Source organism: Carcharhinus amblyrhynchos, chromosome 21 (genome assembly GCF_965287045.1).
Source record: "Carcharhinus amblyrhynchos chromosome 21, sCarAmb.v2.hapA, whole genome shotgun sequence".
Taxonomy (NCBI): Eukaryota; Metazoa; Chordata; class Chondrichthyes; order Carcharhiniformes; family Carcharhinidae; genus Carcharhinus; species Carcharhinus amblyrhynchos.
The window spans coordinates 41,438,875-41,583,053 of NC_137344.1; the positions used below are offsets into that span (position 1 = coordinate 41,438,875).

Sequence of the window (144,179 nt, forward strand, 5' to 3'; positions counted from 1 at the left end):
TAGAAACTCGAAGCAGGTGTTGGCCATTCTGCCCTTCGAGTCTGCGCCATCATTCATTTATGGCTGATTACCAAACTCAACATCCTGTTCCCCTCTTCCTCCCATATCCCTTGATCCTTTTGACCCCTAGAGCTACATGTAATTTATTCTTGAAAATACACAATGTTTTGGCCTCAACTACTTTCTGCAGTAGTGAATATTATACATTCATCACACTCTGGGTGAAGAAAGTTCTCCTCACCTCAGTCCTGAAAGTTTTACCCCTTATCCCCAAACTATGACTCCCAGTTCTGGACTCCCCCACCATTGGGAACATTCTTTCTGAATCTAACCTGTCTAACCATGTTAGAATTTTATAAGTTTCTAAGATCCCCTCTCACTCTTCTAAGCTCCAGTGAATATAATCCCAACCGACTTAGTCTGTCCTCATATGGCAGACCAGCCATCCATTACACAAAGGAGAACACTCAGGCCATCTTAAGTCATGATGCTCTTTTGCAGAGCTGGTGCAGACATGATGGGCCAAATTCACGGAATCATAAATCTCTACAATACAGAAGGGGGCCATTCAGTCCATCGAGTCTATACCAACCACCATCCTATCCAGGCTCTATTCCCATAACTCCACACATTTACCCAGATAATTCCCCTGACACTGGGGTCAATTTAGCATGGCAAATCAACATAACCCTGCATCCGGAGGAAACACACGCAGACACGGGGAGAAAGTGCAAACTTAACACAGACATTGACCTGAGGCAGGATTAAAACCCAGGTCCCTGATGCTATGTGGCAGCAGTGCTAACCACTGTGCCACCTTACTGCCTTCTGCTCTGTAACAACTCAGTGATTCTGTGATGTTGATGAAGTTAGAGCTATAGAGGAATGAAAAGGAGAGGGTGTGGGCCAGGAAGCTATAAGCCCTTAAATTAGTGGAGGGTGTCAGAAGAGTCACAGGTATAGGTAGGGAGAGAGTGAACAAGAAGACTTAAAGTAAATTTGATACCAGATGAAATAAGTTCCCATTGAGAAGGCACAGAATGAAATGATGGGTTTATCAGGGACAAGTTTGTCTGTGGATGATGGGGAGGAGGGTAGAAGGAGGCTGCACAAGATTGGGACAATGATGTTGGACACCTTTGGAGGAAGGCTTCCAAAGGAAATTAGGTCAGTAACAGTCTGGGAAATGGAGGCTTGATCTTCAATAGTGGGCCCATCGCAAGCTGGGGAGACGAGTCAAAGTTAGAACTGAGCTTCCGCAAGGTGGAGGCTGGTTCATCAATCAATAGCAACAGCTCCACTTCAGTCAGTAGGTTTCATGACAATATGAGAGTTGAATCTGAGGGAGAATGGAAGGCTGCAAATTTGCAGGAAGCTGGACTCGAGAGAGCGAGCAGAATAAAAAACTCAAAATGACCAACATCGTGCAGCCTGATCTCAATGAAAATATTTAGAGAGGATAGAGAGAGAGGTTCAGATAGAGGCAAACTTCTGAAGACAGGAGAAAAAGTCTGCTGCACAAGAGCAAGACCTGCCATAGAATTAGACACAGAGTTGATGGAAGTAGAAATCATCATCAACTTATCAAAATTCACTGAGGTGGGGGCAGAACGAGATGAAACTGAGGCCTTTGCTGAGGGTTGATAATTCAGGGTCAGAAATGGAAGTGTAAACATGCCAAAGGCCAAGATTGGGAGGAGAAGTACAACTGGAGGACAGTGAAGGATCCAGTGGTGTCCAGGTATCCAGGAGTTACCGAAGTGATGTTGATGCTGGTGATTTAACTTTGCTCTGCAAGCTGATTTTTTAAAAATAAGAGGTAATAACAAATCAGGAGCTGCTACGTAAAGTACTCACTGCCCATTTCAATCATTGTTGAACATAGACTGCTCCTGAATAGTAGAGGAAAAGGGGACTTTGAATGCAAAGGCTGCATCTACTGAGTTCTTTTCATCAGTTAAGTATTGAGAAGCTACTGCAACATATGAATTTGACAGAAATGACGATAAAAAGGTATCAAATGTAGGTGGTCCTAACCAAGGTGAATAAAGAGAGTTTGCAAAGAGAATTTGATATTCAATCAAAAGTACATTGACTGCAGCAGGACTGGAGAATCCCAGCTACAGGCAAGATCGTAGGGTGGGATGTGGAACACTGTATCTGTGCATGGATTAGTAAATAGCAGTATCACTGGGCTGATGATCTTTGTTGAAAAGCACACGTCAGGTGAGAGCCAGTGTTAAAGACAGTCCAGTCTGAATGTGGGACACATCTGCCAAGTTATATTTTGCATGCTTTCCTGAACAGTCCCAAGGTCTTGGTTGTTATTTCAGGTGTTCCAATTCACAGGAAACATTTGTCAATTTTAGAATTCCTATAGTGTCGAACAGGCCATTCAGCCCATTTAGTCTGCACTGACACTCTGATAGAGCATGTCATGCATGTCCTCACTACCACCCTATCACCATATCAAACTCTTTACTGTGCACTGAAAATCCATATTTTTTTCGCACTGAAGTTAAAATTAGTGCAAGTTGAAATGTTGCTCTGGCATTAGAAGGGTTAAAGACATCACTTGCATAATCACAGCTAATAGCCTTTAGCAAGGGGATTCAAATAACTGATACAGGGTTTGTTCAATATCTCAAAGATATCATAGAATCCCTACAGCGCAGAAGGAGGCCATTCGGCCCACCAAACACAATCGCACCCAGGCCGTACCCCCATAATCCCATATATTTACCCTGCTTGTTCCCTGACACTAAGGGACAATTTAGCATGGCCAATCCACCTAACTCGCACATCTTTGGACTGTGGGAGGAAACCACCTAGACAAAACCCACGCAAACACAGGGAGAAGGCATGGTAGCACAGTAGTTAGCACTGCTGCTTCACAGGGACCTGGGTTCAATTCCAGGCCTGGGTCACCGTCTGTGTGGAGTTTGCACATTCTCCTTGTATCTGTGTGGGTTTCCTCCGGGTGCTTTGGTTTTCTCCCACAGTCCAAAGATGTGCGGGTTAGGTTGATTGGCCATGCTAAATTGACCGTAGGTGCATAGGTTAGAGGATTAGTGGGTAAAATATGCACAGATATGGGGGTAGGGCCTGGGTGGGATTGTGGTCGGTGCAGACTCGACGGGCCAAATGGCCTCTTTCCGTACTGCAGAGATCCTATGAATGTGCAAACGCCACACAGATAGTCACCTGAGGTGAATCAAACTCAGGTCCCTTGCACTCTGAGGCAACAGCGCTAATGACTGTGCCACCCAAAATCCTTGAGGCACATTCTCCATCTATAATTACAGATAGTATTATGTACAGGCAAAAATGCACTGTAATAAAAGAGGTAATGAGATACAGTAGAGAACAAGAGCCTGAAGTAAAAGTCAATCAATAGTACCTTGCTGCAGGGAGCAAAACTTTAAGATATTTTAATATTGGCGATGACACCTGTTGGGCTTACAACATCCCATGAATGATCTTCTTTATAAATCAGTTTGAGACGTTTGGAATTAACGTGGACAGTTTTGGAGGACACACTTTGCAACTCCAAAGATGCTCAACATTCCCAAGATCCTACACCCCCACATGTGTGTTCTTAAATCTCTGTCAGCACTTTTAAAACAGAAACATTACAACATTGTTAACCACCCCAGCGCTGGCCAGGGTGAAGAAACAGGACCACATGCTCACCAATGACAATCAAGGTTATTCAATGTGTGAAACTAGACATGCCAATATATAACCTTGTCACTAATTATGGCCACCCTACCTACCTGTGGTAAAATTACACTGCACTTTTTTTGAATTCATCATCAATTGAACACACCAGACCAGATATCTGGATTTGAACTACAAGTGCATTCTTGAAAATGAAACAAAGCTTGCAAATTGTTGCTGGAAGTGATAGTAGGAGCTAATAATTGAATGATTTGTGTGTGTGTTTTTTTTCTTGTTTCACACATACCTGTTTAAGGTACGAGTGACATTCTACAAAAAGACCCCGTTTTATGAGGATATTCCGAATGAAGAATGCGACTGCATTCATTTCCTTGTTTTCAAACAAAATCCTAGTCCACTGCCAAAAAAAGCGAAAGCGATAGTGTTGGCTGGCCGCTGATCGATGTAGAATGACATTGTTGAGATATTTTATCGGCCAATCGGCCAATAAAGCATTTCTAATTATATCAGATGATATCAAAAAATGACAGCAAACGCTGCGAGCAAAAATGGAGCCAACCAATTGCAAAGATCGCCTGTCCGGGAGAACCTCCCTATAAAAGTCCAGATCCGTCTCCCACTGACTGGGTTCCTTAGCTCACCATTCTGTGTAAGAATTTGACACTGAAGCTGAAATGATGTTGGACGCGGGGAGGGGCGATGATTACTTTTGTCCCAGATTACAATACCTTGCAGCCTCTAGGCTGGTTGTTCTATAGAAACAATAACTTTTGAGAGTTCCTATCGATTTCTGTTTAAAATTGCAAAAGTCATTCGGATTAAGACTCGAGTTCAAACAATGTAAAATCCTTCACTCCAGGGTTACATGCCTTTGAGATAGTTCTGTAACTGTTTATCTGCAGGATGGCCTATTGTCTAAACATCTGTGTCTTGTCTCTTACAGTTACCAACATCTGTCAGGCCCTCTGCTTTTGTTGCAGCAGGTAAGGATCGCATCTATTTCCAGTCAAATCCAGCAGTTCGATACATGATGGACTCTCCTGTTACTCTCGGCACTGATTTACTGGAGAGGTTCAGTGGAGACAGGCTTGCGCGGGACTGAGAGGGCAGAAGGATTCATTTCTATTGGTGGCCTTCTTTATGGGAGGTGGGAAGAGCTGGTGTCAAACAGTGAGCATCTATTTTCAACGCAAAACAGTGCAAACGGTGCAGGTTAGGCAGAATAGGTAGTCCAGAGATGTGCAGGTTAAGGGGATTAGACATGGAAAATGTGTGAGGTTACGGTGATAGGGTGATAATGAGGACATGGGTAAGATGCTCTGTCAGAGTGTCAGTGCAGAGTAGATGGGCAGAATGGCCTGTTCCATACTATAGGAATTCTTTGATTCTAAAATTGTCAAATGTTTCCTGTGAATTGGAACACCCAAAATAACAACCAAGACCTTGGGACTGATCAGGAAAGCATAACTTCATCAGTGTAATAATTTCTTCTATTTTCCTTCTTCTCCATGGCCCGTGGAGCCGTCCTTCACAAGTGGCGGATGTGTCCCACATTCAGACCGGGCTGTCTTTAACACCGGCTCTCACCTGATGCGTGCTTTTCAACAAAATTCATCAGCCCGGTGATAGTTCCATTTGTTAACCAGTGCACAGGTGCAGTATTCTGCATCCCACTCTACGATCTTGCCTGCAGCTGGGATTCTCCAGTCCTGCTGCAGTGTACTTTTGATTGAGTACCAAATTCTTCGTTCTCGCTGGCAGCAGTAGCGGGACGTACGAGGTCAAAGAATTAAGACCATTATATATTTGAGATGTTTACTCTCCATCAACACAACTTAATCACAGAATCCCTACAGTGGAGAAGGAGGCTATTCAGCCCTTCGAGCCTGAACCGACTCTCCAACAGAGCATCCTACCCAGGCCCACCCTATTCCCCTAACCCTACCTATTTACCCCGCCAATCCCCCAAACCTGCCCATCTTGGGACACTAATTTAGCATGGTCAATCCACCTAACCTGCATATCTTTGGACAATGGGAGGAAACCGGAGCACCTGGAGGAAACCGACACAGACACGGGGGAGAACATGCAAACTCCATACAGACCATCACCTGAGGCCAGAATCAAACCTGAGTCCCTGGCTCTGTAGGGCAGCAGTGCTAACCACTGTGCCACCGTGTCGCCCTAGGAAACACATGCTGACTGTGATTCAGAATGGCCTTTTTGCTCTCTGAACCTATGAGTCTTCTTTCCGAAGAAATCATTTTAAACAAGTTACTGCAGCTGAGTATATTTGACACTTTATTTCATTCAGTACATTCTGGTTGTTATTATCCAGTTGCCAGACAGAAAGATGGACTTATTTTCCTGAACTGCAAAAGTTGACTAATCTTTAAATTTTGCACTTTACTGTGCAACAACAATATTTTAACCAGAGATACTCTAATATTTAGTTGTAATTAATACAGAAATTGATATTATGATATTTGAGTATTGCTGAAAAAAGAGAAATTCTATCAAAACTTTTTGTCATGAATTGGTCATGACATATGCATGATCCCTATTGTAAAAAGAACAACAATTTATAATGCATGAGAAGAGAATGGTGATATGTTGGCAAGTTGACTCTGTTACCATGGAGAAGGCAGCAGGGAACAGTTAACAAAACCTTATTGGTTTCCTGGGCATTATTGTTGATGCAAACTTTTTAATTCCAGACTTATTTAGTCAACTGAATTTAAACTTTCAGCTGCTCTCATGGGATTTGAATTTATGGTACCAGGTTTCTGGATTACTAGCCCAGTAACACAAGCACTATTCTACCCTAACCTCTAAGCTGAGGCAGAGCAGAGCTAAGTAAAGTTATGGCAGTGGAGGCAAGTGGTGTTGGTGATGGTGCAAATATGTGGTCGACAGCTCATCTCAGGGGCAAATACAATATCAAGATTTCAAACTGAGTGGTTCAGCCTCAGACTGTTGCCAGAGGAATGGATGAAGTTGGTGACTAGGGAGCAGAGTTCGTTGTAGGGACCAAATACAATGGCTTTAAGTCTTCCTATTATTTAGTTGGAGGAAATTTCTGTTCATCCAGTATTGGACATAGGACCAGCAGTCTGATAGTTTAGCAATATTGGAAGAGGTCAAGAGTGGTGGTGATGAGATAGAACTGGGTGCCATCTGTGAACATGTGGAACCTGAAATTATGACTTCAGATCTTATCACTGAGGGAGCTGCGAAGAAATAGGAGGCATCCAAGGATGATGCTTTGGGGACACCAGTGATAATGGTGTGGGAGTGAGGAAATGAGCCATTCTGGAGATTCTTTGAGTGAGTTCAGTTTCACCGAACTGGATTGTGGAAGAGGGGCATTGGAGGATGGCTGCGTGGTCAACCATGTCAAAGTCTGTGGTCAGGTCAAGAGGACAAGGAGAGTGAGTTTACTTTTCTCGCACTTTGGGATGTCATTTGTGACTTTGATAAGAGCCATCTGAGAGCCATTGTGGCAGGTGAAGAAACTGGATTGGAATTCCCAGAAAGATTGACAAGGATCTGGGAAGTGCCAGCATGTTCAAGAACTTTGAAAAGAAAAGGGAGGTAATGGATTGGGGATGATACAGTTATTGCCTTTAAAATAAAGTAAAGTTTATTTATTAGTCATAAGCAAGGCTTACATTAACACTGCAATGAAGTTACTGTGAAATTTCCCCTGTGTAAATATTGTGTGCAAAGTATAAGTAGTTGTATTCAAAAGCTAAGATGTGTGTGCTTAGGCAATGTTTACAATACTATGGGTTCAGTCAGACGGATCAAGTTTGCAATTAGTAGCAAATGGAATTTCTTTCCCATTTATTAATTTTGGAATGTACTTGGATGGCAAGGCCTCAAGTGATGGTCAAACAAAATGGAATCAGACACATTCTATCATCTCAGGTTAGTTCATTAAGCTACATTCATACTGTAACTTCAGCGAGGGATTGGACTGGGGATAAGGAAGCCAGACTGCCTCCCCTTAATTGTGTGATAGCTTGGCCGAACGGTCCAAAGCACTGGGTTCAGATTGCAATCTTTATGGAAGCATTGCCAAAGTTTCATGTCTGGGGCAGCACAGTGGCAAACAGTTAGCACAGCTGCCTCACAGCGCCAGTGACCTGGATTCAATTCCGGCTTTGAGTCACTATCTGCGTGGAGTTTGCATGTTCTCCCCGTGTCTGTGTTGGTTTCCTCCTACAGTCCAAAGATGTAGAGGTTAGACAGATTGGCCATGATAAATTGCCCCTTAGTGTCGGGGGAATTACTAGGGTAAACACGTGGGGTTACAGGGATAGAGCCGGGGTGGGATTGTTGTCGTTGCAGGCTCGTTGCTCAAATGGCCTCCTTCGCTATTGTAGGGGTTCTATGATTCAATGACATCAATGACTAATTCTATAACCAGGCTGAATTTATCTTGGTTAGTAACCTTGATATAAAATATAGGAAAAAGAGTCTGTTCGGTGTCCATCTCAACAATCTGAAGATCATATTTGAACTTTAGACAGAGGCAAATGTTCACCATTTAAATGCCATTATTTCTTTGTCTTTTTTTTTAAATAGTAAACCGCAAAGATGAGTTCCGACGCGGAAATGGAGGTTTTTGGAGAGGCGGCTCACTATCTCCGCAAAACGGAGAAAGAGCGGATTGAAGCGCAGAATAAACCATTTGATGCGAAGACATCCTATTATGTCACTGACCCAGTTGATTTGTACGTGCCGGGTACAATCAAGAGTCGAGAAGGTGGCAAAGTCACTGTGGAAACTATAAATAAAAAGGTCAGTGAGTACCTAACAAAAAGTCAGGGGACCCATGAGAAGAATTCCACCATTTAATTGAGTATGCGATGCTTTCCTTTGATTGTATTTGCAACTAAATGTAAACATATTCTAAAGGAGTACATTTTCAATTGTCAGTAGAGGAAATATTGATGGAAACATTCCCCATTGTCACTGTAAATAGAGACCAGATGAAACCTTAACCCATCTACGAAGTCATCATCTTTTAGATGCTAGTTTACATATGACACACATCCATCTGTATTGTTAGGTTTTCAAAAGCTGTGATTTTAGCTGCAAGGGTTAACTATTTTTGGGCAGCATGGTGGCACAGTGGTTAGTACTACTGCCTCACAGCGCCAGGGACCCAGTTCAATTCCCAGCTTGGGTCACTAGCTGTGTGGAGTTTGTACATTCTCCCCATGTCTGCGTGGGTTTCCTTTGCGTGCTCCGTTTTCCTCCCACAGTCTGAAAGACGTGCTGATTAGATGCATTGGCCATGCTAAATTCTCCTTCAGTGGACCTGAACAGGCACTGGCGTGTGGTGACTGGGGGATTTTCACAGTAACTTCATTGTAGTGTTAATGTAAACCTACTTGCGACAGTAATAAATAAACTTAAACTTGCCCTTGCAAAGTGATGTCAGCTGGAATTCTCTGAACCGTGATCGGGACTCTCCAGTCCTGCTGCAGTGAATGGAGTTTTTTGCTGAGCGCCAAATTCTCCATGCTCGCTGGCAGTGGTGGTGGAGAACAAGATTGGGGAATCCCAGCTGTCAGATGTACATAAATGCAAAAGCAGCAGTAGGACATAAGAAATGTAACAGGAGTAGGCCATTAAGTCCCTCAAACCTGCTCTGCCAACCAGTAGAATCAAGCATGATCCTATTGTGGCCTTAACTCCACATTTTTAACTACCACCCCTCCCATCCCCCTCCCCCTCCTTTGCTACCTGTCTCTCCATGATCTTTGGCACGCTTAGCAATCAAAAACTGGCCTAACTCAGCATTGAACATTATCAATGACACAGCCACCACTGTTCAGTGGGCATGAGAATGCCAAAGATTAACAAGTCTCTGAGAGAAGAAATTCCTCCTCAACTCCATCTTAAATGGGAAACCTCTTAACTGTGCCCCATAGTTTTAGATTCTCCAGGGGAAGAGACATCCTCTCTGCATCCACCCTGTCACAATCTTGTCTGTTTCAATGAGATGGCATGATGGCACAGTGGTTAGCACTGCCACCTCACAGCATCACAGGGACCCAGGTTCAATTCCAGCCTTGGGTGACTGTGTGGAGTTTGAACATTCTCCCCATGTCTGCATGGGTTTCCTCTCACAGTCCAAAGATGTGCATGTTAGGTTGATTGGCTGTGATAAATTGCTCCTTAGTGTCCCAAAATGCTTAGGATAGGGGGATTAGTGGGGTAAATATGTGGGATTACAGGGATAGGGCCTGGGTGGGATGCTCTGATGGAGAGTTGGTGCAGACTTGGTGAACTGAATGGCCTCCTTCTGCACTGTAGAGATTCTATGATTCTAAGATCAATTCTGTGTCTTAGAAGGTCCAATGATTACAGGCCCAACCTACTGAATCATTCCTCATCAAATAAACCTGCATCCCCAGAATCAGCCCAGTGAACATTGTCTGGACTGCTTTCAATGCAGGTATAGCCCTCCTTCAGTAAGGAGATCAAAATTATACAAAATACTCCAAGTGTGGCCTCATCAATGCCTCTTATGCTTTTATGCTTCTTGCCTCTTGCAATACATGACATGTCACCGAGGTCCTGTTGACTCCTTCCAGTTGAACAGTGTTTCGAAGGTGTTCAAAACAGTTTACTGTTTCACTCTTAGGATCTCTTCAATTCCATCCTCCCAACATATTTTATTTCAGAGAACTGAACACTACGAGTGAACATGTTGCTAGTTGAAGCAGAAAATCTGCGATCATTGAACAACTAATAACTCAGATATTTGACTTTTTTAAAGCCTTTGTTTGAAAAAGGATGAGCATTATACAATGGTACTTTGACGATTGTGCCCCACAGAAATTGTCTTATTACAGTTTGTCTGAAGCCTTAGATGGTACCAACATAACTTCCAACTATTGGAATCAACTCAGTTTGTCTGCATGTTAATTTTTTTCAGACAGTAACTGTTAAAGAAGACCAAATCTTCCCAATGAACCCTCCAAAATTCGATAAAATCGAAGACATGGCCATGTTGACCCATTTGAATGAAGCATCTGTGCTGTTCAACCTCAAAGATCGTTATTCAGCCTGGATGATCTATGTAAGTGCAGTTGAAAGCATAGCCGTGTTATGCATTAATAGAATTGTGATAAATAATCTATACAAATGTATATATGTTATTTTCCAGACCTATTCCGGGTTGTTCTGTGTCACTGTAAACCCCTACAAGTGGTTGCCAGTGTACGACCCTAAAGTTGTGGTTGCTTACAGAGGCAAGAAGCGACAAGAGGCTCCTCCACACATCTTCTCCATCTCTGACAACGCCTATCAGTTCATGTTAACTGGTAAGAGCGCATTCTTTTTGATGAACTTTAAGGTTCTTACTTTCTTCATGCAACGAATATGTGCACTTTGCTATTCAGAATAGATTAGCTCAATTCACGGAAACTTTCAACATTTTTTCTTCAATGACTGTGATTTTTATTACACAGATCGTGAAAACCAGTCCATTCTGATTACGTAAGAACCACTATTTATAATTCCAATGATCAGAAAATGCAATATTCAATATTTATGGCAATTTGTTTGGCTTTTATAATTTGTCTGTTCATTCCTTCCACTCTAGCGGAGAATCCGGCGCAGGGAAGACTGTGAACACGAAACGCGTCATCCAGTATTTTGCATCAATTGCAGCCAGCGGTGATGCTCACAAGAAAAAGGAGACTAAAATGCATGTCAGTGGTGAATACAATCGTAATTCATACACATGTGCTATTTATAGGAACCTAAAAACAGGAGTGATCATATCAATTCAGATCCATGTGGCTGCCTTGGATCAATTATCCTTTGGTTGGAATTATCCAGTCTTGTACGCTTCTCTGATGCTGCCAGTGAGAATGGAGAATCAGCTAACTCTCCATTCACTGCAGCGGGACTGGAAAATCCCAACTTCAGGTGTGGTTGGAGAATTCCGGCCTTTGACAATTTTGCCCAATAAATATATACCCATCTCAGTCCTGAAAAATTCAGTTTCCTCAAAGACACAGCCTTTTGGAAGGCAAATTCTAGATTCCTATTGGGCTTTTTTGTGATTGTGATTTTTGGTTTCACTTTTTGAATGGTCGAGGTCGAATTATAATATCGTGCCCTCTTGTTGCAGATTCTTCCGCCAGAGGAAACAGTTTCACGCAGCAACACTTTCCCCTTCAAACCCCTTTCCCATTTAAGTACTCAGACTAGACCACTCTGTAAATGTCCACATTGGAACATTTAATGTTTAATTTTTATTATCTGCAGTCTTTGTGTTTGATGAAATGCTGGCTTTTGAATGCTTGTGACATTTTTTTAGGGAACGCTGGAGGATCAAATCATCCAGGCTAATCCACTGCTTGAAGCTTTTGGCAATGCCAAGACAATGAGAAATGATAATTCGTCTCGCTTTGTAAGTTTCATTAAACTTCACTCTTATAACATGTGTAACATGTTGCAGTACAAATACTGGACTGAATTTTACAGTGTCGGTGGAAGTGCTGGGACCAAATGTAGGAGACGACCCCGTTTTGACCAGTGAAGGGAGTCAGGAAAACATGTTCTCGGGTGTAATGATTTCAATCAAGCCATTGAAGTTGGCCTATTGGAATATGAACTCCCTGATTATGGAGTCAATTGATGGTCCAATCAGGAAGTCTTTTCCTTGTATTTAACTATGAGTGCCAATTCCTCTGGCACTCCTGAAGACAGACTGCTGACTGATAGCACTCTGTATACTGCTGTTAGAATTGTAAATAAAAGGTTTTTGGTAAGGATAATGCCTCCAAAGACTTATAGCATCAGAGCAACAATCTAATCAAATGGTGGCCAGCTCCCAGCCAATCAGAGAACCATAACTCAACAGCGTCAACAGTGCCATTGCTAATGGAGGCCAGAGCAGAGGTTGCAGCTTCAGGGAGAGGGTGTCTCAATGGTCAGGCACCCTTGAAGAAAAGTGGCAGTACATTCGTGTCACCCATGTGCTGTTGACCACTTCTAGTTGAACAGTGTTCCAAAGGTGTTCATAACAGTTCAAAACTATTTTGGGGTTGCTGAGGTCAGCAAGCAGGTTGCTGAGGTGGGGTGGGTTTTGGAACACAGGTAACACTGTTGCTGTGTGGGAACCATTGAAACTGGGGGCCGCCCATGGACTGTGGTGTGGCCATAAAGGAAAACCTTTCTGGAGGTCGCCATGATTCACTTGGCTGTATCCCCACCTGGCAATGGACCAGTCTGACAATGACAAAGTGCCCTCAGAGACAGGAAGTCATATAATCATAGGATCCTGACAGTGCAGCCCATTGAGTCAGCACCAACTCTCTAACAGAGTATCTTACCCAGGCACTCTGCTCCACCTTATCCTTGCAATCCCACACATTTGCCATGGTTTATCCATCTAACCTACACAAAGGGGCAATTTAGCATGGCCAATCCACCTAACTTGCACATCTTTGGACTAAGTGATCTTTAATTATACAGTAAGTGGCTCAAAATCCCAGTGGGTGGTTGATCAATCAACTTTCCCATGGCTGGCAAAATGCTTGTAGAAAGATTTTAAGAAGTCTGTCAACACCAGGTTAAAGTCCAACAGGTTTATTTGGCAGCACAAGCTTTCAGAGTCTCAGAAAGATTTTACCAGCCTTCCCACCTGTCAACTCATTGGCAAGCAACTAGTAAAATTCCATCAGTTGTTTGCAAATTCAACAATATTCCAACAAACACATACAGCAAACAGAGCGCAGCATTAGCTGGAAACTGTTCAGGAAATGAAATTCAAAAGCTGGCTTTAACACTAACAGGAACATTTTCTCTTAATACCAAGGGTAAATTCATCAGGATCCATTTTGGGGCTACAGGAAAACTGGCTTCAGCTGATATTGAGACCTGTAAGTTATGAATATATTTTGATTATTTGTGGTCTGTGTGATATTTTTTTCCAAACGTTTCAGCAACGTCAACTCAAACATAAATATACTCAACAGATCTGCTGGAAAAATCTCGCGTCACTTTTCAGTTGAAAGCTGAAAGAAGCTATCATATTTTCTACCAGATTACGTCCAATAAGAAGCCTGAACTGATTGGTAAATCAAAATGAATTTTGCCTTTCCGGTTACATTTGAATGAACAGTTTGCTACTAATATACAAGAGTTAACAGAGAACTCCTATGGTGCAGAAGGAGGCTGTTTGGCCCATCGAGTGTGCACCAACCACAGTCCACCCGAGCCTTATCCCCATAACCCCATGCATTTACCCTAGCCTGTCCCTTTGACACTAAGGGAAAATTTAGCATGGCCAGTCCATCTAACCCACACATCTTTGGACTATGGGAGGAAACTGCAGCATCCAGAGGAAGCCCACACAGACACAGGGAGAATGTACAAATTCCACACAGACAGTGACCCAAGCCGGGAATCGAACCTGGGTCCCTGGCGCTGTGAGGCAGCAGTGCCAATCACTATGCCACCGTGCTGCCCAGTTAATGTAAGATACAAAGACATTTCAAGTAATGTTGAGTATTGCAATAAATATTTCTGAAACTCTTGAAAGTTCTCCAAAAACATATGTAACTAATTTACAAATTCATTAAATCTTTGCACTTCAGAAATGCTGCTGATCAGCACCAACCCCTACGACTTTCCATTTGTTAGTCAAGGAGAAATCAGTGTCCCTAGCATCAATGACCAAGAGGAATTGATAGCTACCGATGTGAGTCAAACCATTCAGACAATAATTCAACTACTGATGCCAAAGATTCTGCCGCAATGGTGACATTATTTCTTTGATCCTCTAGGAAGCCATTGATATCCTGGGTTTTACTTCTGAGGAGAAAGCAAATATCTACAAACTCACTGGTGCAGTAATGCACTATGGTAACCTCAAGTTCAAGCAGAAACAACGAGAGGAACAAGCTGAGCCTGATGGCACTGAAGGTGAAATATTTATTTTGTTATTAAATACCTTCGGTTGGATTTTACAACCTCGCTTGACCCAAAACCATAAAGTCCCTGTCCCCCCCGAGGTCCAAGGGCCTTTCCATGATCCGCCCCTTGCCTGCTCCGTTCCTCATGGCAGGCGGGAGTGTAAAATTCTGGCTCTTGTGCAGAAAATAAAAAGGCTACTCCCTATTGACCAAGCTGACTTCAAGTTTTCACCATGTTTCATAGGGTCCTACAGTGCAGAAGGAGGCCATTCAACCCATCAAGTCTGCACCGACCACAATCCCACCCAAGCCCTATCCCTGTATCCCCATGCACAATTTTGTTATCCATTTACATTAACCTTTGTAAATTGATGTGCTGACATTTTGTCATGCTTAATACAGACTTGTCACATCATGAACTTTCATTCGATACTTTTAACAATTGAAAACAAGCTCTGAAGCTGGCTACTGCAAATCATGCAATGTTTGGTGTTTGGACTACAGATGATCTTGAGACTCTATTGAACACCTAGTTACCTCACAGCCTGCTATGAACCCTTCACTTTACAACATTGAGTCATCAAATCCCTTCAAGAGGCCAAAAATTGTAAATCAGAGGTTTAATTAACTATAACATTAAACAATGCACTCTCTTTATCTGTATCCTCTTTGTGTGTGTGTGTGTGTGTGTGTGTGTGTGTGTGTGTGTGTGTGTGTGTGTGTGTGTGTGTGATGTTGCATTAATTTAGTGTATGTGTGAGAGAATAAATAACCTTTTATTTAAAAGCTCATGAAAGCTTGCAGCTGAATTATTTACCTGGAATACATAATGACCACTTAATCTGTCTTTGTGATGTTGTTGAAGTATCAATATTTTTGTAAGTACAAACGCAAAGAGGATTCTCTTGGCAGTTAGATTCCCCTGGATATAGCATAGTAAAATCCTGGTCTTTTACACTGTATCTTTCAATATGTCTCAACTGTAATGTTGCCATAGCTAAATTAACAGATTTTTTTTTAACAGTTGCTGACAAGGCTGCTTACCTGATGGGCTTGAATTCAGCAGAATTGCTAAAAGCTCTGTGTTTCCCAAGAGTAAAGGTCGGCAATGAGTTTGTGACCAAAGGACAAACTGTACAACAGGTATCATATCTAGCTGTATTATTTTGGCATTATATCAAATTGTACTGTTTGAGTGATTCTGTAAAAAGAATCCTGAATGTTGCTACATGCAGCTCAAATTTCTGTGGTTTATAATTCTTTATCTTTTGCATTGTTTCAAGGTGCACTATGCAGTAGGCGCACTGGCAAAATCTGTGTATGAGAAGATGTTTTTATGGATGGTTGCACGAATCAATCAACAATTGGAGACAAAGCAACCCAGACAATATTTCATTGGTGTGCTGGATATTGCAGGCTTTGAAATCTTTGAAGTAAGTCCAAAAGACAAAATGATTTTTGGAATAAGGGTTCAAAAGCCAATTGTTTTCTGTTAAGCTTGCATGTTTTCATTATTATTTTTCACAAATTTCAGTTCAACAGCTTGGAACAGTTATGTATCAACTTCACCAACGAGAAACTGCAGCAGTTCTTCAACCACCACATGTTTGTTCTGGAACAAGAAGAGTACAAGAAGGAAGGAATTGAATGGGATTTCATTGACTTTGGTATGGATTTGGCTGCTTGCATTGAACTCATTGAAAAGGTAAGGGAACGAAGGTAGATCAGATAGAATTGAAAAAAAAGAAGAAATTTAATGTTGTAAAGCGAAATTACACAAAAGGATTCTCACGGTGTAAGAAATCTTATCGTTACATTCCAGCCCATGGGTATCTTCTCAATCCTAGAAGAGGAGTGCATGTTCCCCAAGGCCTCAGACACTACTTTCAAGAATAAGCTATATGATCAGCATCTTGGTAAGTCAAACAACTTCCAGAAACCCAAGCTTTCCAAAGGAAAGACTGAAGCTCACTTCTCACTGATCCATTATGCTGGCACTGTGGACTACAACATCAACGGCTGGTTAGAAAAGAACAAGGACCCTCTGAATGAAACTGTTGTTGGCCTATATCAGAAATCTTCAATGAAACTTCTGTCTACGCTCTTTGTTACTTTTGCCGGTGATGGTAAGATATTTTAACTCAGCAAGAGCTATTCATTCATTCCCTTGCTGACCAGAAAAACCGCATTTACCACTATCTGTTCTCAATTTTGTTCCTGACAGATACCGGTGCTCCTAAGAAGGGTGGCAAAAAGAAGGGCTCTTCTTTCCAAACTGTGTCTGCACTCTTTAGGGTATACCTTCAAACTTAGTTTTCACAATTAATAATATTTCACTGACATCATTAACACAGTAGAATACTCAAATACATACCGGAAGTAAAGGGTAACCAATGGGTTAACAAGAGAGAGATGCTTGAAGTAACTAATATCATTAGAGATAAAATATTGAGAAAATATAAGGGTTCAAAAGCCAACAAGTTTCTGGGGACTAATAGCCTGCATTCCCAGAATGCAAACAAGATAGTGGCAGCTATAGTGGATGCAGTGGCATAATTTTCCAAAATTCTTTAGTTGTTAGAAGTTTCTCAGCAGATTCAGAATTAGCATTGCTTTTCAAGAAAGGAGCATGGGAGAAAACAGAGACCAACAAGCCAGGTAACCTGACATTGGTCACTGGGAAAATACGAGTTACAGATTGCGCATCCGTTATCTGAAACTCTTGGGGCTGATTATGTTTTGTTTTTCAAATATTTTCTCCTTTAGGATCTTTCTGGGTAGCACGGTAGCACAGTGGTTAGCAGTGCTGCTTCATAGCTTCAGGGACCTGGGTTCAATTCCTGGCTCGGGTCACTGTCTGTGTAGAGTTTGCACATTCTCCTTGTGTCTGCGTGGGTTTCCTCCAGGTGCTCCAGTTTCCTCCCACAGTCCAAAGATGTGCAGTTTAGGTTGATTGACCATGCTAAAAAATTGCCCCTTAGTGTCCTGGGATGCGGAGGTTAGAGGGATAAATGGGTAAAATATGTAGGGATGTGGGGGTAGGGCCTGAGTGGGATTGTGTTCAGTACAGACTTGATGGGCCAAAGGGCCTCTTTCTGCACTGTAGGATTCTATAACATACATAACGTGGGTCTAGGTCTATTTATATTGCAATGGCCTCCGTCTTGGCTGGCAGGAGTCTACAAATTCTAGGTTGTTTCTCCATTTGCTAACTCATATACATCCTACTTCTTAACACTTACTACACCTGCAATATACTTTTACATTGCTTTATTAACATGCAAATTAACTGCAAAGCTGTTTAAAAAAAAGTTTGGTTTCCAGATATATGGATAAAGAATACTCAACTCTGTCTTATTAAGAAAGTTTTAACAAAGCACTAAGAAAATCATAATGTCATCAAATGGAGTAAACATGACTTTATGAAAGGAAAATAACATTTATCAAATTTGTTAGAGTTTTTGAGGAACCAGTGATATATTTGGATTTCCAAAAGGCATTTGACAAGGTGCCAGACAGAAGGTTCTTATATAAAACAAGGACTCATAACTTGGGAAATAATATGGACAGAGACTATTGTAATGGACAGGAAGCAGAGAGTAGGGATAAATGGGACATTTTCAAGTTGTGATGATTGGAGTACCACAGGGATCAGTGCTGAGGCCTCGGCTATTTACAATTTATATTAATGACTTAGATGAAGAGATTGTGTTTGCTGATGATACAAAGCTAATTGGGAATGTACGTCACGAGGAGGACACAAAGAGGTTGCAAAGAGATAAAGATTCACCAAAGTGAGTATGCAGCAAGTTGGCAGATAGAGTATAATGTATGGAAGTGTGAGGCAACTTACTTAGGAGCAGGAATAGAAAAGCAGAATATTTTTTTAAAAGGCATGGAACTTTTAAATGCTAGTGTGCATTTGTCCAAGGGACTCAGGAAGTTAGTAAGTAGGTACAATGAACAATTAGGAAGACAAATGGCATGTTGACTTTTATTGCAAGGGGATTAGAATATAAGAAGGAGCATGTCTTACACAAATGTACAGGGCTTTGTTGAGACCACGCCTGGAGTAATGTGCACAAATTTGCTCTCAATGTTTAAATAAAGATATACATGCTTTGGATACAGAAAAGTGAAGGCTTGCTAAGTTGATTCCTATGATGAGAGGGTCGTCCTATGATGAGATGCTGAGTAAACTTGGCTTATACTGTCTGCATTTGAGGCAAATAAGACTTGGGAGGACTATTCTATGGCCCCACTTGTGCAAGTGCAAATCCCATTATGGCCACAGTCTCTCGCGAGAGGGGCCATATCGTGAATTGCACTGGGAGAACTCATTTTGAGTTTCTCCCTAACCCCGGCGTCAATGTAATCTGGTTTGCATCCAACGAGGCCAAAAACCAGATCAGCATATTTAAATCTTCATTTAAATATGCAGGATCTGTTTTAAGTTGGATTCACCCGGCTCCTGGAATTCACCCACTCAGCAGCTCAAAGTTAAGCCAATGGGAATCGCTTCTGGTCTTCACAAACAGAGTCCAGACTCTGGGGGGGCTCAAAGGCTGTTGGAACCCCAGGGATGGTCAGGGACATGTTTGGACAGTGCCCAGGCACTATCTCCTAGCACCCTAGCACTGCCAACGTGGCACTGCCAAAGGATGGGGCCCAAAGGGAGAGAGTCTGAAGGGGTGGGGCCTGAGAGGGGCCTAAATGTGTTGGGGGGGGTCCTTTAGCCACCCCATAGCAGGGTGTCACACACTTGGAGAGGTGAGGGTTAGCACCTGTGATTGGGAGGGGTGGTGATCCTGAAGCCAGCTTCTGGGGGGAGCCTGAGCTGGTGTTGGGGTTGGGGGGAAGTGCCTGTCATGTTATTTTGAGAGCAGGTGCCTTTAAAAATGTTGGCTGGATCTCTGAGGAGCTAGCCTTGTACATCTCTTTCACGGTGTAAATTACCCCAACCTCCAAAAAACAGTCTAACTGTGGGTGCATTGCAATTGGAATCTCGCTGACCCACGTGGCTGGAATCACACTGTGTTTCCTGCTGGTCACCACACTTTTCACCACAATTCTTGGAGGAGAATTGCGCCCTTGACCTCATTGAAACCTATAAGATTCTGAAGATGTTGTTTTCCTCCACTGGGGAATTTATAATCCAGGGGGCACAGCCTCAGGATAAGAAAAAGTCAATCATTTCATAGAATTGTTATGGCACAGGAGGAGGCCATTTGGTCCATCATGTCTGCATCTGCTCTCCAAATGAACATCATGACTTAGTGCCATTTGGACTGAGAGGAGGAGAAATCTCTTCACTCCGAGGGTTGTGAAACTGTGGAATTCTCTATCCCAAAGGGTTGTGTATACCTCATAGAATCACTGAATCCCACAGTACAGAAGGAGGCCATTTGGCCCATCGAGCCTGCACTGACCACAATCCCACCCAGGCCCTATCCCCATAACCCCATGCACTTACCCTAGCTAGTCCCCCTGACGAACATGGCTAATATACCTAAACCGCACATCTTTGTTCTGTGGGAGGAAACCGGAGCACCCGGAGGAAACCCATGCAGACAAGGGGAGAATGTGCAAACTACTCCATGTAGACAGTGAGCCAGGCCAGGAATCAAACCGGGTCCCTGGCACTGTGAGGCAGTCGTGCTAAACACTGTGCCACCCATCATTGTTGACTGTATTCAAGGCAGGGCTGGACTGATTTTTAACCTCGCAGGAATCAGGCAGATAAACCATGATCATAGTTGAGCAGCTTTGAGGGGATGTATAATCTACTACTGGTTCTATTAGTTATGTTCTTCTATCTTAAAAAATACTAGGAAAAAAACCTTTTACAAGTAATGAACTAAAATGACATCAAATTGTTGAAAAAAAGGTAATTTTGTGATAAAATAATCCCTCTGATATGTTGCAGGAAAATCTGAATAAACTGATGACTAATCTAAGAAGCACTCATCCACACTTTGTACGTTGTATAATCCCCAATGAGACAAAAACACCAGGTAGGAATTTTCAGATAATATGTTGACACCTGAAATGCTACTCTGTTTTCTACCTGATCTGCATTGACTCAACCAATATTACGTTCCCCATTTAGGTGCAATGGAGAACCAGCTAGTCATCCATCAGCTGAGATGCAATGGTGTGTTGGAAGGTATCAGAATCTGCAGAAAAGGATTTCCAAGCAGAATCCTCTATGCTGACTTTAAACAAAGGTAACAATTTGAAATATAAAATGAGATAGAAGGGACTTCGACAAAGCAAATGTACTTTAAACTAAATGGGGAGGGTGGGGGATTGTGCTGGAGAGGGAATACAGACGCTTACAAAACAAAAGGATATAACACCATTGCAAGGCAGCTTTCTTAGTAATGATACCCAGAGTATATAAACACAAGTAACCGCAGCAAATGAAGTTAAAGTTAAAGTTTATTTATTAGTCACAAGTGGGCTTACATTAACACTGCAATGAAGTTACCGTGAAAATCCCCTAGTTGCCACACTCCAGCACCTGTTCGGGCACACTGAGGGAGAGTTTAGCATGGCTAATGCTCCTAACAAGCACATCTTTGAACAACGGGAGGAAACTGAAGCACCCGGAGGAAACCCACGCAGGCAAAGAACAAAGAAAATTACAGCACAGGAATAGGCCCTTCGGCCCTCCAAGCCTACACTCACCATGCTGCCTGACTGATCTAAAACCCCCTACCCTTCCAGTGATCATATCCCTCTATTCCCATCCTGTACATGTATTTGTTAAGACGCCCCTTAGAAGTCACTATCGTATCTGCTTCCACTGCTTCCTTTGGCAGCGAGTTCCAGGCACCCACCACCCTCTGTGTAAAAAAACTTGCCTCATACCTTTAAACCTTGTCCCTTGAACCTTAAACCTATGCCCCCCAGTAATTGACTGTTCCACCCTGGGAAAAAGACATGGGGACAATGTGCAAACTCCACACTGACAGAGATCCAAGCTGGGAATCGGGTCCCTGGTGCTGTGAGGCAGCCATGCTAACCAAGAGGTCAAAAAGGGTAAAAAAAATGGTAACAAGGCAACATTAATGGTTCTTAAGTGTATGCAGTATTTGGCACAAAATATATGAATTAATGGCACAAATAGAAGGTAATGGGTATGATTTTATAGACATTTTATCAACATTGTTACAAGAATATTAAAACTGAGAAATAAATATTCAAGGATATATGACTTTTGATAAGGAACCTATAACTGTCCGACTCAGCAGTAGAAATGCTACCACTGAGCTAAGATTAGCTTCTGCCTCTTAATTCCACAGTAGATCAATGAAATTATGGTTGCATTAAAAATAAATCTATCTTCTTTTGAAACACACAGATACAAGCTCTTAAATGCAAGTGCCATACCCGAAGGACAGTTTATTGATAGCAAAAAGGCTTCTGAAAAACTGCTGAGCTCCATCGATGTGGATCACAACCAATATCGGTTTGGCCACACTAAGGTAAATGTTCAGCCTCCAAAGAGTCATCTGCTGGAATTAAGTAATCATGAGCCACTGATAACCCTTAAATTCAATGCATTATTTATCCTGTTAAAGGTATTCTTCAAGGCTGGTCTCCTGGGTACTCTTGAAGAAATGAGGGATGACAAATTGGCTCAGATCATCACACGCACTCAGGCCATTTGCCGTGGATACCTAATGAGAGTCGAGTTTCAGAAGATGATGGAGAGAAGGTAAATTGATAGCTTTTCGTCGTGGAGATAAAGCAATGCAAGCAATAACACTCCTGTTTAATTCCATTCTGCAGAGATGCCATCTTCACCATACAATACAACGTCCGCTCATTTATGAATGTCAAACATTGGCCTTGGATGAAATTGTATTTCAAGATCAAACCTCTCCTGAGGAGTGCAGAAACGGAAAAGGAAATGGCGAATATGAAAATGGAATTTGAAAAGACTAAAGAAGCACTGGCTAAATCTGAAGCGAGGAGAAAGGAATTGGAAGAAAAAATGGTTAGCCTGCTTCAGGAGAAGAATGACCTGATGCTTCAAGTTCAGTCAGTAAGTAATGCAAACAATGGAAGTCGTTGTTTGAACCTTTCTTTCTCAGTAATTTGACCTTGGCTTTCGTACAGTTCTAGAAAAATTGGGTGAAATTGTAGGAGATGCAGTTCTTCTTCTCAATCTGTTTTATGTTAAGTTCATTTGTCTGTTCAGCAAATATTCTGTGAGTTATTAATCTGCTAGAGCAGGGCACAGAAATTGCACTTTTGGAATTCGTATTTTACTAGATAGCTATCTAACAGGGTGCCTCTTTATTTGAATAGAAACAATGTGCGGCGAGGTATGAGGAAAAGGCGGGGGAGAGCCAATGCTGACACAATGGGCCTCCTTCTGCACCATACCATTCTGAGATTCTTTAACATAGAATTCCTACAGTGCAGAAGAGGCTATTTGGCCCATCGAGCCTGCACCGACAACAATACGGCACCATCCCGTAACCCCACATATTTACACAGCTAATCCCTCTAACCTACGCATCCCTACACTAAGGGGCAATTGAGCATGGCCAATCCACCTAATCTGCACACCTTTGGACTGCGGGAGGAAACTGAAGCACCCAGAAGAAACCCACGCAGACACGGTGAGAATGTGCAAACTCCACACAGGCAGTGACCCAAACCGGGAATTGAACCCAGGTTCCTGGAGCTGTGAGGCAGAAGTGCTAACCACTGTGCCATCATGTCGTCACACCCTGTAGTGCCAGCAGTAATTATTAACCAGACAGGCAGACTTATCACACTGAGGAGTCCAGGTAAAAGGAGGGTCACGGAAAGTTTTTGTGAATAAGCTGTTTGGACAGTAAAATGTTTTCTTTTGTTCCCAAAAGGAAGCAGACGGCCTGGCAGATGCAGAAGAAAGATGTGACCAGCTCATTAAAAGCAAAATCCATTTGGAAGCAAAGGTTAAGGAACTCAATGAAAGGTTGGAGGATGAAGAGGAATGTAATGCAGAACTGACATCCAAGAAGAGAAAACTTGAAGATGAATGCTCAGAGCTGAAGAAGGATATCGATGATCTGGAACTGACACTGGCCAAAGTTGAGAAGGAAAAGCACGCCACAGAAAACAAGGTATTTATTTGTACCTGGAACAAAATTGTTTAATTTGTACAAAGTGATGGAAACTATTGACTAACTTAAAAATGGTGTTCACTCAAAGGTTAAGAATCTTACAGAAGAAATGGCCACCCTGGATGAAAGCATTATCAAACTAACCAAGGAGAAGAAAGCCCTCCAAGAGGCCCACCAGCAGACCTTAGATGATCTCCAGGCAGAGGAAGACAAAGTCAACACTCTGACCAAAACCAAAGCAAAGTTGGAACAACAAGTTGATGATGTTAGTATTTGCAGACACATAACTTTGAGTCTTTGTGTCTCGATCAGTATTATACTTTCCCTTCACAAAATGCTGGAAAAAAGTCTCAGCAGGACTAACAGCAACTGTGGAGAGAGAATAGAGCCAATGTTTTGAATCTAGAATATAAGAACAGTGATGTACTCCTAAGGCTGTATAAGGCTCTGGTCAGACCCCATTTGGAATATTGTGAGCTGTTTGGGCCCCACACCTAAGGAAGGATATGCGAGCCTTGGAGGGGGTCCAGAGGAAATTCACAAGAATGATCCCAGGAATAAAGGGTTTGTCATATGAGGAACAGTTGTGGAGTCTGGACCACACTCGATGGAGTTTGGAAGGATAAGGGGGGGATCTAATTGAAACTTACAGAATACTGAGAGGCCCAAATAGAGAGAACGTAGAGAGGATGTTTGTGGGAGAGATTAGAATTCAAGGATACGACCTCAGAGTGTAGGGTCGCTCCTTTAAAACTGAGACGAGAAGGAATTTCTTCAGCCAGAGGGTGATGAATCTGTGGAACTCATTGCCTCAGAGGGCTGTGGAGGCCAGGTCATTGAGTGTCTTTAAGACAGAGATTGATAGGTTCTTGATCAACAAGGAGATCAAGGATTTCGGGGAGAAGGCAGGAGAATGGGGATGAGAATCATATAAGCCATGATTGAATGATGGAGCAGATATGATGGGCCAAATTCTGCTCCTATATCTTATGGTCTTATGGAGACAGGATGATCCTTCATCAGAGCTGAACCCTTCGACATCCAGACTTGAAACATTGGCTCTATTCTCTCTCCCCAGACGCTGTCAGACCTGCTGAGATTTCCCAGCATGTTCTGTTTTAGTTTCAAATTCCAGAATCCACCGTATTTTGCCTCAATCTTTTGATTTTCCTTCATGGTTGTAGCTTGAAGGATCTCTGGAACAGGAGAAAAAGCTGCGTATGGACCTAGAAAGAATCAAGAGGAAGCTCGAGGGGGATTTGAAGCTGATCCAGGAATCATTAATGGATTTAGAAAATGACAAGCAGCAACTGGAGGAGAAAGTGAAGAAGTAAGAGATGGTTTGCTTTTGCAGAGTATTCACAGAATGCATGCTATAATAGATTTTAACCTTGGCTACACTTACCCTGCAGGAAGGATTTTGAAATAAGCCAGTATCTGAGCAAGATTGAAGATGAGCAGTTGCTGGGGGCCCAGTTGCAAAAGAAAATCAAGGAACTCCAAGTATGTTTAAATCAGAGAGATCTGAGCATGTTTGGGTACCATCAGAGGTAAAGAACTTATGTAATGTCCGACTATTCCAAATTCTAGGCCCGCATTGAAGAACTCGAAGAGGAGATTGAAGCTGAACGTACAGTTCGTGCCAAGACAGAAAAGCAAAGGTCTGACTACGCCCGTGAATTGGAGGAAATCAGTGAGAGACTAGAAGAAGCTGGCGGTGCGACTGCCGTCCAGATCGAAATGAACAAGAAACGCGAGCTGGAATTTCAGAAGCTGCGCCGCGATCTGGAAGAGTCCACCCTACAGCATGAAGCCACGGCTGCTGCTCTTCGCAAGAAGCAGGCTGACAGCGTCGCAGAACTTGGGGAGCAGATCGACAACCTGCAACGTGTCAAACAGAAACTAGAGAAGGAAAAGAGCGAGCTGAAGATGGAAATTGATGACCTTGCCAGCAATATGGAAATGGTTACCAAATCAAAGGTATGTCACAAGTTGTCTTTCTGTTGTGAGGTGAGGTATTGCAGACAAATCTTTATTGTTTACACACTGTTTATGAGCCAAAAATTATTGAATTACAGAGTATTCTTGAAAAGAACTGTCGAACTTTTGAGGACCAATTGAATGAAATAAAGACAAAATATGAAGAACAATCACGTCTTACAAATGACATGTCAGCACAACGGGCTCGATTACAGACAGAAAATGGTATGAACCTCGTGAACTGTACGCTTAATGATCACTTAAGTTTCAGTGTTAAGATTGGGTTTTATTTGTTACCTATTTTGCATCGTTTCTATCTGCTGCTATGTAATGGTACCAGTCTCACAATAGCTGTTTACCACAGAACGGCTGACTATAAAATGTTGGTTAGGTCACAGCTGGAATTCTGTGTACAGTTCTGGACACCACATTATGGGAAGGACGTGATTGCTCTGGAGAGAGTTCAGAGGACATTTCCAAGAATGTTGCCACTTGGGCTTGAAAATTCTGAAGTAAAATTGGATAGAAACGTGGAAACGTAGGAGCAGGAGGAGGTCATTTGACCCTTCAAGCCTGCTCCGCCATTCATTACAATCATGGCTGATTGTCCAACTCAATAGCCTAATTCTGCTTTCTTCCCATAACTTCCAACCCCATTTGCCCCAAGTGCTATATCTGGCTGCCTTTTGAATACATTCAATGTTTTGGCATCAATTACTTCCTGTGATAATGAATTCCACAGGCTCACCACTCTTTAGGTGAAGAAATGTCTCCCCATCTCCATCCTAAAATGGTCTACCCCGAATCCTCAGATTGTGACCTCTGGTTCTGGACTCTCCCACCATTTGGAACATCATCCCTGCATCTACCCTGTCTAATCCTGTTAGAATTTTATAAGTCTCTATGAGATTCCCGCCTCATTCATCTGAACGCCAACGAAAACAATACTAACCTAGTCAATCTCTCTTTATACATCAGCTCCGCCATCCCCGGGATCAGCCTGGTGAACCTTTCCTGCATTCCCCCAAGAGCAAGAACATCCTTCCTCAGATGGTTAATGTTGTTTTCCTTAGAACAGAGGAGGCTGAAGGGTGATTTGAGGTATACAAAATTATGAGTGGCCTAAATAGGGTAGACAGGAAAGACTTACTTTCCCTTCGTTGAGGGGTCAATTACATAGATTTAAAGGACAGAAGGATGAGGAAAACCTTTTCACTGAGAGGGCTGAGGGCATCTGGGATCCACTGGCTGAAGTGATGGTTGAGGCTGAATGGCTCAATTCAACTAAACATTACCTGGATCTGCACCTGAAGTGCTGGAACCCGCAAGGCTACAGACCAGGGGTGCGATCTTACCGCCCAGTCATGCCACGCTCCCACTGCAGCCAGAGTCAGAGAATTTGGCAGCCAGCCAAATCTCCATTCGCTGCTGCAGGATGGGAAAATCCCGTGAACAGCGGTAAGATTCTGGCCAGGTGCCGGAAAATGGGATTAAAATGAGCGACTCGTTTATTTTTTTCCTCTCTTTTTTGCCGACACAATGGTCTCTTGCTGTGCCGTAACTTTTCGATGAATGTGATGCCATTAGTATTATTTTATTCTAACTGCATTTTCTTTCAATTTAAGGGGAACTAACTCGCCAGGTTGAAGAGAAGGATTCCCTAATTTCACAATTTACCAGAGGGAAACAAGCTTTTACACAACAAATTGAGGAGCTAAAGAGGCAACTGGAAGAAGAAGTTAAGGTGAAAACTGTGGTGTGATCATATCTTAGCGTCCAGCAGATAATGACAACAATTCCATAATCACTTGGGCCTGAATTTTTGCAGTGGTGGGGTTTAGTTCTCAACATCTTGAAAAGTCAGCGGGGAACACATCTCCACCGACACCAAGTATCCCGTGACCATTTCCTGCTCAAACGGGTGTTGAGTGGCTGCAGGAGGGAATTCTGCCTCTCACTCGGGAGGAAGTCCCACCTGAGAAAGCTGGCACCCTATCTGACTGGCTGGCAGCTCTCCAGTTCCTGCAGCAACAGCGCTGCTGTGGACAGAAGTGTACATTCAGGATGGTACCTGAGACTAAGTTTGGGTACTGGATGGCCTGGTAAGTTCAAGAGGTCCCAGGACAAGGAGGCTAGGGAAGGACTGGGCAGGTACGAAGGGACTATTGGGGGAGAGGCCAGGGTGTCAAGGAGGGAGGTCCAAAGGCCACCGGACCTTACGAGAAGGGCACCTGACTTCAGAGGGGGCTTCTGATTAGTTGGCCATGTAAGGGCCTCAATTGTGGCAAGGGTGGGCTTCCCAGCTGAGACCTTGCCCACCGCAACACAAAATCACTGTGCGGTTGGAACAGGTGAGAACCCAAATGGAATCCGGTCCCTTCAATTTCACACTTACCTCCCATCTAAAGATCTGGTGGGTGAGCAATTCTGGTCTTGATCTATTTTAGAACTGCTATCAAATATTGCAGATACTTTTGTTTCTATAAATGATCATTGTTACACAATTGTTTTAACACTTAAAGTAATAAAGGATCCATTCTGGTCATAGACTACTTTGATCTTGTAACCTGTGATTTAAGCACATGGACTGAACAAGGGTTATAAAACAAGGTTTGTTTATTCCATTGGCATCAAAGTAATATTGACTCCCGAGAAAGCATACAAGAAGCAACTATTTACAGAGAATAGTCACTGCTGATGCCTCAGAGCTCTGTCCTGTTCTGGGCCTAGCATCCTCAACGCAATCACTCATGCTTGTCCCTTTGCCCAGCTTTTGGTCCTGTTCCCCTCTCTCTCACACTCTCTCATTAAAGGCTTCTCAGACTAGATGCTGCTAGTCAGTTTGAATAGGTTTCCAATCTCCTTCCTTATTCCTTAACTACCCTCAGACGATTCACACTGTGCTAGGCTCTTGCCACTCACAAGCCCCAGATCAGTCCTTGTTGCTTTCTCCCACATTTCGTGATGTCTAGTCTCATCCTTTAGCTTGTCAAGGACACTGCTTCCTACAGCGAGGGGCCCACAGGAACTGACCAGATCCCCTGCTTGGTGTTCTCCCCCAACATCGCCATCTTCTGCTGGAGGGACCACTACGACCTGAAAAAGGTATTTTGCATTTACTCATTTGAACAATAATATTTTAACCAGTAGCTTCCAAATTAATATATTTCAGGCTAAGAGTGCCTTGGCACATGCCCTGCAGTCTTCCCGCCATGACTGTGATTTGCTCCGTGAGCAATATGAAGAGGAACAGGAAGCAAAGGCCGAGCTCCAACGTGGCATGTCCAAGGCCAACAGTGAAGTTGCTCAGTGGAGAACAAAATATGAAACTGATGCAATTCAGCGCACGGAGGAACTGGAGGATGCCAAGTAGGTGGATTAAAAGAACATGAGTTTATATTTTCTTTGGGTAAATTTTGGTTGTCTTGTTGATAGTTAAGTGGAACATTATTGTCTCCAGGAAGAAACTGGCACAGCGACTTCAAGATGCTGAAGATCACATTGAAGCAGTGAACTCCAAGTGTGCTTCACTGGAAAAGACAAAGCTGCGGTTGCAAGGTGAAGTGGAGGATCTAATGATTGATGTCGAGCGAGCGAATGCTGCGGCTGCTGCTCTCGATAAGAAACAGAGAAACTTTGACAAGGTACAGTCACAACAGTTGGGGCTGTTTAGAGGAAGGTACATGTTGTTTTAAACAACATTCTTAATGTGGGTTACTGTGGCATCCTAGATCCTGGCAGAGTGGAAGCAGAAATATGAGGAAAGCCAAACCGAACTGGAGGCAAGTCAGAAGGAATCCCGATCTCTGAGTACTGAGCTGTTCAAGATGAAGAATGCTTACGAGGAGGCTTTAGAAAACCTGGAAACTCATAAACGAGAGAACAAGAACCTGCAGCGTGAGTGTTCTGCCAAGTGATGGCGTGTCCCTTTGCTGCAAGCACGTGGACACAAAACCAAACGGAAAAACTGTCCCTAACCCACTTCAAAGCAATATTTCTTTCTTTATACAGAGGAGATCGCCGACCTTACTGAACAGATTGGGGAATATGGGAAGACTATCCATGAGCTGGAAAAGGCCAAAAAAACAGCTGAACAGGAAAAGTCTGAGCTTCAAGCTGCACTGGAAGAGGCTGAGGTTTGCTTATTACTGGTTTTGGCTTGCACTCACTGAGTCCTTGCTGCAATATCTTTCAATACACACTTCTGGTTAGAACTCTCCCTGCATCCATCAACTCAAGGGGTGCAATCTTACTTGCCATTTATGCCACATCCCGTGGAAGCAAGGTCAGAGAATTTGGCAGTCAGCCAAATCTCCGTTCACTGCAGTGGGATGGAAAAATCCCAGCGATATGAACGATGATATAATTCCAGTTAAAGATTTTAATTTGCTATCTAGCTTAACAGCTTATATACGGACTTCAGAATCCGTAGTCAGTTTTTAAAAAACGATGATAGTAAAGACTGACAATTTTGATGCTATTACCAGTGCAAATTTTGGCCCATTAGCTGGTTGAATCAGAATTACCACAGTTTCGTCGGAATACTACCATTTTAATAAACTAGCTTTTGTATTGTGGGGCAGCATGGTGGCACAGTAGTTAGCGCTGCCGCCTATCAGTGCCAGGGACCCAGGTTCGATTCCCAGCTTGGGTGACTGTCTGTGCAGTGTCTGCACGTTCTCCCTGTGTCTGTGTGAGTTTCCTTTGGACGCGCCAGTTTCCTCCCACAGTCCAAAGATGCGTGGATTAGGTTGATTGGCCATTCTCAATTGCCCCTTAGTGTCAGGGAGATTAGCAGGGTAAATACCTGGTGTTACAGGGATAGAGCCGGGGTTTGATTGTTGTTGGCGCAGGCTCGATGGGCCAAATGACCTCCTTCTATACTGTAGGGATTGTATGATTCTGTTCCATGATAATGGTGATTATAGAACGACCAGTTGAACTTCTGTGATTCTTTTCTCAGGATGTTTTTGAAAATTGCATCATATGGCGGCTGCTGTAAGGTATTACCCAGATTAGTAGTTTAAGTTGTGCTATGTCATGCGTTTTAAGGCATCTCTGGAACATGAAGAAAGCAAGATCCTGCGCATTCAGCTCGAACTGACCCAGGTAAAATCAGAGGTGGATAGGCGGATTGCAGAAAAAGATGAAGAGATTGAGCAAATAAAGAGGAATTATCAACGGACAATGGACACCATGCAGAGTGCTCTGGATGCTGAGATTAGAAGCAAAAATGATGCCCTAAGGGTCAAGAAAAAGATGGAGGGAGATTTGAATGAAATGGAAATCCAGTTGAACCACGCAAACCGTCAAGCTGCGGATGCTGTAAAACATTTCCGAAACTTGCAAGTCCAGTTCAAGGTCTGTGCAGCTTCATTTCACGCAGTAACAACTGAGTTAGTGTCAATGAAACAAAGGCTTTTGTGATTAAAATTCAAATTTTGTTTTCTTTAATTTATGGGATGTGACCATCACGGCTAGACGCCCCATCCCTCATTGCCCTTGAGAAAGTGCAGTCCTGTGTGGTGTAGGTATACCCACAGTGCTGTTAGGGAGGAAGTTCCAGGATTTTGACCCAGCGACAGTAAAAGGTGAAATATTTCCAAGTCGGGATGGTGAATGAATTGGAGGGGGACCCTCAGGTGGTTCTCTTGTGCCTACTACCGTCCTTGTCCTTCAAGATATGGGTTTGGAAGTCATTGCCAAAGGAGCATTGGTGAGTCCCTGCAGTGTATCTTGTAAATGGTACACACTGCTGCCACTGTGTATCAGAGGTGAAGGGAATGAAAGCTTGCAGAAGAGATGCCAATCTAGCAGACTGATTTGTCCTGGATGGTTTCAAGCTTCTTGAGTGTTGTTGGTGCTACACTCATCCAGGCAAGTGGAGAGTATTCCATCATACTCCTTACTTGTGCCATGTAGATAGTGGACAAACTTTGGAGAGTCAGGAGGTGAGTTACTTGCTGCAGGATTTCCCTAACCTACTCTTGTAGCCACAGTATTTATATGTCTAGTCCAGTTCAGTTTCGGGTCAATAGTAAGCCCCCCCCCCACCCCAAGCTGTTGATAGTAGGGGATACGATTATTGTAATGCCATTGAAAATCTGGGGCTGGTGGTTAGATTCTTTTTAGTCATTGCCTGGCACAGTGTGGCATAAAAAGTGTCAGCCCAAGCCTGAATTTGTTCAGGACTTACTGCACTGACTGTTTCAATATCTGAAGAGAAGCAAATGGTGTTGAACATTGTCCAATGATTCTATGCATCAGATTGATCTTCAGAAGCAGTAAAGATGACTTATTTCCATTATGGCCATAATGTGTTAACAATAGGCACACACAAAATGTTATTTAACTTACAGGAACTTTCAAAGCTGACTTAAAGGTTGCAACATAAAGATGTAAAAACAGGCACGAGTAGTGCTTAAATGTACCATTTGTTTGAATTGGATTATGAGTGTGTCTTTTTATGTGTGTCAATTAATTAATGTCAATCACCAATCTGATTTTAAGGAATGCCAGTTGCATCTTGATGAGGCTGTCAGATGTCAAGATGATCTCAAGGAACAACTGGCCATGGCCGAACGAAGGTGCACCCTCCAGCTTGCAGAAATTGAAGAATTAAGAGCAGCACTCGAACAAACCGATAGAGCTCGCAAAGTTGCTGAGCAGGAACTGATTGATGCAAGTGAGCGCGTGCAGCTCCTACATACCCAGGTAAAGATGGGGGCAGCAATCTTTCAGGCTGATTCAGTAGCTGTGCAACATTGTGGAACATGGCCCATAGCAACTCTGATTGATTCTTCCAACAGAACACCAGCCTAATCAACACAAAGAAGAAACTGGAAACGGATATCAGCCAGCTTCAAAATGAAGTGGAAGATGCTATTCAAGAGTCAAGAAATGCAGATGAGAAGGCGAAGAAAGCCATCACGGATGTAAGGCCCAGAATGCAATGTTAATTGTAATCTCAAAAGCTTGTTAGTTGTGACATGTCTCCTCCATATATTCAGCCAATAATGAAAATGTTGTTTTTATAATGCCGTAACAAGGCTGCTATGATGGCGGAAGAGTTGAAAAAGGAACAGGATACCAACGCCCATTTGGAAAGAATGAAAAAGAACCTGGAGCAGAGTGTGAAGGACCTGCAACTCCGTCTTGATGAGGCTGAGCAGCTGGCACTGAAAGGTGGAAAGAAGCAGATCCAGAAACTGGAGGCTCGGGTATGGGATCTTCAATATACTCGTTAGATTATATGTGATCTGGTTCTGTTACAATCACCTCATGCAATCTTTAGAAGAGAAAACTTTACAATACTTTCATTGGACCAGATATAAATATGTTTAGTGTTTAATGTTCAAAGTGAATTCAATCTCCCTGTAGGTACGTGAGCTTGAGAATGAACTTGAAGCTGAGACGAAGCGATGTGCAGAGGCAATTAAAGGTGTTCGCAAATATGAGAGGAGAGTCAAGGAGCTCATTTACCAGGTAGGCAGATTTATTTTGGTTTGACTTTCAATATTTTAAACAACAAACACTTTCTCCCCTCCTCTTCTGAAATTGCTGACTCCTACGATATAGGAGCAGGAGTTGGCCATCTGGCCCCTTGAGCCTGCTCCGCCGTTCAATAAGATCGTGGCTGATCTTTTTGTGGACTCAGCTCCACTCACTCACCATAACCCTTATTTCCTTTACTGTTCAAAGATTTATCTATCCTTCTCTTAAAAACATTCAGTGAGGTAGTACAACTGCTTCACTGGGCAGGGAATTCCACAGATGTGCAACCTTTTGTGTGAAGAAGTTTCTCCTCAACTCAGTCCTAAATCTGTTCCTCCTTATTTTGAGGCTATGCCCCCTAGTTCTAATTCCCACACCTCCCCCCCCCACCCCACTTCTATCTTGTCTATTCCTTCATAATCTTATACATTTCTATAAGATCTCCCCTCATGCTTCTGAATTCCAATGAGAATAGCCCCAGTCTACTCAGTCTCTCCTCTTAAGCCAACCCCCCCAACTCCAGAATTAACCTAATGAATCTCTTCTGTATTCCCTCCAGTGCCAGTATATCTTATCTCAAGTAAGGAGACTAAAACTATACTCAGTACTCCAGGTGTGGCCTCACCAGCACCTTACACAGCTGCAACATAGCTGAGCTGTTTTTAAACTTCATCCTGCTAACAATGAAGGACAAAATTCCATTTGCCTTCTAATTACCTGCTGCACCTACAAACCAAATTTTTGTGATTCATGCACGAGGATACCCAAGTCCCTCTACACAGCAGCATGCTGCAATTTTTTACTATTCAAATTTGCTATTATTCCTATGAAAATGGATGACCTCACATTTATGATTCTAGAAAGACTGTCAGTACCTCAACCAAGTACTGTAGTCATTTTATGTGAAATCCTTGCCAAAGTATATTGGCCGGCTGCCATCTACAAGTCATGCAATGGAATACTCTCCACTACCTTGGTGAGTAGGGCTCCATCAACATCAAGAAGCACGACACTATCCAAGGCAAAGCACCCCACTTAATTGGCACCCCATCCACTACCTTCACTGTTCACTCCCTCCACCACTGACACACAATGGCAGCAGTGTACGATTTACAGGAGGCATTGCAGCAACTCACCAAGGCTCCTTAGACAGCACCTTCCAAACTCAGAACCTCTACCACCTAGAAGGACAAGGGCAGCAGCTGCATGGGAATACCATCACCTGCAAGATCCCCTCCAAATCACACATCATCCTGACTTGGAACTATATCACCATTCCTTCATTGTCACTGGGTCCACATCCCTGACAGCACTGTAGATGTACCTACATCACATGGACTGCAGCAGTTCATGGAGGCAGCTCATCACTACATTCTCAAGAGCAATTAGTGATGGACAATAAATGCTGGCCTCACCAGTGACACCCACCTCCCCTGAAAATAAGAAGAAGCTATTTAACTATGATAGCAACATAATAACCAATTGTGTGCTCTTTTGACATTCTCATGTCATACTTTCTAGCAGTTGACACTGGATAGTAACATGATATTAACAGGATCGATGCCTGATTTTCCCTTCTTTGGTTAAGGACATCCAAAATTTCCAACCTGATTGAGATCAATAGAAGGTGGAACCTACTGGTTCCCAACTACCCACTCAAGCACCCGACTACCCCTTTCCCGATTACCCATTCACACGCCTCACCCCCTAACTGACTATCCAACTTACCACTTGCCCACACTATCCACCTGCACACCCACCAACCTGCCCTACCTAAGTACCCACCTACCCAATCACCCACTCACCTATTCACCTACATTCAGAATGGACATTTCAATCTACCACATGGCAGCTGGTGCCATAAAAAAGGGGCCTGTCCTTCCTTCCCCAACTCTGAAATCTGCTCGGACAGAATTTCCCAAGACTTGTGTCTTTCTCTGTAAAGGCCAGGATCAAAAGATCCCAGAAGAAACCTGCAGTCAGATCGGGTCAGGGTGTTTTTGAGTGCGGCAGCAATCTGACCATTATTGCCGTCACTGGGAATATCCAGTCCCCTGTACTCACATTCCATTTCTTGTTTCTAATCACTTTTCACTCTTCTTAGGATGTGATTTGTTGAGATTGGCTCCATGCACCCTCACCAAATTATCATCAGTCACGTATATCGCTGGACATGGTGATAATTTAGATCTGTGGTGATAATTTAGTTACACGATGTCACTGCCAAACCTGGCACAAACTTCACTGAGCATCACCATGTGCTAACCCATTGTCTAACATATGCAGTAACCCTAGGAGTTATTTTTAAATTTTTGCTCACAGTGGATGGGGAAAACCCTTAACCCATCTCCTTGCTTACTTCAAAAACCAATTCAAATTACACGGCCTCTACAAGAGAGACGTACATGATCCAAGCTGACGGGAAAAGGCATTGCATCTGATCCTGGACTTGTGCCGGAATTGGGGCGGGCGAGGCTCACAGAATGGCATTTTCCATTGCCTCTGGTGGGATCTTATGAGCCTCAGGTGGGTAAGGCAGTAAACTTCTGGCATCAATCTTAGTCATATCTCCGAGAAACCCCAGTAAGTGAATACTACCCAAGAAGGAAGCATTGGTTAATGCTCTCGTTCCCTCACCCATAACTATTAAGGCCACATTGTGCCACTCCTCTTACTCAGATCAGTCAACTCAAAGAGCCTGCAGTTCAATCCTGAGATTTTCCTACTCAACACTCCCCATCCAGGGAGAGTTAGTTTGATTACTCATCTTGAATGTTTTCATACAGAGAGCCATACATGGGCAGCACGGTAGCACAGTGCTGCTCCATAGCTCCAGGGACTTAGGTTCAATTCCCAGCTCGGGTCACTGTCTGTGTGGAGTTTGCACATTCTCCTCGTGTCTGCGTGGGTTTCCTCCCACAGTCCAAAGATGTGCAGGTTAGGTTGATTGGCCGTGCTAAAATTGCCCCTTAGTGTCCTGAGGTGCGTAGGTTAGCAGGATTAGTGGGTAAAATATTTAGGGATTTGCGTTAGGGCCTGGATGGGATTGTGGTTGGTGCAGACTCGATGAGCCGAATGGCCTCTTTCTGCACTGTACGGTTCTATGATTTTCAAATAGCCATGTATTTAGTGCACTTTTTCAATACATTTCTGTTTATAAATTCGGAATGCAGACTGAAGAAGACAGAAAGAATAATCTGAGACTTCAAGACCTGGTTGACAAACTGCAGTTGAAGGTTAAAACCTACAAGAGGCAGTCCGAGGAGGCTGTAAGTGACACTTGAACTCTCAATTGCCAGCAGGTAGCGAAGGAAATGTAATCCACCTTGCCCCATGCTTTTGTATTTTATGCATTTACGCTTTGTATCTTTAGTTTTAAATTAGAAGTAAAAGCTCCTGTTTGTTTTATTCCAAATATGTGATTAACTGCAAAAAAAAAGTTTTGAATCAACAACCACAACCTGTATTGATGTAGCACCATTAGCATAATAAAATGTCCAAAGACAACTTCACAGGAATGTTATCCAACAATGGACGGAATTTTACAGCCCCATTGTGGCAGAGGCAGGGCTGTAAAATGAAGTGAGCCTTCAGTGTCACACATTGGTTGGGTTGTAAAATTTTACCCAATATTTGACACTGATGCACATCGGGGGGGGGGTTTGAGGACAGTTGCCCAAAACATTGGAAAAGTTGTCTTAAAGAGTGGGACAAAGATTGAGAGGTTAAGGGAGAGAATTCCAGAGCTTCAGGTTTCAGCATCTGAAGGAAAACTGCCTACGGTGGGGCGATTAAAATCAAGGGTGTGCCCAGGGCTGTAAGTAGTAGAGCACAGAGGTTTGTTAGGACTGCAGGGAATTACAGAGATAAAGAGGGGTAAGACCATAGAGGGATCTGTAAGCAAGTGGAAGCATTGTGGGATTGGGAATCAATGGAGATCAGTGGGCACAGTGGGGAATTGGTGAACAGGATTTAATGCAAGTTAAATACTGCGGATATTGGAATCTGAAACCAAAAGATGCTGGAAAAACTCAGCAGGTCATGATTCCGACATTGTCTGTTCTGGATTTTATGTGAATTAAGGACATGGGAGCAGAGTTTTGGATGACCTCATGTTCACGGAGAGGAGAAAATGGGAGGAATGGATTAGAATAGACAAATCTAGAGGTTCCAAAGGCATAGATCAGTCTCTCAGCAGCAGATGAGCTGAGGCAAGAGTGCGATTGAACTACTGTGGTGGTGGGAATAGGGAGCCTGAGTGATGGTATGGAAAGATTTTGGAAGCTCATCTTCACGTCAAATGTCAGGTTGTGGTGGGGATTGAAGACAAAGGGCGGGAGTTTTCCCATCCCGCCTGCCATGAGAATCGTAGAGGGTGGGAGTAGACCATGCAAAGGCCTATTGACTTTGGGTGGGAGTTTCTGGCCCTGGGGCAAGCGCAGCCAGAAAATCCCACTCAAAGTCTTTCCAAAATTCCTGCCCGTCAGTGTTGGATGTCAAATAAGCGATGGGACAATTTAGGGAGAGTTCAAGAGAAGCAGTGGTAAGGTAAAACTGGGTGTCATCAACATAGACGTGGGAACTTTTTTGAATTATGATACTGAGGGGTAGCATGTGGGTGAGGAATAGGAAGGGGTGAAGGTTGGATCCCTGTGGACCATCAGATCCGAAAGCAGGGTTCGAAAAAGTAGACAGTCTTGGCGATTCTCTGGCTACAGTTGGACTGATAAGAGCAGATAGTACATTATTTGTAATCCCAAAGTGCTAAAACCAGTTAGCGGGGTGAGGAAAACACGGTACAACTATTTTATAGTTTCCAATTAAATTGATGTTACACATGAGATAAATATGATGCTTTCACAACTATAAATGCAACTGTCAGTATTTAGCTGGTCACATCAGCCCTATCTACTTTTCCTTTCAGGAGGAACAAGCCAATGTCCACTTATCCAAGTTTAGGAAAGTCCAACATGAATTGGAAGAGTCAGAGGAGCGTGCTGATATTGCAGAATCCCAAGTCAATAAGCTCAGGGCCAAAAGTCGTGACTTTGCCAGCAAGGTAATGTGTGTGTTGTAAATTCAAACTTAATGTGTTGGTGTACAAAGAACAAAGAAAATTACAGCACAGGAACAGGCCCTTCAGCCCTCCAAGCCTGCACTGACCATGCTGCCCAACTGAACTAAAACCCCTACTCTCCCTGGGACCATATCCCTCTATTCCCATCCAATTCATGTATTTGTCAAGACGCGGCTTAAAAGTCATATCTGCTTCCACTACCTCCTCCGACAGCAAGTTCCAGGCACCCACCACCCTCTGTGTAAAAAAACTTTCCATGTACATCTCCTTTAAACCTTGCCTTCGCACCTTAAACTATCTGTGAATTAGCCAAAATATTCATGTAAGTGGCCAGAGGTGTAGCAGGGTGTATAATGATGTCTGCCAGTAGTTTAGAAGAATGAAGATTAGAACTGGGCTGGGGAAGTGGGGGGGGATACATTTTAAAAAAGAGAGTCTTCAGAGAGCAGTCGAGACAGGATCATTGAATATTTTTAGGCTGTGTTAGATAGATTTTTGATTGATAAGGGAGTCAAAGAGTATACGAAGTGGACAGGAAAAGTAAAGTTCAGACCACAAGCATATCAGCCTTGCTCCTATCAATTGGTGGAGAGACTCAAAAGGCCAAATAGGAATATAGGAACGTAGGAATTAGGAGCAAAAATAGGCAAATTCAGCCCTTTGGGCCTGCTCCACATTCAATCAGCTGATCTCTTCCTGCTCTCAGATTCACCGCCCTACCTGTTCCCTATATCCCTTTAAATGGCTTACTTCTGCCCTTAATTTGTAAGTTTATATTGAAGGACAGAGCAGAAAAATGAGTCTCACTGACAAAGGGTGGCATGTTGGCACAGTGGTTAGCACTGCTGCATCACAGTGCCAGGTTCGATTCCCAGCTTGGGTCACTGTCTATGCAGAGTCTGCACGTTCTCCCTATGTCTGTGTGGGTTTCCTCCCACAGTCTGAAAGATGTGCTGGTTAGGTGCATTGGCCATGATAAATTCTCCCTCAGTGTACCCAAACAGGTGTCGTAGTGTGGAATTTTCACAGTAACTTCATTGCAGTGTTAATATAAGCCTACTTGTGACACTAATAAATAAACTAAAAAAAAGACTGCAGGAAAGGATTAAAGGGATGAATTTATTGTCTAAAAATATATAAAGACAGAACCAAATGCAGAGGAAAGATTGGATTAAGAGAGAAGGGAGAGACAGCAAAAAATATGAATACATTAAAAGAATTTGACATTTTTACAATTTTTCCAAAAGAATTCAAAACCTGAAGGGCTAAGACTCCACAATGTAATGGTTAATTTTTACCGTCAGGAGGCAAATTGTCCACAATTAACAAGTAAAAACTGATGTTGGAGAGGTGGAACCCTGACTGTGACTTTTGGATATTTATGTTGAGCTGCACATCTAACCTTCATTTGCAGTTGCTGAATACTTTAGGTATAACTAACAATGACTACCATTAGCCTCATCACTCCTTAGACAGAAAATTCTTGCCCAATAGATATGAAAGTATCAATAACAGTTTTATATTTATGCACATTGGCCTTGGTGTAACAATTATTTCTAATTTTACTTTACAGAAAGGACTAGAAGGCGAAGAGTGAACCTGATTTGGAAACTCAGCAATGATTACAAGAAATCTGCATAATGTTGAATTTCTTTGTATTCAGTTGAAAAAACAATAAAATCTTAATCTCTGTGCAAATCCATATCTTTATCTGCTTCAGCTGATATTAATTTATGACATTTCATTGATTCTTTGAACCTATCTTTCTATCATGGTTAACTTCCATAGTTCCTATTTGTTATTGAAAATATTGGACAGTCTTTTGTTCCATCAGCATGAATGAAAAGAGTGTATTTATGTTGATATAGTTTGTATGTGATGGGGAATGTCAGGAATAAGTGTCATAGTTTATCCATATTTGTGAAATATTCAAAATTAGAGTTCTTATGTGAAATCATAAGCATAAATCCAGAAATTGATTGTATACTTCTTATGTGCTTCAGAAGGATTGGGTAACCCAACTTTGAAAGGAATTTTGCATTAATTTGATATACCCAAGCTATGTCAGTGATCTGACAGTTATCATGCACTGTTACAAAAGATCTGAGACCACCTGAGAATTTGTCAGTGTAATTTTGAAAATTACTCATGCTAACATGAGCTGGCTAACCTGACTGGTCACCCCCAACATTAAAATATAACCAGCAATTGGAGACTAGTAATCAGAGTAATTTCTGCAACACGAAGGCACAGAGTTCGAACTTACCTTGGAAAAGTGACAAAGCTGCAAGAAGACCCCAAAATCATTTTCTCTTCTTGAGCTCTCTCCCAGAAAACTGGTCTGCCTCACAGCACCTTGACCTCCACTATGCACAGAGCAAGGAGGCAGGTTCCGAATCCACCCCACTAGAATGGGGTGGGGGAAATGATTGAGTCTGTCACATGGCTGACCAGGAATCTCTCCTGCTCTTACCATTGGCATATGTTGGAAGGATTTACAAATTGATACTCAACCTGTTTGACAATGTTATGAATGCACCTTCCTTGGCTATCAAGTTCAGTAGTGGGACTTAACCTGGGAACTTCGAGCTCAGAGGAAAGGATGCCACCCACATTCCTGTCCTTAAGCCACATAAACTTAACCAGATATAGAATTTTATTGAAAGCAAATGTTAATTGAACTGGGGCTACCCTACTGATTCACCACATCTTGCACATGTAACTAAACACAGCAAAAAACAGCATGTTTGGAAGGTTCAGCATTGGCTAATACTTTCTCATTTTCCTCAGATATACAGAAGCTGGAATGGAATCTACAAGTCATGTCCTAAAGTTTAAATAATTGATATTGATTGGCTCATCTTTAAACTGTCATGCATTCTCTCTCTTCAGGTAGCAGGCCCTAAAATGCATTGGTAACCATGGACTTTTATGTGTCAGTTCAAGAAAGTTTGGCAAGGTACTACAGAGATCTGCCATTGCCTTCGACAGGGCTGAGAGGAAACTCTCCCACTGTTACCACTTGCTATTGGTGTTCTGGAAATTAAGAGTCAACCTGCTTGGCCACACCATGAGCATATGTTCCATGGTCATCAAGTGCCAGAGTGGGACTCAAACCCAGAGCTTCAGTCACTATCTACTGCACCACAAGACTTCCCTGTCATACATTACCCAGCCCAAATGATCTCAATTGGTGCATTCAAAGCCAATCACCATATAATAGCATGTGCATTGCTGTGATGTCAGTTCATTGTTTGGTGACAGAATCAAAGACAAAGTCAGAAACAAAGATGTATTACATAGTAATACTTTATTCAACAACATAAAATACTGAAAATAGTCAACAGGTCATGCTGCATTTGTGAAGAAATGTTGTTTATTTAATAATATCTATAAACATCTATGAAAGCACAATTAATCCCATGACAAAAGTTAAGCACTGGGGAATACATGTGATTAAATACTGGAATCTAAATCATTACAAGCTGAAAGGTAGGTTTTATTCCAGTGTTTCAGCAGTAGTAATTGAATTTCTCAATTGGAATAACAACTTATATTTCAGTTTGAAAAGAAGGCACGATTAGAATATATCTTAGCAAGGTTACATTTTCAGCACATATTCGGTGTATCATTGGTATGTTCTGAGGTTTGAATATGCAGGATATGGCTCTAAGTTAGAGACACAGTGTACAAACCTTGTCCTTCTAGTTCATTAGGCATTTTGGTCTTGACTGTTTTGACTTCCTCCAAGATGTTGTACATTGCTCCGGAGATTATCTGTTGTAAACAATGACATTGTCTTCTTTCTTCAAATTCCCTCAAGTAGTCAATCTGGAGTAAAAACAAACATATATTTTGTCTAAATCAAAGCCGGACATTCACTTAATAACTTTGTAAAACTACCAAATTGCTCACAAATAGTTCCGGAGTTTTGGAACTCAATTCATGGCAGGCTCAACTGTAATAATAAACCATTTTAATGAATAGACAATGAAGCACTTTGAAATTGAAAAAAGAGCTAATTATCCTTTTTTCTCTAAGCTACACCAGATGTCCTGCCTATCAATGCAGTGCAGGCGCCTTATTTTCTCCAAATGTATACATAAATGTCTGAAAGACTTACTTCACTTCAGATCATGTCACTCAGGAATTCCAAGCAGTGTTTTCTTGAGTTTTCAGTAATCTAATGCATCTCAACATATACCAAATAATATAGTGGTCAACTTACCTCTGCAGGACAGAGCCCTATAATCAATGACTGCAGTAAAAACACACTTACAGTGCAAGATAGCAGCTAACTATTGAAACTGAAAAAAACAGATCTTTCTTTTGTATTTCAAAGCCGGTCAATTAAAACATTTCAGGAGCAGATAACATTTCCTTTGTTCCTGGCTCAGGTGAGGGTTGTATGGTGGCATTGCTGCCTTACAGCACCAGGAACTCAGGTTTGATTCTAGCCTTGATGACTGTCTATGTGGAATTTACACATTCTCCCTGTGTCTGCATGGGTTTCTTCCAGGTGCTCCGGTTTCCTCCCACAGTCTAAAGAGGTGCAGGTTAGATGGATTGGCCATGCAAAATTGTCCCTTTACGTCCCAAGGTGTATAGGTTAGGGGAATTAGTGGGGTACATATGTGGGATAACAGGGAGAGGGCCTGGATAAGATGCTCAGCCAGAGAGTTGCTGAATAGTCTCCTTGTATGGATTCTATGATTAGGGCTTCCCCCATGGTGCATGAGTCCTCTAAGTTAAAATATATAATCTTACCATGTGTAGGTGGGCTACCTGCACCCTTATGCAAGAATAGCTGGAAACAGGAATGGAGTCAGGAATCCCAGAATTAGGTCTCAAAGAACAAAGAAAATTTGAACAAAGAAAATTTCAGCACAGGGATAGGCCCTTTGGTCTCTCCATAGCACTGACTATGCTGCCTGGCTGAACTAAAACCCCCTACCCTTCAAAAAGAACAAAGAAAATTAAAGCACAGGAATAGGTCCTTCAGCCCTACCTTCTGACATTTTTAGAGGGCTCCTGAGTCAGGCCAATTCAGCAAAAATCTGGACCAGAGAGAGAGAATCGGGCAAATGGAGAAGAGCACAGGTACACTTAAAAACCAACAACTGTAATGGGACATCACAAGCCAATCTGTAACTTACTTGCCCTAATGGCTATGGATGCTGGGCCAATGGGAATTTTCAGCACTGGGATCAATCAGTTTACCATTTTAATTTTGTATCTCACTCTGTCCTTGGCCTTCTACACTCTCCTAATGAAGCTCAATGGAAGTTTGAGGAACTGCAACTCATCTTACTGTTTACCAGACTTAACACTAAGGTCAACAATTCAGGCCACAAGCACCATTCCCATTTTTTGGACTGGTAATGATTCTGTTGTCAATTAAACTCCTCTAGAATCACATTTTGTCTCTTTCCTTATCCTGCTCACACCTCCCTTTGCCTTGCCTCATCATTCCATTTTCCACTTAATCACCTCTGACTCCCATCCTAACACAGGCATTCCCTTTTGTTAATTCCCTCCCACTCCAAATTTCCTGCCTCTCTATTTGCTTAGGATCTGTTATATCCTGGTTTTGCCAATACTGATATAAGGTCGATGACCTCAAATACTGGGTGGGATTTTAATTCATTTAAAACTCATCCATTCACACATAATTAAACATGGTCCCATTAACTCTGTTACTCTCTTCACAGATGCTGCCAGACTTACTGAGTATTTTCAGCTTTTCCTGTTTAAGTTATTGACAGATAAGGCTGTAAAGGGACAGGGAACAATGTCAAGTAAGTGCAGTTAAGCTTTAGATGAGGAATGATCTAACAGAATATAGGAACATGTAGAGGGGCTGAATGGCCTATTCCTGCTCCTGTATTACTTCATGTAGCGAATTATATCAGTCAGTTAATATACCAGTACTGAGTAATTAAGATGTGGTAGGAGGTTATTGAATACCCTCCAAGGATGTCCTCGAAGAATCACTAACGAATTCATATGTACCCACCAACTTGTAGAGACCCTGGCTGTTACCAATCATTATGGAGGAGGTTCATTCAGGAAGGTACCAAACATATTGTGAGATTTCATCATGAACATGCAGTGGCAAGTTTGATGCATGGGAGCAAGTGCCCGAACCTTCAAATAACCCATATACCCAACCCTTCAAGCAACGCCTGCCCACAGATAGCAGAGTCTGCAGATCACACATTGGACTTATCAGCCATCTCAGCACTCCTCGAACCAAAGTAGTGTCTAGTCATCTTCAATCACTGCCTAAGAAGAAGAAGGAATATTAACATTTCCTAATCCTTAAAACGGTACTTTGGAATTTTTATTGACATTCTGGTGAATGAATTATATAGAACTCTGTCCATTATCCAGTGAAAACTGTGAATGAGTGACAAAAAAACATAGGAACATTGGAACAAAGTGGGTATGGTGTTGTAGCATTTTAGTAAAGTGGTCTACTTAATTGGCACCCCTCAAATATCTCCAACACTGACACACAGTGTCAATAGAGTCTACCATATCCAAGATGCCCTGCAGCAACCTTTGACAGCAACTTCCAGACCTGCAACCTCTACCTCCGAGAAGGATAGGGGCAACAACTGCAAGTTTCCCTCTAAGCCACAGGCCATGTTGACTTGGAACTATACTGTTGTTCATTCCCGGTTGCTGGGTCAGAATCCTGGCAATAACTTCCTCTGTGTGTACCTACACCACATGACCTGCTTGGGGTTCCAGGAGGAGGCTCTCCATCACCTTCTCTAGGGCACTTTGGATGAGCAATAAATGTTGGACTGACAGCAATGCCCGCACCCCACGTAAAAAAAATGGAAAATTTCTTGTTTGAGCAATCCTATCTGCTGCCAACACGAGGGATGGTCCTGGCCTTTTGTACACTTGTTATTTGTCAGAACTGAGATAAAGGTCATTGACAGTAATAATACTACACAGAGCACTAGGATTTAGCAGCATGTAACATCTCTGCAAGGATGGTCTCTGGGTTTGGCAGATCTGTGAAGATGATCATAAGGTTTGGTGCAATTGGGACAATGAATCTCACTGACAGATTCTGGACTCTACCTGTAGAGTGGTGAGGTGAACGGACCAAGAGCATTGATTCGGAATCCCATTGCAAACAATACTGATTTTTACCAAGCTAAGGGATTTGTTTCAAATTGAACTTGGCTGTGTTTGCACCACCTTTGAAATATTGCAGATAAACCCTTTCAGATGAAGGCCACCCATGTGTGACTTTTACAGTGTAATAGGCAGAGTATGGGATTCAATCCTCAGAGCACTAGTAAAAATTGCAGAGTGCCACTTTGTAAAATGGAATTTGATTTATTCAGGCACTGTAAATCAGTGACCTTGACCTTAATCCCCTACAGGGCATAGTACATTCCTATTATGATTTTTAAAAAGTACATCTGCTAACTCACCATGAACAATAATGCAGGTGATCCAATAGTTTTTAATTAAAACTAATAATTCCAAAGTCTCATTTTGCCTCATTGCATGCTCCAAGTTTATGGGCACTTGGCAGCATGAGGTTATAGGCCAAGCCTATAACCACAGTGGTTAGCACCGCTGTCTCACAGCACCAGGAACCCAGATTCAATTCCTGGCTTGGGTCCCTATACGTGCAGAGTCTGCACATTCTTACCATGTCTGCATGGGCTTCCTCCCATAGTCTTAAAGAGATTCTGGTTAGGTGCATTGGCCATGCTAAATTCTCCCTCAGTGCACCTGAACAGGTGCCGGAGTGTGGCGTCTAGGAGGTTTTCACAGTAACATCATTGCAGTGTTAATATAAGCTTACTTGTGACACTAATAAATAAACTTTTTAAAAAACTTATTAAAGTTTGCAGTAAAATAAGTATTATTTAGTTGTTAGCTCTAAAAGCAAAAGAAAAGAACAAGTTACATTTATATTGCACCTTTCATGAGCACTGGACATTTCAAAGCACTTTACAATCAACTAAGTACTTTTGACATGTAGTCACTGGTGTAATATATGAAACAGTTAGTTTATATTCAGCAAACTTCCATAAACAGCAATGTGATGATAAACAGATTATCTATTTTTGTGATGCCGGTTGAGGGACAAATGTTGCCCAGGAGACCAAGGGGCAGCACAGTGGCACAGTGGTTGGCACTGCTGCCTCACAGGGCCGAAGACCTTTTTTCGATTCCTGGCTTGGGTTACTGTCTGTGTGGAGTCTACACATTCTCCCTGTGTCTGCGTGGGTTTCCCCTGGGTGCTCTGGGTTCCTCCCACACTCTGAAAGATGTGCTGCTTAGGTGCATTGACCCAAACAGGCGCCGGGCTGTGATGACTAGGGGAATTTCACAGTAACTTCATTGCAGTGTTAATGTAAGCTTTACTTGTGACTAACAAATAAACTTTAAGGATAGCTCTCCTGTTCTTCTTCATAATAGTGCAATGAAATCTTTTACATATACCCAAAAGGGCAGACAGGGCTTCAGTTTAATGATGCTTCCAAAAGACAGCACCTCTGACAGTGCAGCACTCCCTTTTGTATTTGGGCAGGAGTAGCAGCTTTCAATTTTTGTGTTTGTCTCCTAGAATGGGAGCTGATCCATAACATTTTGACTCAGCCGTATCCTTACTCTGAAGCTTTTAAGAATAACTTGTGAAAATATCTGTTATATGCATCTACACTTGGCTGAAGAAGGGTTTTGTAACCCAGTAGTGGCGTGTACCACAATTGTAATAAAACCAATAAAAGGTAGGAAGCAGCAATTTGTTACCAACGTTAGCTGTCGCTAAACAAATTTAAGGAGGAGATAGATAGGTTTTTAATCAGTAGCGGGATGAAGGGTTATGGGGAACTGGCAGAAGGGTGGAGTTGATGCCAAGATGAGATCAGCCATGATAGTATTGAATGGCGGAGCAAACTCGAGGGCTGAGTTGTCCACTCCTAGTTCTTATGCTCTTATGCGTGGTATCATTGGGCTCTCTAGCCATCTGATACCAACATTACAGAAGCCCGAAAGAAAAAAGATTGCAGTAACATGGCAACCTGCTGCAGTTTAATTAATACAACTAAAAATGGGTTTATCACAAAAAATAAGCATTTAGTTAATCTCTAGGCCACCACTTAGAAGTAACCAATTTTGAATAACTGAAAAAAGGCTTTAAAATGATAATAATTTACAGAAATCATCATTTTCCAGTTACACATATATGGTCTAGTACCTTAGTGTCCTTGACCCTGAGAAACCAACTTCACCTTCAGAGCCTTCTCATAGGCTCACAAGTTAGAGGAAGATTGTGATGGTGATTAATACGGTCAAAGGGCATGGCCAGTTTGAGGCTTTTAGTGCTTTTTTATAATCAGCACAGAAGATTGCATAAACTCAATCTGCATTGAATGTAATTTGCACTTCAAATTCCTTGACTTTGACTTCAATTTGGCCAATTTCAGGTCGGTTGTGCCGATCAGACTTCCGAATATTGATCATGGATGCAGTAATTGTGGCATTTCTGTGTTGCTGTGATCTGGTTGTACAATTGATTACATATCTTTAACTAGATGTTAACCAGACTCTCCAGGGGATGATGGTAGTCATGATGTGGAGATTCCCGCGTTGGACTGGAGTAAGAAGTCTCACAACACCAGGTTAAAGTCCAACGGGTTTATTTGGTAGCAAAAGCCACTACCTTTCGGAGCGCTGCCCACTTACCTGATGGAGGGGCAGCACTCCGAAAGCCAGTGGCTTTTGCTACCAAATAAACCTGTTGGACTTTAACCTGGTGTTGTGAGACTTCTTACTCTCCAGAAGCAGCAGTGGAATATCGGTGTAAGATCGGGTCAGCGTTGTTTGGATTTGGCACATGAATGTTGGTCTAGTGTGCAGCTGGATTTGAAATGTACGGGGATCGTGGACAGTTTACAGATTTAAGCAGATGTTTCTAAGAGCTCGACTGCCCGATATCCCAAGATATGGATCGAACACACTCCCCGAGTCAGACGTTAAAAGGTTGTTGGCGGCGGGGCTGTTGAAAGAAGGTTCTAATGCCTTGCAAAGAGAATCCTTCTTTGAGAAACGGGGAAGTTTCAACGTCAACATTGAAAACACAAAACAGTGACTTAAAAATTGATCCAAAGTGACTGGCAGTTGAAGTAACCGCGCCTCTTGCGATTGGATACCTAAAGATTTGTGTTGTGAACACGATTGGAGACAGGGCTGGAGCGAGCAATGCAACCTTCACATTTCAATTCACTTTACTCTGAATTAGTGTGGAATTTGTGATTCAATCTTTTGCGATTTCCTGCATCATTTTATCACAGCCTGTGTCAAAACGCTTTCTCCTGCTGAAGGAACCTGGACTGGCACATTCTGCTCTCATTTCTCTCCACCTCCTCGCTATCCAGCTCCACAGCTGGGTTTTATCTTAATCGCTTCTTAGCCGAGGCCACGAAGCGGTAAATGAAACACTTCGTAGCTGCGAAGCTCCTCAAATAGATCTCGACATCCAGTTCAAATCCAAAGCCCATATTCACCTCCCATCTTTCAGCCCTGCACACAGACAGGGACACCACTTTAAGCCTTTAATCGGGCAGCCCCATATGTTCAGAGGCATGAGCTCTGCGGCAGTGAGTTAACTTTGCCCACTCATACTATAAGACCACCAGACTTAATGGGCCGAATGGCCTAGATCTGCTCTTGAATCTGTTCTGTCATTCAATAAGATCACAACTGACCTGATCTTGGGCAGCACGATGGCACAGTGGTTTGCACCGCTGCCTCACAGCTCCAAGGATCCAGGTTCGATTCCCGGGGCTTGGGTCACTACCTGTGTGCACATTCTCCCCATGTCTGCCTGAGTTTCCTCTGGGTGCTCTGTCCAACAGTCCAAAGATGTGCGGGTTAGGTGGATTGGCCATGCTAAATTGCTCCTTAGAATCAGGGGGACCAGCTAGGGTAAATGCATGGGGATAGGACTGGGTGGGATTGTGGTCGGTGCAGACTCGATGGGCCGAATGGCCTCCTTCTGCCCTGTCGGGATTCTAAGATAATCCTCAACTCCATTTTCCCACTTTATCCCCATAACCCTCCATTCCCTTACTGATTAATAATCTGTCTGTCCCAGACCTGAACATAACTAATGACTCAGCCTCCTGCAGCCCTCTGCGGTAAACAATTCCACAGATTCACTACCCTCTGAGGAGAAATTCCTCCTCATATTCCTCCTCATCGCTGTCTTAAAGGGGTGATCCCTTACCCTGAGATTATGCCGTCTGGTCCTAGACTCTCCCATAAGAGGAAACAACCTCTAAGCATCTACCAATCTTTTCGGCACCTCTAAGTATCCACTTTGTCCTGAGAATCCCACACATCTCAATACGGTCGCCTCTCACAATCATTATACATTAGCGGAACCTCTGGATAGCTGACAGTGTTTAGATCAGGTCGGGAAAGAAGTAGAACATTAAACGCTCGCACACTCTTCATCCCCGCTCCGTCATTAAACAGTATGCATTTTAACCAACTGAATACAAACTTCTTGCTGAAACCAACAGCTGAAGTCACTCACCAGAAAGTCACTGCGCTGTCCTATATCTTTCTCTCTCCTAAAGCAGCTATTTACTCGAATTTGAACTGGGTTTGATTTTGTTTGGTTCTTACATTGGGTGGGGGGTTGTTCCCTGCTGCAGTTGGGGAAGTAACAAAGCTCGAGCTTGCTGCAATCAAGGGTCTGCGCTCCAACCAGGCTGGAGAAAATCACTCGACCGCCACCTAGTTATAACCCGCTGAGAAACTAACTCCACGTGATAGAGAGGGTGATAGAGACAGCCCACAGTGATCTGAATACAGCATTGAGCAAGTAAAACACAGGGGCAGACGGAAGGAAAACGAGTTGTATTTTGTCAGCGGACTTATTTGAAGGGACGATGGTTTATGAGTTAGTGATGTGTGTGCAGCAAAGGGGACTCCAATCGAACATTATAAAATATTACACCTCTCGCGGCTCCGGCGGTTCTGCTTATCTTTGCTTTTAACCAGACCTCAATTTTTGTCTCAATCTTTTTTGATCTTATTTGTTCCTGGCATATGAGGGTCGTCGGCAGGGCTGGTACTTGTTACCCGGTCCCGAACTGCCTATTAGAAGGTGGTGCGCTGCCCCAGGTGGTGTAAATACATCCCTGTGCTGTTCCCGTCCCGCCCGCCCCGGCAATTGTCACGGGCATCGGGCGGGAGATCTTCCGGTCCCGGGGTGAGCGCAGCCGGAAAATCCCGCAGAAAGCCATTGGCGCAAGAAATCTGCAAGTTAGAAACTCGCCCCAAAATTGTGTGTGAGGAGAGGTGTTGGCGGTCAGAATGCAACCTTGACCTTAAATAACGGTAGGATCGCAACAGAGCCAATGTTACTCCGATTTATTTAAAGATCTGTTTAACTGTATTTTGAACACCGGATTTATTTGCAACCCAGATTAAATTCGGCGGCAGTTAGGAGCAAAGGGAAATTCCTATTTTGTGAGATCTTGCAGAGAAAGGGTTTTTACGTTCAAGTTTGCTTTTTTGCAGATCTGGCGTTGTACAAAACAATGAGGGGGAGGGGGCGATTCTGAGAATGTGAATTCTTACACACAATGATGTGTCTCTTTCCAAAAAATGAAAAAAAACCCGCAGAATAATTTATTCAATAAAAGTATAATGACAGGATGCTAAACATCCAAAGATGGGCTGACATGCTAAATTGCCCCTTCGTGTCAGGGGGACTGGCTAGGGTAAATAGATGGGGTTATGGGGATAGGGTCTGGGTGGGGTTGTGGTCGGTGCAAACGCGATGGACTGAATGGCCTCTTTCTGCACTGTAGGATTCTGTGATTCTATGGTTTTGGATTTTCCCATTGGGAACTCCCAGTTGATTCAGGTTAAGAGTGTGACACTGGAACCGGATGAAGGAAAACCATGGATAAAATTATGGCCACACTCCCTACGTGTACATTGCTGCAAATGTCCAAATTAAACCCAAGCTCCCCTCCAACAAGGCACATAACATGCTGACTTTGGTACAATGTTCCTGTGGCTGGCTCAAAACTCCAGTTTCTCCCACCCTAACACCCCTGGGATGGATTTACACCGTTCTGGGGCGGCACCGCACCACCTTCTCCGGGGGCAATTAGGGACGGGGTAACAAATGTTGGTCTTGTCAACGACCCTCACATCGCCAGGAACAAACAAGTCTATTTCACTGGCACTGGCCCCATTCACTCACGCTGGGTTTAAACGATTTTAACTACGTATACAAAGCAGTATTCGTTCGAGCTTCATAGCAAATGATGAACTAATTCAGAACAGACTTCATCGCGGCATCACAAGTTAGCATGGGTATCACTCACTGGGTTTATATAATCACCTCTGTGGCTGTGGAAACCGCGTCAGATAGGCCGACCTGTTTCTTTAATGGCAGCAAGATTTACGACCTGATCATTCCAATATTCCAATTTCTGCTAATTATAACTCTCCCCTCTGAAAATGATAGTTGACAACGTCGCCAGGAACAAGGGATCCGGCCAATTGTTGCCCTCTCCATATTTGGAGATGGAGCCGCTGAGTCGACAACATTCTTGTTTTAAAAGCCAGTGTAGTGGATGCACTGGTCATCCTCCAGTTGGGTGGGAACAGCAAGGTAGGTTCTGATGAGTCCCCTGTTGCCCAAGTTATGCACCCATCATGGAATGGGCTTAATTATTTTAACGTTGGCTTTGCAATCGTTAATGCTGTTGGGGAAAAAAAAACATCCTGAGGGAAATAACAAAAAATACTATTTCTATTTGTTATACCGATACTTACAGACTCCAGCCCATAGTGCATGTTTTAACATTTTTTTAACCACATTACCTGTCTGATTGCCTTTTTTGGTCGCCTCTTCGTTCCTATCCTGTTTAATGTGCCTCGAATTTTAATTTTAAATAATCAACAATTATCCCAGTACAGTTGAATGGCAATGGCACGGTAACACAGTGTTTAGCATTGCTGCTTCACAGTTCCAGTGTCCGAGGTTCGATTCCTGGCTTCGGTCAACTTGTGTGGAGTTTGCACATTCTCCCCGTGTCTGTGTGGGTTTCCTCCAGGTGCTCCGATTTCCTCCCACAGTCCAAAGATGTGCGGGTTAGGCTGATTGATCCGTGCTAAAAAAAAACGCCCTTAGTGTCCTGAAATGCGTAGGTTAGAGGGATTAGTGGGTAAATACGTAGGGATATGGGGGTAGGGTCTGGGTGGGATTGTGATCAGTGCAGACTCGATGGGCCGAATGGCCTCTTTCTGTATTGTAAGGTTTCTATGTTTAATCGCATATTGATTGAATAGCCGAGGTCTATTGCTGCTCATGTATCATGCAATCAGACTCGAAACATCGAAGGACCCTGATGGGTAAGACTGGGGAGCATCTGGCTCTGAAGCCACGTTATAAAACGGTGAGCTGCAGAAGTTCCGCCCGTATGTTGGCTAAATAGAGCGGCAGAGCTGTTACCTGTTCTACTGAAAGGAATGAGATGGGGTCCTAAAATCGCGGTCGAAGCGCACTCTCACCTTAACTATGGATTTTCAGTCCCTGGTCAGAGCAAAGTCTTCCCCCGTCAATATAACACATTCACCCTTAACACTTCTCTTTGCTTACAGCTCCTGGCGGCTGTCTAAGGTCTACTATTTCCAGCTACTTGAGTCGAACAAGGTAAGATTGTGTGCGCATGAACTTTGCTTTCTGATGTATCAAATGCACCGAGTTGGTTGTCAAAGCGGCTGCGCCCGAGGGATGGTGAATGTGTGTGGCATTACCGGGGCATAACACGCTCGAGAATGTCTCACTCAGATAATTCGCGTTCAATCAATCGCACTTGCATGCAGCCGAACAAACAGAGGAAGACTTTTTTTCTCTTGTAAATGTAGACATCACACAAAAGGGAACCGAGAAAGATGAGCTGGAGCGACGCACTGTGTCTACTAGTAACTGCTCTGGAAATACATTGTTGCTAAACACAAATTGTCGCCTTTAACTGTGCAATTGTGTGAAGAATGCGGATGCCAGTGCTGCTTCTGAATGTGATACTAACATACATCAGTGGCAGTACAAAGATGTAGGGTAACAGCAGGTGCTGTGCAGAAAGAAACAATCTAGCCAGCTTTTCAAGCCTCGTAACAAACGACACTTAGATAGACTGCGGTGTGCAACATATATTCGGAGAATGGTGAATGGTTTACTTAAATGTTGCATTTTAGAACTTAAAAAAAAGCCTGGAATTCCTGTAACTTTGGTCAATATTGTGTGTCGCTAAGTGTTTGGCTTGATTTCTTGCCAGAAAGAAAGATATTGTTACAAGTATTCTTCCTTTCTCTAATGGTACTAGCAAGGAATATTTCAAGCGCTAATTAATAGGGAGACTATAGATCTCAGATTTGTAGGGGTTTGACGCTGGGTGCTCAGCAGACTGATTCTTCAAATGCTGCCCATATTTTATTGCTGCCACTCCAGTTGTACCACAACTGCCGGCCTGAGACCAGTATCTGCAGCCTGTTAACTCATAGTACCTTGGTTTGGGCACAGACACGCGTACAGAACTAAAGCTATGAGTGTGGTGGCACAGCAGTTGGCACTGCTGCCTCACAGTGTCAAAGACCCAGGTTCAATTCCAGCTTTGGGTGACTGGTCTGTGTGGAGTTTGCACATTCTCCCCATGTATGCGTGGGTTTCCTCCGAGTGCTCCAATTTCCTCCCACAGTCCAAAGATGTGTGGGTTAGGTTGATTGGACATGCTAAATTGCTCCTTACTGTCAGGAGGATGAGCAGAATAAATGTGTGGGGTTGTGGGAATAGGACTGGATGGGGTGTGGTCGGTACAGATTCGATGGGTCGAATGGCTTCCTTCTCTACTGTAGGGATTCTCTTGTATGATGCTATGTCTGCTTCATCCAAAAGCTCATTGCCAACTGATGTTTCACCCTGAGCCATTTTCTGGGCAACTTCTGGCAGTGATGGATTTAGAATTATAGAACCACTAGATTTCAGAAAGAGGCTATTCACCCATTCAGCCAGCACCCATTCTCTGAAAGAGCATCCCACCCAGACCCTTCCCTCTGATCTATCCCCATAATCCTGCATCTTTACCATGGCAAATCCACCTAACCAACATATCTTTGTACACTAAGGGACAATTTAGAATGTCCAATCCACCTAACTGGCACATTTTAGGACACTAAGAGGCAATATTGCATAGCCAATCCACCCAACCAACACATCCTTGGACTGTGGGAGGAAACTGGAATGCTCAGAGGAAACCCACACAGACATGGGGAGAACGTGCAAACTCCACATAGACAATCACCCAGGGCCAGAATTGAACCCAGGTCCCTGGCGCTGTGAGGCAGCAGTGCTAACCACTGTGCCACCATGCCACCCACTCTTAGGGATACCAGCATTAAAAACGCGATGCAGAAGCAAGGAAAGCAAGTTGGCTCACCTCAACTCATCCAATTAGAGTATCTCCAACCCAGTCCCAACATGTCGCTTAAGTCATTGCAAGACTTTATCTCCACTATGCCAACTGAAAGCCTACACCAAGTCCGAATAAGTGGGCACCTGAACACTTTTAGGATCTGGCTTGAACTCCGTGTCTGTGAATCTTATTAGAGAGGATTTGACATTTCTTGTTTCCCAATATTTGGCAGGCAGACTGACTCTCTGTGCCACTTTCACGTGGAAAGCATTTTGCATAGGTCGGATCAATTGGTATTAGAATTGCTCACATACAATGTGTATAAATAACTCTTACTTATATGGCCAGAGAAAAAATAAAATTGAAGTGATCTAAAGACATGCAGCAGGATTCTGCATAAATCAAAATGAAGAACAGATCAGTATCACATCATTGATCATAGGTTTGGAATAGAAACCACTGCAGCAAAGGACGGAGAGAATTAGACTGCCATGTTCTTTAAAACATAGTGGAATTGGCAGGAATAATTACCTGATCTCCTCCAATGACAAAACACAAGGTAGTCATCCATACCAACTACAAAGTCCATTTGTATCCATTTGCATGTCAACAATCTTGCTTTTCTGCGACAAACCTGGAATGGAACAAGCTACCAAAGGAAATAGCCACAACATCATCACTTTTCTTTAATATGAGACTTAGTCAGCATTTATTGTCCATCTTTAATTGCCCTTGGTGGTAGTGAACCACTTCCTTGCACCATTGCAGTCCATGTGGTGTCAGATAGAGACACCCACAGGGCTGTAGGAAGGGAGTGCCAGGATTTTGACCCAGCATCAGTGAAGGAACAGTGACATTGCTCCAAGTCAGGATGGTGCATGGCTTGAAGGGCTGTTGTTTACTTTGCCTAGGTCAATCCAGGTGGTCCTTCCAGTTTCATTCCCTCTCCTGCTTTCATTTGCTGTAATTTGATGCAACTGAGTGGCTTGCAAGGCCACTTAACCACATTGCTGTCATGGAAAGGCCAGACCAGGTAAGAATGGCAGACTAGAGGGAACCAGGTCAATTTTCATCACAATGGGAATAGAGGGATATGGATTGCGTAGAGAAAAAAGGTCTTCAGCTCAGAAAGACGTAATGGGTTGGCACAGGCTTGGTGGGCTGAAGGGCCTGCTCCTATGCTATACTGTTCTTCATTCTTTGTTTCATGGTTGTCATTACTAGCCTTCAATTCCAAATTTATGAATTGAATTGAAATTCAACCAGCAGCCATGGTGTGAATGTAAACCTCTGTCCCAGCAGGGTTAGCTCTGGATCGCTAAAGTCAGGTGACATTACCACTATAACATACGCCCCCTCTTGAAATTGCCAAGACACATCTTTAGCTTGTTTCCATTTAAAAGTTTTGTTACCAGGACCATAAATGTTGGCAGAATACCGGTATTAGTCTGTGATTCCGGCAAGACTAAAGCAGAAGCAAGGGTTAAATGCCCCCACCAGGAATCTGTCAACATTTTGATTGGCATAGTGTGTTTAGAGAGTTGCCCTTATGGAATCTGGACCTTTCCCCATGTCTGCATGGGTTTCCATCCAGTGCTCCAGTTTCTTTCCACACTCCAAAGATGTAGATTGGCCATGCTAAATTGCCACTTATTGTTCAAAAGATGTGTAAATTAAGTTGATTAGTCATGGAAAATGTGTTATGGCAGGGGAGGCAATGGTGTAGTGGTACTGTCACTGGATGATTAATCCAGAGAACCGAGGCAAGATCTGGGGACCCAAATTCAAATCCACCATGACAGATGGTGATATTTGAATATAATAAAAATCTGGAATTAAAAAGCCTATGTAACAAAGGGGAATTAACCCAAAATAGGCCAATTTCTTGTTGTATTTGGAGTAACCAATTGAATTGCTAATTTTTTTTTTGCTTTATTTATTTTTTATTTAATTGAGTGGTAGCATAGTGGTATTTTTGCTGGACTAGTAATCCAGTGAAACCAGGGCAATGTTCTGGGGACCCATGTTGGAATCCCACCAGAGCAGATGGTAGTTTTAATTCGATAAAAATCTAGAATTAAAAAGTCTGTTGATGGCTATGAACCATTGTTGATTGTCGTAAAAATCCATCCAGTTCACCGATGTCCTTTAGTAAGAAGTCCCACAACATCTAATTAAAATCACCAGCTTTCAGAGCACTGCTCCTTCCTCAGGTGAGTGGCTAGAAGCAACATTCCTAAAGTCCTGATTCCAAATAAACCTGATGGACGTTAACCTGGTTATGTGAGACTTCTTACTGTGCCCTCCCCCCACAGTCCAAGCCGGCATCCCCACACAATGTACTTTAGGGAAGGAAATCTGCCCTCCTTACCTGGTCTGGCCTACATGTGACTCCAGATGCACAACAGTGTGGTTGACTCTCAAATGCTCCCTGGAATGGAGGGCAGTTGGGATGGACAACAAAAAAAATGCTGGTCCAGAGTGCAATGTCCACATCCCGTAAATGAATTAAAAAACTAACCCAATCTTAAAATTAAAAAAAACTATTGTCCTTTGCAGCTTAATGGGTGTAATGCAAAATGGACATGTGGGGGATACAGGCGAACGTTGTTATTAGGGTTGAAATTCATCAAAAAAAAACTTTCAATAACATTCTGGAGTTTGGTTTTGGTTTTGACAGTAAACTGCGAACATGAGTGGGGACGCGGAAATGGCCGTGTTTGGGGAGGCGGCGATTTACCTCCGAAAGCCTGAGAAGGAACGAATTGAGGCCCAAAATCGCCCCTTCGAGGCTAAGACCGCGTGCTTCTGTGTTGACCCAAAAGAGGAATTCACTAAAGGCACGATCAAGAGCAAGGAAGGTGGTAAAGTCGTCGTTGAAACCGAGAACAAGCAGGTATGTACAGCTCAGTTAATCTTTTTAAGGAAGTTTTAATCGCATCGTGTTCATTTCCCACAGAATCCAAGATCGAGATCTTTTGGTTCTTTTTGCAGACTTTGACTCTTAAAGACGACCAAGTCTTTCCAATGAATCCTCCAAAATTCGATAAAATCGAGGACATGGCCATGATGACCCACCTGAGCGAACCAGCCGTGCTGTTCAACCTCAAAGAGCGTTACGCAGCCTGGATGATCTATGTAAGTCAGTCCTCCATTGAGAGTGAAAAGCACAAATGCTATATGTTGCAAGAAGGTTTGAACAGAATTTTGAAGCGCTTCTCTGATTTTCTGATTCTCTTACTGTAGACCTACTCTGGGTTGTTCTGTGTCACGGTGAACCCCTACAAGTGGCTGCCGGTGTACAACCCCGAGGTGGTGACCGGTTACAGAGGGAAGAAGCGACAAGAGGCTCCTCCACACATCTTCTCCATCTCTGACAACGCCTATCAGTTCATGCAAACTGGTAAACTGGATTTATCATTTATCATTGCAGCAACCAACACCTAGTTTGGCATTTCATCAGTTTAAATTAAATCCCGCTGATTTTCGCGGGAGTGGATGAGGGGATGGGTGGGGCAGTGACCCCATTCTCCATCATTGCCCTTCTGTCCTTTGATAAGCAAGAGAACTGCTCTGAAAAAAATTGATATTGACCAAGGTTGAGCAGATTCCTTTTTAAATTAGCAGATTTCTTTTTAAAAATATGTTAAAAGTCAGAATATTTTATCATTTACCTTTATCCCAATATTTAATTTGCTCTGCCTAAAATGTTTTAAAGTGATTTTATTTTCCTGATTGGAAGTCTGTGGAAATCCTTTAATCTGGTTGGCACTGAAATGGCCTGATGACCTCACTGCTGACCAAATGCCAGTAAATGCCCAGAGATGATCACTACAATCAGTTAGTCATAGAGTCATGGAGATATACAGCACAGAAACAAGCCTTTGGCTCAACTCATCCAGGTTTCCTAAACTGAACTCATCTTATTTGCTTGCGTTTGTCCTATATCCCTTAAACCTTTCCCATCCATATATCTGCCCAAATGTCTTTTAAATGTTATAATTGTATCCTCCTCTAGCACCACTTCTGGCAGCTCAGTCCATATTTGCACCACCCTCTGTGTGAAAAAGTTGCCCCTCATGTCCCTTTTAAATCTTTCCCCTCTCACCTTAAACCTATGCCCTCTAGTTTTGGACTCCCCTACCCTGGGGAAAAGACCTTGGCTATTCACCTTATCTATGCACGGGGAGGGGGCGCTGGAGGGGTGGGGTTGGGGAGTGACAGTGTCATCAAAGAGATTGCTCGATTCTTCAGACAGATTTACTTTGCGGCCAATGGTGAAAGACCCTGCACTGCTTTGACTGCAAAATCCATGTCATTACATTTTGCACAGCTGGGTTCTTTATTTTCATAAAACTCGATAGCCAAAGATTTGATGTTGATCTACATTAGTGACAGTGAGTTAACTTTATCTAACACAAAGTAAGTCTTGATATGCTGCAGCATTCAGGTGGCATTTCACAAGTTATATATGAGAGTCATGTGTCCTCATTTTTGGCTTGTAAAATAGTTTAGATAAAAACATCTAGCATTTCCTCCAAGTGGCTTGATCGCACCCCATGGCCTGAACATTTAGCTTGTTCTCTGAGTATCTCCTCAAATTTTCTATCTTGATCATTTATCTTCCGTTTTTGTATCCTCTTTCAATTACCCAAGACCACAACATTACACTAGATCACTCATTGACTTACAGCCATTCACCAATTATAGATATAGCTCTTATAGAAAAGGGCTTGACTCTTGTAAGTGATATCAAAACCCTTGATATCACTTACTTTCCCACTGCTGGACCTGTGATCAGTGTGGCTATGCCATGTTTTTGTACAGCAGATATATAATGGCCATGATGGCACCTCACCTTTACTCTTTATCATATTCCAACCAAGACACCCAGCTTTGATTCTCATAGCAATGAAGTTTTCTCTCCCTGCCATTTGCTCTTTTATTTTGGCTTGTCTTCTTAATTTAAATTATTTAACAATCTGACCCGTTTGCTCTTTTATTTTGGCTTGTCTTTTTAATTTAAATTATTTAACTATCTGACCCATTATTTGTTTGTCCTTTCCTCATGTCATCTGCACCTGTAAGGAATAGTGGTCTCTTAGGTTGATGCAAAATGAAACAAAACTTGCATATGTACATAGATATTCCTTGGATTACATGATAGCAGTATTCTAACAAGAACATTTTCTATTTAGGTGCTTATCCTTGTAAGTTATTAGTGTGAGTACTGGATGACTTCCAGACACTCGAACAGTTATATTTGTGTTTTCTTTTCACAGACCGTGAGAATCAGTCTATTCTGATCACGTAAGATTTTTAAGTTCTCACTTACGTACTTAACGTCTGGAACTTATGACTTCATTTTGATTTTTACAGAAGACCTCCGGAATTCTTTTTCATTTTTTTTTTCCCTTTTCTGCCCCTAGTGGAGAATCCGGTGCCGGGAAGACTGTGAACACGAAACGTGTCATTCAGTATTTTGCCTCAGTGGCAGCCAGTGGCGATGCCAAAAAGAAGGAGCAAGCTACCACCTCACTCAAGGTAAATCAACACCTTCTGATTCAAAGGCATGGTTAAACTAAAGAAAACCGTCAAGGTTCAAATATAAAATGGCAGGAAATCCCTTGTTGATAATGTAATGGAAATAGTTTTCAGGCACAAGGTGATCATCAGCACAGCAGAAGGGTGTACATTTGGATGCAAGTATGCCATGGTTTTTGATTAACATTTTACATAAACTGATGTTGGAAATGCAGCATGGAAAATGTCGCTGGGCTTAACTAGCTAGTATTGGTGATCATTGTCCACATGGCCCTGCATCATAATCTTCAATGTTCTATCTGTTCCCATCTCCCTTTATTCCCCTGGTGAGGAATGTGGGGACACAGTCTCAGGGTGATGGGCTGAACATTGAGGCCTGAGGTGAGGAGAATATTCTTTCTTCAAATGATTGTGAATCTTTGGAATTCTCTACCCCAAAGGGTTGTGGATCCTCCATTATTGAATATACTTAAGGTTGAGGGACAAAATTTTCCATGGGAATCATAGCGGGTGGGATGCACACCATGCAAAGATCCATTGACCTCGAGTGAGATTTTCAGGTCTTGGGGCGAGTGCAGCCAGAAAATCCTGCTCGTGGTCTTTTATGAAATCAAAGGATAAGGGGAGTGGGATGGAAAGTAGAGTTGCAGCCAAAGATCAGGCATGATTGTGTTAAATGGCAGAGAAGCACACCGATCTATGAGATTTGCTCAGGCTCCTGTTTCTTTGTTCTTATCTTCCCCTTTCTTCAAGCATCTACTTAACCAGTTGCTCAGATATTCTATTCTTAAACTTTGACATGGTCTGAACCACAACTTTTATTTATACAACACAGTTAATATAATAGCGCGGCACAGTGGTTAGCATTGCTGCCTCACATTGCTAAGGACCTGAGTTCAATTCTCGGCTTGGGTCACTGTCTGTGTGGAGTTGCATTTCCTTGCCATGCCTGCATGAGTTTCCTCTGGGTGCTCCGGTCTCCTCCCACTGTCCAAAGATGTGTGGTTTAGGTGGATCAGCCATGTTAAATTGCCCCTTGGTGTCAGGGACTAGCTAGGGTAAATGCATGGGGTTATTAGGATAGGGCCTGAATGGGATTGTGGTCGATTCAGACTCGATGGGTTGAATTGCCTCCTTCTAAACTGTAGCATTCTATGATTTTATGATAATGAGACATTCCAAGTTGCTTCCCAGGTGCATTACTTAACAAAATAGGTCACCAGGCCTCATAAAGGGGTATTCAGAAGGACAAATGTTTAGGCAAGGAGGCAAGTTTTAAGGAGTGTTTTAAAGGAGAAACTGAGGTAGAAAAGTCTAGGGAGGGAATTCCAGAGCCTAAGGCCCGGACAGCTGAAGGCATAGCCACCAATGGTGGAGTAATTAAAATTGGTGATACTGAAGAGGCCAGAATTAGTTGAGTGAAGAAGTTGTGTGGGGCTGCAGCAGATTACAGGAGAGGCAAGACCTTGGAGGGGTTTGAACCCAAGGATGAAAATTTTAAACTCAAGGCATTGTTTGAGCGGGAGCCAATATAGGTCAGCAAGGATAGTGGTGATAGGTGAATGGAACTCAGTGCAAGTTATGAGTTTTGATTGACCTCAAATTTATGGAGGGTAGAATGTGGGAGACCTACCAGGATTGCATTGAAACAGTTGAATCCAGATATTATAAAGGCATGAATTAGGGTTCCAACAGCAGGTACAAGGAGCTGAGACAAGTACAAGGAAAGCTGATGTTATAGAGATGGAAACAGGTGCTACTGGTGATGGTGCTAGTACGCGGTTAGAAGCTCATCTCAGGATCAAATATGACACCAAGGTTATAGACAGTCTGCATTAGCCTTGCAGTAGCCAGAGAGAGGGATCCAATACTCGATGTTAGATACGCAGTTTGACACTTTAAACACATTCAGCCGTGTAGAGAGGTGGCAGTGAGATAGAGTAGGTTGTCCTCAGCATAAATGTGAAAACTAACATGGTGCTTTTGGATGCCAAGGGGTAACAGGTATATGAGAAATAAAATGGGCCCAAGAACAGATCCTTGGGGAACTTCAGAGGTACTGGTGTAGGCGTGAGATGTGAAGCCATTGCAAGTGATACTTTGGCTGAGTATAGCTAGTTACGAATGGAACCAGGCAAGAGCAGTCACTGCATCTATCTCAGGTAATACATTCTACAGCCTCACACCCTCCTGAATAAAAAGAAAGTTTATCCTCCCTATTCCAAGTTTTTATATCCTTCATTCTGGACCCCTTAGCTACAGTTTGTTTTCTGTCCCATCTCTTAAACATCTCCAGCAAATGGCTTTGTAATCACATCTGTTCTCACAAAGAAATCAAACCCGATGTTTCCTTTTTATATACATGCCAATTAAATATTGATCCAAGTTAGTTAGTTTTTTAGTTATTAACACTTGTCAAATCTACTTCCAGGGAACTCTGGAGGATCAAATCATCCAGGCTAACCCCCTGCTGGAAGCTTTCGGTAATGCCAAGACAGTGAGAAATGACAATTCATCTCGCTTTGTAAGTATTTGGGCAGCATTAACATGAGATGTTAAGAGACTTCACTTATATCTATAGGAAATTGACTACAAAAAAAATCCCTAGTCATGCACGTAACACTCCATTTGTGAGACATGGCTCGAGCAATGTTAACCAGCGTTTTCCGTCATTCTAATTCTAAGGGTAAATTCATCAGAATTCACTTTGGAGCCACAGGAAAACTGGCTTCCGCTGATATTGAAACTTGTAAGTATTTATCTGGTTCACATGTACAAATAGAAGTTTTAAATGTTGCAATTAACTTACTAGGGAGACAGTATTCCTAATTAGTTCTGATGCTTCCAATGCAGATCTGCTGGAAAAATCCAGAGTTACATTCCAGCTGAAAGCTGAAAGAAGCTATCACATTTTCTACCAGGTTACATGCAACAAAAAACCAGAACTTATTGGTAAGTCTCAACAGTAACTTTCTTGAAAGTTCTGTCAATTGTTTTTTTTTTCATTAAGCTATTAACGTTAGCACTGCTGCTTAATGATGCCAGGGACGTGAGTTCAATTCCCGGCTCAGGTCACTGTCGGTGTGGAGTTTGCACATTCTCCCCATGTCTGCGTGGGTTTCCTCCCACAGTCCAAAGGTGTGTGTGTTAAGTGGTTTGGCCATGCTAAATTGCCCCTTAGTGTCAGGGGGACTAGCTAGGGTAAATGCATGGGGTTATGGGGATAGGGCCTGGGTGGGATTGTGGTCAATGCAGACTTGATGGGCTGAATGGCCTCCTCCTGCACTGTAGGATTCTAAGATTGTATGAATGTGCTGCAATCTAAATCTATTATTTGATTTCAGAAATGTTGCTGATTACCACCAACCCCTACGACTTCCATTTTGTTAGCCAGGGTGAGATTACTGTTGCCAGTATTAGTGATGACGAGGAGCTCATGGCTACTGATGTAAGTTAAATCTCCATGGCTGTTAATTTAAAATCCAGTACATTTTCAGAGCACTATGATTTAACTGGTTGTTCCTGTTGGCCTCCAGGAAGCCATTGACATTTTGGGTTTTACAAATGATGAAAAGATAGGCATCTATAAACTCACCGGTGCAGTAATGCACTATGGCAACCTTAAGTTCAAGCAGAAGCCACGAGAGGAGCAAGCTGAACCTGATGGCACTGAAGGTATCATGAAAACAATTTCATAGATTTGGAACATTGTAAAGCATCTAAGATTTTTTTTTGCACCTCAAATTTTAGACACAGCACGATTGGATGGTAAATTTTCATAAGTGGAATGGGCCAAGGGATATTAATTCATCAGTGTCTATCTTGACTTTATCTTCAGCAAATGCATAGGTAATAGAACACAATTATTTGAGGAATGACCATTTGTCAAATCTATGCTGAGATGGTACAAGCCATCTCATATATTAATCCTCTCATTAAGACTACACTCAGCTGTTCATGTGCTATTTTTAATAACAAATTGTGCTTGCTATCAATAAGGGATTTCAAATGTTCTAGTGATGTTAGATTGTTCAGTGAGAATTTATGCTAAGTGACAAGCTGTAGTGTTACCATCATTTGCATGGTCGGGCAACATTCCCTGTTTCATGTTCTCTTGTTTTGTGACAAGGCTATTTGGCCCATCACATTTGTGCTGCTTCCTTGGTAGAAGTGCCCAATGATCCATTCCCTTGTTTTTACCTCCATAATCTTCTAAGGATATCCCCTTCAACAATTTATCAAATTCACTTTGAAAGTTACTGTTGAACCTGCTTTGACCAGCCTTTCAAGCAATGCATTCCTGATTATACAACTAGATTCCTCCTAATGCCTCTGGTTCATAAGTATTTTAGCATCAACACATGAGAGGGGAAAAAATAACAAATACCTAAATTTTGTGATTTGTTTTGAGCATCATTCTTAACTCATCATGTCCTATTGCTCCCCATGACTTTTTCTATTGGGATCTAAGGTTATAGGGAAAAAAGCAGGATTAGGCTATTGACTTGTATGATCAGCCATGATCATAGTGAACAGCAGAGCAGGCTCAAAGGGCCAAATGGTCTCCTCCTGCTCCTATCTTTTATGAATTTGTTTATATGACAAAGGCAGGTATATTTTCACCAATGCTTCACTTGCATGTTACACAGTTCAGGTTTGTTGCGCAGCTGGGATTTCTCTTGATTTGAATGGAGATAAATCTGGAAATTCCACACAACCACCAAGACACTTCAACGAAATCCTTTCAGCAGCACTGGGGCTGAACCTCCTCAGGGTTTGTCCCAATCCATTGGAATAACTGTGATGTAGGTTCAGAAGAAACCCATAACTGTTAGGTTATGGCAGTAAACTGAGATATTAGAACATCTCAAAGTGCCTCACAGGTTCAATAACAAGTAAACTTTGACACCAAGCCACAGAGGGATCTTCATCAAAGAGGTAGGATTTTAAGAGAGCTTCACAGAGGTGAATGAAGTGGAGGTGATAGACTTGAAATGGGAATTCAAAATCCAAACAGGAGAAGGAGGGAGGATTGAGCAGAGATTACAGAAATAAGGTGGGGGCATGGGCATGAAGGAATTTGAACACAACAGTGAGAATTCTAAATCTGAGGGGGTGCTGAATAAATAAAGTGACGTAAGTCCAAGATGAAACTTCAAAGTGGAACAAAGTGGCCAGAGGAAAGGAAGGCACGGAACAGAGGCAAGACAGATAACTGGGAAGGGATGAGTTTTGATTAGCTGAAGGAAGAGAAGAAATGTAAACAGAATGGCACACAAAGAGCTTAGCAACAGAGCTATCTCGGGGTGTGTGCCCACAAATCTTTGAAAGTGGCAGGACAAGTTGAGAAAGGTGTTAAAAAGCCTCATGGATCCATTGGCTATACAAATTGAAACGTTTAATGTATAAGCAAGGAAGTCATGCTAAAGCATTAGAAGTCACTGTTTAGGCTGTAATTGTTGTAATGTTGTAAGCATTTCTGGGCACTGTAATTTTGAAAAGACTTTAAGGCATGAGAGAGAATGCAAATGAGATTCACTGGGACATTCAGACAGCGCGTGTGGGCAAAAAAGAAAGACTTACATTTATATCATTTTTTTGTCATGACCACTGGATATTTCAAAATGCTTGACAGCTAATGCAGTACTTCTGAAGTGCTGTTACTGTTGTAATGTAGGTGAATGGCAGCCAGTTTGCAAACAGCAAACTCCCACAAACAGCAATGAGGTGATGGGTAGATCATCTATTTTTGTGATGTTGATTGAGGGGTAAATATTGATCGGTACACTGGCAATACCTGAGAGAGAAAGAGAGTTAACAAGGGGATTTTCTGGCCTCCCCATGGTGCGTTTCTCACAACAGGAGGAGGCACGATACTCACTGGTGACGGGATCTACTGGTCCTGCTGCCATCACTGGGATTTCCCATTGACTGCACCGCACGCTGCTGGGAAACCCAGAGTGGGGGTATTCCGTCAGTGGGACCAGAATATCCCACCAATTTGAACTGCAGGAAAACCCCGGACAACATTTCAGGCCTGGATTCTCAAAGACCATCGACCTGAAACAGTTAGTCTGCTTCTCTCGCTACAGCTGCTGCCTGATCTGAACACTTCTGACTATAGCAAAGGAAGTGAAGGAAAGATATGATAGAGGTCTTCAGAATCATGGTGGCACAGTGGTTAGCACTGTTGCCTCACAGCACCAGGGACCCGGCTTCAGTTCCCAGCTTGGGTCACAGTCCATGCAGAGCATTTTGAAATATCCAGTGGTCATGACAAAAAAAAGATATAAATGTAAGTCTTTCTTTTTTGCCCACAGACGCTCTCTGAATGTCCCAGTGAATCTCATTTGCATTCCCTCTAATGCCTTAAAGTCTTTTCAAAATTACAGTGCCCAGAAATGCTTACAACATTGCAACAACTACAACCTAAACAATGACTTCTAATACTTTAGCATGACTTCCTTGCTTATGCATTAGACATTTCAATTTGTAAAGCCAATGGAGCCATGAGGTTTTTTAACACCTTTCTCAACTTGTCCTGCCACTTTCAAAGATTTGTGGGCACACACCCTGAGATAGCTCTGTTGCTAAACTCTTTGTGTGCCATTCTGTTTACATTTCTTCTCTTCCTTCAGCTAATCAAAATTCATCCCTTCCCAGTTATCTGTCTTGCCTCTGTTCCGTGCCTTCCTTTCCTCCGGCCACTTTGTTCCACTTCTAAGTTTCATCTTGGACTTATGTCACTTTGTTTATTCAGCACCCCCTCAGATTTAGAATTCTCATTGTTGGGTTCAAATTTCTTCATGCTCATGCCCCCACCCTATTTCTGTAATCTCTGCTCAATCCTCCCTCCTTCTCCTGTTCGGATTTGGAATTCCCATTTCAAGTCTATCATCTCCACTTCATTCACCTCTTCTAAGATCTCCCCATGTCTGTGTGGGTTTTCTCCAGATGCTTCGGTTTCCTCCCACAGTCCGAAATGCATGCTGGCTAGGTGCATTGGTCATGCTAAATTCTTCCTCAGTATATCCGAACAGGCACCAGAGTGTGGCAACTAGGGGATTTTCACAGTAACTTCATTGCAGTGTTAATGTAAGCCTACTCATGGCACGAATAAATAAACTTTAAAAAAAGACTTATTTTGATAGAGGCAGGAGAAAGTATTGCCAGGAGCCGAAGGGTTGATCATCAAATAATAGGGTTTCTAAGATAATTGGCAAGAGAACAAGTAATGCAATGAAGAGAATTGCTCTTTACAAGATTATTTTTACTGTCCTAAATGCACTAAATGCGCAGAGTGGCTGAAGTAAATTTAACAGTAACTTTCAAAATGGCATTGGATAAATGCAGGAAAGGGGAATGTTTTTCAGAACCATGTGGAAAGGGCGGTGGGATTAATGGGATAGTTCTGTCAGATAGTTGGCACAGGCGTGATGGCCGGTCTCATTCTGTGCAGTGTGATTGAACCATTTTTCTCCTTTTTAGTTGCTGACAAAATCGCTTACCTGATGGGTCTCAATTCTGCTGATTTGCTCAAAGCTTTGTGTTACCCACGAGTAAAGGTTGGCAATGAATTTGTGACAAAGGGTCAGACGGTGCAGCAGGTATCGATTCCCCTCTGATACTAAAGAGAAAGTCTTGTGAAAATGCTTCTGAAAATTGAACTGAAGTTGCTGATACACATTCTGTCACTGATGCATACTTTGTCTTCTTAGGTGCATAACGCTGTTGGTGCCCTTGCCAAATCAGTCTATGAGAAAATGTTCCTGTGGATGGTTATCCGTATCAATCAGCAATTGGACACAAAACAGTCCAGGCAGTTCTTCATTGGTGTGCTGGATATTGCTGGCTTTGAAATCTTTGATGTAAGAGGCAATACATAACTTTTAACAATACCTACCCTCCTATATCTATTTATATGGTATTACTTCCATTTTGTAAATGGAAATCAATACGCAGTGTACTTTTCAGGTGACAGAGTTAGAGTATGGGGGAATAATTGCCCCAGAGTACACTGATCAAAGAAATCTTCCGTTTAAAGTAATCCATTTTGTCTTTTTATTTCCATTATACATTTCTGGATACACATTTAAAATGAAAATTTTTTATGTACACACATCATGTGGCATTACTCCCATCTGCTACTGGCATTGTAGTTCCGCTGTTTAGAGTATGCGAGTTCCTGGTGTCATTGTGGACTTGATGGGCCAAAGGGCCTCTTCTGCACTGCATGATTTTATGGTGTCAGTTATGACTCACTGACTGGTAACACTTGCATCTTTGAATCAGAAAAATATGTGTTCAAATCCCATTTCACAGACTTGAGCGTGCAATCCAGGCTGACACTTTAGTTTGGCGTTGAGAGAATATTGTGAATTTGGAGGTGCTACTTTTAAGATAAGGCAGCATGATGGCACAGTGGTTAGCAGTGCTGCCTCACAGCACCAGGGACCCAGGTTCGATTCTGAGCTTGGGTCACTGTCTGTGTGGAGTTTGCACATTTGCTGCGTAGGTTTCCTCCGGGTGCTCCAGTTTCCTCCCACAGTCCAAAGTTGTGCAGGTTAGGTGGATTGGCCATGTTAAATTGCCCCTCAGTGTCAGGGGAACTAGCTAGGGTAAATGCATGAAGTTATGGGGATAGGGCCTGGGTAGGATCATGGTCAGTGCAGACTCGATGGGCCGAATGGTCTGATTCTGCGCTGTAGGATTCTATGATTCTACAAGGCATTAAATGGTGGCTTCTTTTGTTTTCTCAGGTAGATCTAAAAGATCCCACTGCTGTTCAAAGAACAGCAGGGGAATTTATCCAATGTCCTATACAGTAATTTACCCTCAGCTCACAAAAATTATCAGGATATTGCAGTTTGTGTGACCTTGCACTGTGCAAATTGTTTACCTCGTTTCCTACATTACAACAATGACTGCAGTACAAAGCAACAAATTGGCTATCAAGTTCTTTGAAAAATGCTGAGGTCATGTAAGCTGCTAAGTCAATGCAAGTTGTGACATCTTGCAAGGTGACAAGTTTACACAGCTACTTTTCATTAAAATAACGGACATGTGATTTTGTAACATAAAGGCCGGAATTTTACAACCCTGCCCACCACACAGAAATTGGAGCGGGCAAAGGGCGGAACATGGAAAGGTCCATTGACCTCACATGGAATGTTATGGTTTGGGATGGGCGAGACTGTAAAATCCCACCTAAAATATTCATAAGTTGTGCAGCTGTTGTATTATTTCTTAATATATCAGTAATCAATTTCTTGTCAAGATCATGAGCAGATTTCAGACAAGGTTAGGTTAGAGAACAATAGTGGACCTCGTATACAGATGTAATCTTCATTCTGTTGCTATTTTCACGTATTAAAAATGTGTAGATACACATATATAATGATTGGAATTCCTGTGTAAACCTCTCACCCAGTAAGTGACACTATAACACCTCTACTGGGATGGGGTGCAATTACAGGGTGATGAATGTAAAAGGGCAATTTCCATCATAAATGCAGACGCGTTCACTCGGAAAGGGAAACATTAGACAAGAATTATTTTAAAATGTAAAATGATGCATACCTTCTCTATGAATTTAGTTTAAACAACTTGGATGATCCAATGACTAACACTTTAAATTGCTCCATATACTCAGTTCAACAGCTTTGAACAGTTATGTATCAACTTTACCAATGAGAAACTGCAGCAATTCTTCAACCACCACATGTTTGTTCTGGAACAAGAAGAGTACAAGAAAGAAGGAATTGAATGGGAATTCATTGACTTTGGTATGGATCTGGCTGCTTGCATTGAGCTCATTGAAAAGGTATGGAAATCAAAATATGTTACAGATAAGAATTACTGCTAATAATGGACACATAATACAACTGTAGCTGTCATGTATGCTTACAATTGAATGAATATCTGATGCACTTTATTCCAATACATCTATATTTCTGTTAATAGCCCATGGGGATTTTCTCCATCCTGGAAGAGGAGTGTATGTTTCCCAAGGCTTCTGATACTACTTTCAAAAATAAACTTTATGACCAGCATCTTGGCAAGACTAAAAACTTCCAGAAACCTAAGCCTGCAAAGGGCAAGGCTGAAGCTCATTTTGCCTTGATCCACTATGCTGGGACTGTGGACTACAATGTCACTGGTTGGCTGGAAAAGAATAAGGACCCACTGAATGAAACTGTGATTGGGCTGTATCAGAAGGCAGCTCTGAAACTCTTGCAAGCACTTTACACTGGCCATGTTGGGGAAGGTACGATTTGATCTGCTCACAATGGTTTTATTAATTTCGAGAATACGTTGACAAACTGCTAATATTATTTGTCCGTCACTTTCCATTACTGATTCCTGAAACTATCCTTTGCAGCTGAAACTTCTGGCAAGAAGGGAGGCAAGAAGAAGGGTTCATCTTTCCAGACTGTCTCAGCTCTGTTTAGGGTATGTTTTCCTTATAATATGTCAGGACTGCATGATTTTAGTCATGGAGTGATCATTTCTCAGAAGGCTCACGATGTCCATGCCTAAGGAGGTGGAGGGGGGAGAGAAAGCTATACATATAGTGTTTCACAATGTAATTTAAAAAGAGTAGAATGGAGTTTCAGTATGGGAAATCTTCTGTAACTTTCCCAGGCTGGTTACATTGTCTGTTAGAATAAAAAAAACAGATTCATGACCAGATGGATTAACTGCTGATTGGAATGGCCCCATAAATTTGTAACAATACAGTGTAATATTGCATTCAATTTCATGGAAATGCTTGTAAGTAATGAAGATAAATTATCTTCTACAGGAAAATCTGAACAAGCTGATGACTAACTTGAGGTCCACACATCCACATTTTGTGCGTTGTATAATCCCCAATGAGACAAAGACTCCAGGTAATTGAAGTAGATTGTATACATCAAACAAGACAAATCTTGTAGTAAAGTAAAGCTTAGCCTTTTCTTTTCCCAGATTTTTTTGTACTCGCTCATGAATATCCAATTAATTTGATTTATGAAACAAAAATGCAGCTCAAGCAAACAAAAAGGAATTTGTCCTCATCATTCCTTCCATTTCTTAGGTGACATGGACAATCACTTAGTCATGCACCAGCTCAGATGTAATGGTGTGCTTGAAGGAATTCGAATTTGCAGAAAGGGATTTCCAAGCAGAATTCTATATGGTGACTTTAAGCAAAGGTAAGCAATTAATGTAATTTGAATGCAATAAAAATATGGAAGTAAAAGTCTAATAATGATCACGAAGCCACTGTTGATTGTTGGGTGGCATAGTGGTTAGCACTTCTGCCTCACAGTGCTCGGGATCTGGGTTCCATTCCTGGTTTGGGTCACAGTCTGTGTGGATTTGCATGTTCTCCCCACGTCTGTGTGGGTTTCCTCCCATAATCTGAAAAATGTGCTGGTCAGGTGGAATGGCCATGCTAAATTCTCCCTCAGTGTACCCGGACAGGTACCTGAGTGTGGCAACTAAGAGATTTTCACAGTAACTTCATTGCATGTTAATGAAGTCTACCTGTGACTAATGAATAAACTTTTAATTTTTGATTGCCGTAAAAATGCATCTAGCTCACTAGTGTCCTTTACCTGGTCTGGCTTATATATGGCTCCAGAGGCACAGCAATGTGGTTGACTCTTTAATGCACTCAGAAATGGGCAATAAATGCTGGCCCAACCAGAAAATGCACAATGAAAATGCACAATGATTCATTGAAAATAAAGTTGCATTTCTTAAGATTCTCAAATGTTGTATATAACAGATACAGGATTCTGAATGCAAGTGCAATTCCTGAAGGACAGTTCATTGACAGCAAGAAGGCATCTGAAAAACTCTTGAGTTCCATCGATGTTGATCATACCCAGTATAAGTTTGGCCATACTAAGGTCAGAAGATGTTTTGTAACTGTGTCTGACATTTTAACATTTGCCAAAGGGAATTTTGTCACCATGTGAAATTTTTTGTTTAATTAAAGGTGTTTTTCAAAGCTGGTCTCCTGGGTGCTCTTGAAGAAATGAGAGATGACAAGTTGGCAGAACTTGTTACCCGTATACAAGCTGTCAGCCGTGGATTTCTCATGAGAGTTGAATTCAAGAGGATGATGGAGAGAAGGTGAAGTTAATCTGCATGTACGGCAATACCTATTGTTTTAAGTGATGGAAAACCAAGAAAGTTGCATACTGACGTTGTTTGTACAATTCTGTTTACTGTTGTTTCCTCCAGGGAAGCTGTCTTTACCTTACAGTACAACGTCCGTGCATTCATGAATGTCAAGCACTGGCCGTGGATGAAACTGTTCTTCAAAATCAAGCCTCTTCTAAGGAGTGCTGAATCTGAGAAGGAGATGGCGAATATGAAAGAGGAGTTTGAGAAAACTAAAGAAGCACTCGCTAAATCTGAAGCAAGAAGGAAGGAATTAGAGGAGAAAATGGTGTCTTTGGTACAGGAAAAGAATGACCTCGTTCTTCAAGTACAGGCGGTAGGTTTTCTTATTGCACATATTGGGGCAGCACACTGGTTACTCTGCTGTCTCGCAGCACCAGAGACCCAGGTTGGATTCCAGCCTTGGGTGATTTGATTTGATTTATTACTGTCACGTGCATTGGGATACAGTGAAAAGTATTGTTTCTTGCGCACTACACAGACAAAACATACAATACATAGAGTATGTAGGGGAATAGAAAAGGAGAGGGTGCAGAATATAGTATTGCAGTTACAGATAGAGTGAAGGGAACAATCAGTTTAATATATGATAAGACCATTCTAAAGTCTGATGGCAGCAGGGAAGAGGCTGTTCTTGAGTCAGTTGGTACATGTTTTCAGACTTTTGTATCATTTTCCTGACAGAAGAAGATGGAAGAGAGTATGTCCAGGGTGCGTGCAGTCCTTAATTATGCTGGCTGTTTTTCCGATGCAGCAGGAAATGTAGATGGAGTCAACTGGGTGACTGTGTGGAGTTTGCACATTCTCCTCGTGTCTGCTCGGGTTTCCTCTGGGTGCTCCGGTTTCCTCCCACAGTCCAAAGATATGTAGTTTAGGTGGATTGGCCATGCTAAAATTGTCCCTTAATGTCCAAAGGTGTGTAGGTTAGATGGATTAGCCAAGGTTTACACGTCCAATGATATGTTTTTATATTCCTTCTTGTCATTGAAAAGTAATAAGAATGTACATTTTATCTGTCAGGAAAGTGAAACTCTGGCAGACGCTGAAGAAAGATGCGAGGGGCTCATTAAAAACAAAATTCAGCTTGAGGCCAAACTTAAAGAATCAAATGAAAGGCTGGAGGATGAGGAAGAAATAAACGCCGAACTCACAGCCAAGAAGAGAAAATTGGAAGATGAATGCTCAGAACTGAAGAAAGACATTGATGACCTGGAGCTTACCTTAGCCAAAGTTGAAAAGGAGAAACATGCAACAGAAAACAAGGTATGAACAGACATTGATTCCTAAAGCTCATAGATTCCTACTGTCTACACTGCATGGACTGCAGTGGTTCAGGCAGGCAGCTCACCACCACTTCTCAAGAGCAATGAAAGATGGACAACAAGTGCTGGCCTAGCCAGCAATGCCCACATCCCTTGAATGAATATAAAAAAAAGATTAAGGTATTATATTTTCAGGCACTGGGTGACATGTTCATTTTATTTTTCAGAATATTAAATATTGACAATTTTATAGAATGGTGAAACACATGCATGCTTTTTCCAGACCATGATAAAATAATTAACTACTCTGGTTGTTGTAGAAAGCAGTGGAATTTACATGTTCTTTTGTTCAAAACAGGTCAAAAACCTTACGGAGGAAATGGCTACTCTCGATGAAAGCATTGTCAAGTTAACAAAGGAAAAGAAAGCTCTACAAGAGGCCCACCAGCAGACATTGGATGATCTCCAAGCTGAGGAAGACAAAGTCAACACTCTCACCAAGGCCAAAGCAAAGCTGGAACAGCAAGTTGACGATGTAAGTGTCTGTAAATGTGACATAACTCGGTTGCAGGTCTCTTCTTCCTGAACTCATTCTGAATGTGTGTGCTTGCCTTTAATCTATACCTATCAGCTCGAAGGGTCTCTGGAACAAGAGAAGAAGCTGCGCATGGATCTTGAAAGGTCCAAGAGAAAACTGGAAGGTGATCTGAAACTAGCTCAGGAAACTATAATGGATTTGGAAAATGACAAGCAGCAAATGGATGAGAAGCTGAAAAAGTGAGAATGATTGACCCTGCTCTTTTCAATTGCTGCATTGTGTCATTTTTCAGTATGCAGTCACTTAAATTGATCCATTTCTATTACAGAAAGGAATTTGAAATTAGTCAACTATTAAGCAAGATTGAGGATGAGCAGGTCCTGGCCAGTCAACTGCAAAAGAAAATCAAAGAGCTTCAGGTAAGTCGTGATATTGAAAGGAAGTTCACAGGATTTTAAGCAAATTGTGTACAATGAAAAATGTAAGATGCATCAATACTTATTTTAGGCTCGTATTGAAGAGCTTGAAGAAGAAATTGAAGCTGAACGTGCCGCTCGTGCCAAGACTGAGAAACAGAGAGCTGATCTTTCCCGGGAACTTGAAGAGATCAGTGAACGTCTAGAAGAAGCTGGCGGAGCCACTGCAGCACAGATTGAAATGAACAAGAAACGAGAAGCAGAATTTCAGAAGATGCGCCGCGATCTGGAAGAGTCCACCCTACAACATGAAGCCACGGCTGCTGCTCTTCGCAAGAAGCAGGCTGATAGTGTTGCAGAACTTGGGGAACAAATCGACAACCTGCAACGTGTCAAACAGAAACTAGAGAAGGAAAAGAGTGAGTTGAAGATGGAAATTGATGACCTTGCCAGCAATATGGAATCTGTGTCTAAAGCTAAGGTATGGTCCCAAAACCCTTTCAATCCCTTAAGAAATGATCAACTTCTTTAGTTTAATATGTATTAGTGACTGTGGCTATTTCCCTAAAGGCTAATTATGAGAAGCTCTGTCGTACTCTGGAGGACCAACTTAGTGAGACAAAGGCGAAGAGTGAGGAGAATGTTCGCCTGGTTAATGATTTATCTGCCCAGAAAGCTCGCCTGCAAACTGAAAATGGTATACATTGCAATAAAGTCAGAATTTCTAGCAGTTAAGTATTGCTATTTGTTCTGCATTTTTTTTAAACCAGGTTGCTGACAATCCTTAATTTATTCCTAGGTGAATATGCGCGCCAAATGGAAGAAAAGGATTCCTTGGTTTCTCAACTGACAAGAGGAAAACAAGCATTCACTCAACAGATTGAGGAATTAAAGAGACAACTGGAAGAAGAATTGAAGGTATTTAACTCTCAGGCAGTCAGAGTGTGATAAAACCATAGAGTCCTTACAGTGCAGAAAGAAGTGAAGCGGGCCATCAGGTCTACACTGACTCTTCGAAAGAACATCCCACTCAGGCCCTCCCCTCTTCCCTATCCCCGCAACCCTGTACATGTACCATGGCCAATCCACCTAACCCGCACATTGTTGGACACTAAGGGGCAATTTAACATGGCCAATCCACCCAACCTGCACATCTTTGGACACTTAAGGGTCAATTTACCATAGCCAGTCCAACCCACCTGTACATCTTTGGGCTGTGGGAGGAAACCACTCGGGAGGAAACTCACTCAGACATAGGGAGAACGTGCAGACAGTCACCCAAATTTGGAATTGAATCCAGCTTCCTGGTGCTACAAGGCAGCAGTGCTACCCACGATGCCACCATGCCGCCCTCTTCTGTGTGAGATACATAAAATAAAGTGGCAAATTGCTAACAAGATGCCAAGTGCATATACCAAGTTTTGAGCAAAAATATTTGGCCTGTATTTTTCCATTCAGCTGGTTGAAAATAGGGAAAACTCATAATGTAGTGTGAGTTATCTGACCAAATGGATGTTGCATTAGCACTGGTCATCTTATCAGACTGCATGAGTTCAACTAATTAATGAAGAATGTATTTGCCAGTTAGAATTATAATAATTCTTAAATGCCATTTGTATATTCAAGTATTTGAAATACAAGATTTTTTTGACATTTCCGCTTGAACATTTCCTTTTATTTATACCTTATTTCAGGCTAAGGGTGCCTTGGCACACGCTCTGCAGTCTTCCCGCCATGACTGTGATTTGCTCCGTGAGCAATATGAAGAGGAACAGGAAGCAAAGGCCGAGCTCCAACGTGGCATGTCCAAGGCCAACAGCGAAGTTGCTCAGTGGAGGACAAAATACGAAACTGATGCAATTCAGCGCACAGAGGAACTGGAGGATGCCAAGTATGTCCTGACCACCGTATTTTGTTTTTATGTTGAGTTTACAACACAGAAACAGGTCATTTTGCCCAGCTGATCAATAGCAGTGATTTTATGCTTTATACAACCTGCCTTTTCTAACTCCAGTTAAGTGTGTCCCTCTATTCTTGTCTCCTTCATGTATTTAGTTAGCTTCTTTATGAACACGTATATACTATTTGTCTCTGTGTTAGTGAGTTCAACATTCAAAACACTCTCTCAAAGCCAAAGAGGCTTCTTTCAACTTTCCTTGAGATTTATTGGTGATTGTTGTATAATTATTGCTCCTAGTTTTGAACTCCCCACATCATAGAATCATACAGTGCAGAAAGAGGCAATTCGGCCCATCAGGCCTGCAGAGCCTCCAAAAGGGCATCCCACCCAGACCTTCCCTTTGCCCTACCAATGCCCCATGCATTTACCATGGATAATCCACCTAATTTACCCATCTTTTAACACTAAGGTCAAATTTAGCATGCCAATCAACCTAACTTGCTCATCTTTAAACTGTGGGAGGAAACTGAAGCACCTGAAGGAAACCCATGCAGATACGAGGAGAACATACAAATTTCACACACAGTGACCCAAGCCAGGAATCGAACCTGGGTCCCTAGTGCTGTGAGGCAGTAGTGCCACTGTGTCATCCCATCTCTCTGTCTAGGCTATAAAATCTCTTCGTAGCTTTAAACCATTCTCTTAAGTAACCTTTCAGTCTTGTCTTTGTTAGAGGAAATGGCCTATTCCCGACCAATATTTCCTGATTGGTATAAGCTCTCAGTTCTGGTATTATCCTTGTAATTCTTTTTTGCGTTGCCTCCGGTGCCTCTAATTCCCCTAATGAAAATGAAACCAGAGTTTTGAACAGTACTATAAATATGGGTCTATACATTTTTTTAATAACTTCTCATAGAATCCCTACAGTACAGAAGAAGGCCCATCGAGTCTGTACCCACCACAGTCCCACCCAGGCCCTATTCCCACCAGCGTCATTTACCTACTAATCCACCTAACCCGCACATCTTTGGACTAAGGAAGGAAAATGGAGGACCCAAAGGAAACCCTCGCAGACATTGGGTGAACGTGCAAACTCCACACAGACAGTGACCCAAGGTTGGAATTGAACCCAGGTCTCTGGTACTGGGAGGTAGCTGTGCTAACTACTGTACCATCTAACTACCGCCCTTTCTCTGCTCTTCAATTCTGTTCCTCTGGAAATGAGCCTCAGTGTCCTTTCTTATGTGAGTTAATCAATTCTTTGTCCATGATTTTGTCATGTTTCAATTCTGCTTAATTTTGCAACATTACTTTCCAGAAAAAAGCTTGCCCAGCGACTCCAGGATGCTGAGGATCAAATTGAGGCAGTGAATTCCAAATGCGCCTCACTAGAAAAGACCAAGCAGAGACTGCAAAATGAAGTGGAGGATCTAATGATTGACGTGGAGCGAGCAAATGCTGCTGCTGCTGCCCTTGATAAGAAACAGAGAAACTTTGACAAGGTGAGATGGTGACATAATGGTAAGATCCCCGGACTTGTAATCCAGAGATCCAGGCTAATACTCTGAGAGCCATAGGGTCGCATCTCAATTAATTAATAAATCTGTAATTAGATGTTAGCCCCAGGAATGGTGATTGAATCCGTTTGCCGGCTGTTGGAAAAACACTATGTGGTTTACTAATGTCCTTCAGGGATGGAAATCATGCTAATCTAATCTGGCCTACATGTAAATTCAGGCCCACAGCAATGTGGTTGGCATTAAACGGCAAATTGAATGCCACTCAGTTGTACCAAACTGCTATAAAACAAAAAGAATTGAATCCTTATGGATCACTCTACATCAACCCAGTATTGTAGACCCTACAAAATCCTCCTTACTCACATTTGAGTGTTCTACCAAAATTGGGAGAGTTGTCCCACAGACTAGTCAAGCAACATAGTCATGGATCACATATTGCAGACAATGTCTCAGACACCAACGTCATTCCTGGGCCTGTCTTGCTGATGGGACCAGACACAGCAGTATACAGTCACACACTATCCTGACTTGGAACTAAATGACCGTTCCTTTACTATTGCTGGGTCAAGATACTGGAATTCTCTTCTTAACAGCACTGCGGGTGTTCAAGAAGGCGGCTCACCATCATCTTCCTAAGGGCAATTAGGGATGGGTAATAAATGTTGCCCTAGCCAGCAGCACCCATCTCCTGTGAAAAGGTTAAAAAAATTGGATCTGTAAAATTGACTTGTGAAGTAGAAAAGTTATAAAAGTTTCAACCCAGGAGCAATGACAACCTTTTAAATCTTGTGTACTGACAGATTCTGGCAGACTGGAAACAGAAGTATGAGGAATGCCAGTCTGAACTGGAGGCATCTCAGAAGGAATCTCGTTCTTTAAGTACTGAACTCTTCAAAATGAAGAATGCTTATGAGGAAACTTTGGAACAACTTGAAACACTCAAACGAGAGAACAAGAATCTTCAGCGTGTGTTATTTTTTCAAATTTATAATATTCTTTTAGTATTGTGTATTAACCTCTTGTGCAATACCAATTTAAATTACTCCACCACTGATTGCCATGCTTCCAGCTTTCTAGGCTTTTAGCTCTGAAATTCTTGCCCTACACCTTATTCACCTCGCTTCTTTAAGATGCTAATTAAGCCTTCCTCTTTTGGCCAAGCGTTTGATCATCCAACATCTCCTTCCTGGAGTACCACTTCAGGTGATGGTGTCCTGTTAATGGCCTGAATTCTCCGATTTCACTCCTGCTACCAGCCAGGTCACCACTCACTGCAGCAGGACTGGAGAATCCCAGCTCCAAGCGAGGTCAGAAATTCTGGCCACTGTCACTGACCTTGTAATCCAGGGACCCAGGCTAATTTTGTGGGGGCGTGGGTTCAAATCCCGCCATGACAGCTGGTGGAATAGAGTGGCACAGTGGTTAGCACTGCTGCTTCACAGTGCCAGGGACCCAGGTTTGATTCCTGGCTTGGGTCGCTGTCTGTCTGTGTGGAGTTTGCACATTCTCCCCATGTCTGCGTGGGTTTCCTCTGCATGCTATGGGGTTTCCTCCCACATTCTAAAAGACATGCTGGTTGGGTGCATTGACCTGAACAAGCACTGGACTGTGGCAGCTAGGGGAATTTCACAGTAACTTTTTTGCAGTGTTAATGTAAGCCTTACTTGTGACTAATAAATAAACTTCAATTTAAATTCAATTACTAAATCTGGAATATGGAGCCGGTCTCAATCATTGTTGCAAAAACCCATCAGATTCATGAGTAGGAAAGGAAATCTACCACCGTTACTCAGTCTGACCTACATGTAACTGCAGACCCACAGCAATGCCATTTGGTTTCAAGGGCAATTGAGGAGGGGCAACAAATGCTGGCTTTGCCGTCGACATCTATATCCTGTGAATAAATAAAGAAAAATAGGTCTCTGTTTCAAATTTTATTTTATAGTACCACTGTGAAGGCGTTTAGAACAGTTTGATGCTACAAAATGTTTGTTGTCTGAAGAAAGCTGATTTACTGTCATTTTTTTTAAACAGAGGAGATAGCAGATTTGACTGAACAACTTGGAGATAGTGGTAAGGCACTGCATGAGTTGGAAAAGGCCAAGAAACAGGTCGAGGCCGAAAAGACTGAAATCCAGACAGCTCTGGAAGAAGCAGAGGTATATGAATAAATGGTCATGGTTTCCATTGAGATCACACTATTTCCGACAAATCTGAAAGTGGGTTCAGTAGCATCCAAGACTTTGACTCACTTGCATTTTTTTTTGTCCCTCTACTTAGGCATCCCTGGAGCACGAAGAAAGTAAATTGATGCGTATCCAGTTGGAACTGAACCAAGTAAAATCAGAAATCGACAGAAGGATTGCTGAGAAGGACGAAGAAATTGATCAAATTAAGAGGAACAATCAGAGAGTTGTAGACACTCTGCAAGCTTCTCTGGAGGCAGAAATCAGAAGCCGAAATGATGCTCTGAGAATCAAAAAGAAAATGGAAGGCGATCTAAATGAAATGGAGATCCAGTTGAATCATGCAAATCGCCAGGCTACAGAAGCTACAAAGCATCTCAGGACTGTACAGGCTCAACTTAAGGTATGGGCAATGTTGTTCATAGACTCATAGAAACCTGCAATGCTGAAGGAGGCCAGTGAGTCTGAACTGATTCTCTGACAGAGCATCTTCCGAAGGCCCTACTCCTGCAACCTCACGTATTTACCCCACTACTCTTCCTAACCTACACATCTTGAACACTAAGGGTCAATTTAACATGGCCAATCAACCTAATCTGCACATCTTTGGATTGTGGGAGGAAACTAGAGAGCACCCAGAGGAAACCCATGTGGACACGGGGAGAACATACAAACTCCACACAGACGGTCACCGAAGGCCGGAATTGAACCCGAATCCCTGGCACTGTGTGGCAATAGTGCTAACCACTGTGCTACCGTGTTGCTCCCTGTTGTTCCACTGTAGCTCTTCAAATACTTGCAATAAATATTAAAATTGGATTAAATGACCCCTGCAGTTACTAAGTAATTATTTACAATGTTAACTAGTGATTTCATTAAATGTAGGGAATTGCAACTTAACGGAAGTCTCTCTTTATGCTATTCAGGATGCACAGTTGCATATAGATGAAGCTTTGAGGAGCAATGAGGACCTCAAGGAGCAACTGGCTATGTCTGAACGCAGAAGCAACCTTCAGCAGGCTGAAATAGAAGAACTGAGAGCAGCATTGGAACAGACAGAAAGATCTCGCAAGTTAGCTGAACAAGAACTTATTGATACCAGTGAACGTGTGCAACTTCTGCACTCACAGGTAATTTGCTGTCAGAAGATTGAAGAGTATTGTCTAAAGGCTTTACATGGAATACATCTTTGCTGCTTCTCTCATGGAATGAGAACCATTGTTTTGTCTCTGATAGAACACCAACCTCATCAACACCAAAAAGAAGCTTGAAGTCGACATCTCCCATCTTCAGTCTGAAGTAGAGGATGCCATTCAGGAGGCCAGAAATGCTGATGAGAAGGCGAAAAAAGCAATTACTGATGTGAGTTCTAAATTCAAATGTAGTGACACATTGGTCTTTCATGCTGATTTATCCTCATTGGCTGGGCTACCACATTGTTGTAGAGGGGTTATAATCACGGAGAGAAAACTTCCAAGAACAACAGATTTCCTTCCTTGAAGGGCATTAACGAACCAGATGGATTTTTATGACAATGATTATTAGATTTTTGATCCCAGATATTTTTAATTGAATTCAAAATTTACCACCTGCTAAGGTGGGTATAATACCTCCAGGAGTCAGCTGTGAAGGAACCGTGCTTTTATTGCAAAAGTGAAAATAAACAAGAACCACAAGCCTATGGTCAACACATCAGGTCTAAACTGCAACCAAAAGGTTAATAGGCCGTCTCAGGGTCTTGCTTTATATAGGACTTGATGTACGAGTTCCACCTGATGGACTAATTATCAGTCCTCAAGGAGCTCATATTCAACAAGCCCAACCGATGATTCCCCATGCAGATCATGAGAGTTATCACAGTGGGACTTGAACCCATTAGGCTAATGACAATACTACTGCACCACCACCTCATCTAATACATTTATTGTACTTAATGACTTCAAGGCGGCTATGATGGCTGAAGAGTTAAAGAAGGAACAGGATACCAGTGCTCACCTTGAGAGAATGAAGAAGAACCTGGATCAGACAGTGAAGGACCTTCAGCATCGCCTGGACGAGGCCGAACAGTTGGCAATGAAGGGAGGAAAGAAGCAAATCCAGAAACTGGAAGCTAGGGTATGTAATAATACTGAACCCTGAATGACATGTCTGAATAGCAGAATGGAAACATGAAGCATTTACTTTGAAAACACAATTGTTTGTATTCCCTTACACTAGGTGCATGAACTGGAGAATGAATTTGAAGCTGAACAGAAACGTAGTACAGAGGCTATCAAAGGCGCTCGCAAATATGAAAGGAGGGTCAAGGAACTCACCTATCAGGTATGAAAATAACATTTTAAATAGAGTCATAGAGGTTTACAGTATGGAAACATCTCTTCAGCCCTACTTGTCCATGCTGCCCTTTTTTTTAACAACTGAGCTAGTCTAATTGCCTGCATTTGGCCCATACCCCTCTATACCCATCTTACCCATGTAATTGTCAAAATGTTTTTTAAAAGACAAAATTGTACCCACCTCTACCATTACCACTGGCAGCTCGTCCAAACGCTTGCCACCCTCTGGACCTTTTTGTATTTTCTTCCCTCTCACCTTAAACCAATGTCCTCTAGTTTTAGACCCCTCTATCTTTGGGTAGGCAAGGGGAGTCTAAAATTCATTTTAAAGATTATTAACGTAGATCAGAAATGATCAATACTGATATTCTAGTAAGGAGTAGAATTACATATTCTTGTTTCTGTTTTTAACAGTCTGAGGAAGATAGAAAGAATCTCCTGAGGCTGCAAGACTTGGTTGACAAATTACAATTGAAGGTTAAAGCCTACAAGAGACAATGCGAGGAGTCGGTAAGTAATTCGGAATAGTATCCAGTACTGTATTCCCATTTCAAGAATTGAATTCTGCTTTTAGAGGTGTATGCCTAATCATCATTCTTTTTGACACCATTCCAGGAGGAACAGGCTAACGTTCATCTGTCCAAGTTCAGAAAGGTGCAACATGAACTTGAGGAGGCCGAGGAGCGTGCTGATATCGCGGAATCTCAGGTCAACAAACTCAGGGCTAAAAGCCGTGACATCCAGGTAAGATTTTTGTTTCAAGTGCAGCAGATATATTGTCATGTAGACCCACAACTGTACGTTATTCCAATTCAGTTGACATTAACTGTAAATACCAATGTGCAGGTGGCTGTAGCTTGGAACTTCAGCTTGACAGAGTTGCACTTAGTTTGCAAAGCTTTTGCCTGACTGTAATTATAATAAATTTAAAGTTTACTTATTAGTGGCACAAGAAGGCTTATGTTGACACTGCATTAAAGTTATTGTGAAAATCCCCTATTACACATCTTTCAGACTGTGGGAGAACATAAGAACATAAGAAATAGGAGCAGGAGTAGGCCATCTAGCCCTTCGAGCCTGCCCCGCCATTCAATAAGATCATGGCTGATCTGTTGTGGCTCAGTTCCACATTCCCGCCCTCTCCCCATAACCCTTAATCCCCTCGCTTATCAAAAACCCATCAACCCGCGTCTTAAAAATATTTAGCAAGGCAGCCTCCACCACCTCAACAGGCAGAGAATTCCAGAGATTCACCACCCTTTGAGTGAAGAAGTTCCTCCTCAACTCCGTTCTAAACCGCGCCCCCTTTATCTTGAGGCTGTGCCCCCTAGTCCTACTGTCCTTTCTGAGCGGGAAGAGTCTCTCCACCTCTATCCTATCCATCCCATTCATCATCTTATATGTCTCAATGAGATCTCCCCTCATTCTTCTAAACTCTAACGAGTACAAGCCTAGTTTATTCAGCCTCTCTTCATAGCTCAAGCCCCTCAACTCCGGTATCAGCCTAGTAAACCTCCCCTGCACTCCCTCCAAGGCCAAAATACCCTTGCGTAAGTGCGGCGCCCAAAACTGCACACAGTACTCCAGCTGCGGCCTCACCAATGCCCTATACAGCCGCAGCAAGACCTCCCTACTTTTATATTCAATCCCCCTGCTATGAAGGCCAGCATCCCATTCGCCTTCCTGACCACCTGCTGCACCTGCAGGCTGGGTTTTTGCGACTCATGCACAAGGACCCCAAGGTCCCTCTGCACCGTCGCCTGCTGCAGTTTTTTGCCCCGTAAGTAATAGCCCTTCCTACCATTATTCCTACCAAAGTGGACCACCTCGCACTTGCCAACATTAAATTCCATTTGCCATTTCCTGGCCCATTCGCCCAGCCTATCTAGATCTAGGAAATTGGAGCACCCAGAAGTAACCCACGCAGACACAGGAAGAACGTGTAAACTTCACGCAGACAGTGACCCAAGCTGAGAATCAAACCCGGGCCCCTGGCACTGTGAGGTAGCAGTGCCAACTACTGTGCCACCATACCATCACAAAATAGTCTTATCCAGGAGAGAGCTGTTGGCTTGCCTTGATGTGGAGATGCCAGCTGGGGTAAGCACAGTAAGAAGTCTCTTTTGTGAGACTTCTTACTGGGCTTGCCTTGACACAGGGAAGGGTAGATGCCTCAATAAAAGTTTAAAAAGTTCAAAGTTTAGAAAGTAGGGAGAGTGTGATCCCCACTCTTTAAACATTTAAGGTGATGGAATTGGACTCTGAGCATTCTGCAAACCAGGTTTGACAATGCACTAGATTTAGGCTGGAATTCTCCGGTCTTGAGCACCCCTTACCGCTGCTAATGATAATGGAGAATTTGGTGTTCAGCCAAATCTCCATTCACAGAACCAGAGCTGGAGAATCCCAGCCTTGAGCGAGGGCAAAGATTCCAGCCTTGAACTCCAATGTATAAACTAAACACTGCGGATGCTTGAAATCTGAGTGAGAAATGGAGAACGCTGGAATTACTCAACAGAACTGGCATCATTTTGGTGGGAGAAACATAGCTAATACTTCAGGCCAATAACCCATTGTCCCAATTGGGAGTACTTAGAGATGTACCAATTTTTAAGCAAGGAAATAGGGTGGGGTAGGGGGGTTAAAAAAAAACAAAAAAAAAGGTCTAATAGAACGGGAAGCTGGAGAAATTGATTGACAAAAAGATGATGTTGCCAGGTGAAAAGAACTGGCAATGGGACAAGTGAAGAAAAAAGTGGGTGAACAGGTTAGGCAGAATTATAAAAGCTGGCATTGGAGAGCAAAAGAAGAAGGCTCGGGGAAAGGATTTGATGTTGTGGAAATCAGTGTTGATTCTGGAAGGTTGTAAAGTGCCAAGTCAAAGGCATAGTTGATGATCCTTAGCTTGGAATAGCATAGGATGCTGAGGACAGAAAGGTCATAGTGGGAGTGGGATGGAAAATTAGAATGACAGACAACCAGAAGCTTGCGGGGGTGGGGGAGGTGGGTGGGGGGTGTGTGGAAATTATGCCTGCAGGCTGAAAGGAAGTGCTGTGTAAAGTGAACACCCAGTCTGTGTTTGGTCTCCCCAGTGTAGCAGAGGATGGATTGTGAGGAACAAATACAGTATGCTTAATTAAGGAGCAAAAGTAAATAATTGCTTCACAGGAGTGTTCAAGGCTTTGAACAGTATGAATGAGGAGGCAAATGTTCACATGCTGTCCATCCTGTACCAACGTGAGTAGGTATTGTGGGGAAGAGACTGTCAACACGATGGGGGGAGGGATATAGTGTTCTCAGGTGAGTAAGAAAGAAGACATGTTGGAAAGGCTAATTACAGAAAAAGGGTTGCTTAAACAGGGTTTCCCAAACCTTTCCAGCCGAGAAACTCCTAGTGACCTACCAAGACTATCGGGGAATCCCAAACATTCACATAATATTGACACCCATTTTTTGCCGTGATACATGTGCGAGCAAAGAAATCAAATGTAACAGAGAGTTGCAAATATATTCACCAGCTACATAATCCCCTCCCATTAACCTAAAAACCAACAGGTTTATTTGGAATCACGAGATTTCGGAACGCTGCTGCTTCATCAGGATGGCTCATCTGATGAAGGAGTAGTGCTCCGAATATTGATTCCAAATTAACCTGTTGGACTTTAACCTGGTGTTGTGAGACTTCCTACTGCATCTACCCTAGTCCAACGATGGCATCTTCACATCAGGGTAATCTAAAAAGTGACCTTCTTATTACCAAAAAATTTGTCTTTTTTTGTCATTTTTAATGGGCGGGAGGGTGATGCTAGAAAGCACACACACGCACACACACACACACACACACACACGTGCACGTGCGCCTCTCCACATGACAATTTGTTCTGGACCTTCTCCACCCCATCCCACGTCCAGAACCTGCTCCAAGTTCCATTCCGAGAATTTCTCTTCCCATCACTCTGCTGTCCACGCTTCCCTAGAAGTCAACCACTGACTGGACAAGCAACTCTGCAACTTTTTACAAATTTTCCAATATGCCTGCCTTGCCAGGGACCTCCTGGGTGGCTCCCCCCAATTTGGGAACCCCTGATTTAAAGTCCGGCTTGTTTCAAGCTGAAGCAAAGTGAAACTAAGCCTGGGGATTTTCAAGCCCTTCCATGCCAGGACCTCTCTTGGGAGATTCAACGTCTCAGCCAAAAGTTCACTAAGTTCTGACAGGACAGGATGCTCCCGGAGGAGGACGGGGCTGGAAAATCCCACCTGAAGTCCTTTGGAGACTTGGCCTCTTACTGGTATACTGTTAGTTTAGCATCACTGCTCAGCAGCAATTGCTTTGTGTTGAATATACATGCAACTGTAATTACAGTGCTTTCTCAGAAATTATAATACTGTCTGTACAAGAATAGAATCGTTTTAAAATAAAGTTTATTCACTGGATCTTGTTTGTTATTTTACAGAAGGTAGTGAAAGCTGAAGAGTAACTACGAGCTTGAAGCGTTCTCCGAAGAGATCCACAAAATGTGTATTTCTTTGTAACTTATTTTTCTATGTCATGTTAGACTTACTAGTTATGTGTTACCAATAAAGAAAGCAGCAACGTGTTGAGATTTGTCCTGTCCTAATTTCTTTAGTTAGGATAAATCTATGGAGAAAAACAAAGGTAAATCAAATATTTGACCAGAAGTATATTAAAAGTCAAATTGGTATGTAAGCCAATTGTATTGTCATTGGTGTTGCTAACGTTTTATTCTTAAATACAATAAACATACCTGCTGATAAGATATATGAAGAAGGTTCCCTGATAACTCAGTTATTTGTCCATTGGCTGGCAGAGTCAGATAATTAAGATTGGCAAGTTAAATGCTTAGTTATCCAGTTTCATTCCAGCAAGGAAGGTTGCTTCAATTGTCCAGTGAGAGGTAGAAGAGTCAGAAGCAACCTGTGCTGCACCCTTCCTTCATTCCCACAGTGACATTAAAGCAAATGGGCTGCTTCATAATGGAGTAGTAAGGTGCTATGATTCTGCCAGCTGGGGTTTGGCACCTTAGAATCATAGAAACCCGGCATTGCAAAAAGAGGCCATTTGGCCCATCGAGACTACAATCCCACCCAGGCCCTACCCACATATCCCTACATATTTACTTGCTAATCCCTCTATATGCATCTCAGGAAGCTAAAAATCAACTTAACCCGCACACCTTTGGACTGTGGGAGGAAACCGGAGCAAACCTACACAGCCACGAGGAGAGCATACAAACCCCACACAGACAAGTCCCAAGCCAAGATCAAACCCAGATCCCTGGAGCTGTCAAGCAGCAGTGCTAACCACTGTGCTACTGTGGTGCCCATTTGATGCTCTTGTTGATTTTTTTACCCTCCATGGCTTTCCCCAAGTGATCACTCCTCATATGTTACCCTAGCAAATGAATGTAACCCTGCATGTTCTTACTTTCGATGTAGATATCCAAATCCCTTCTGAGGATGATCATTCAATCTGCTTGCTCAGGCAGCGCATTCTTGATCATAACTTACCCTCACGAGAGATAAATGCATTAAACAGAGTTCTGACAGCATTGAGGGGACAGGGGTGGTGGCAAATAATACTTCCAAAATAAAATGAGAAGTTTTGGAATGGGTGTTATTTGTATACAAATTGTATTTAATTGTATGCAGGTAATTGGGCTTTAACTTGGGAATATACGTAAAGAGACACTCACTGAAACTTGAGTGTGTTAAATTTAGAGGTAAATGTTTGCAATGTTGCATTGTTATTAAGTTAAGAATGGACAAAGGTACTATTCTTCACCTACTGGCTCTTTGGAATAACATGGTGCAGAAGATGGTTGCATACAGGTGAAGGTTGAAAGCTTTTTAAAAAGAAGACTGCACTCCTTGTGGCCAATGTGAAAAGTTAGAGAAATCACATCCAAATTGTTGAGTCTTGATTACACTGCAATGTTCTTAAAGACTGGCTGCAATGACAATGGAAGTATGTTGTGGATATGTAGACACAGGTAATGTCCCTACAAAGGGGAAACAAGTCATGGCCTTGGCATTGTTACTTCTCACCGGAAATATCATCAGGAATAAAGTATTTTGTGCGCTGGATGCCAGTCAGTTGGATTATGATGGTTTGAAACATCTATTGGAATTATTGGATAAAATTTACAAGGTAGATGACTTATGATGCCTCGTGAGGCATGGTCTGACTTCGCTACATATTGAAAAACAGGTGGTATTCAATGGAAGAACGTATGGATTTTGATGGACAATATAAGAGAGTCTTCGGTCAGTCCTCATGGTTAAACTGCTGGATCGTGCTGAGGTGTTACATTACGGACTGACTTCAGGTTCTAAATGGTGTTCAGTTCTTGGAAATGGGCTCCCTATAGGAATGGATATCTGCTTTCCTGAAACAATTCCTGGGGAAACAGTAATATCCTGCAGCCTTTGTGGAACTTCTTGTGGTGGATGGAGGACTCAATGATTATCTGATTTTAAAATGCTGGATGCAGTACAATGGAAGGGTTGGAGACAGGCAGGATGAGGATGCAAGTGCCTATTGTGGATCTGGCTATTACAGCAGTAGAACTGAAGTAAAGAAATGGATACGCAAGCTTCAGGTTTAACTCAAAATGTTATTGTGATGAAGAGCCCAAAGCGGAAACACATGGTCCTCAATACGACACGAGTTCTGAAGTAGCTGATAAAGATAATGATGAATCTGAATGAACTGTACGAGTCACAGGGAACTTTAAACCTATGATCAAAATGTCAGTCATGGACTCATTCAACTGAACTGTGCTAGATTGCACTTGCACTATGACAATATGTTGAAAAGATTTGTCTAAATGTTAAATAAAAACTGAAAATGCTGAAAGCACTCAGCAGATCTGCCAGCACCTGTGAAGAGAGAAAGAGAGTTAACATTTCTGGGCTGTGACTATTCAATCGGGTCACAGTTCAAAGGTGTAAAACCTGAAACTCTGTTTCTCGCTCCACAGATGCTGCCAGTTCAGCTGAGTAATCCTAGTATTTTTCAAATTTCAAACATTCGCAAAATTTTGCTTTTAGTTAAATGTTATCTAGATTTGCCAGATAGTGAATATTGATGAAAAGTGGAGGGGTATGAAAGAACTGTTTGCTTCGGTTTGCCATTTTATCAGTAGCATTGCAGTCTCTAGCGAGATTGCTGTGCTGTCAAGTAAACCATCTATGAAAAATGCACAAATGAAACTTGACCAAAGCGTGATTCGGCAATTATTTTTGAAAAGTCAATTCATTGTCAGGATAATATTGCATGTCATTAACAAAACCTGATGTTTCTTGTCAAGTGATAGTCAAGCACTAATCACACATGAACTAAATCAGAGAGAAAAAAAACATAGTGGGCGCGATCATACTGACCGTTCACGCCACGCTCCCGCTGCAGCGAGGTTGGAGAATTTGGTGTCCAGCCAAATCTCTGTTTGCTGCGGGGGGTTGGGAAAATCCCACCAACGTGAATGGCCATAACATTCCAGCCTTAAATGTCACAGAAAAAGTTTTTCATCCAAAGATTTAAAACCTTGCTAAAGGATGCAGCTATGGTTGGTGAAGAATGTAAGAGGCTATTGAAGAGATTAGCAAGAAGGGCAAAGTCTGTATAGATCAGGATCACCATATCAAAACCTTCCATTGGCATGTTAATTTAATCCAGTAGATGCCTTGAATCTAAAAGCATGGACAAAATATTTTCATTTTACATTTTATAAACATGGCAACTAAATTTTATCTTTCTGGAATAATACCTCGAGAGGACGAAAGGTGATAACGGACAACATCATGGAGAAACGGATAGAGACTAACTAAACTTCTGACTGATCATGGAAAAAAATTTTTCAATGATGCATTCAAAGACATATGTGAAAACATGAACATTATAGTCATTTGGGGCAGCACGGTGGTACAGTGGTTAGTACTGCTGCCTCAGAGTGCTAGGGACCCAAGTTCAATTCCCAGGTTGAGTGTGTGGAGTTTGCACACTCTCCCCATGTCTACGTGAGTTTCCTCCAGATGCTCCAGTTTCATCCCACAGTCTGAAAGATGTGTTGATTAGGTGCATTGACCCAAACAGGTACCAGAGTGTGGCAACTAGGGGAATTTCACAGTAACTCCATTGCAGTGTTAATGTAAGCCTTATTTGTGAATACAGCAGCTGAAAGTCCTTTCTGCAATAGAATGCATGAAAGGAATCTTGTGGTGATCAACAATATACTGCATAAAAGTTTTGCCTCTTATGCAAAGAATCCACATCATATGGTTAAAACCACAGTCCCTATCAATTGGTCTTTTGGCAAAATCCCGAGTTGCCTTCCTTGTTGTGTTATAAACTTGCTGATTTGGAAAGAACTAGATAGTTCCATTTTTTTCTGCACCTTTGAATACTTAGGTGGAAGGATTTGGACTTGAGATCTCTGAGTAAATCTGGAGTGCTCTGAGACATCACATAAGACCATCCAAAGCTCAACTAAATTAGGATATTTGATGTATTATACAAGAGAGGGTCACAGAGAATGGAAAGGACAGGGTAAAGTATTGGGTCAAGATCACAGAGTCATATGATTACAGAACTGAAGGAGGCCATTTGGCCCATCATGCCTGTACTAGCCCTCTGAAGGAGCAATTTATCCTGGTGTCACTTCCCTGCCTTTTCCTCAAAGCCCTGCACATTCTTCCTTTTCAGATAATAATCCTATTCTTCTTGAATGTTCGATAAGATATTCATCAACATGGCAATCAAAGTGATAAGATTCAACCCTCGTGATTTATTGGGATGGGTTGCAAAATCTCAGACTCTGAGTAGCTAATAGAAGGAAATGAGAATGGAGAAATGGTTTGAGACTAACTAATTTTCTGAATGATTCTTCCAATGATGCATTCAAAGACATATGCGAAAACATGAACATTATACTCAGGAATGCCACAACTGGAAATCCTTTCTGTGATAGACTGCATGAAAGGAATTGTGTGATCAATAAAATGCTGCAGGATTACAAAATGTAAAATTAAAATATTTTGTCCGTGTTTTTAAGTATTTCATTCAATTATCTTTATATGTTATCCAGCAGTACAGCTATTTCCAAATTTGAAAAAAACTATTTGCAGATGATTAATTCCACTATTCATTTGTGTTAAGAGTCAGACTGACTCTTTTTCTGTTCCGCCCACCACAAGAATCGTAGTGGGTTGGTGGTGGTGGTGGGGGCGGTGTTGGTTGAACCCCATAGAAAGGTCCGTTGACTCTGGGTGGGATTTTCTGGTTTTGGGGCGAGCACAGCCAGAAATTTCCACCCAACATTTCTTTGCTCTACCCCTTCATTTTGTTCAGTTGCATTTATGGTCTTTCAGTTTAAATTTTCTTGGGTGCTAATGGGCTTTCTGTGCATTTCCAGAAGTTTTCTAATATGGTACTATACACACAGTATATTTTAAAGTGGAGAGTTAACTCCCTGGCCTAGAAATTCAGTTCTGTCTATTTTCAAACATCAAGTTCAATAGGAGTGCAATCCTCAGGACTGAATGGTGGAGTTCAATATAGGACTTCAGGCTTCAATTCCATAAACTAGGATACCAGCCCCTTCAACTCCCCAACTCACCTGAAAAGTCTCCTTGAATGTCAGGGTAGTAATACTAGCAGCAGATCTGAAGTGTGGCAAAGTAATTACACTTCTGCCTCGCAGTGCCAGAGACCCGGGTTCGATTTCCTGGCTTGTCTGTTTGTGCAGATTTGCACTCCTCTTCGTGTCTGCGTGGGTTTCCTCCCACACTCTAAGGATTGCACGGATTGGGTTGATTAACCATGCTAAATTGCCCCTTAGTGTCAGGGAGACTAGCAGGGTAAATACGTAGGGTTATGGGGATAGGGCTGGGGTGGGATTGTTGTTGGTTCAGGCTCAATGGGCTGAATGGCCTCCTTCTGCACTGTTGGGTTCTATGAATAGAAATGGTGATGACCAGAGTCCTTTGGTGGGAGGAGGGCTGGGCAGTGCAATTGTCACTGGGGGCAGCATGGGAAAGCTTCCTTGAGAGTGGAACACTTAGACGCCGGTGAAGTGAAGTGTATTTTGCTGGGATGGAGGGGTGATTAGGGACAGGGAGATCTTGGATGAGTTGGGCGCAATCATTGATTGGGAATTGAGGCTTGGAGGAGATTGGGCCTCAGGCCAGAGCTACGCAATTGGACATGTCGGAGGAAATCAGTAGCCAGCCGAAGGACAGGTTTGCCTGCCTGTTTAAGATGATTGGTCAGCTTTGGCAATTGATGGCTGGGTTGGAGGGTGGGGTGATGATGAAATTGGTCAGTAAGGTGGAAGATTTGCAGATATCACTTTCTGTATGTAGAATTAGAAACTGCATTCTGTCCCTACTGAGTGTTTCCAGAAGTTTGAACGTTCAGATTCAGAGGGGATCTTTCTGCACATTAGCCCCCCCTAGTGCTATGTCAGTTCAGCACATAGAAGATGAAATACTGTGATATCTGAGAATAAAGGATGGGACATGCAAGAATAATAAAAACTATAAATTGTGACTGATAGTTTCAGTGATGCAACAACATTTGGATTTTAAACATTGCATATATAATAAGTGTATTTTTAGAACTCAACTGCTCTCCAGGCATCTGTGTCCACATTCAAGAATAACAACAAATAATTTTTGGAGTTGCAACTTTATTTCTATGAATAGGGCTAATTGTAATTAATATTAGTTACAAAACTGTCTCAAAAAAATGCACATTTTGCATACTTCTTCTCTGGAATATTTCAGCATTTTTTTCTACTCTTCGGCTGCCTAATGTGAAAAAGAAAATGCAATTAGTTGATACAATGATAAAAGTGCTTTTAAAATATGATTAACATACACTAGAAAATTAACCCAATACTTAGAATAAACTGCAGTTACATTAAAAGATATCAGTCTTAGACTATATTTATTCAATACAATGCTCAGCTGCAGGACCTGAATGATATTGTTAGTGCATCTTGTAGCATCAAAAAGGAACTTAAAATGTGCATCAAATGTGATTTGTGCAACCTCAGTGCAAACTTCATAAGATGCAAGACTATTTTTCCTTTGGTGTCATTATGAGTCAATGGGCAGGCCTGTTTCCCAGAGTCTGCTCTGATCTTGTGTTGCTCAAATGGCTTTGCCTTGATGGGGTAGTGTAGGTAGCTGTATTGTAATGCAGTATTTATTATGTAACTTAACCTGTTTTTAAGTAACTTGCTTCACCTTGCCAGCACCAACATCACGGCTTTTAGCCCGAAATTTGTTGACTTGAGTTTCTGCAATATCAGCACGTTCTTCTAGTTCATGCTGCACCTTCCTAAACTTGGCAAGATGCATATTGGCTTGCTCCTCCTAAAGAAAATACATACAAGAAATATCAGTGCAAAATATTTCGCATTGCTTAAAATTGATGAATAGTCGCTGAAAGATGCATTTAAGTGAAGAACAAAGAAGCAGTAAATTTTTAGTAAATACACTTTTGCAGCAGAATAACCTAAAAGATCGTGATGAAGCTCAAGATAGAATTTTAGATAAGGGACCTTTGGTTTTAAGTGCTGATTTGTGAGAAGACTTGAAAGTTTGAGAATACAATGGATCATCAATCTGAGATTGATCATGGAGATCCCAAACCATCACTAAGTCGCTGGAAATCAGCAGTTATACAGTGGAGTTCCTGTGCCAAGACAAATTCAGTCAGACCGTGGCAGCTATAAGGGCACTAGATTGGTTTCCTTTGAGAACAATTGGCAAGACCACTTTTTCTCATTGTTTACATAGTTGCTAATTGAGGTGGAGCTCAGAGTGCAAAATTTGTTTAGCAGAAAAGGAAAATACTTCATTTCGTGGAATTTGAAATAAAAACACAAACTGCCAGAAATAAGCAGTATAAAAGCATAAGGTATAGGAGCAGAATTCGGCCACTTGGCCCATCGAGTCTGCTCTGTCATTCAATCACGGCTGATACTTTTCTCATCCCTGCTCTCCCAACTTTTCCCCATAACCCCTGATCCCCTTATTAATCAAGAATTTATCTATCTCTGTCTTAGAAACACTCAATGGCCTGGCCTCCACAGCCTTCTGCGACAAAGAGTTTCACAGATTCACCACTCTCTGGCTGAAGAAATTTCTCCTCATCTCCTCATTTAAAGGATCATCCCTTTAGCCTGAGGTTGTGCCTTCTGGTTCTAGTTTTTCCTACTAGTGGAAACATCCTTTCCATGTCCACTCTATCCAGGCCTCGCAGTATCCTATAAGTTTCAATAAGATCCCTCCTCATCCTTCTAAATTCCAACGAGTACAGACCCAGAGTCCTCAACTGTTCCTCATATGACAAGCTCTTCGTTCCAGGGGTCCTTCTTGTGAACCTCCTCTGGACCCTTTCCAAGGTCGGCACATCCTTCATTAGATAGGGGGCCCAAAACTGTTTACAATACTCCTAATGGGATCTGACCAGACCCTTATACAGCCTCAAAGGTACATCCCTTCTCTTGTATTCTAGCCCTCTCGACATGAATGCTAACATTGCATTTGCCTTCCTAACTGCCAACTGAACCTGCAAGTTAACCTTAAGAGAATCTTGAACAAGAAATCCCAAGTCCCTTTGTGCTTTTGATTTCCTAAGCATTTTGTATTTTAGAAAATAGTCTATGCCTCCATTCCTCCTTCCAAAGTGCGTAACCTCACACTTTTCCGCACTGTATTCCATCTGCAAATTCTTTGCCCACTGTCCTAACTCGTCCAAGTCCTTCTGCAGACCCCCTGCTTCCTCAATACTACCTGTCTCTCTGCATACCTTTGTAACATCTACAAACTTAGCAACAGTGCCTTCAGTTCCTTCTTCCAAATCGTTAATGTATATTGTACACCACTAGTTACCAGCTGCCATCTTGAGAAATACCCCTATATTCCCACTCTCTGTCTTCTGCCAGTCAGCCAATCCTCTATCCATGCCAGGATCTTACCCTTAACACCATGGGCACTTAATTTATTTAACAATCTTCTATGTGGCACCATATGAAAGGCCTTCTGGAAATCTAAATAAATCATGTCCACTGGTTCTCCTTTATCTAACTTCCTTGTCACCTCCTCAAAGGACTCTAACAGATGTGTCAGGCATGACCTCCCTTTGACAAAGCCGTGCTGACTAGGTCCTATTTTATCATGCACTTCCAAGTACTCTACAATCTCATTTTGAATAATGGACTCTAAAATCTTGCCAATGATCAGTCAGGCTAATGGGCCTATACTTTCCTTTTTACTGCCTCCCTCCTTTCTTAAATAGCGGTGTTACATTAGCTACTTTCCTGTTCTCTAGGACCCTCCCTGAGTGGGGCATTAATGTTTTGGGTCAATGTACTTTCATCAGATGAAAGTCATCAACTTAAAACATTAAATTTGTTTCTCTCTAGATGTCTGCTAGGGATTTACAACATTTTCTGTTTTGTTTATCACATCAGTGCTTCTCCTACATTGAACAGCTGCCTATTAGTCCACGTGTACATGCCTCGCAACTGAAATTCATTTGTCTATGTGTGCACCTCACATAGTGAGAGGAGAACCACTTAAGAATTATTGAAGGAGTGTGCTTGTGGCCAGAATCAATACACCTGAAATGTGGTGAGAAAAGCGTTAGCTCTGGTTTGCTACTGATGGGGGAAAATTGATGAGCATTAATATCCAAGCTGTTAATGGCATCAGGTACATCAGTGATGGCATGCTATGCCTTAGTCCATTCCCCAAGCACTTTTTGCAAGATAATATTTAAATATATATGTATATACATATATATAAAAAACAAGAGCAGAAATCCCCAGAGGGGTATTAAAGAAACAAAGAATGAAATAATGATCAGGCATCTGGGAAATAACATAAAATTCCCAAAGAGGTGCAGGGGATTGTAAAAGAAAAATAGGAGTTCTCTGAAGGCAGGAGCTGAGCTTGATGTCTGGAGATAACAAATGTTACTTTAACATTACAGAAAGGAGAAAAATAAGAAATTTAAAATTACTACAACTATAGTGGTTAAACTTGAGGGTTTAATACAGAATGCCATCAGAGGTCATCTAAAGAGCCAGAGATCATAGAGATTGGTCAGGATGGATTCAGGAAATAATCATGTCTCCCAATGCTGGAATTCTTTGAGGAGCAACTAAATTACAAGATGATGGTCTTCTAACCACATAAAAGAGTTTACTTGGCTTTGACTAATTTTTAAGAAGTCAATTAGCAGGGGACTTGTAACAAAGTTGTGAAATGAGAACCTGTAGCAGGAAGCTGAATGATAAATGAGAAAGTTGTGAATGAGAGCAGGGATTGTGGAGATTCACAGGTTTCTGTTCAGTCTTCTGTTGTTCACAATGTTTGAAAATAATATGGTTGGGCAATTTTTGTTGTAATATAATAAAATTTACTCATTGTGTGGCTAGATGGCAAATAGAAGGATAATAAAAAGATTCAAAAGAACTAGATTAAGTAGTAGCAACTGTATTTAAAAGTAGGTAATTGTAAAATAATGCATATTGAAACAATGCAGTAAATACAGAAATGTTGAAAGAGTGTTTCATTGGCAAAGTTAAAGAAGGAAACGTTAGGTTGTGATTATCAAGAATTCGTCGTATGTTTTCTGTAATTATTGTGAAACCCATCCACCAAATTAATCAAATATGTGCTAAGGTTTAGTTAATGTTAAATTGAGAGAAGTTATTCTAGTTTGAAGTAGATCACTGAAAATGCTTTTGGAATGTTATTGGCACCCTGACTCTCAAATTACACTGATACAGCAGCTTCAGATAAGTGAAGCAAGTTCACTGCAACTCAGGGCTGTTTTCTATGAGGATACACTCACAATTATGGATTTTTCATTAGGCAGAAGAAATTTTAGGGACATGGTTCACGTCTTCAAAACGTTGACATTAATACAAGTGGCCTGTTAGAGTTAGGCTGCAAGCAAAGAATTAGAAGAATTGTTTAAAGTTTAGGAGCCTAAAGCTGACTCTCAACAAAGCATTTGGCTATTAGTGCATTCAAAAAGGGTCTGACTAATTAATGGCTGGTTGGAGGCCAGAAAGGAGCTGAGCGCAATAACCAAGATAATCATAACCTCTTTATTCAAGAAGGGCAGGAGGCAGAAAGCAAGAAATTACAGAATCATGGAGTCCCTACAGTGCAGTAGGAGGCCATTTGGCTCATCGAGTCTGCACCAACCACAATCCCACCCAGGCCTTATTCCTATAACTGCACATATTTACTCACAGTTAATCCTCTGACCTGAGGGTTAATTTAACATGACCAATCAACCTAACCTGCACATCTTTGGACTGTGGGAGGAAACTGGAGCACCCAGAGGAAACCCATGCAGACACAGGGAGAATGCAGAAACTCCTCACAGACAGTGACCCGAGGCCAGAATTGAACCCAGGTCCCTGGCACTGTGAGGCAGCAGTGCTAACCATTCTACCATTATGCCAATGAGCTTGAGGTCTGTTGTGGGAGAAGTGTCAGAATGATTGTTAAGGAGGTTATAAGTGGGAACTTAGAGAAACACAAGGTAACCGTGAAAAGTCAACATGGTTTTGTGAAAGGGACGTTATTTTTAACCAATTTAGTGGTTCTTTGAAAGAGTAATGTCTGCTGTGCATTGTGGAAAGCTTGTGAATGTGCTGTATTTGGATTTCTGGAAAGCATTTGATAAAAGCTCGTGGTGTAGAGGGCAACATATTAGCATGGATAGAAAATTGGCTGGCTTTTTCTGATTGTCACGGTGTGACGAGTGCAGAGCCACAGGAGTATGTGTTACAATATATTTTTCACAGTGCTAACCATTGTGCCACAGTGGGATACTGCTGTCTCACAGCGCCAGGGACCCAGGTTCAATTCCCAGTTTCGGTCACTGTTTGCGTGGAGTTTGCATTTCTCCCCATGTCTGTATGGTTTTTCTCCAGGTGCTCTGGTTTCCTCCCACAGCCCAAAGATGTGCTGGTCGGTGGATTGGCCATGCTAAATTGCCCCTTAGAGTCAGGGGGACTAGATATGATAAATGCACGGGGTTATGGGGATAGGGCCTGGGTGGGTTTGTGGTCAGTGCTGACTCGATGAGCTAAATGGCCTCCTAGGATTCTATGATTCTCTACCAATGACTTTTATGAGGGGAGTGAAGGTATGGTAGCTAAATTTGCAGATGACATAAAGATAGTTAGGAAAGTATGTTGTGAAGGGGACATAAGGAGGTTGCAGACAGGTATGGTAGGTTGACTGATGGGCAAAAATCTGGCAGGTAAGTGTAATGTGGGAAAATATGAAAATGTTCACATTGCCAAAAGAATAAAAAAGCAGAGTAATACTTAATTGGAGAATAGCTACAGAATTCTGAGGCACCGAGGGATCTTACTAGTCTCGTGCATGAGTCATAAAATGTTGGTGTGAAGGTACAGCAAGTAATTAAGGAGATTAATGAAATGCTAGCCTTTATTATAAAAGAAACTAACTTAAAAGTAAGGATGTTATGCTTCAGTTATGCAAGCCATTGGCAACTCGAATATTGCATGCAGTTTAGGTCTCCTTATTTCAGGAAGAATGCAAATGCGTTGAGGGCAGTTTCACTAGATTGATACTTGGAATGAACAAGTTGTCTTGTGAGGAAAGTTTAGGCAGGCTGGGCTCATTTCCACTGGAGTTTAAAAGACTGAGAGATGACTTGATTGAAATATACAAGGTCTTGGAAAAAATTGTCAAGGTGGACATGGAAAGGATGTTTGTCTTGTGGGTGAGTCCAAAACCACTGTAAAATTAGCGGTCACCCTTTAAGGACAAAGAGGAAGAGGATTTTTTTCTCTCAGAGGGTTGTCTGATTTAGGAATTCACTGCCTCAGAAGATGATGGAGGCAGGGTCATTGAATATTTTTAAGGCGGAGGTAGATATAATTGTGTTAGGCAAGGTCATCAAAGATTATCAGAGTAGATAGGAATGTGGAACTCAAAGCAGACACACATCAGCCATGGTTTTATTAAATGACTGGGCAGCTCGAGAGGCCAAATTGTGTATTTTTGCCTCTATTTGGAATGTCTGTATCTATCACTTATAACACAGGCCAGGTTAATTTGTGCTTTTGGCATCAGGATGGAGGCAGGAATATGTGTAAAGCAGAATGAGATGTGGCTAAATGGTACAGATGGGGCAAAAGATAAACTTTGCCTTTAGGCTTCTTTAGGAATTAGGGAGAATTTAGAACATTCCTTTGAGGATAAACTAGACAAGTATATGTCTTACTAAGACAATTTATCTATAGCCTGTGGAAAGACAGACTTGATGAGCTGAATGCTCTTCACCCATCTAATACTTTCTTATATGAGCATGAGTTGGTGGTGATTGGTGGATACTGTTGGATATTCTTTGTAGCTGTTATTAAAAAGAACGATTGAACAACCTCACTATAAATTTTTATAATAAGATAATTTCATAAAAATATTTTTAAAGAAATACAAATACACTTGGACATATACATATATATGTATATATATTATCTTTGAAATTTAAGAGAAAGAATTACTTACAGTTTCCTCACATTGTCTCTTGTAGGCTTTAACCTTTAACTGCAGTTTATCAACCAGGTCCTGCAGTCTCAGAATATTCTTTCTATCTTCATCTGACTGAGAATAGTAAGAAAGAGCAAAATTTACTTATATATCAGAAAAGAAATAAGTAGACTAGGGTGACAATATATTGTGCTTGTGCAGATAAGAAGGTTGTACAGAATTCTGAAATTAACACCAGAAGAAACTACAATACCTGATAGGACAGCTCCTTGACTCTTCTTTCATATTTGCGAACACCTTTGGTGGCATCATTGTTCCGCTTCTGCTCAGCTTCCAATTCATTTTCCAACTCACGCACCTAAACCAGTCACCAATATGTAGTAGTTGTTTTATCAGCAAGTAAATTCTACACTGATATTTCAAATTATTATTTTCTTCAAGTTATTTCAATACAACTTGCATTCAAGCTAAGCCTAGCACAGTCATGCCACTTACTCTAGCCTCCAGTTTCTGGAGTTGTTTCTTTCCTCCTTTCATTGCCAGTTGCTCAGCCTCGTCTAGACGATGCTGCAGGTCCTTCACTGTCTGCTCAAGGTTCTTCTTCATTCGTTCAAGGTGAGCACTGGTATCCTGTTCCTTCTTCAGCTCTTCAGCCATCATGGCAGCCTTATAATGGTGAGGTAATGGAGCAAATCATTATTCAAGCTTAAACTTGAAATAGTATGAACAAAATGATTGAGTGTGACAAATCAGCATTTGTGAAAATATGACCATATAATTAAGTTAACTTGTGGCTTACATCTGTGATAGCCTTCTTTGCTTTTTCTTCAGCATTCCTCGATTCCTGAATTGTTTCCTCCATTTCAGTTTGGAGATGATTCAGATCAGAATCCAGCTTCTTCTTGGTGTCGATGAGACTTGTGTTCTGCAAGGAAAGTCAATCTGTAAGAACGTGTTTTGTAATATCTATAAACTATTAGACTGCATTTCTATTTGGTCCAAAGTTGACAGTGCGAGGACAAACCTGAGCATGCAGCAGCTGTACTCTCTCAGTGACATCAACCAGCTCCTGTTCAGCCAACTTGCGAGACCTGTCTGTCTGTTCCAGTGCTGCTCTTATTTCTTCAATCTCAGCCTGCTGCAAACCACTTCTGCGTTCAACCATGGCCAATTGCTCCTTCAAGTCTTCCTGGCTTCTGATAGCATCATCCAGATGTAACTGGGTATCCTATTTCCAACATAGATGTATCAGAATATAAACTTTTGTTGGAAACCAACCACTTACATTGTTTGCAACATTTACAGTAGGTTGCAGTGAATAAGTTTTCTTTTACCTTTTTATTCAAAATGCTTACAATTTGATTACCTAAAGGCACTGGCAAGCTTGCTTTCATCAATTGTTTTTAAATGTGACTACATGAAAACCAAATAGAAATGGTCTAAGAAACAGACCTTTAGTTGACCCTGCAGGTTTCTGAGATGTTTCTGAGCTTCAGAAGCCTGGCAGTTCGCATGTCCCAACTGAATCTCCATTTCATTCAGGTCACCTTCCATTTTCTTTTTGACTCTTAGAGCATCATTTCTGCTCCTGATTTCAGCCTCCAAGGAGCTCTGCATTGTGTCTACAATCCTCTGGTGGTTCCTCTTCAGCTGGTTGATCTCCTCATCTTTCTCTGCAATTTTCCTGTCAACTTCAGATTTGATTTGGTTCAGTTCTAGCTGAACACGGAGGATCTTGCTCTCTTCATGTTCCAGAGAAGCCTGCAAAAGGGTATCATCTATGTCACCCATTTGTAGTTATAAGAATTGTATGCATTACCAATGATAGGATATGTTAACTTTTAGTTATATAATTGGATGCAATAACTGTTAAGCTGTTATTTTAAGAACAATAATTTGAATTGCTTAATATCAAGAGCCCTTAGACTTCAGATACCAGAGTTTGAAATATGCAACTAGATTATGCATGATGGTTCAGCACACCAACATCCTCACTGTTTCGGGGTCCCAACCCCATTCCAAGAGGGAAGCAGTGACAGGATAATGGCTTTCCTGGAGGTTGGCTCGAATCAGCTACTGACTAGGTTGCTGGGCCCTGCCTGCTCTCTCATCAGCAAAATCACCGACTGTCGGAATGGCGTCTGGAGAGGAGCATGACCGTCAGTGTTGGAAAATTAAGTGGCTGCCTGCCTCAGTTTCCACTTTCATTTGGCCACCAAAGTCCTCCACCATGGTGTTAATAATTATGACCATGGCTTGTCAGAGTTACGGATCTAGGCAGGATGTCACCAAGTGAGCAATCAGAGATTACTTCAATGATTTCTACCTGTTTACTTTGCTACTTCAGCAATGAATAGAAAATTTACATTAGAATGAGAATATATGAAAAAAGGATTGTGGTCTGAGTTTTAAAGGTTTAGTAATTTGTACCGCAGAAAGTGTGGTTCATATGGATCAAACCTATTAAATGCTGTCATGATTGAACAATTTAGATCTTGCCCAAAGTTAAGTAATTTTGATTCTTAAAAAATCATTCACAAAATCCTCTGAAGGAGTACTGTTCAGTGCATGAGTTAGTGATGTCATTAAAATGACAAACTGATTTTTAAAAAGATCCAATATACTTAAACTAATTCTGCAGCATTATTGTCTCCAAAAATAAATTAACCAATACACATTCTGTGGCTTTCCCCCGACCTCTCTTGCTGTGTGATCTGTGTGTTCTTCTCATTCTTTAGTTTAGTTTATTTGTCAGTGTCACAAGTAGGCATTCGTTAATACTACAATGAAGTTACTGTGAAAATCCCCCAGTTGCCACACTCCAGGGCCTGTTCAGGAACACTGAGGGAGAATTTAGCATGGCCAGTGCACCCAGTCAGCACCTCTTTGAGATGGTAGAAGGAAACCTGAGCGCCTGGAGGAAACCCACGCAGACACAGGGAGAATGTGCAGACTCTGCACAGACAGTCACCCAAACCGGGAATTGAACCTGGCTCCCTGGCGCTGTGAGCAGCAGTGCCACCATGTGATCCACTGACCTCTCTCTTTTGCTCTCTTTTATCATGTTTTCTTCCCTCTCTAATCATTGGAAATAGGCCCACCTTCTGTACCAATTTAAAGAAAAATTTAAAGGAACAAGAGTGTAAAGATCAGGGAGCAAGATACTGCTTTTTAAACATTTTGTGCAGCTGACAGGAAGGAGAATGTGATTCAGAGTGCACTGAGTCAGCGAATTATATAATATTTACAGCATGGAAGGTCTCATTCAGACCATCAAGTTCGCAGGAGTGACTCATCTCGACCCACTCACCTGCCTTTTTCCAATTGATCTGCAAATTTTTCTCTTCAGATATAATTCTGTTCTCAATTCTCTTTTGAAAGCCTCAATTAAATATGCCTCCATCACACACTCAGGCAATGCACACCAGATCCTAATGAATCAATGTGTATAAAGGTCTTCCCCTCTGTCACCAATGCTTCTTTTATAATCAACTTAAATGGGTATCTTCTTGTTCTCCACTCTTTCTCAATGGGGAAGTTTCTTGCTATCTACCCTGTCTGGACCTCATGATTTTGAATACCTTTATCCAATCTCTTCTTATGCCTCTCTCCTCTAAAGAGAATAATCTCAGTTTCTCAAAACTATGCACTCAGCTGACGGTTTTCATCCCTCAAGCTGCTCCCGTAAATCTTTTCAGATCCTTTAATGTCTTAACATCCATCCTAGAGTGCTGTGCCCAGAATTGGACACAATACTCCAGTTGAGGCAAAACCAATGTTGATGTAGATTTTATTTTTTTTCTTAAAACCTCTAAAACTTGAAATCTTGATGTTCAATTATTCCCATCAGTCACTGGTAAAGGCATATCTCTTCTTAAAAATTAGCAGCCTTCGCAGGGACCATAAGAACAATTGGTAAAATCAGTTGGAGACATAGGCAAGGTTTATATTAAATAGTTTGCTACTTGAAATAAAATAATAACTTAAGTGCAAATTGTGGATTAGATACCTGTACTGGTTGTAAGTTTTCTAATGTAATATAGATGTTTTTAATGAATACTGGTTTCAAGAAAAGATGTTCTCAAGTACAATTTCCAATATGAGATACAAAAATAAGAATTATTTTTACCTCTGCTTCCTCCAAAGAAGCCTGCATTTCACTTTTCTCCTGCTCAGAAGTTTTCTTTGCTTTTTCTAATTCATGGAAGCTCTTACTGTTTTCAGCTATCTGTTCAGTAAGATCAGAGATCTCCTCTGTTTTAGGAAAAAAATTGCAAATTATAGTACTCTATTATATTATGTATAGTTATATTACTCTCTATTATGTTATACATATTACTCTATCACATTAACTCTCTAATTAAAGCATTCTATAGTAGATGTAGCTATTTTAAAATGCCAAGTATAATATATATTTAAATAATAAAAGATCAAGACTTACGCTGCAGGTTCTTGTTTTCTCGTCTAAGAGTTTCTAATTGATCCAGAGACTCCTCATATGCATTCTTCATCTTGAAAATCTCGGTACTCAAACTGCGGGATTCCCTCTGTGTTGCTTCCAGTTCAGCCTGGCTTTCTTCAAATTTCTGCTTCCACTCTGCCAGAACTTTTATGGTACAATTGCAATAGTTATAAAATAAATAGAAGAGAGAAAGAGGGCAAATATACCTGCCTTTGGAATATCACAGATACCTTGTCAAAGTTCTTCTGTTTCTTGTCAAGAGCTGCTGCTGCTGAGTTTGCCCTCTCCACATCTATCATCAGATCCTCCACTTCATTTTGCAGTCTCTGTTTTGTCTTTTCCAGTGAAGCACATTTGGAGTTCACAGCCTCAATGTGCTCTTCTGCATCCTGCAAGCGCTGAGCAAGCTTTTTCCTAAAATATGCAAAACCAAAGATGTTGTAATAACGTCTTGAATGATGTTTTTTGTCAATCTCTCATTTCATCATAACATACTTGGCCTCCTCCAGTTCCTCCGTGTGCTGAATTGCGTCAGTTTCATACTTCGTTCTCCACTGAGCTACTTCGCTGTTGGCCTTGGACATGCCACGTTGGAGCTCGGCCTTTGCTTCCTGTTCCTCTTCATATTGCTCACGGAGCAAATCACAGTCATGGCGGGAAGACTGCAGAGCATGTGCCAAGGCACCCTTAGCCTGAAATAATTATCAATTTAGTGATAATAATTAATACACCATCACTTAATATTGCAATAATAAATCTTGAATCTCCCTTGTGGGGAGTCTAGAACCAGAGGACATAATCTCAGAGTAAGGGATTGCACCTTTAAAAGGAATTTCTTCTTTCAGAGGGTAGTGAATCTGTGGAATTGTTTACTGCAGAGGGTGTAAAGGCGGGTTGTTAAGTATTTTCAAGGGGAAATAGACAGATTTTTAATCAGTAAGGGAATCAAGGGTTATGCGGATAAGTCAGGTAAGTGGAGTTGAGGATTGTATCAGATCAGTCATAATTCCATTAGATGGTGGAGCTGGCTGGATGGGCTAAATGGCCTACTTCTGCTCCAATGTATTAAGGTCTTATTTTGCTTATGAACATATTGTCACTTATAATGGTAGCTTCTTTTGCCAGTTACTAGATAATTCATCACAAAATGTAATATTTTATAATGTTGCAATTAGGGTCATTTCAATTGTGGCAAGAATAAATTTTAAAAATGAAAATTAGCTTACCATATTTTAAATAGTTTTTTCCAAAGCTAATATGGACAGTTTACTTAAATTATTCTGTTACCTTTGTTTCCTCCTCCAGTAGTCTCTTAAGCTCCTCAATCTGTTGAGTATGCCCTTGTTTGCCTCTTGTCAGCTGAGATACCAAAGCTTCTTTCTCCTCTAGTTGGCGATTCAATTCACCTGTAAATCAGAAGATATTCCAAGCAAAAACATTACTAAATTCATAAGATTATGTTATCTGCATTCAATTCTATGCAGGTAATGGAGATTAGCTGGAAATTCACAGCGCAAAAACAGGTCGTAACTATGATTGATGTCTTCAGACTTAAGACTTTAGTTGTAACGTTTAACTCTGGAAATAAAGATGGAAGTGTGCAATGATTGGCTCTAGCTCACTAATTGGCTTTCTGGAATAGAACAAAAATATACTATCTTCTAGAATTTGAATAAGATTTGATTATACCGTTTTCTGTTCCAAGACGTGCTTTTTGAGTTGATAAATCGTTGATTAAATGCTGATGCTCATCGTGTTTGGTCTTCAGTTCACTGACCTGGTCCTCAAGAGTCTGGGCCACTTTCTCAAGGTTTGCCTAAAGCATATATGCAAAATTGTCAAAGGATGCAAAACTAAATGGACAATTCTTAAACATAATTATGTGAAAGGGTTGGTCTAGCAACATTCAGAACCATACCTTGTTTTTAGACACAGATTCCATGTTGCTGACAAGGTCGTCAATTTCCATCTTCAACTCACTCTTTTCTTTCTCTAGTTTCTGTTTGACACGTTGCAGGTTGTCAATTTGTTCCCCAAGTTCTGCAACACTATCAGCCTGCTTCTTGCGAAGAGCAGCAGCCGTGGCTTCATGCTGTAGGGTGGACTCTTCCAGATCACGGCGCATCTTCTGAAATTCTGCTTCTCGTTTCTTGTTCATTTCAATCTGTGCTGCAGTGGCTCCGCCAGCTTCTTCTAGATGTTCACTGATCTTTTCAAGTTCCCGAGAAAGATCAGCTCTCTGTTTCTCAGTCTTGGCACGAGAGGCACGTTCAGCTTCAATTTCTTCTTCAAGCTCTTCAATACGCGCCTTAAGATGAATACGTATTGATTATAATTTCAGAACAAGTAACATCAGTTCATGCACATAACCTTTACAAAGGATGGATCGCTAATGTTACTGAGCATATAAATCACCTGTAATTCTTTAATCCTTTTCTGCAGTTGTGAAGCCAAAGCTTGCTCATCTTCAACTTTGCTTTGAAGTTGGCTGATCTCAAATTCCTTCCTTTAATAATATAAATCAAAATGAAAATTACACATTTTGAATATTTTTAAACTCAAAAAGAAAGCTTTGACATAGTAAGGCAACAAAGTATTTAGGATAGCTACAGAATACTTAGAATGCAATCTTAAATCCAGAGTTAAAACCATATTAATATATGAGAAATATGTTTCCATGAGCCAAACAGATGTTTCCAGTGCTCCAAGGGTTAGGTTACAGAGAGACATTACATAAAACATGCTTGAATTTCTTTCAGGTTAAGGGGTGATCCAATTATTTTAGGATCTTCAAAGGAATCAAAAGGGTTGGTTAATCCTAAAATCAGGGCCAGGCCATTCAGAAGAAAAGAAACACTACTTCATACAAATGTTAGTGCAAATATGCAATTCTCTCCTACACAAAGCAGTAGAAGCTGGTTCAATTAATGAATGTTAACTGAGATTTCTGGATTTTTATCCAGAATAAAAATTTTCCAGATTTTTATCTGGATATAGGGATATCCAGGGACATAACAAGATAAAGTCTTGTTATACAGAATATAACAAGATAAATGGGATATAACAAGATAAAATCACCATAGTTCCAGATGAACATAGGCTGCCCTTCCCTCTGAAAGGTAATTTAACCTGAGGATCATCACACTTTCGGCAAGGTTGAGAAAGTTGGCATACACGAATAACCTCAGCTGGTACAGGAATTGAACCACTCTGTTGGCATCACTCTGCATCACAAACCAGCTGTCCAGCCAACTGAACTAAGTGACCCAAAGCAGGTAGATGTAATTAGGAGACAAACCAGCTAATTTTTGTTCCTATCTGTTTATGTGCTCAAGAGCAGAAAAATCAGCTAACTGAAGTGCTGGCCATGCAAGGATCTGCAGCAAGCCGACTATACACCAGGTGGGTTCAGAGCTCAAGCAATTACGTGAATAAAGGAGTTATTGCCAGGATTAATGGTAAAATGAAGACTGACTTTTTTAGCTTCTCATCCAGTTGCTGTTTATCATTCTCCAAATCCATTATGGTTTCTTGTGATAACTTCAGATCACCTTCAAGCTTTCACTTAGCTCGTTCAAGATCCATGCGAAGTTTCTTCTCCTGCTCTAGAGAACCCTCAAGCTATTCAAGGAAAAACATGTTTTGTCAGCATTTGTTTCAAACAAGGTGATCTTGTCAAATCCACTTGGTCTGGTTGCATTTAGAAAGACTTACATCATCAACTTGTTGCTCCAATTTAGTCTTTGTTTTGGTCAGAGTGTTGACTTTGTCTTCCTCTGCCTGAAGATCATCTAAGGTCTGCTGATGGGCCTCTTGCAGGGCTTTCTTTTCTTTTGTTATTTTTGCAATGCTTTCATCAAGAGTAGCCATCTCTTCAGTGAGGTTTTTCACCTACATTCATTAAAAACAAAACAATAAAGAAGAGTTTTTGAAGTATTGTCAACCAGTACGAAGAGCCTTTCATGAGCTCTGCATCTATCATACATAAAAAGTACCTATTCATACCTTGTTCTCTGTTGCATGTTTTTCTTTTTCAACTTTGGCTAAAGTGAGCTCCAAATCATCAATATCTTTCTTCAATTCTGAACACTCATCCTCCAGTTTCCTCTTCTTCGCTGTAAGTTCAGCATTTATCTCTTCTTCATCTTCCAATCTTTCATTAGCTGCCTTTAATTTAGCTTCCAGTTGAATTTTATTCTTAATCAATCCCTCGCATCTTTCTTCTGCATCTGCCAGAGTTTCGCTTTCCTGCAGAAAATTGTAACAGTTAGTTATATCAGGCTACAGTTTTATATATTGTTTACAAACTTGCCATAATAAAATTGTGAACATTGATACCGCTTGGACTTGGAGTTCAAGATCATTCTTTTCCTGTACAATAGCCACCATTTTCTCTTCCAATTCCTTCCTTCGTGCTTCAGATTTGGCAAGTGCCTCCTTAGTTTTCTCAAACTCATCTTTCATATTTGCCATTTCTTTCTCAGTTTCTGCACTCTTCAGAAGAGGTTTGATCTTGAAATATAATTGCATCCATGGCCAGTGTTTGACATTTGTGAAGGAACGGATGTTGTACTGTAGAGTATACAGTGCTTCCCTGAAGAATAGAGTTATGGGGAACACGGTTCATAACAATCTTTCTACTGATTTGTGTAATAGTAACATCATGTAGTATTGTATAAGATATATTTTATTGGCAAATATAGTTTGTATATTCATACACGAAGATGTTTACCTCCTTTCCATCATTCTCTTAAATTCAACCCTCATTAGGAATCCACGACAAATAGCCTGGGTTCGGGTCACAAGTTGCGCCAACTTTTCATCTCTCATCTCTTCAAGTAAACCCAAGAGACCAGCCTTAAAGAACACCTTAAAAAGATTAAAGTAAGTGTTCACGTTTCATGATCAATGCGCAAAATAAAATTTTAAAATCAATTTGGTTTTATGTTGTTGAATTGATAATAAAATTTTTGTGTGTGCAAATGGTTCATCCCCATCCAAATGTAATGGGTCTGGAATAGCTCCATATATCTAACCCCCATAATAATGTAAGAACAATAAGACAACTTGAAATGCTTCCAATTTAAACTCAAGGCTGCATGCATAGTTTCATCAACATATTGGCCACGATTCTTTGTGACCCACAACTTTTCTGTTGGGTCACAGTGGGAGAAACGCATCTCCAGCCTTGAACAGGGATTTGTGCATGTACCTGGAAAGCACGCACATCTCCCAGAGCCGACAAACAATCACTGGTCAGACCATGCTGGAAACTGGCAGGAAGGCATTTTTTGCATGTATTTGAAATGTGTACATTAGTTAATTATCGGGTGAATCTCCCACCCCGTCAGGAGTACTTTATTCCGGCGGAGTTCAGACTGGCTCCCCATGTTCGGGGAACTAGGGGGAGATTTGCCAGAATGAAGGGGGAGCAAGCCACGCCCCCCAGGTGGTTGGGTGTTGGGGATTGGTGCCCCCTGGGATGGGCACCCTGGCAGTGGAAGCCTGTGTCCCCAGCATTGCCCAAGGGGCAAAGTGCCCATGTCCTGGAGGCACTTTAGCACTGCCCACCAGAGGTGGGGCCAATTGTGGGTGGGGTCTAGTGGCAATTGATGGGACTGGGGAATCCTACTGCTTCTCTGCAGAAAGAATCGGTCTGGCTTGAGGGAGGGCAGCGATTGGGGCAGGCTGGGAAGGGGGTTCTGCCTCCGGGTTGGGGGGGTGTTGCGGGGAGTCAGCACAGGAGTGCGGAGACTGCCGGCGTGACTGGTGTGGGGGGATCACCACTGCAGGGAAAGATGGGGCCTGGACATCAGGGCGCCCTGAGCCGTGAGTGGAGGAGGGGGGGGTGGTGGAAGGTCAGGATTGGCCCGGGAATTGCTTTGGGGGCCTGAATCAGGCCATGGGGCCAGGGGGAACTGGAGGGGCAGCATTGCGGGGGTCCCAGTGATCAGGCTGGCCAACAGATGGGGAGTCTGACAGACTGGGACCACTGCACACACGCTGAATTCCAGAACTGTCAAATTCCAGTACAAATGGGTTTTTAATGAGATTCACGATTGGGACCTCTTCAGTGCACAGAGTGCTGAGATCCAGGTGAGAAGCTGACTGACAAAGCAGTCGGGATTTAGAACAGTTCTCCCACCAATTCAACATTTTTGGGAGAATCGCAGCTGTTATTTCACCGTGGGAAATGTCAATTTTAAATCTAATTACCTTTGTGTGTCCAAATTTATACTGTGTATGATCTACATCAATGGATCCTAGTAGCTTCTCAGAAGCCTTCTTGCTATCAATGAACTGGCCTTCAGGAATGGCACTTGCACTAAGAATCCTGTATCTGTTGCATCAAAGTTTTAAGCACGTTATTGTTTGTCTCTTTAAAATTCAACGTACTTACAATTTCATAGAATAGAAAATTTAGGTGCAGCTTTTAAGTTCCATTACCTTTGCTTGAAGTCACCGTTGATGATTCTGCTTGGGAATCCCTTTCTGCAGATTCTGATGCCTTCTAGCACACAATTGCACCTCAGCTGATGAATGACAAGGAAGTTATCCATAGCACCTGATGAATGCAACAGGATGTTTAAAATGCAGCATATTAATCAGTTATCCCAAGACCTGAAAGGTTGACAACAATTGACTGCATCCATTGATATATAACAAGGGAACCACACTTGCCTGGTGTCTTTGTTTCATTGGGGATTATACAACGCACAAAGTGTGGGTGTGTGGTTCTCAAGTTAGTCATCAGCTTGCCTAAGTTTTCCTGTGAGTTGAACAAGAAAGTAATTTGATTTCCAGTTTTGTCCCAATATTGATCCCGATATCGGTCCCATGATATTTGTAATAACAATACAAGACCAACTGACAAACATTGATCATATTTGACACAAAACAATATTTTGCTAGTTGACACAAATTTATTTTAAAAACTTGGTTCGTTACATATTGTAAATATATATGTCAGAGAAACTCACCCTAAACACAGCAGATACTGTCTGGAAGGAAGAACCCTTCTTTTTGCCACCTTTCTTTGCACCGGTTTCAGCTACAACAAAACAACAAATTGGTTTCTTTTAAACTGATTGGGAAATAGAAGAACACAATGTTAACAAAAAGCAATATCAATATTTGAGTGTCTTAGAAATTTACCTTCAGCAGCTGCAGCATAGAGATGAGCCAATAGTTTCACTGATGATTTCTGGAATAGCCCCCCCCAGTTTCAGTTTCATTCAGGGGGTCCTTGTTCTTGTCCAGCCAACCAGTAATGTTGTAGTCCACAGTGCCAGCATAATGGACCAGTGAGAAGTGAGCTTCAGCCTTTCCTTTGGCAGGCTTAGGTTTCTGGAAGTTGTTTGACTTACCAAGATGCTGATCATATAGCTTACTCTTGAAAGAAGTGTCTGAGGCCTTGGGGAACATGCACTCCTCTTCTAGGATTGAGAAGATACCCATTGGCTGGAGCAATGAGAAAGATAGTTAACATTGAGACACTTACCCTAATCAAATAGTGTCCACATAAATATATTTCAGTTCTAATTAATGTCTTGCATGACATTACTCACCTTTTCAATGAGTTCAATGCAAGCAGCCAGATCCATACCAAAGTCAATGAATTCCCATTCAATTCCTTCTTTCTTGTACTCTTCTTGTTCCAGAACAAACATGTGGTGGTTGAAGAACTGCTGCAGTTTCTCATTGGTGAAGTTGATACATAACTGTTCCAAGCTGTTGAACTGAATATACAGAGCAAATTAATGTCTCATTTAAGTGTTGGATTATGCTTTTTAGTGTAGTGAAGTTTCAGTAATTTATTTTGTTGATACTTATGTTTCTGGTTCTTACATCAAAAATTTCAAATCCAGCAATATCCAGCACACCAATGAAGAACTGTCTGGCCTGTTTTGTGTCCAATTGCTGATTGATACGGATAACCATCCACAAGAACATTTTCTCAAAAATAGATTTGACAAGGGCACCAACTGAGTTGTAGACCTGAAAGAATACAATTCTCATGTTAGCTAAAATAGTAGCCAAAATCAAACGTGTTAAATGTCTACATACATACTTCTTTACTAAAATGATAGGAAAATGTACCTGCTGAACAGTTTGACCTTTGGTCACAAATTCATTGCCAACCTTTACTCGGGGATAGCATAACGCCTTTAGCAAATCTGCGGAATTGAGTCCAGTCAGGTAAGCAACCTTGTCGGCATCTGCAAAAATACAGGAAACATATCTGTGAGCCATGTACAGAATTGATGTTAAATTAACATCAATTAACATTAAATTAAGTTTTCTGCTGCTTGATTAAATGACTTATATATTTTAAGTGTTGAGCATCTGCAAACTTTTCAGATTAATAATGCTGTACTGGTATGACAAAAATAAGAGTCTTTCTGTATTGTGTTTTTATATGACTTTTGCTAAACTTGCTGAATGAAAAACAGATATTTTCTCATGCTGTGTCATAACCTTTGTATGTCCTAAATCTTTTCATAATAATTAATTGCTTATGAAAAGCAGTTAGTAGTTTTAAAAGGTTTTTGCAATTTGGAAATTTGCTGCAGTTGGGTATATGTTGGCAAATTTTAAATTTGTCTTTTGTGCCTATTGCAAAGTCAACTGGATGACCAGAAAGGTTTAATCAGGAAATTCTGAATCTTGAGATCTATGTAACTGATGGCATGTTCACCAATGGTGGAGCAATTAAAATTATGAGCACCTCAGAGAGTTGTGAGGCTGTTGAAGATTACAGAGGAAAGGAGGAGAAGGATCATGAAAACAAGGAGGAAAATGGTAAAGTTAAGGCATGGCTTAACCCGGAGCCATACTAAGTCAGCAAGTACAGGGGTGTTAGCTGGATGGGATTTAATGCAAGGTCAGACATGAGCAGCAGAGTTTTGGACAACTTCAAATTTACAGAGGTCAAAGATGGCCAAAGCTGTGCAGGTTAGATTGATTGGTCATGCTAAATTGCCCCTCGTGTCAAGTGGTTAGTAGGGTAAATGAGTAGGGTTATGAGGATTGTGGTCAGTGCAGACTTGATGGGTCGAATGGTCTCTTTCTGCACTGTATGGATCCTATCATTCTGTGAAATGTGGGAGGCTTGCCAGGGGTGCAAAGGAGTAGTCAAGTCTAGAGGCAACAAGAACATGGTTGAAAATTTAAGCAGTAGGCCACCTAAGATGGATGATGTTCCAAAGATGGAAATAGGCAACCTTGATGTTGGCATAGACCTATGGGCAGAAGTTCAAACTGAGTCAGATATCACATAAGGTTGCAAACTATCTTGTTCAGGCTCAGACATTTAAGAGGGAGAGAGATGAAGTTGGTAGTGAGGGATCAGAGTTTGAAGCTGACACCAAAAGCATTGGCATATATCTTCCTAATGTTTAGTTGAGGAAATTATGCTGCATGTTCGACAAACAGTCTGTTTATTTAACCACAGTGGAGGAGTCAAGGTTGGTGGTGGTGAGGTGGAGCTGGGTGTCATCAGTACATGTATGAAAACTATGGCAGTGCTTTTGGATGATGTTGCCGAGGAGCAGCAAATAGATGAGAAATCGAAGGGGCAAGGGTGGATCCTTGGGAGACACCACAGGTACAGTAGTGGGAAGGGATGCCATTGCATGTGACACCTTGGCTAAAATTAGATAGTTCAGAATGAAAGCAGGTGAGTGCAGTTCCACCCAGTTGGATGACACATTGTAAGATTGGATGTTCAATCATGTCAAAGGTTGCAGACTGCTTGAGAAGATCAAGCATGATGTAAACTAGATTTCTGGCAGCTCCACGCACACTCCAGACCTGACTTTCTAACATCTACATGTTTCAAACATCAGCTGCATATCTCAGCCACAGCAGATATATTATCTGTTGCTGTTTGGTTACCAAAAATAGATTTTAATATGGGTAAGGTGACAAAACATTCGACTTGCATCCTACAATATTAGTAATTCCTGCTGACAAAGTAATCATTTTAACCAGAAACAAAATGACTGAAAAATCGTCGACGAATGCAAGTGTGAGCTTAGACCAGGTTAAAGAGATACAACCAATGGAGTTAAAGATTCACATTTAGATGCCGGGTGTTAATTATGTAGGTGTATATAGGGGAAATAGACTACTTTTATGAATTATTCCATAAATAACAATTCCAAGTTTTATAGCACTGTGTACATGTCTGAATTGAAATGTTATTTTGAATTTATAAATGTTAATATAGTATTAAAGGGAGATGTATGAAACTGTTACCTTCTGTGCCATCTGGCTCGGCCTGCTCCTCACGTTGTTTTTGCTTGAATTTCATGTTCCCAAAGTGCATTACTGCACCAGTGAGTTTGTAGATGCCCCATTTCTCTTCACTGGTGAAGCCCAGAATGTCGATGGCAGTCTGTAAACCCAAACAATAGATTTAGAATCCAACAAAAAGATTTATGCTGAAACAGTTTCAGCAGCTTCCTTGTGGAAACTTCTGCAATTTACTTCAACAGGTTTTTACGTTGAATCTTCAACTCCAATCATTCTAAATTTTAACTTTGCAGGAAGGGATTGCAAGTATTAAGTTTTTAATTAGTATCATTATCTATTTATGTTCTATATCATCTTCATTCTGTGGAGATGCTGGCATTGGACTGGGTTGAGCTTAGTAAGAAGTCTCAGAACACCAGGTTAAAGTCCAATGGGTTCATTTGATATCTCAAGCTTTTGGAGCACTACTCCTTCATCAGGTGAGCACTTACCTCATGAAAGAGCAGCGCTCTGAAAGCTCGTAATACCAAATGAATGTGTATCTTCAGTCTGGATGTGTGTATTGTTTTTTTAATTAATTATTGGTGCTAACTGCCTAAAATGGGTATGCTGTATGATACAAGTGTCCGGATAGGAAATTACAACTAAAGATACAAGAGCTGATACTCACATCAGTCGCCACTAATTCTTCTGTATCATCGATACTCTTAACAGTAATCTCACCCTGGCTGATGAAGGGATAATCATATGGATTGGTGGTAATGAGACAACTCTCTGTAGATAACAAAATAAGTTAAGTTTTGTCAGAATACTATTGAGTGACTGAATGAAAGAAATAAACTGTATCACCCACTTTCACAGTTAGAATTCCCCTGTTCCATTCAACAAAAGCATCAAATACAGCTTTAATTCAACATTTGAACGGGCTGCAGGAAAAAGCCAGGAACTCCAGGGCAGTGAGCCTCACATCTGTGGTGGGTAAATTATTGGAACGCATTTTGGAAGACAGAATCCACAGGCATTTAGAGACACAAGGACTGATTAGGGACAGTCAGCATGGCTTTGTGAGTGAAAATCATATCTCACAATTTGTTTGAGTTTTTTGAAGGAGTAACCAAGAAGGTAGATGAGGATAGTGCAGTTGATGTTGTCTACATGGACTTTAGCAAGGCCTTTGACAAGGTACCACGTGGTAGGTTGTTGCATAAGGTTAAATCTCATGGGATCCAGGGTGAGGTATCTAAGTAGATACAAAATTGGTTTCTTGACAGAAGCCAGAGGATGATGGTAGAGAGTTGTTTTCGAACTGGAGGCCTGTGACCAGCGGTGTGCCTCAGGAATCAGCGGTGAGTCCATTGTTATTTGTCATTTATATTAATGACTTGGATGAGAATATAGGAGGCATGGTTTGTAAGTTTGCAGGTGACACCAAGATTGGAGGTATCGTGGAGAGTGAAGAAAGTTGTCTCCAATTGCAACGGGATCTTGAGCAATTGGACCAGTGGGCTGACGAATGGCAGATGGAGTTTAATTTAGACAAATGCGAGGTGATGCATTTTGGTAGATTGAACAAGGGCAGGACTTACTCAGTTAATGGTAGGGCATTAGAGAGAGTTACAGAACAAAGAGATCTAGGGGTACATGTTCATAGCTCCTTGAAAGTGGAGTCACAGGTGGACAGAGTGGTGAAGAAGGCATTTGGCATGCTTGGTTTCATTGGTCAGAATTTTGAATACAGGAGTTGGAATTTTTTGTTGAAGTTGTACAAGACATTGATAAAGTCACACTTGGAATACCGTGTGCAATTCTAGCCACCCTATTATAGAAAGGATATTATTAAACTAGAAAGAGTGCAGAAAAGATTTACTAGGATGTAGTGGGACTTGGTGGATTGAGTTACAAGGAGAGGCTGGATAGACTGGGACTTTTTTCTCTGGAGCGTAGGTGGCTGAGGGATGGTCTTAGAGAGGTCTATAAAATAATGAAGGGCACAGATCAGCTAGATAGTCAGTATCTTTTCCCAAAGGTAGAGGGCATAGGTTTAAGCTGAGAGAGGCAAGATATAAAAATGTCCAGAGGGGCAATTTTTTTCACAAAGAGGGTGGTGAGTGGCTGGAACAAGCTGCCAGAGGTAGTAGTAGAGGAGGGTACAATTTTGTCTTTTAAAAAGCATTTAGATAGTTACACAGGTATGATGGGTATAGGGGGATATGGGCCAAATGCGTGCAATTGGGAATAGCTTAGGGGATTTTTGAAAAAAAAGGGCAGCATGGACAAGTTGGGCCGGAGGGCCTGTTTCCATGCTGTAAATCTCTATGGCTCTATGACTAATTACCAGGTAGTTGTCCTAAATCACCACTGAAAGCATTATGGACAGGACATACATACAATGTAAATCAGATAAAGTTGAAAATAAAGTATGAAAAAAACAACTGAGTTATAACAATGGGCACAAGGATCTTATTTTTATCCATCTAATTATACACTGAGAAAAAGATGTATTGCAAAAATTACCACGTTAGAACCAATAATTCTTGTGTTAACAGGCAAAGAAATAAAGCGAGCAACTTGCCAAAACTTCCATGCTTACCAACAATTTCTGGTTTGTGATTGGTCATCATCTGATAGAAAATGTGGTAACTCCTTTCCGCTTTTAGCTGGAATGTTACTCTGGATTTTTCCAGTAGATCCACAGAGAATGTACACACAAAAATATAGATTCACTGAAGAACCAGAGCATATGTTCAAAAATTGATTGATGGCTGATATTTACAAATAAAATTCAGCAGAACTTACAGGTTTCAATATCAGCAGAAGCCAGTTTTCCAGTGGTGCCAAAGTGAATTCTGATGAATTTACCCTGAAATGTAAAGATTTTTTCAAATCGGTGATTTGGAAGACAATTTCACAACGTGGATACTGTACAGTTCAGGTTATTGAAAAATGCAGATTGATATTCTAGTTCAGAATACAGTAACAGGAATAGGCCATTTATCCTTTTGAGCTTGTCTTGTCATCATTGAATGAGACCATGGCTGATCTAGGATATATATCCACCTTTGTCCATTTACCTTAATATTTTGGATAACACAAATCTATGAAACTCAGCTTTTGCAATTAATTTAAGTAGCACCAATTGCTTTCTGTGGCGAAGAATTCTGAACTTTTGTCACTCTTTGGATGGAATTTAGTCCAAGAAATGCATTCTTGCTGGTGGATCCAAATGTTGGTGGGATTCCTGAGTCAGCAGGAAAGGACTGGCCAACTGCAATTATGCAGTGTCATTTAATTAGGGAAAGTAACATATGGGACCCATCTGATTACATGTGGGGATAGGCCTTTAACCTCTCACTGATAATGGTGCCTCTAGTACCAACAGGCTCTCTCAGCACTTTTCCACTCATGCATCCAACATTGTATTCATTTAAAAAGCTGCGTTATGCTATTTGGAGAATGACCAGCATTAATCTTGTTCCATGTCGTAGTGTTGTAAAATTATTCTTAATTTACAAAAACTGATGAGTCATTGCATTCTATAATACAAAGTTGTCCTGTTATTGGATCATTTTTATGATATATTGTATTTCTCACAACCCAAGCTCCAAGTAGCGGCACAGTGGCACAGTGCCAGCACTGCTGCCTCACAGCACCAGGAATCTGGGTTCGATCCCCAGCTTGGGTCACTGTCTGTGTGGAGTTTGCATGCTCTCCTTGTGTCTGTGGGGGTTTCCTCCGGGTGCTGCGGTTTCCTCCCACAGTCCAAAGATATGCGGGTTACGTTGATTGGCCATGCTAAATTGGTCCTAGTTTCAGGGGGATCAGCAGTGTAAATATGTGAGGTTACAGGGATGGGTGGGATTGTTGTCAGTACAAGCCAGATGGGCTGAATGGCCTCCTTCTGTACTGTAAGGATTATGTGTCCATGAAGTTATGCCTAGCTGAGATTAATTTGACTAAAAGTGGCACCGGCTGGTGCTGCTGGATTGGAAGTTCTGATCTGTAACCCTCAGACAGTTCCATCAGGTGGTTCTCTCCCCTTATCTGTGTTCCTCAGACTGTATCATCTGACTGTTTCCCCTCTGATCTGTGCCACTGGGTCTCCAACTTTTTGAACTCATTCCTTTATTCCTGCGGAAAGCAACAACAGAATTGTTGCTCATCCAGCTGCTCACTTGAATAAAGCTAGCTTTCACTTGTCAGGGAATTAACCACCCATCATCATCGCTTGTCACTCACTTAATCCCAAAAGGCATGCAGTGTCATTCAGCAGCAAGCAACTGATCATTAACAGACAATTCCTAACTATCTAAATGGACTTGGCATGGTGACACAGTGGTTGGCACTGCTGCCATACAGCGCCAGAGACTCAAGTTCAATTCTGGGCTCAGGTGACTGTGTGGAGTTTGCATGTTCTCTCCGTGTCTGTGTAGGTTTCCTCTGGGTGCTCCAGTTTCCTCTCACAGTCCAAACATGTGCAGGTTAGGTTGATTGGGCATGGTAATTTGCCCCTTAGTGCTGGGGGATTCGCAGATAAATACATTGAATTACGACGTCAGCGCCGGGGTGGGATTGTTGTCGGTGTAGGCTTGAAGGGCCGAATGCCCTCATTCTTCATTGTCGTACTTCCATGATTCCCCACCGTATAGATCCAGGTTCACCACATCACTGCCTTCCCACCTGCCATCTAAGTTTGCTCTAATTTCTACCCTTTGTGTATTTCTTAGTTTCACTCTTGAAGGTCTGGTTCTAATTCTTAGACAAAGTTTTCTTGAACAAGACTCCCCAGCAGAGCCAGCAGAAACAGTTTCTCTCAATATATACCCTATCTGTTAATCAGAATCATGCACACTTGGGGCTCCAATTTATGCAATTGCAGGAAATGTGTAGGAGACTTACGAAGCGAGACGAGTTGTCATTCCTCACGGTCTTGGCATTACCGAAGGCTTCCAGCAGCGGGTTGGCCTGGATGATTTGATCTTCCAGGGAGCCCTGTAAAAACATCAGGAGTTGGCGCATTTAAGAAATGAATTGCAGCCAAACAGCTAAAAATTGACAAATTTTACTGTATCGATTTTCGTTTACCTGCATCTTTCCGGATTGTTGAGCCTCTTTCTTTTTGGTGTCCCCTGTCACTCCAACTGATGCAAAATACTGGATGACACGTTTCGTGTTCACAGTCTTTCCGGCACCAGATTCTCCGCTGGATGGAACAGAGTAGAAAATGAAGAAACTGAGAATTACTGGACATAAAAGATGATTAGAAAATACTGGAGTCAATTCCAATTGCATTAACGACTCTGCGGTAATATGATGAAGCAGTAACACTTACATGATTAAAATGGACTGGTTTTCACGATCTGTAAATAAGACGGCCATGAGATCAACACTCAAAATTCAGATAACAGAGAGTTTTGCTGAAATTTACTCTGATTTTCAACAGAAACGATGAAAACAATTCTGCACCCAACACAATGAATGAAAACCCACATACTCACCAGTTTGCATGAACTGATAGGCGTTGTCAGAGATGGAGAAGATATGTGGAGGAGCCTCTTGTCGCTTCTTGCCTCTGTAAGCGGCCACCACCTCGGGATCATACACTGGCAACCACTTGTAGGGGTTCACAGTGACACAGAACAGCCCAGAGTAGGTCTAAAGTCAGGGAAGGAATTAAAGATCTTTAGGGCCCTATTTTACCATTTTGATTCTAAGTGCTGGGTGGACTTGAAACTGGGAGTGTTTCAGATCTGACTTTCAGACCCGTTCTGAGGCGCCCCCATATGCACTCTGCCTGTAGAAGTATAATGAGTCCGAATCGCACTGCACAGGTCTGTAGGTGGGGCTAAACATGCCCAAAGCCCTGCAGCTCTAATCAAAGCCTACAAGTGCGCATGCACAGTCAAAAACGATAGAATGCTGTTCCCCTGCCACATCCCTCCCGGGCTGGATTGTGCCTCCCCTTGGCCCCCACAGACATTGCCCCACCCCCACAACATTACTGACCCCCTTATCCCCCCACCCCCTCTGCCACCCAGACCGATTGTGGGGCCCGCCTCCCTTCCATCCCCTTGATCTCAAGCAGAGAGGAAGCGGACACCCTTCCCCCCCACTGATCTCAGATAGAGTAGCAGTGGACACCCCTTCTCCCCCTACACCGATCTCAAGCAGAGTGGCAGTGGACCCAGCAGCGGGTTGGCCTGGATGATTTGATCCTCCAGGGAGCTCTGTAAAAACATCAGTAGTTGGAGCATTTACCGAGTCAAGAAAGGAACTACAGCCAAACAACTAGAAATTGACAAATTTTACTGTATCAATTTTCTTTTCCCTGCAGCTTTCCGGATTGGTGAGTCTCTTTCTTCTTGGCATCCCCCGCTGCTCCAACTAATGCAAAGCCCACCACCCACCCCCCTCACCCCAACCCCTCACCCCACTGATCTAAAGTAGAGAGCTTTTGGATGCTAGGCACTTAACTCCTCACTAACCCTCACGTTTTGCGCCGATTCTGGATGGGCGAACGCGGTGGTTAAAGGAGAAAGTGCTGGTAAATTGCATGCATTTAAATGGCCGTCGCATCCATTTCGGGTGCAGTCCTAATCACGGTCATTTTCGGGCCTTGGTAAAGGGGGAACCAGCGCAGAGGTGGTCGTGGATCGCACTATTCGCCTCATGCCCGACTTTACCAAGATTTTGCGCCCAAAAATAGGCGCAACTTGACGATAAAATCAGGCGTTTAGTGTCTTCAATTATCATTTTCATTTAGCAATCTGAAGTTTTTGTACTTACATAGATCATCCAGGCTGCATAACGCTCTTTGAGGTTATACAGCACAGATGCTTCATTCAGGTGAGTCATCATGGCCATGTCCTCGATTTTATCGAACTTCGGAGGGTTCGTTGGGAGGACGTCGTCATCTTTGACTGTCACTGTCTGAAAAATGATCCACAAACCTACCATGTTATTTACAGTAATGTGTGTTTTGTGAAAACACTAAAGCGTTTCAGGATTATTTACTTATTTTTAAAATTTCAACCGACCTGCTTGGACTCAAGTGTCTCAACGGTGGCTTTACCACCCTCTCTACCCTTGACTGTACCTTTCACATACAGTTCTTTCTGGTCAGGGACATAGCAGGCTGTTTTGGCATCGAATGTTCGGTTCTGAGCCTCTAATCGCTCCTTGTCGCTTTTACGCAAAAAGGGTGCCGCCTTTCCAAACACTGCCATTTCCGAATCCCCCATGGCTTCAGTTTATTGCTAAAATAGACATGTGTATTCATATAAATAACAAAATCAGCATCTTATATTGCATGATTTCTTGACACGATTAAATCATTCCTTAGTTTATCATAAGCAAGATCCCTCACATTTGAATTTAATCAAATTTAACTACTGCTTAGAGGGGTAAAAGCATCAATTCCTATCCATTTATTTCAAGATTGTGATAAAGGCTTGTTTAAATGTATTATGTTGCGTGTCGCAATAATTGATAAATTTTCCAGCATCCTTTATTATCCCATTTATACTTTTAAATTCGTTCAAATAACTGATTTGAATGGGATGAGATTGCAAAATGCAGTGTAACTGTTCAGGGCAATAAGTCTATGAATGAGAAGCTATCGTTAGCTGTTTCTCATATGAAATATATTTGTTGCTATTTTCTTGGCCATGTTTTAAAAATAAGAACACAAACACTGCTCTTATATTACTGTCAAAAGGCTGATGGTGGGTCTAAATGTTCAAACTAGAGCAATTGTCCATCGCTTGATTTAACAGTGGTGCAAATAATTCTGAGTCCCTTGTTAATGGCATGATATATTTAGATATATGTATTTATGTTGCCTGGCAATTAAGATTTAAATATTAATTAGTGCAATGTAAATTATATTGGCACATGTTTCATCACACCAAATTCTTCAGAATGAAGTGCTCTTTAACTGAAGGAAATGGTGATTATTCCGTCACTGTTGTATAGAATGTATGCAATACTTATGAATCATTGAACTGCTACATGTATTGTGCTTATAGGTCTGAACCAGCTGCCTGTCGTGTAATATTGGAAAACGTTTGAGAGTTATCAAAGCCTGATGAACATGTAACTAAACTTGATGCCCAATAACCAGCACTTTGCATCAAAATCAATTTCAAAAAATGACATTAAACTTATCTGATTAATTTTCTATTCAAGATATGTAGTTCACATTTGTTTGTCTGAACATTAGTTACCTTTCTCAGATCAGGCGAGAAAAAAATCCTCCACAGCAATTCTACCAGGAGAAAGGACAAAATAGATCGATTAATTTTATTTCTTTGGATCTGAGTTAAATGTACCAATTAGATTTATGTCATTTGGCTTTTATTTATCTGGAGATAATTTTCCAGATCTTTTTCCTTTGTTATATTATTTCATATTTTATATAGTTCCCCCTGTTTCACTGGCGTAATTATCAGTCCCCTAATTAAGATAAAGAAAGTTAGTGAGAAACTTACCCCGATGCTTGGACACCAGCAGCATTTTGTGTCCACTGAGCAATGTATATATAAGTTTTTTCCTGTGGGCACAGCAGGTCTGGTTTCTATATTTAGTGTACCAAACCTGATGAGCAGATTTTCTTATTGAATTAACTGAAATTCTAACATCAGGATACAATTACAGAAGCAATGTCAGCAATTTGGTTTGGAATTCTTTAGCATTAATCCCAGTCCTCAGCATGTGTGGCCATATAAGTTGAACACATACAGTTGGCATCTGACTGGTCGAGTTTTTAGAATCTGAGCCTTTAAAATAGGCTCATGCTGACCAGGTGGCTCTATCTTGGGAAGTGTGGGTACACTTATAGTTTAGAAATTTGTTCACCAGAAAAATAAAACCTTGCTCCATATAAATCCACACAGTCCTTCATTGCTAATATAGGTTTTGAAAGCATGGCCTCAAATTCTTATTTCAATTTGTAATATTTAGCTGCAGTTTTTTAAAATTAAAATGCAAAATTGCTGATAGTGTATATATATATATTTCCAAAATATCATAAAGTGCCTTTCAGACAGGTTCTGTTTGCACATTGTTCCAATAATTAATAGATATATAATGATGAATTAAATACACCAGCCAATAATTGTGCTAAAATTGGCAATTTGTGTCAAAGATGTGTTGCCACAGTTTATTCTTAAAACAATGATGAGGCTAATAATGTATGTTATTTACATGCAAATGATAAACTTCAGCTGAGAACTAGCTACAAGTTAAGCTTAAAAATGTAAAAGATGCTGTCCAAGTCACTTTGCAAAAATGCTATGTCTTTATCTGCCTCAAACAGCAAAATAAGTTTATTTTATTTGTCACAAGTACGCTTACATCAACACTGCAATGAAGTTACTGTGAAAATCCCCCTAGTTGCCAAACTCTGACATCTGTTCTGAGGGCATATTTTGCATGACCAATGCACCTAACCAGCACATCTTTTGGACTGTGGGAGGAAACCAGAGCATCTGGAGAAAACCCACACACGCGTAATGGGAAAATGTGCAGACTCCACACAGAGAGAGACCAAAACCAGGAATCTGGGACTCTGGCGTTATGATTAGCAGTGCTAACCACAGTGCCACCCTTAAATGACATTAAGTTGCAGTATTTTCTGTAGTATAAAAGCAATGACACTTCACAAAATATTTAATTGGCTCTAAAGTGCTTTTGGATATCCAAAGATCATGACAAACAAGGGCAGGCAAAGGCCATTTTTGGCCCTTCAAGCCATGGTTTCCTAGCTTACCTTGTATTTGTTTTGTTCCCATTTAAGACTATATGTTTTGCCTAACTGAGGTACTCCGGACTTCAATATAAAATTTGATTTGATTTATTGTCACAGGTATTATTATACAGTGAAAAGTGTTGTTTCTTGCATGCTATACAAAGCATACTGTTCATAGAGGAGGAAATGAGTGCAGAATGTAGTGTTACAGTCATAGCTGTAGAGAAAGATCAACTTAGTGCATGGTATGTTCATTCAAAAGTCTGATGGCAGTTGGGAAGAAGCTGTTCTTGAGTCAGTTGGTGTGTGACTTCAGAATTTTGTATCTTTTTCCTGGTGGAAGAAGGTGAAAGAGTCTGTCTGGGGTGCATGGGGTCCTTAATTATGCTGGCTACTTTGTTGAGGCAGTGGGAAGTGTAGACAGAGTCAATGGATGGGAGGTTGGTTTGCATGATGGATTGGGCTACATTCATGATCTTTCATAGTTTCTTGCAGTCTTGGGTAGAACAGAAGCCATCCTAAGCTGTGATACAACCAGAATGAATGCTACGATGCATCTGTAAATGTTGGTGAGAGTCGTAGCTGACATACCAAATTTCCTTAAGTGCTCTGAGAAAGTAGAGATGGTGGTGGGCTTTTTTAACTGTAGTATCAGCATGGGAGGAACCAGGACAGGTTGTTGGTGATCTGGACACTTAAAATCTGAAGCTTTTGAGCATTTCTACTTTGACCCCATTGAAGTAGATGGGCATATTCTCCACTACACTTCCTGAAGTTGATGACTATTTCCTTTGTTTTGTTGACATTGAGGGAGAGATTATTATTGTCACACCAGTTCACCAGATTCTCTATCTCATTCCTGTACTCTGTCTCACCATTATTTGAGTTCCCATCCACTACAGTGGTGTCATCAGCAAACTTGAAGATTGAGTTGGAGGGGAATTTGACCAGTCATAGGTGTGTAAGGAGTACAATAGGGGCATTGGTGTTGAGGATGATCATGGAGCTACTGTTGCCTTTCCTTACTGATTGCGGTCTGTGGGCTAGAAAGTTCAGAGTAATTAAAATAAATTTATTATAATTTAAAATAAAATGAATATTTTATTAAAGGCCCCTGTTAAGTTTGGGACCCCAACCTGGAACTGAGTCAAGGGTCTCAACGCCAGCCTGAAAATTCAGCCCACCATGTCTGGTGAACCAGGCTGCAGATGGGGTTAGAAAGCCTGATTCTGAAATTGCCACAGCTATGTTTTATTTTGTGCCTCTTCTTCGGTGAAAAGGTGCACGGCGGCAATGCTCAACAGCACAAAACAGAACATCTCCGACAAAGCTGCGCATGCTCCACCCTGGGGCTCAGCTGCGCGCGGGGGCTCCACCCGGGGGCTCAGCTGCGCGCGCGGGCTCCACCCTGGGGCTCAGCTGCGCGCGCGGGCTCCACCCTGGGGCTCAGCTGCGCGCGCGGGCTCCACCCTGGGGCTCAGCTGCGCGCGCTGTGTTATGCGTTCCTTTGACAGCCGTTGGTCGTGATGGGGTTGGGGATGAATGTTGCTTAGGTGACTGGCTGTGTGGCACGAAGGCCCCACCGTCGGGACTAGTTTAAGAAAGGTTGTTTTGGATGAATCGAAAAAAACTAACACGCAGGTACAGTGACTAATGAGGAAAACAAAAGGAGTTTTGATAGCAATAGCTAAAGGAATAGGATACAGAAGTGAGGATTTGTTGCTGCAAATATATGAGGCATTAGTGAGACTGCACCTGAAGTTCTGCCTACTGTTTTGGCCCCATTTCTTAAGGAGGGATGTGGAGGCATTTAGAGGAGGGTCACTAGATTGATTTTAGAGGGGTTTGTCTTATGAAGCTATTAAGCAGTTTAGGCCTATACTCCTGGAGTTTAAAGAATGAAGGGAGATCTAATTGAGCTGTTTAAGAGGCTAAAGGGGGTTGACAGGCTCCATGTGAAGAGGATGTTTCCTGTTGAGAGGGAAATCTAGAATTAAAGGTCATAGTTTTAGAGTAAGGGGTAGCAGATGTGAAACAGATGAGGAGAAATTATTTCTCTCAAAGGGTTGTGAATCTGGCATTCACTACCTCAGAGTGCTATGTATGCTGGGATATTGAGTAAATGTAAGGAGATGATAAACAAATTTTTAATTAGTAATGGGTTCAAGGGTTATGGTGACAGGCTAGAAAGTGAGATTGAGGCTGAGACACGATCAGCCATGATTCTATTGAATGGTGGAGCAGACTGGAGAAGCTTGCTAGATGGGGCAAGGTCAGTGCTTGATGACTGGTACGGGTCTCTTTCTGTGCTGTAAAGCCCTTTGACTATTGCTGAATTGCCTACAAATTTCTAGGCAATTCTGGAATTGCTCCTGGTTCTTATAAGGTTGCTAACTCTAGTACTGTCGAAGTTGGGGTACAGAGAACCGCCAGGAGCAGTAGTTGCTCAATGCAGTTGGGAACGGGGGGCCCTTTCAAATCTACAGACAGTGCAGCTGTTGGGATTTATAAAAGTTGAGGCTAACAGGATCTCACAATGGATTTTACTATACTTAGTGTAAAGCAGAATGTTTTGTCAATTGCAGTGACTTTTCTGGCAAGGGAAGATTTATCCCTGAGTGATTTGCAATAATTAACCGAAGTTAGGTTAATAGAATTAAAAGCAGACATAATTGAGGCAATAGCACAGCATTTGGAATAAGAAGTAGAAAAGTCTGACCCAGTTAGAACACAGTTTGTGTTGACTAGAATTCACTTGCAACTTGAGGTAGAAAACAAATTATTCAGCTCGAACTGTGGAAAAAAAAAGTGAGGGCTTGAACTTGAACTCAAGGACAAAGTTAGTAAAGGAGGAGAGAGGTAAACAAAGACTTCCAAAGTGATTTAAAAAAAAAGTCAGACAGCATGAACTGGCTGAAACAACTTGCGTTATGGGGTGAAAGAGAAATCAGTTCAGGTGATAAATCAAATTTAGAGGGATTTAACTCATCAAAGAGCCATTGCTTGGTGTCCAAATTCACTAAGGAGTTGAGAGAGATTTTATCTCACTTGAAAAAGTGGCTACAAAGCTAGGATGGCTAATTGAAATACAAACTCTTATTCGACAAAGTGTTTTGACAGGGAAGGCAACCTATGTTTATTCTAGTCTTTTTGAAGAGCAATCCTCAAATAATGAGACAGTTAAAATTGCCATACTTAATGCTCAAAGGCTTGTTCCCAAAGCATATCAATTAAAATTTTGGGCTTTGAAGAAAATACAGAATGAAATGTTTGTAGAGTTCACCAGAGAGAAAGAAATGTGGGACCAGTGGTTTTGGGCATTGAACCTTGAACAGAATTTCAAGATTGTGTGAGTGGTAATAATAATTGAAAATTTTCAAACTGTCTCAATAAGCATTAGTTCTGACTGGAAGAAATAAGGGAAGGAGAGGTTTGGACGATCAATATGGTAAATCAGAAAGGAAACAAGGGAGCAATAAATCTTCACTTTAAACCCACAGGAAAAATGGAGTAATAGGAAAGATTCTGCTGGGAGAAGGTGAATAAAAATTATAGAGAATAAAAATGATATAAAGAAACCAGAATGCTTTCATTGCTTTAAGATAAGACTTGAAAAGCAAATTGTTAGAAGCTGAACATTAAATTGGTGGCATTGATAGGAGCACCTGTTGAAATTTCGACTTCCGAGATTGACTTTGACGCAAACACACATTAATACAAGATACTTAACCAACAGATTGTCTTTATTTACTTGCTAGCAAGGGGAGGATTTTGACACAGTGGGTCAGAAATACCACTCCTCCGGACAAAGAAAATCATCCTGGTTTATACAATTCTGTAACTCACAGTCAGTTGGACACAATCCAATCAAAAGTGTTACAAATGACATACTTTAGATATTGATCCAATAGAATGAAAATATTGAACCACCCTGATCTACGATACCATGTGGGTTACCCCAGTATATCATTTGTAAGCCTGTCCTCTAGTCTCTTAGTCAGACATCATGTCTCTATATTTTAATATAGCTTCACAAAGCATCTTCACTAAAACAGTTTTACATGGGTATCCTTTAAAGGGGACCTACAAAAGCCATTGGTATTTTATGGCCTTGTCAGTGAAATTAATTGAATCTCTCAACTTGTTTTCAGGATATTCCCCGATTGTTGCCCTGATAAGTTTGTTTATTGCCAGCATAATGAAACACATATATACATTACTTATCAATCCAATGACTGACTATTTTGAAGGGTATCATCAGGGTTACCATTAATCCTTGTCAGGTCCCAATAACATCCCTACCATAATTTCATTAGCTATGACATTAATGTCTTTCTGACACTGTTTTGATTAGAAACTGTGTAGGACCTACAAATTACTGGAACTTCATTGTGAAGAGAGCAATAAAATTGATGAACTCTGATGCAATCTGGGGAACAAAAATGTTTAGATGTGCAGTATGAAAGAGTAGATCCAGACTAAAAGCAGTTAAGGACAATTTTGTGAAACAGATTGAGGATTTAATGAGTAAATTGAAAGAATCTAAGGGTCAGTCGGCAACCTCGGAAAAAAAATTTCAAAATGAATTGACTGTCCTTTAAAGTTGTCCAACTTGTATACTTATATTCATTTCACAGATGAATCTGGAACAATGGCAACTGAATTCACCAGAGCAATTGAGGAGCTTCAGAGGTTATCAAGCCAAGCAAATGGAGCCTGTAAATTCGCTGAAGATTTATTGGTTGACGTAGATACCTCCAAGACCAATGCTGTTGCTAATGCTGTAGGAAAATAATAAAAACTTGAAAAAGGATTGGAAAATGAGAGACTAAACAAATATGCGAATGAAATTGTGAAAGAAGAGTAGATGAGGGTTCCACATCTGGAACATCAATGGAAAGAGTATGAACGTGTGGCAAAGGCTGTGGAACAGCTAAACTAGAACAAGACTTTACTAAAGAGAGTAAAACTTTGTTGGTGCAAGCTTATTCAACCGGTTTTGATCAAAACCATGAAATAATAAAATCTGCTTGGATAGAAGAGATTAATTTTGAAACAGCTTGTCAGTCAGAATTGCATACTTTCATAAATGAATTTAAAAGGCCAATGAAAAGCATCAACAGGAGAAAAGTAAGAAAAAAACAATGTTCTTCTGCACTAAAGTTGGAAAACCTGTTGAAAGTAATTTGTATCATATGGCGTGCTGTGTGAAACCACTACCATATTAAATGGAATAGATTTCATACAAACATAGCAACTCAAAACTGGGCATTCATGAGGTCCTGTGGGCCATCAACAGCAGCAGACTTGTATTTAAGCACAATCTGTAATGCTGTGGCTGAGCATATCCTTACTCTATCAAAACCATCAAGCCTGGTTCAATGAAGAGTGGAGGAGGGCAAGCTAGAGACAGCACCAGGCATGTCTAAAGTGAGGTGTCAATGTGCTGAAGCTACCACACAGAACTGTTTGCTTGCCATGCAGCCTTGCAGCATATGGTAGATGGAGCTATGTGATCCCAAAACCAACGGATCAGATCTAATTACTGTTACTCCATTATATCCAACTGTGAAAAGTGATGGACGATTAAACAAACAACAAAAGGAGGAGGCTGCACAAATATCCCATCATTCATGATGGGAGGAGGCCAGCCCAACAATGCAAAGGATGAAGCTGAAGCATTTGCAGTCATCTTCAGCCAGAAATGCTGACAAGGTGATCCATTTTGGCCTCCTCCTGAAATCTCCAGCATCATAATTGGCAGCTTTCAGGAACTTGATCTTTCCCCATGAATTGAAGGCACAGCTGAAGGCACTGCAAAGGCAATGGGCCCTGGCAATATTCCAGCAATAGTATTGGAGGCTTGTGCATCAGAACTTGTTGTGCCGCTAACCAAACTGTTCCAGTACAGTTGCAAAACTGGCAACTACCCAGCAATGTAGACAATTTTTTGGGTATGCCCTGTGTGCAAGAATTGGGAAAAACCAACTCAGCCAATTCCCACCTGTCAGTCAGTCATCAGCAAAATGATGGAACGTGCCATTGACAGTGTAAGCAAGTGACAGCAATAACCTGCTCACTGATGCCCAGTTGGGATTTTTCCTGGGTCATTTAGTCCTTGACCTCATTACAGCTTTAGTCCAAAGATGGTCAAAATTTGCTGAAATCAGAAATTAAAATGGGAGTGACTGCCCTTGATGTCAAAGTAGCAGTTGGCCAAGCGTGACATCATGGAGCCCTAGCATAACTGGAGTCAACGGGAATTGAGAAAACTCTCCACTGGTTGGTGTCATGTCTGACACAGAGGAAGATTGTTGTAGTTGTTGAGGATTCATCATTTCAGTCTAAGACATTAGAGTTCCTCTTAGGCTAGCCACCTTCAGGTGCTCTTTCAATGACCTTCCATAATAAGGTCAGAAGTGGGGATGTTCACCACCACTCGTGACTCGTGAGACACTGAAGCAGCCTGATTTCCATATGTAGCAAGACCTAGACAATATCTAGGTTTGGACTGACAAGTATGAATGACATTGCATCTCAAGTGCCAGGCAGTGACCAATTCCAAAGAAGAATCTAACCATGTTTCCCCTTGACATTAAATGGGATTACCATTGCTGAACTTCATAGAACATAGAACCCTACAGTGCAGAAAGAGGCCCTTCGGCCCATCGAGTCTGCACCAAACACAATCCCACCCAGGTCCTACCCCCATATCCTTACATATTTTACCCACTAATCCCTCTAATCTACGCATCTCTAGACACTAAGGGGCAATTTCTTAGCATGGTCAATCAACCTAACCCGCACATCTTTGGACTGTGGGAGGAAACCGGAGCACCTGGAGGAAATCCACACAGACACAAGGAGAATGCGCAAACTCCACACAGACAATGACCTGAGCCGGGAATCAAACCCAGGTCCTTGGAGCTGTGAAGCAGCAGTGCTAACCACTGTGCTACCGTGCCACCCTGAACTATCAGGGGTTTACCTTTGACCAGAAACTGAAGTGAACTAGCCATATAAATACTGTGGCTTCAAGGGCAGGTAGGTCAGAGGCTACAAATTCTGTGGTGAGAAGCTCAACTCTTGACTCTCCAAAACTTGTCCACCATCTACATGGCACAAATCAGGAGCGTGATGGAATATTCTCCACTTCTCTGAATGAGTGCAGCTCCAACAATACTGAAGAAGCTTTTTGCCATCCAGGACATCCTATTGGCACCCGATCCAACACCTATAAACATTCACTTTCTCCACCACCGTTGCACAGTGGTAGCAGTGTGTATCATTTACAAGATTCACTGCAGGGACTCACTAAGGCTTCTTCAATAACACCTTTCAAACCTGCAATCTCTACTATCTAGCTGGACAAGGGCAGCAGATGCATGGGAAAACCATCACCTGCAAATTCTTCCAAGCTGCAACCCTTCCTCACTTGGAACTATATCACCGTTGCTTCAGTGTTGCTGGGTCAAAATCCGGTAATTTGCTTTTTAATGGCATTATGAATATAACAAGCCACGTGGATTGCAATGATTCAAGAAAGCAACTCACTACTACCACCTTGAGTAATTAGGGATGGGCAATAAATTTTGGCCTTGCACACAACCCGTGAAAGGACAAATTTAATAAATTGATTATAATGCATCCATATGTAAAGTGGGTTAGGCCTGAAGAGTATTGTTTTGCTGTTCCATCAGATAAGCTGAAAAACTTAGAAATATAAGCTGGTCAAGATACAATGAAGTTTCGCTCAGAGCATCTTTACCATATTTGGTTGGCCATGAAAAGATTCTGGAAAAATCAATGTAATTGATGATGTTCTGTTGTGAGTTGGAAGTAAGAATGTCAGAGAAAATGGAGGCATTGATTTCTGACCATTCTATAATGTTAAATTCCTGCTAATCATACTTGTTACTTGTGAATACGACGTGTAATTACGAAAAATGAAAAGTTTGTACACTATGTATTAACCTATTTGTTAGAAGTTGGTGATAAGAGCTTGTTTCAAAGAACTAATATTAAAAAAAACCTTCACTTTGGAGTAGCTTCCTTTTCCCAAGGTGCAAAATTATGAGAGAATCTTGCACCTTTTGAATGCATTTGTGTCTGGGGATATTGCAGAGGGCCCTACTGGAGTTTTGAAAAGAGCTACTGGCATAGAAGTTGAGTGTGACAGTTACTTTCACTAACATGGGCAGTGAATGCCCTCCAAGTCCCTATGGTCCCAAATCCTGCAAAATGTGAAGATGAATCACCAGACCTTTTGACTGCAGAGGTGTTGGCTGCACTGGTTCATGCTAATCTGTAAATAGCACATGCGATACCTAGACACTTTGGGTCTAGCAAGACACCTATGAATCACATCTATCTCTCTGAAGTTCATCCTCTGCGTAGGGAGGGGGCCTACTGCCCCTTGGTCTTGAAGTTTTTGCACCTCGGTTTAGTGAACTAGATCTTCCAATGCAAATTTCTCTTTTTTTCTCATGCCTACAACTAATAATGCAAGCAGTGATAACACCAACCTCCATCTTCCTGATGGTCTGCTCACTGAAAAACAAACAGGACTCTGCTTTTATTTCCAACGACTACATTGTGCCAAGACATTGTCAGTGATTATGGCCTCAAAGTCTTTCTCTGCTGCCAGAAAGTACTGACTCCTAAATTGATGGCCAATTCAAGTTGCACATCAAAATTCCCACAAGGCCCTTCCCCACCGACACCATATAACCAACTGCTTTGGCCAGACAACTGGATGTGCTGCTTTCAACCTAGATGCTGTGATCGTCATTACCTGCACTCTTATGATTCCACTGGATGGACTAATCACGAGGGTGGATGTTCAGTGACTGCATGAGATTCATTTAGGGGGTCCAGAGGCAGCTTCACTGTAATTGATCCATGACCATGTTTTTAAGGAGCTTATCTGACTTGTCCTATCATTCACAGGCTCTGCAGTTCTACCATATGGATGGAATTTGAAAGCTGCAAACAAGGGGTTAAAACTAGGAGAACATTCATTGCTAGTTTGGGGCTTTAGTGTAGCATGAATGGGCAATATTGCTTCACTTTCTTAAATTTCCAAGGAACAGCAGCTAACCTGTCTTAGCTGTGCTCTCACCTTATTTTGGAAGTGCCATTTCAGTTGGGTTTATGTAATGTAACTTTAATTTTTTTGTAAATGTATTCATTCATGGGATGTGGACATTGTTGGCTGGGCCAGTTGTTGTTACCTATCCCTAATTATTGAACTGAACGGCTTGCTAGGCCATATCAGAGGGCACTTAAGAGCCAACCACACCATTGTGGATCTGAAGTCATGTCTAGGCCAGACTAGTTGAGGATGGCAGATTTCCTTCCCTAAAAGCATTTCTGAACCAGATGGGTTTTTACGCCAATCCACAATTGCTTCATGGTTAGACTTTTAAGTCCAGATTTTTATTGAATTCAAACTTCACCACCTGCCCTGGGTCTCGGGATTACTCATCCAGTGATAATACCACTAAGTCACTTGCCTCCCCAAACTAAGCCACTAACTTCCCATATTAAATATCATGTTGTTACAAAAAGATATTGATCAAAAGGAGCATTATATTTTTGTCAGAAATTAAACATTGGCGGATATTTTAGTCCAGATATTTACATTCACGGTTTTGTGATCAGTGAAGCACAACAGTTCATAGAAATATTTGTTATTGGTAGTTAAATGAAACTATTATGCCAATCTGATGAGTAAACCATCATTCTACATTTGTTTTAGAGTTTTGTTATTTCAGTAAATCACAGATTTCACTTGACCATATAATCATCCTATGTCACATCAGGAAGTAAGATGATAAAGAATTTATGGTTGAGTTTGGAGTTTGACATCTAATTTTAGGTCTGGAATCTCTGTGACATTCCATCTCTTGACAGGCAACAATTAATTTAGCCATCACACAGCAGTGACAGAATTTATTTGAAATTTAGCTCACTTCAAAGATATTAGTGGCTCGATACCAAGATATTCTATGCTACACAGCTGCTTGTTCATTCCATGAGTACATGTGAACTATGTTGCCATGTTTCCAATACGGTGAATCTGAAATATTGATTTGGAGATAGGGGATGAATTAGGGAAAAGGGCTAAGGGTGTTAGCTTGTGACAAATGTTCGTCACGAAGTGGGTAACCTTAGCTAATTTTAATCAGATCTGCGGCTCCATTGAGCATGAGAGCATATGATGTCATCCTAATAGCTCCATTCCCTAGTGACTCTTCAAAGACCCAGTGGAGGATTGAAATGAAAAATAGGTTTGTTTCTTTGTAGCAGAAGACAAAGAGGTGTGATATTGCTACAAGTAGTGGGAAGGCTGCCTCCAGGTTCGTTGGTATTTTATTTGATGTCGTGCTGGGATGCAGTTAAGGTCAGGATGAATGTACTTTATCCCAGCAGTGGAATGAAAAACCTACTGCCACCATGACATGGATAGATGGACATGCAGAAGAGGGATCAAGAGGTCTTGGATCCAGGGCAGCAATAGTTCATTGACCTAACCAGATGAGGGAAAGCCCTGCTTCTTTTAATGAGCATTCTCTCTCTAATAGTAATTCACACCACTTTTCACATTCATTTCACTTTCATCAGGTCCTGTCCTACTGCATACCTGCATTTTGTCGCAACCTTACATCCTCAACTCCTACTTTCTCCACCGACCATAGCAAGTCACCACCCCTAATCAAATCCACTTCAAATATCTTCCTCCCTTACCCCAATTCCTAGCTCATGCCCTCAACTACCACTGTCAACATATTCCTCGAATACATATCAATCCCACTTGTGCTGGATTGTCACCATCACTGCCTGCTCTGCATATTTCAGTTGCACCCTTTACTTGGCACTGTTCTGATAAGCCATTCTTGTAGAAAAAGGAAACACTAAATGCTGAGGGCCGGGCAAAAACCAATAGCAAACACCCAACAATTATTAAAGTTTACCTGATAGCGTAAACAAACTTCGGATATAAGCAGTAACTCTCTCCTTGTTCATTGAAAATGGTAAGCTCGTGGCTGATCTTTGACCTAAACTCCACGTGGTTGTTGCCCAATCTCCATATCTCTGTGCTATATTGTGTAGCACACAACATGGTGATTATCCTTGCGACTCACTGATAAACGTTGCAGAGACCATACAGGACTCCTCAGGATGTGATGGGATAAATGGCCTTTTTCTATGCTGTAATCGTTCTGTGATTAGATGTCACATTGGCCAGTATGAAATCATGCTGGCCACTCCCTGGAAATCTTATTCAGCCCTGCAGATTTGGTTAGCGCAGTTGGCTGGGCAGCTGGTTCATGATGCAGAGCAACACCAACAGCACAGGCTCAATTTCTGTGCCAGCAAAGGTTATTCATGAAAGCCCCATCTGCTCAACATTGCCCTATGCCAGAGTTGTGCTGCTCCTCAAGTTAAATCACCATCAGTCTACCATTAGCTGGGACAATGGCGGCTTATTCGAGCCTGCGTAAACCATCTTTTTTGTTGTTGCACATAAGTTGAATATTGATGGAAGTAAATTTTCTTGCAGTTCACAAATGCTTTGGACTAGTTAGAAGCCATGTGCAATCGATGGCACTTTGTTTTTATAGGCAGCCAGTAAGAAAAGTGAATCCCATTTAGGTCATTATGGATGCAGCTATTACTGGGGGAGTTTATGTGCTAGTTTATCTTAGCAAATAATAGGTACTCAACATAAACTATTAATAACATTAAAACACTAACTTTATAATTCAAGTACCATAACAAGTAATTGAAATACTTGGAACTCAGTGCCCAAAAGGCTGGTAGAGACAGAAGCCCCAATCCCATTCAAAAGAATTTGGATATCATGTAAAATGCAGATTACAGACCAAAAGCTGGAAAGTGGTATTAAGTAGGATAACTTTTTGCTGGCTGAAATAAGATGAACTGAACTCCGTATGTGCATAAATTTTCTGTATTTCTATTCTGCGTAACAAGGCAGTTATCTCTTCAGCATGTTCAGCATATTAAGTGACATTAAGATATTTCTGGAATGATTATGGCTTCTTTAGTAGCGATGATGAATTGACTTGTCCCTGACTTGACAAGTTAATGGAAGAGTTACAAGAATGGTGAAAATCAAAGCCAAGATATATTGTTGTTTTAGTCATTTGAGTTATGTGTAGTATCTAATTTATGTGCCAAGCGTGCTTAAACAGGATAGCTTTTATGCCCGAACATAACTTTGCAAAGTGGTTTTATTCGATGACACCAACACTAACCAGAGGCATGATAGTGGAACTGTTAGAGGCAGAATTGCAATAGCAGACAACACACACACAACATTGTGGGAGACATGGAAATGTCTGGTTTCAACTGGGATGCTTCATTTTCATTTTATTCCTGGCTTTCATATCTGTACCATGAGTGAGCAGGAATAATACAGACTCTGGCAGGTAGATTAGAATGGGCACTCAACCAATATTTTCAGTAAGAGCTACCACACAACAACCAGGGAGGTACAGGTTGCATACATGTTACAGCTACAGCATGTGGATGGGTTGTGTCCAAATATTTTTGATTTGATTTATTATCACATGTATTACATACAGTGAAAAGTATTGTTTCTTGCACGCTCTACAGACAAAACATACCGTTCATACAGAAGGAAACGAGAGAGCGCAGAATGTAGTCTTAGCTAGAGTGTAGAGAAAGAGCAACTTAATGCAAGGTAAGTCCATTCAAAAGTCTGACAGCAGCAGGGAAGAAGCTGTTCTTGAATCGGTTTGTACGTAACCTCAGACTTTTGTATCTTTTTCCCAAAGGAAGAAGGTGGAAGAAAGAATGTCCAGGGTGTGTGGGGTCCTGAATTATGCTGGATGCTTTGCCGAGGCAGCAGGAAGTGTAGATAGAGTCAATGGATGTGAAACTGGTTTGCATGATGGATTGGGCTACAGTCATGATCTTTTGTAGTTTCTTGCGGTCTTAGGCAGAGCAGAAGCCATACCAAGCTGTGATACAACCGGAAAGAATGCTTTCTAGGTTGGTGTCTGTAAAAGTTGGTGACAGTCGTAGCTGACATGGCAAATTTCCTTAGTCTGAGAAAATAGAGGCGTCGGTGGGCTTTCTTAACTATGGTGTCAGCATGGGAGATCAGGACTGATTGTTGGCGATCTGGACACTTAAAAACCTGAAGCTCCCGACCCTTTCTACTTTGTCCCCATTGATTGTAGACAGGGGCATGTTCTTTACACTTCCTGAAGTCGATGACAATTTCCTTTGTTTTGTTGACACTGAGGGAGAGATTATCATTGCTGCAGCAGTTCACCAGATTCTCTATCTCATTCCTGTACTCTGTCTCATCATTGTTTGAAATCTGGCCCACTACGGTGGTGTCGTCAGCAAACTTGAAAATCAAATTGGAAGGAAATTTGGCCGCACAGTCATAGGTGTAAAAGGAGTATAGTACGGGCTGAGAACACAGCCTTGTGGGGCACTGGTGTTGAGGATGATCGTGGAGGAGATGTTGTTGCCTATCCTTACAGATTGTAATCTGTGAGTTAGGAAGTTCAGGATTCAGTTGCAGAGGGAATGCCGAGGCCCAGGCCACAGAGTTTGGAGATGAGTTTCATGGGAATAATAGTCTTGAAGGTTGAGTTGTAGTCAATAAATAGAAGTCTGACATAGGTGACCTTGTTATGTAGATGTTCGAGTTGAGTGCAGGCCAGGGAAATGGCATCTGCTGTGGACCTGTTGTGGCAAACTGTAGTGGATCCAGGTCATTAGGAGGCTGGAATTGATTCGTGCTATGACTAACCTTTCGAAGCATAATGATGGATGTCAGAGCTACCGGGCGATAGTCATTAAGGCATGCTGCTTGGTTTTTCTTAGGTACTGGGATGATGGTTGTCTTCTTGAAGCAGATAGCGGCCTCAGATTGTTGTAAAGAGAAGTTGAAAATGTCTGTGAATACCTCCAGCAGCTGATCAGCACAGGATCTGAGTGCATGTCCGGGTACCCCATCCAGGCTATTTGCTTTCCGTGGGTTGACCTTCAAGAAAACTGCTCTGACATTCGCAATGGTGACCCCAGATACAGGTTCATCCAGGGCTTCCAGGGTAGAGCGTATGCTCTCGCTGACCTCTTGCTCAAAACAGTAGAATGCATTGAGCTCATCAGGGAGAGGTGCATTGGAGCTGGCGATTTTACACGCGTTCATCTTGTAGTCTGTTATGTCTTGCAGACCATGCCATAGTCGGCGGTGGTGTGTGTGGCTAGTCTGGTACTCTAGCTTGGTCCGGTACTGTCTTTTGGCGTCTTTAATGGATGTCCTTCGATCATATCTGGCTTTTTGTATAGGTCAGTGTCGCCTGACTTGAACACCTCAGACCTGGACTTCAGCAAGCAGCGGATATCCCTGTTCATCCATAGTTTCCGGTTGGGGAACACACAGATTTGCTTCTTTGGCACACAGTTTTCTACAGATGTACTGATGAAGTCATTTACCGTAGTGGCATACTTGTTCAGGCTGGTCGCAGAGTTTTTAAATACTGACCAATTCACTAACTCCAAGGAGTCCCGTAGGAGATCATCTGATTCCTCAGACCAACATTGCATGACACTCTTTGATGGATTCTCCCACTTCAGCTTTTGCTTGTAAGCTGGAAGCAGAAGCACAGCCTTGTGGTCTGATTTGTCAAAGTATGGGTGGGTGATAGAGTGGTAGGCATGTTTGATAGTTACGTAGCAGTAGTCTAGGATGTTTCGGCCTCTGGTGGAACAGGAGACGTGTTGGTGGTAGCTTGGCCGTTCGCTCTTGAGCTTGGTCTGATTGAAGTTCCCAGCCATGACGAACAAGCACTCGGGATGTTTTGTCTCAAGGTTATTCGTAGTGGTATATATTTCGTCCAGTGTGATCTTCATGTCCGCATGGGGTGGGATGTAAACTGTCATCAGGATAATGGAGGTGAACTCCTGCGGAAGGTAGTAGGGGTGGCATTTTAGCGTCAGATGTTCTAGGTCTGGGGAGCAGAAAGTTGCCAGTGTTGTTACATCTAGGCACCTAGTGTTGATTAGGAAACAGACCCCACCTTCCCAAGCCTTGCCTGAGGACACTGTATGGTCCGTTTGATGGATTGAGAAGCCCTCTGGTTGTAGGGTACTGTCCAGTGAAGCAGGAGTGAGCCATGCCTCTGTGAAACAGAGTGCACAGCAGTCCCTCAGTTCTCTATGGAAAGTGAGTCTGGCTCTAAATTCATCTAGCTTGTTTTTCAGAGACTGGACATTTGCAAGGAGTAAGCTTGGGACCACGTTGCTTCACTCTGACCTGCAGGCCTGCATAGTTTCCACATTTTCCATATATAAATATTTATAGGCAAAGTGTTCGAATGAATAGGTCATACACAATGAAAAGAATTTGCAAGGACATTCTTACCAACTGATGTCAAAGCTGCTGTCCCTTAGAATAACAGGATGGATGTTCCATGGCCCAGGAGAAGGAGGGAGATTAGAATACTAACTCAACTCGGAGTTGGCACCCGTGCCTACCCTGAACTAATACCTGACATACTGCCCCATCTTCCAAAATTGCTGTTGAAGCTGTTATTAATAGAGCCCTCAACAAGTCCAGCACCCAGAGGTTGTCAACAAAAGGTACCTCAGAAGTCAGTGCAAGGAGACTGCTACTATAGATAGCACATACAGAATTGGTCAGCACAAAAAGAGAGAGACTCCATAATTCACCAAAGTTTAAAATATGGGTCTCTTTGATTAATGTGGATATTTGTTACATCATATTTAATTAATTATTTTCACCCGCTTCCAAAGTTCCTTGTTTTTGAATGGGCCAGCAAAGTTCCAATTCTACATTCAGTTATTTCTGTTTATTGTGGAGTCATGCATTGACAGACACCAGTCGTGAATAGATGGATAATTAAAGGGTTGCTTTTCTGTGGGAAGTGGGGTGTGAGGAGAACAGGAAACGTTATGGTTACTTTAGCCTACAGTGAGAGACTTCCAAGCTATTATGACATCTCTTGCATTTCAAGCAGCAATTTGATTGGCTGATCTGGTGTTGAGGTTCCCATCTGCTACCCAATATTAGGATAGCACAGTGGTTTCCGGGTTCGATTCCTGGCTTGGGTCACTGTCTGTATGAAGTTTGTGCATTCTCCTTTTGTCTGTGTCGGTTTCTTCCGGGTGCTCTGGTTTCCTCCCACAGTCCAAAGATGCGCAGGTTAGGAGAATTGGTCATGCTAAATTGCCCCTTAGCTAGCCCTCCTGACACTAAGGTAACTGCATGGGGTTATAGAGATAGGGCCTTGGTGGGATTGTGACTGGTGCAGACTCGATGGACCAAATTGCCTCTTTCTGTACTGTAGGACTCTATGATTCTATCCTCATTGGATGAGGGTTGTGGAAGTGATTCTTCTTCCTATTTATGATCCTTGTTGCTGCATTGAGACCGACAGCAAACTTTGGTAGAAGCATCATTTCAAATTGGGCTCCCATTGCATCATAGGAGCCTATATTAATTCCACACTGGCCTCTGCACACTGGGATACCCGAACACCCCAATTTCTAAATAGTCCAAAGAGACTTATGGAGCCCCTGCACCTTGGTCATTGCAGTCTTGAAAAGGTGAATAAAACAGTAAGGCTAATGGATATCTGCTCTTTATATCAAAGAGGACTAGAATACAAGACGATAGAAGCCCCAGCAAATCTATCCAAAGCCCTGATCATATGACAACTACATTGCTGGGCATCACATCTTTAGGCAGGATTTATTAGCCTTGAAGATTTATTAGAATTATAAATTTCTCTAATGTTACATCATGACAAAAGATGATACAAATTAGGTTTATATTTCTGAAAAAAAATCAGGAATCATACAGACTCAATGTTAACTTTGTTTCTCTCTCCATAAATGCTGCTAGACCTGCTAAGTTTATCCTGCATTGTTTTATTATTTCAGATTTCCAGCATCTGCAATATTTTATTTTTATTTTAGTAACAAATTGAGTTGGCCCCTCGAACACTACTTTAGCTGAGATAGTTCCCAGTAAGTGGCTTCGAGAAATCAGGAAGTCATATCCCAGATGGTAAGTAGTCCCTCTTTCATTTTTGATAAGTGTCGCACAGAGTTCACCAATGCTCTGCTGAACCGGTCTCCAAAAATGATATAGGAATTAGGGAAGCAGGTTTATTTGCAGGTTGTCAACCTGAGATGTGAGACTGGTTTTACAGAAATCCACCACATCCTTATGGAGGTATGTGCAATAAAAATGTTGACTATGCAGGCATACATTTTTTGGATACTGACATAGCCAACTATTAGGATTTTGTGGGAAATCTTCAATATTACTCAATGGTATTTTGGAGGAACTGCTACCTGTGGACACTGTCCACAATTTGTCCACAGGCCACTGAGGAAATCTCCATTTTCTCATCAGAATTTCAGTCATTAAATAGTAGAGTTGTAGAACTCTTTCAGTTTCGATTGGTCAACTGTGCTAACTTGTTTAACACTTCGTTGGCTTGTTGTTCCTTGACTGAGGAAAACTATAATACTTTGGTTAGTCTAAATCTCCAAAGAAGGTTTTGTCCAACCAGACTGCAGAATTGTTCATCTGCAATGCTGGTTCAGCCTCTTTTGGTGGAGCTTGTTTGGACATGGATTGGGTTACCACACAGTAGGGAAAATGCAAGGAACTGCTCCTTAACTGCTGTATTCCTGACCTCTTTCAATTTCTGTAAGAATACTGGGGAAGCCTCTTCTGGTGGAGCTTGTTTGGGCATCGACTGGATTACCACGCAGTAGGGAAAATGCGAGGAACTGCACCTATAACTGCTGTCATCCTGACCACTTTCAATTTCTGTAAGAATACTGGGGAAAATGCCACCTTTGCTCCTGCCAGGTCATTATGTAGGGGCAGGTTGATTCCCCTCTATATGTAAACTAGGGATAATCCCTTCAGTTTCCAGTCTTGAAATTATGTCACACTCTGATTCAAGTTTGTTAGCAGAAGGAGTTGGAGGGCTCCAAAATCTCTCTTCATGCGACAAGCTCTAATACTCCTCATTGAACCTCAATACCAGTTGTGAGTACTTTGAGAGCTCAGTATTTGGTTATAAGTTCAGGTCACTTACTTCTCTGGGTAGAATCAACCTTTCTCTGCTGAATTCACACTGCCTTAATTCCTGGTCTGTTTGGACCTGTAACTCCCTTTCAAACTTTTACTTCTGGAAGGCTTGCTCTTTCTCTCCTCTCTCTCACTCTTTCCTATGACTCCTTTCTTACTTTCTATCACTTTCAAAATATTCCCATGACCTTTATATTCCATTGTGTACAAATTGCCTCTTTCAATATTGTCCATATGGTTTTGTGAAGGGGAGGTCGTGTCTCGCTAACTTGATTGAATTTTTCGAGGAAGTGACAAAAACGATTGATGAGGATAGGGCAGTGGATTATGTCTACATGGACTTCAGTAAGGCATTTGACAAGGTCCCTCATGGCAGACTAGTACAGAAGGTGAAGTTTCACAGTATCAGAGGTGAGCTGGCAAGATGGATACAGAATTGGCTCGGTCATAGGAAAAAGAGGATAACAGTGGAAGGGTGCATTTCTGAATGGAGGGCTGTGACAAGTGGCATTCCTCAGGAATGAGTGCTGGGACCTTTGCTGTTTGTAATATATTTCAATGGGGATTTTGAGGAAAATGCAACTGGTTTGATTAGTAAGTTTGTGGATGAAAGAAAGGTTAGTAGAATTACGGATAGCGATGAGGACACATCAGAAGATACAGCAGGATATAGATGAGTTGGAGACTTGGGCAGAGAGATGGCAGATGAAGGTTAATCTGGACAAATGTGAGGTAATGCATTTTGGAAGGTCTGATACAGATAGGAAATATACAGTAAATGGCAGAACCCTTACAAGTATTAATAGGCAGAGGGATCTGGGTGTACACGTACACAGGTCACTGAAAAGTGGCAACGCAGGTGGAGAAGATAGTCAAGAAGGCATATGGCATGCTTGCCTTCATCGGCCAGGACACTGAGCTTAAAAATTGGCATGTCCTGTTGCAGCTTTATAGAATTTTATTTAGGCTGTACTTGGAATATAGTGTTCAATTCTGGTCACCACTCTACCAGAAGGATTTGGAGGCTTTGGAGAGGGCATAGAAAAGATTTACTAGAATGTTGCCTGGTATGGAGGGCATTAATTACAAGGTGAGGTTGGAGAAACTTGATTTGTTCTCACTGGATTGACAGAGGTTGCGGGGGCGACCTGATAGAAGTCAAAAGAGCTTGAGGGACATGGACAGAGTGAATAGTCAGAAGCTTTATCCCAGGATGGAAGAGTAAATTACTAGGGAGTACAGACTTAAGGTATGAGGTGCAAGGTTTAAAGAGGATGTACGAGGCAAGTTTTTAACACAGCAGGTGGTGGGTTACTGGAACCTGCTGTTG

The 144,179-nt window shown here is 41.8% G+C and overlaps 2 protein-coding genes, 1 long non-coding RNA gene and 1 pseudogene across 4 annotated transcripts; 2 read left to right on the top strand and 2 right to left on the bottom strand.

Moving 5' to 3' along the window:
• Window positions 1-4,276: 4,276 nt before the first annotated feature.
• LOC145356382 (myosin-4-like) lies at window positions 4,277-40,008 on the top strand. 2 transcript variants are annotated; one of them, XM_080209062.1, is made up of 41 exons: window positions 4,277-4,330; window positions 4,625-4,664; window positions 8,272-8,487; window positions 10,637-10,780; window positions 10,868-11,024; window positions 11,172-11,199; window positions 11,306-11,414; window positions 12,029-12,121; window positions 13,532-13,595; window positions 13,692-13,790; window positions 14,313-14,416; window positions 14,502-14,640; window positions 15,655-15,773; window positions 15,914-16,063; window positions 16,165-16,335; window positions 16,453-16,756; window positions 16,855-16,925; window positions 20,557-20,644; window positions 20,740-20,857; window positions 21,997-22,120; window positions 22,217-22,353; window positions 22,428-22,683; window positions 23,513-23,755; window positions 23,844-24,020; window positions 24,940-25,085; window positions 25,168-25,258; window positions 25,346-25,735; window positions 25,834-25,960; window positions 27,361-27,479; window positions 28,908-29,104; window positions 29,196-29,379; window positions 29,467-29,632; window positions 29,747-29,871; window positions 30,788-31,096; window positions 32,246-32,449; window positions 32,545-32,670; window positions 32,785-32,955; window positions 33,116-33,220; window positions 36,403-36,498; window positions 38,154-38,288; window positions 39,880-40,008. In XM_080209062.1, exons 3-41 carry the CDS (start codon window positions 8,284-8,286, stop codon window positions 39,901-39,903), a joined length of 5,814 nt encoding a protein of 1,937 aa, XP_080065188.1. In that variant the 5' UTR covers window positions 4,277-4,330; window positions 4,625-4,664; window positions 8,272-8,283; the 3' UTR covers window positions 39,904-40,008. The 2 variants fall into 2 exon arrangements, with proteins under 2 accessions (XP_080065188.1, XP_080065189.1); XM_080209063.1 differs by lacking the exons at window positions 4,277-4,330; window positions 4,625-4,664 and adding an exon at window positions 4,676-4,851.
• A 1,589-nt stretch (window positions 40,009-41,597) lies between these two features.
• Window positions 41,598-50,099, bottom strand: LOC145356383 (uncharacterized). Its single transcript, XR_013889128.1, has 2 exons — window positions 49,888-50,099; window positions 41,598-42,137 (listed from the first exon to the last, which is right to left on the bottom strand). It is a non-coding gene; the product is annotated as an uncharacterized LOC145356383 (long non-coding RNA).
• Window positions 50,100-51,963: 1,864 nt separating this feature from the next.
• On the top strand, window positions 51,964-87,266 carry LOC145356381 (myosin-4-like). Its single transcript, XM_080209061.1, has 41 exons — window positions 51,964-51,987; window positions 52,980-53,031; window positions 57,471-57,686; window positions 57,785-57,928; window positions 58,037-58,193; window positions 60,073-60,100; window positions 60,220-60,334; window positions 62,766-62,858; window positions 63,020-63,083; window positions 63,188-63,286; window positions 63,679-63,782; window positions 63,871-64,009; window positions 67,823-67,941; window positions 68,053-68,202; window positions 69,987-70,157; window positions 70,298-70,601; window positions 70,716-70,786; window positions 71,139-71,226; window positions 71,412-71,529; window positions 72,108-72,231; window positions 72,321-72,457; window positions 72,569-72,824; window positions 73,529-73,771; window positions 74,129-74,305; window positions 74,402-74,547; window positions 74,637-74,727; window positions 74,816-75,205; window positions 75,295-75,421; window positions 75,524-75,642; window positions 76,419-76,615; window positions 77,943-78,126; window positions 78,945-79,110; window positions 80,179-80,303; window positions 80,425-80,733; window positions 81,257-81,460; window positions 81,567-81,692; window positions 82,275-82,445; window positions 82,548-82,652; window positions 83,081-83,176; window positions 83,282-83,410; window positions 87,121-87,266. Exons 3-41 carry the CDS (start codon window positions 57,483-57,485, stop codon window positions 87,142-87,144), a joined length of 5,814 nt encoding a protein of 1,937 aa, XP_080065187.1. The 5' UTR covers window positions 51,964-51,987; window positions 52,980-53,031; window positions 57,471-57,482; the 3' UTR covers window positions 87,145-87,266.
• Window positions 87,267-93,916: 6,650 nt separating this feature from the next.
• LOC145356587 (myosin heavy chain, skeletal muscle, adult-like) lies at window positions 93,917-122,200 on the bottom strand (annotated as a pseudogene).
• Between the last annotated feature and the right edge of the window lie 21,979 nt (window positions 122,201-144,179).

What these genes read in the sequence shown, in the direction of transcription:
- LOC145356382 (XM_080209062.1), top strand. Translation starts at nt 8,284, where the DNA reads ATGAGTTCCGACGCGGAAATGGAGGTTTTTGGAGAGGCGGCTCACTAT. An exon ending in ATTCAGCCTGGATGATCTAT is followed by an intron (nt 10,781 to 10,867) that starts GTAAGTGCAGTT and finishes GTTATTTTCCAG; the next exon opens with ACCTATTCCGGGTTGTTCTG. An exon ending in CTATCAGTTCATGTTAACTG is followed by an intron (nt 11,025 to 11,171) that starts GTAAGAGCGCAT and finishes TTTATTACACAG; the next exon opens with ATCGTGAAAACCAGTCCATT.
- LOC145356381 (XM_080209061.1), top strand. Translation starts at nt 57,483, where the DNA reads ATGAGTGGGGACGCGGAAATGGCCGTGTTTGGGGAGGCGGCGATTTAC. An exon ending in AATCTGTGTCTAAAGCTAAG is followed by an intron (nt 75,206 to 75,294) that starts GTATGGTCCCAA and finishes ATTTCCCTAAAG; the next exon opens with GCTAATTATGAGAAGCTCTG. An exon ending in TCAAGGAACTCACCTATCAG is followed by an intron (nt 82,653 to 83,080) that starts GTATGAAAATAA and finishes TGTTTTTAACAG; the next exon opens with TCTGAGGAAGATAGAAAGAA.